Source organism: Numenius arquata, chromosome 10 (assembly GCF_964106895.1).
Source record: "Numenius arquata chromosome 10, bNumArq3.hap1.1, whole genome shotgun sequence".
In the NCBI taxonomy this organism is placed as follows: Eukaryota; Metazoa; Chordata; class Aves; order Charadriiformes; family Scolopacidae; genus Numenius; species Numenius arquata.
In genome coordinates, this window is record NC_133585.1 from 44,711,562 (window position 1) to 44,830,377 (window position 118,816).

Consider the following 118,816-nt stretch of genomic DNA (forward strand, 5'->3'; position numbering starts at 1 on the left):
CTTACCTTGGCAATGTAATCTGCTGCTTCCAATTGCAATTTCAATCCTTTAAATTAGCCACGTTTCCTTACTACATAAGCAGAGCCACCATGAAAAGGTAAATATAATCAACATTTCATACATAAATCCCTTATTGTTCGATTTCTTGACCAGCCAGTCCCATGTGCAGTTCTCTGAATTATTCCCAAGGAAGGACATGGATATTAGAGGAGGATTTCCTTGACCTAGTGATGGATTTTGAGATTTAGCGAGAGGTGAAAGTGCTAGTGGCAGTCACTATTATCCCTCACCTGAGGAGAAGCTTACTAGCCCCATCAACCTGCACAAGAAGTGACAAATATTAGAGCGTACTCTCTCTTAAAACTAAAAAAACTATTGTAAATGACTATATATTCAGTCTTGTCTGCTGGCCCATTTTTCTAATATGCCTGATGCTTTTTTACCTTAGTAACAGGTCTTTACCAGAATAGATAAAACACCATAAATGGGAATTCCCTGTTTATTTTAGTGTGTTGATCATATTGCTGATTAATAGGAAATACCATTTTAAACTAAAGAAAGTTCTTAACTAATCTAACATAACTTTTACATTCCTATTTTGATGCTTAAAAAAAGCCCATGAATTGTGAATGTATATTTAGTGGAAAATGCCATCATGTTGAGGTTTTAAGACACTGAATTAATCTTCAAGTTTGGTATGGATTATGACTTTGCAAAATGGTTTGTAAATTAGCTCCAGTCCTCCTTCATTAGCAATTTCATCTGTAGTGGCAACACAATCAAGAAAGCCCCATGAGCATCCTACTGTACTTTGAAAATGAAGATATTAAGGTATTTGCATACCTCAGTTTTCTCGTTTCACTGGTGGGTTCCACAAGAATGAGGAAAATGAAGTTCTCAGGATCTTGAGTGATTGATTTTTTTAATCTGGCATACTTTACATGGCCCATTTTAGGAAAAAAAAAAAAAAAAAGGCATTGCTGAGCATGAAATCTAGTGTAGAAAATCTTTTAAGCAGCAAAAAGAGTGAATGTTCAAATTTGAAATGGTATCTTTTCCACAACCGTGACATAGCCAAAGTCACTGAATTACTTTTTAAATTTGCTTCACAACAAGCAGAATCCAGGAAAGCAGTCCAGACCCTGGGACCCCAGGATTAAAACACATCTGTTTCCTTAACCAAAAGCAGGAGGAAGCAATGCCACCGACTTTCGTACGAACTAACTTCAGTCTTGCAGTGCAGGTGACTGAGTGGTCACTGATAAGTGGATTGACACCTTGTAGATTTAATCACAAACCCAAAATGATACTCACTATCACTGGTCAGCCTCCTGACCAGAGAAACAAATTAGACATCTGCTGCTACGACTTTCCAACCCTGAAGACAGTCAGTCCATTTTCTAGGAAAGAGAATACGTGTTTCAAATTTAAAGAATAAAAAATGTTTTGAATAAAACAGTAATGGGCAACAAGGAAATGCTTAATATTACGCCCAGTGGAAGCCAGATACACAAATCTACAGTAAGGTATCCAACATACCAAATGGATGAAGAAGTGAATAATCTTCCAAGTTCTGGCATATGTTTCACTTGTTTTTAAAGGGCTGAAATACCTTCTAACCTAAAATCATAGATAGGAAAGGAATCTTGGAAGGTCACTGCATCCAGCTAGTATTGAATCAGGATCAGTTTTACCTCTGTTATTCTCATGGGTTTTTGCCTGGTTTGCAGTCTGAAAGATCTCCATGTTCAAGGCTGAGCAGTGATTTTGTGAATATGTGGTGGAACTGAGTGTCTGGAACATATGCCTCCTTGTGTGCCACACGCACATCGAACTAACCATGAACTCCTGCATTTGGTGCATACCTTTGTCCAAAAGTTTTAGATGACCAACCAAGCCAGGCAAGTCTGTGTTGTGTCTCTCAAGCCAGTAAGAACTACAAAGAAGATACACCTTTTTACTCTGGTGGAGAACAGGCAGTTTTCTTCTAAAATAAGCACTCCTGTAAAGAAACTCTAGCTTATTTTTTCTTATCTGTTTTGCTGTGAAGTTTTTCAAAGAAGTTCTCAAACAGAGGAAGATGAGTCGTACTGGGCAAGACCAGTTCTTTGTCTGACAGTTTGACCAAAGAGGTTTGCAGGACAAGTTCTGGGTGAGCTTAAAACAGTGGTCTCAATTCTGCCCTCCTTTAAAAGCCAATTACACAGTTGTCATTGACTTCACCAACAATTAAATTAGCTTAGCGTCAATATTTTTTCACGGATATTTTTCCTGTTGTTCCGTATTCCAGTGGAGTAACCTTGACTGATGGGAGAATGACCGTGCTAACGGATTATTGTTTTAGTAGGCCAACTTTAATCTATTTTTGTGTCTTGCTTTGTCATCATCTGTAATTCTTCTCAATCCTATTAAAGCTACCTCTAGTTTCAGACACCCATAACCAAAACACTAGCTACATTATACGTATGTATTTATTTATGAATAGGCAGGTTTTAATGGCAACACATTACCTTTCAGCTTACTGTGTTGGAGCTGTGTCCACAGATGGGTGTTTGGACTGGGACCACAGTTTTGGCAGGGTTCTTTTCTGCAAATCCCATTCTGTCTTTTCTAGCGCTGATGCGATTTCAGCAATGAATGTCATGTGGGAAGCGCTGCAGCTGAGGAGGCTCCAGGGCTTCTGGCTTATTTAATACTCTTTTCTGTAGACTGGTGTTACAGGGAATTCGGTGTCATGAAGCACAATTGGCCCCAGTGAGGCTTGGTGACTGGAAAACCATCAGTGCAAACAGTATCTCCACCAGTAGGTGGTACTGTATTTTTACTTTAGTGTTAAATGGGTGCTTGATGGAGAGGGAAGAAGTGGAAGCAATTTAAGATGTGGACATGAGCGCTATCAGGCAGTAGCAGCATCTTCCAGGTCCAGACCCTGGTTTTTGCGTGACTACTCTGAGCAGGGATTAGCACTTCTGAAATGTCTGTGGGCACAAGCGCTGAGTCTGGCCATGCCCAGCAGTTATTTGTGTGCCCTGAGCTGAACCTGCAGTGAGGCTATCCTCGTGCCACTCAGGTTAGGGTGGCTTGAGATGTCTCTTCTCCTCCCAACCTGGAACCTGCAAGGAACAGGGGGACTGGTCCACCATAAAACTCTCTGGAAAAAATGTTAGAACTTCATTCAATAATATAATTGGGATAAAGAATAAGTGTGGTGACCCTGCAGGAGTGCCAGGAGCTCAGAACAGCCCGTTAGGATTTCTCTGTAGCAGAATTTTATTTCAAGCTAAAATAACATAGGAATTCTGGGTTGGTTGCACAGAATAATGATGCTAAAATATTTACACATAACAAAGGTGATTCAACTGAGATTAGTTCTACTTAAAATAAAATCATCAATATATGATATTGTCACTGATAAGACTGGTAGAAAATGCACTGTAGTTACAATAGGTTTGATAGATCTAGCCTTGCTTGTCTTTCATTGTAGTAAAGTAGGGGTTAAGGTGGCACTATCTGGGCATTTTTAAAGCAACATGTATAAGATTAATCTCTTCACAGCAAGTGCAGCAATCTAATCATATTGAACTGCAATCTGGAGGCACCATTTTTTGTCTCTGTTGAAGTTAATCCCTTTACATGTTCCTCCTGCAGGTCTACACTGAATCACCAGCATCTGGGGCAGGTGGAGTTCCCACGGTCAGAGCTCCACTCTCAAATCTAGCTCACTAATTTTTGTGCGGCTGCGTGCCAGGACAGACAATAAACCTGTCTGTAGCTGCTGTACTGAACGGAGCTCATGCTCAGACCCTGTCGGGTAGCAGCGACTGCAGGCAGAGAAGAGTAGTGCAGAACAGGGAAGCTAAGCAACAATTACAGGACTTCAAAATGCCATAAGCAGCTTTACTAAATAATAATTAAAAAAAAAAAAAAGATAGATCTTGCTTCATATCTGCACCTGGACTAGCTGCACAGTGAACAGTTTTTCTCAGTGTGGTGAAACCCATTGTCATAATCTTCAGTATTTAGGATAATATAATTAAATACTGCGTAATATACACATATAAGGAACTCAATGTATATGTGTATGAGAAAAAAAATAATCCTCAACAAATTTAAAGAATTTATGACAAAGCCAAGAAGTCATACAAACTTTAAGTCAGTCATTCATGGCTGACACAAAGGCAAGAGGGGTTTTATTAAGGCACAAAAATGTGGTTTCCAATCACTATTTTATTTATAAATGTGAAAGTGTAAAGTTGGCTAGATATTCAGTGCTTCCATTTTTACTGAAAACCAACAATTAAGTCAGTTCTTGCTTAACAGTCAGTTTCAACAAATCTTTCATTCATTGCATAAGTAACAGAATTTTAATATAACTTCTCTCTTGCATTTTCCACACATTTAATGGAAAAAATCAGTACAACAACTCAGAAAGGTATGGCAGGGCTTCATAACATCCTTATTTCTTTTTTGGAGAAATAGGAACTGCCACAAAATTGCTCTGACTGTTAGTGTATATAACAATGTATATTGCTACTTCTTACACAAAAAGGCTGATCTGTGCTTAGCCAGAGCTGGCAGGGCTCTGCTGAAATAAGTGGAGCTGCGCAGATTTACATTAGCTGATGAACCAGGCATCGCTCTAAATCAGTCATAGGTGCCATTGTGAATGATAAACTAGCATCTTTTTCCTCTTTATGTGAGGTGGTAAGATTGTGTATCAAGACTTCATTTTCTTTCCCATTTGACCTTTGCATGTCATCCAAAATAAGGAAAAATATATCAAAAATGATAAATTACTATTATATAGTTTCTTTCTTCCTGGTATTGTCTCAAAGTTCTTTGAAACAAGTTGAGTATGAAAAGTACTAATCATTGATGAAGAACACACACATGAAGTATACCCACTGCCGTCTGTAATTACATTATAGATTGCACATTCTTATGTCTGTGCATTGACTTGGATTGTTAGCTACAGGTTTTTTGCAACTTCATATTTTTTCTCAGAAAAAAAAGAGTTTCATAGGTGTGGGAAAGTAACGGAAGAGTGGTGAGGAGGATTGTAAACAGGCTCAAGTGACTTGCAGCTGAGGTGTAGAAAAACCACATATATCATACTGATCATAGTTTAGTCCTGTGTATTTAACAAGTAGAACATCTGTGTTTAGATAACATAGATATCTAATTATAGATATCTAAGTGATAGACTCAGGCAGCTATGGAACATACTTGAGATTCCAGCCTTGCTGTGGGAAAGATCCCACACTGGTAAACTACGCCTACGTGAATCCCTGATAGACAGGCAAGAAAAGCAGGGGCAAAAACTCTCTAGCAAGGACCAAGCTCCACAGTGCCTGCGGTCCTGCTTGTGTGCCGCTATTCAGGTGCTGCCTTGGAGATCCCCCAGTTCACAAGGTAACGAAAATAAATTTACTCTTTGCATTTCATCCATGGTTTTGTGGTTGTTCCGGTGTCCTGCCTGTGTCGGGTCACACAATAGTGTTTTCGCAGTTTATTGCAGATTTAAAAACATAAAGCGTGAGCTATATAAAGATTTTCAACAAAGAAACAAGTAGTTGTAGAGAATCATTTATCTTGGAAAAGATTATTGAGTCAAACTGTAAACCTAACACTGCCAAGTCTACCACTAAACCATGTCCCTAAGCACCACATCTACCCGTCTCTTAAATAACTCTGGGATGGTGACTCCACCACTTCCCTGGGCAGCCTGATCCAATGTTTGACAACCCTTTCAGTAAAGAAATATTTCCTAATATCCAATCTAAACGTCCCCTGGCACAACTTGAGGCTGTTTCCTCTTGTCCTATTGCCTGTTACTTGGGAGAAGAGACCAACCCCCACCTCTCTACAACCTCCTTTCAGGTAGTTGTAGAGAGTGAGAAGGTCTCCCCTCAGCCTTCTTTTCTCCAGGATGAACACCCCCAGCTCCCTCAGCCGCTCCTCATAAAACTTGTTCTCCAGACCCCTCACCAGCTTCGTTGCCCTTCTCTGGACCCGCTCCAGCCCCTCAATGTCTTTCTTGTAGTGAGGGGCCCAAAACTGGACACAGCAGTCAAGGTGGGGCCTCACCAGTGCCCAGTACAGGGGGACGATCACCTCCCTAGTCCTGCTGGTCACACTGTTCCTGCTACAAGCCAGGATGCTGTTGGCCACCTTGGCTACCTGGGCACACTGCTGGCTCGTATTCAGCTGGCTGTTGACCAATCTGTATCTCAGATTAAATATTTTGTTCATGAATTAAAAAGACTTTGATGTCCATGGTCGGCTAAAGGAGTTGGCCTGCAGGCCTGCAGAAACGTTCACCTCGCTGTTTCTCAGTATTCTCGCTCTGGTCACCGCACTGCAGCGAAGCCTTGACCAGCACGAGCTGTGCCAGGGGAAGAGATGGTCCTTGGCACCTTGCCCTCTCCCACATCCTCTGCTGCTTCAGCAAGCCCTTGTGGGTGTTACCACCTTCCTTCTTCTCCGCAGATCTGCCAACTGAGTCCCTCGCAAGATTGACGCTTCACATGCTTTGGTCAAATTGCAGGAAGCTGGAAAAATTGACACATTTTGACAGAAACAGGGGTGTGAACACCCGGAGTTGACAGATCTGAGGGGGCACAGAACAAAAATCATAGACTGGCTAGAGTTGGAAAGGACCTTAAAGATCATCTAGTTCCAACCCCCCTGCCATGGGCAGGGACACCTCTCACTAGAGCAGGTTGCTCAAAGCCCCATCCAGCCTGGCCTTGAACACTTCCAGGGATGGGGCATCCACAACTTCCCTGGGCAACCTGTTCCAGTGCCTCACCACCCTCACTGTAAAGAATTTCTTCCTTATATCTAATCTAAATCTCTTCTCTTCCAATTTAAAACCATTGCCCCTTGTCCTGTCACCACTCTTCCTGACAAAGAGTCCCTCTTCAGCTCTTCTGTAGGCTCCCTTCAGGTATTGATAGGCTGTTATAAGGTCTCCCCGGAGCCTTCTCTTCTCCAGGCTGAACAACCCCAGCTCTCTCAGTCTGTCTTCATAGGAGAGGTGCTCCATCCCTCTGATCATCCTCGTGGCCCTCCGCTGGACCCGTTCCAACAGGTCCATGTCCTTTCTGTGTTGAGGACTCCAAAGCTGGACACAGTACTCCAGGAGGGGTCTCACGAGCGCAGAGTAGAGGGGCAGAATCACCTCGCGAGACCTGCTGGCCACACTTCTCCTGATGCAGCCCAGGACACGGTTGGCTCTCTGGGCTGCCAGTGCACACTGCCTGCTCATGTTGAGCTTCTCATCCATAAGCACTCCCAAGTCCTTCTCCTCGGGGCTGCTCTCCAGCCATTCTCCACCCAACTTGTATTTGTGCCTGGGGTTGCCACGTCCCAGGTGCAGGACCCTGCACTTGGCTTGGTTGAACCTCATGCAATTTGCACAAGCCCACCTCTCCAGCCTGTTTAGGTCCCTCTGGATGGCATCCCTTCCCTCCAGCGTGTCAACTGCGCCACCGAGCTTGGTGTCATCAGCAAACTTGCTGAGGGTGCACTCTATCCCACTGTCCATGTCACCAACAAAGATGTTAAATAGTACTGGTCCCAGTACCGACCCCTGCGGAACACCACTCGTTACTGGCCGCCACCTGGACATTGAGCCATTGATTGTAACCCTTTGGATGCGGCCATCCAGACAGTTCTTTATCCACCGAGTGGTCCATCCATCGAATCCATGAGTTTCCAATTTTGAGACCAGGATGTCGTGCGGGACAGTGTCAAGTGCTTTGCATAAGTCCAGGTAAATGACGTCAGTTCCAGGTAAATGTAAAAATAGGTAAAAATAGGAGTTGGGAGCAGAATGCAGACATGCATCTGTCCATATACATGGTTTTATCCTATGGGCATGCTTATGTTGTACAAGGAAATGGAAGTTTGTTCCCAAATTTTCAGAGTATACTTTAATATTTTAATTTAACTGTTTTAAATACTATTTAAAATTATTGTGCTTTTGTAGCAGTAATCTGTGGTTTAGAAATGTGAAAGCAGAAAAGTCAAACTCCTTTTATAATGCAGCCTGCACTTGGTTCTGAGCCACCTTCTGTAGAAGTTCTTGTAATGCAGATGCGGTAAAGATAAAGTGGATAGGTAATTAAATGCACAAAACCAAACGCAATGTTCCTTTTCTCCTAGCATAGAGAGGGCTGTTTATATTACAAAATAAATACAGAAATAAAAAATGAGAGTAAGACATCAAAACAGATCTCTTGGTTTAACCCCAGGACTGCAAAGTCAAGGATGCCTAACGTAGAGAAAACTAAGTTATTTTGCTGACATTGTCATGACATTTCACCAGCCTTCACCAGAGCTAATAACCTTTGCAAAACCGAAGATGATTAATCCAGGTGCTGTGCTGCAAAGCATGGTTGCCACCCTGCTAGACTCAAGCCAGCGTGTCCCTGTGGTGCTCTGTGAAGGTATGTTCCATTCCTAGCTCAGTTTAGTTCCGCTCTGGAGAGCTCTGTGCATGGTAAAGGTCCTCAGACTATTCAAGGAACTTTGCTGGGTAACCCTGGGTTAGCACTTAATGCCTTATTAAGCCATACATTTTGTAAATGTATTTCACTTAACGATGTTAAAAACAAGGGCTTAGATTTCTACCTTGAAACTATTGATTGGGTCATAAAGATAATTGTTTCTTATGACACCCTGGAGCCTGTTCAACCACCAGGAGTCATCTCAGGGTAGGTATCACCAGGTGCTGACCTAATTCTGTGAAGCTGGGATAGTCTGGCTGGAGGGATACCCCCACCTGCCCGCAGAGCCAGCGGTCAAGGCTAGTGCTGGCAGCCCATCACAGACCTTCACAGAATCATAGAGTAGTTTGGGTTGGAAGGGACCTTTAAAGGCCATCTAGTCCAACCCCCCTGCGATCAGCAGGGACATCTGCAACTAGATCAAGTTGCTCAGAGCCCCGTCCAGCCTGGTCTTGAACACCTCCAGGGAAGGGGCATCTACCACCTCTCTGGGTAACCTGGGCCAGTGTTTCACCCTCCTCAGTGTAAAAAATGTCTTCCTTAATATCTAGTCTAAATCTACCCTCTTTCAGTTTAAAACCACCACCCTGTGCCCTATCACAACAGGCCCTGCTAACAAGTTTGTCTCCGTATTTCCTATAAGCCCCCTTTAAGTACTGAAAGGCCACAATAATGTCTCCCTGGAGCCTTCTCCAGGCTGAACAACCCCATCTCTCTCAGCCTGTCCTCACAGCAGAGGTGCTCCAGCCCTCTGATCATTTTTGTTGCCTCCTCTGGACCTGCTCCAACAGGTCCACGTCCTTCCTGTGCTGAGGGCTCCAGAGCTGGATGCAGTACTCCAGGTGGGGTCTCACCAGAGTAGAGGGGCACAGTCACCTCCCGCGACCTGCTGGCCACGTTTTTCATTCACCAGTACCTCCAATTCCTTCTGGCAGGACTACTCCCATACTTCATCCCCCAGCCTGTATTGATACCGGGGGTTGCCCCGACCCAGATTCAGGACCTCCCACTTGACCTTGCTGAACCTCGTGAGGTTCACACAGGCCCACTTCTCGAGCTTGTCCAGGTCCCTCTGGGTGGCATCCCATCCCTCAGGCGTGTCAACCACATTTTACGTGGTTGCAGGTTAAAATTGCTCACCTCTTCTCCCAGGCGTGAAGGGAAGGGAAGTTAAATATATAGAAACTCCCAGTAGACACAAATACTGCCCCGGTACCCCAGGAGAGAGCTCATTCCTTCAGATTCAGTGCTCAGGTGGGGCCGCAGAAATCCCCAGGGGAGAGCGGGGACTTTGTAATGAATTATAAAAACCAAAACCCATCCGGGGTCCCTCACGGATGTGCCCGTTTCCCCCGGTGAGGGACGCCACCGCCACCTCCAGCCGGGGGGCCGCGGGGCGGGCGGGGCGCGCCCAGGTGCGCCGGGACGGGCGGAGCCTCCGCCGCCTCCCGCCTCGCTGCGGAGCCCGCGGAGGGGCAGCCCCGCAGCCATGGGGCAGCGAGAGGCGCTGCCCGCCCGCCCGTCCTGCCGCACCGGTCAGTGCCTGCGCGGGCGCGGAGGGGGGAAGCGGGAGGCGGAGGGGGCGCGGAGCTGGGGACGCGGGGCTGCGCGGAAGGTGCGCGGGGGGAGGCGCGGAGGTGGGGACGCGGGGCTGCGCGGAAGGTGCGCGGCGATGGGCGGCGGGGAGGGCGCGTTATGTGCGCGGCGCCGGCCCTGCAGCCCCCCGCGCTGCCGCTGCGGCGGGGAGCGGCTGTCGCGACTCCTGCATACGTCAGACTTTCCTCCGCCGTGACGTCACGCAGTTGCTTTCCCAGGAGTGTGACGTCGGGGAGGCTCGTGCGCTTCTTCCCCCGCGGCTGCCTCGTGTCTGAAGCCTCTTTTCGGCGTCTTTTGCGCATTTTTGTGACGGCGCTGTGCCGGGCAACGGTCCCTTGCTGCTTCGCGGCACATCCAGTTTTGGCCCCAGTAGCCAGGCGTTGGCCAAAGTGGGCTTGGTGTTTCCCGGGTGATGGAGAAAGGCATTTCGTGCCCCTGCCAGGTGTGAGCTGAACTGTGAGCGCAGTAAAAATGGTCAAATTGCGTGTCTAACCAAAGCAAATAGTTTTCCGGGTGACTTAGGACCAGTAGCTTCGGTGGCAGGTTAAAAAGCGAAGCTGGCTGTGGCTAACGAACCAGGACTGCAAAGTGGCAGCGAGTTAAACTTGCTACAAGGAGCGTGTGGTACCGGGCTGGCTGATCCACCTGACTCAGATAGAGAATATTTAGGTATTTGAGAAAATGTTTCCGGATTTAGCTGAATCGTAAAAATACCTTAGAAGGTACAGCAGCGCCCGCCTGAACTCGGGCTGGTTTCCTGTTGCTATCAACCTTGAGTCAGAGCTGGGAGAGTTTACTGTCGGCAAGGAGGGGTTCTGCTGACAGGTTCGTGTTTGTTGATGTTTGGAAGTGGGAGGTGAAACTAGCTTAGCTACAGAAACAGGGTGCTGAGCAAGCCAGGCGGCCTCAGAGATTTGTCACCTTCCGCAGTCCTTCCAGGTAATCTTCAGACAGGTCACAGTGGGCAATAAAGTCATAGTAATTCCTGGATCAGCCTCCTCTTCCCAGCTCTCAGGTCATCTTTCCATTGGTGGGGTGACGTCCCACTTCACATGCCAGTGGAACAAATGACACAATTATTTTTTTTTTAAACTAGAAGAAGCTTCTCAGCACAGTAAACAGAGATCACAACCATTCAAATTGACTCTTCTCAGCTGGCAGATGGAACAGGCAAAAAATCCGATGTCTCTTTGTAAAAGTGAGCAAAGATGATATTTCACAAAGGGGAGAAACATCCTGTGGCAGTCACTGAGTGACTTGCTGGAGATGGCGTGATTAGATTTTCATTATTCGATATTGTAAAGTCTGCTGGGGAATGGAAAACTTAGGATTCAGTAGAAAAAGCAGTAGTAGTGTCGTATGGAAGGGAATAAGCCTGCCGGTCGTCTCCAGCTCAATGAAAGTACACCATTCACAAAAATGTGGATCAGCGTGTGGTTTCCTTCCCTTTAGAAACCCAAAGCGCTGATAAAAAGCTGCCTTTACCATTGCAGGTAGCTCAAAGACCATACTTAATCAAGAGTTTTTGTCTTGATGCTTTCTTTTAATTAAAGGCAAGAACTCTTGCTGCTTCTCACGTAAAGCCTGTAGGAGCTGAGTGGTGATGGTACAACTCTTGCCCGTCCGGTTTAGCATCATTTAGAAGGCATCGAGAGCTGAGGGATTCATTCACTGGCAGCCTCTCCGCTTTTTTGCCTTGCTCTGATGTTGTGTTAGCTGAAAGAAACGTTTATGCTTCAAGGACTTCTCTGTAATTTTCTGTTGTAATTTAATCTTTAATAATTATGTCAAAAATAAAGTGCCGGCAAAATTTTCCTCTTCTAAGACTGTGCTAACACTTTAGGATTTTAAAATACTTTCAGATACGGATGCAAATCCCATTTCTTTTACATTATCCAAGTGCTACTTCTACTAACGATAAGCTGGCAGAATACTGTCTGTTCCTCCACACTATGCAAAAGTAGTTTTGTGTAGTTGTAAATGCTTTAAGATTTTAATCTTCAGCTGCAAAGTACGGACATTGCCATCCTGGGGGGCCATTTTTACAAGATCTGGCTGAGCAATACAGAGCAACTCCTGTTACATAGAAACTTTCTTGGCAAACAAGGAAATGTGATTGCGCAGACTGAAAATAGAATTATAACTTTCTGTAGTGTGTTTGTTGTACAGTACGGCATGGGAAAACTGGGAGCAGATACTCGTTCTGGTTCCTTACTTGTAAAGAGTGGTATCTCCCAGTGTTAGTATCAGTGGTGTCAGTTGCAAATGAAGATATGCTGTCAAGTTTCATACTGTTTTTAATACTTTTGGTATTTTAAATATCCCTCCCTGAACAGTATTAGGTGAATTATCCAAGGCTGCTTATTGTTAATTGTGCAGTGAAGTGCTTTTGACAGAACATTAATATTTCTAGAGCTTAGGTGTGAACAGACACAGAGGCACATCCTTTTCTACCAAGTGTTTTGGTAGCCTCCAAGCGTTTTTTTCAGTTGGGGGGGGGGGGGGGGGAAAAAGAGTGTATTACTGATGATGCCACTCAGCAGGATGAATCATTCATGTGTCATTTTAATTACAGGGGAAGCACAGAAAGCAAAATTGTTTGTTGCGTCCAGTGCTTTATATGAATCACAATGGACTGAGCTTCTGTACTTCTGCATCAGCTGCTTCGTATTTTAACATGTCTTCACAACAAAACCTTTCTTTCCAAAGAGGTTGTCCTCAAAAGCTGTTCCAGACTAGATTCTCCGATCTGCCACATTCTACCATGAGAAACTGTGGAACTGTCAGCCCTGTTGCAGCACTGCTGCCTGACCCCTCTTTGCCCATGAAAAATAGCAACTCCTTTTGTTCTTGGAAATACAATACCTCTTTTTCCTTTTAAAAACAGACGTAGGCCGATGGCAATGGCCTCACTCCCCCAGGCTGTCGTGGTAGTGATGCTGTTAAGGCTTGGCTGGTGGAGAGTGTGAAGCTTCACTTTGAGCAACCTGGACTAGCAGGAGGTGTCCCTGCCCAGGGCAGGGGGGTTGGAACTAGATGATCTTTAAGGTCCCTTCCAACCCAAACCATTCCATGATTCTGTGGTTCCGTCTTAGCTCAGGCTCACCCAGCTCTGCGGCTGGGTTGCAGGGGTAGCCAGGGGGACTGTCCCTTGCAGGCTGGGCGTTGTTGAGGTTAGATGAAAATTGCTGTGAGGTGTAATGAGGCCTCCACCTCAAAATTTTACGAGTGCTTAAAGAAGGTCTGGCTCACGCAGTAGTCACTGAACAATTTTAATAAAACATATTAATGCCCACATGCAGCAAGGGTTTGCTCCCTATATAGATATTCTTTCTCTTTCTCTTTTTTTGTGCTGTTTCCAAATCTCAGCTACGAATGTAAAAGCAGAAGCCTGGAATAACAGCAGGTTTACTCTAGCAGGCAAAGTCTGAAAAAATGGATTTGGCTCTATGTTTGCATCTTGGGGGTGTGGTCTCTGCACAGCACAAAAGAAGCCTTTCTTTGTGAGATTTCAGGTTAGCGTTTATGATTCAATTTGAGTTTTACATTGAAGATAATATTTTAGTGCTGCATTCCTTGGTATTGCCCTAATCGCTTGACTGAGCCAATGTAGTGTGAAATAGATATCTAAAATAAGGTACACACCTGTGAATTACAGGGGTGGGTAATGACCTGGGGCAGCATCGTGCCTGTTATATGGATTTTGTGAATTATTTGCACCGTCAGAAATGACAAGTGTTCTGGGAAGACACAGGAAGGAGTAAGCAGAGCGAGGACAGGGTTCCTCCAGAGCTGTGCCTGGTTCATGAATCACTTGTCCTTCTTTTTCTCCTCCCAGGGGCCGTGCTCTCTTTCGCTTGCCATGACTCCTGTCAAGCATGGTGCCAGATCATCAACGTCTCTGAATCACGCTCTTCTCTCCTCGCCTCGATGGACAGGACTCTCAATGAAACGAACTGGAGCATTTCCACCTCTGCTGGAAGCAAATATCGCCTCTACGTTGGCTTGGCTTTGGCGATAAGTTCCAGTATCTTTATTGGTTCTAGTTTCATACTGAAGAAGAAAGGACTTTTGAAACTGGCAGACAAGGGAGTCCCCCGAGCTGGTAAGCAGTGCTGGGGGATGCCTTGCTCCTGCTGGGGGCACAAATGCCTCTTAGAACTTGGCAAAGTCAAGGTTCAAGTCCCAGATCACACGTTTAAAACTGTTGCAGTTGAAAACTGCCGTACTTTTAACAGTGATCAGAAGCCCTGTCTTGGCTAGGGATGGAAATACGGTATTATTTCTCTGCATGTGGTTACAAGGACTGGGATTTCAGAATTCCTAGGGCTATGGGGGCAGCGGTGGGTATTAAACCTAGTAAATTGGTGATATTTCCTCCCTGACAGCAGCTAGATACCAAATAGAATTCTCCATTCATCTTACCCTTCAAAATGCCTTTCTCTCTCTTTTTTCTGTCTTTTTCCCCCCTCATTTGAGATAGAAAGGCTTAAGATGGTAACTAGGTTTAGGGTTTGGTTTTTTGGTTTTTTAATAAAAGGAAGTGCAATGAGCTTAAGAAAGGATACTTATTACAAAAGTTTCTAGAGTTATAAACTGTTCTTTCATCAGTCAACAGATGAAGAGCTAGAAAAATACCAATTGGACTAATTTCATCGTTCCTTTTGCGTGGATTTAAATAAATAGCATTAGAAGTTTTCCTTTGTTTGTTGTGTTTATTGCAATATACTGTTTCAGAGAATTCAGTTATTTGAAACTGATGTGTTATTGCATGTTCAATATACTTATGTTTTATGTAAAAAAAAAAAAGTTAATGCATGCAGTGGCATTTTTCTTTCTAATTTCTCTCTATAGTATAAGCAGAGTCAAAATGCAGGTGACTTGGTATGAATATATTGAATCTGACCTGGGGAAGCACTTTGAAGCATTTCTTAAGCTCGCCAAGAATCTTCATGGACATTTTACTTTTGCTTGGAACTTTCCCTTTAGTCAAATACCATTTTTCAGAAGTCCAAGCCACAAAGCAGTAGAGTGATTAATAAAAATGTCAGTCAAAATCAAACAAAATATTCTTCGTGTCACATCCAGATAACATGCTCTTTCAGTACTTTATATGACTAGAGGCAAATGTGAAGCTGCAGTTTAGTTTATTATAATAAAGTGACCTCTTTCTTCTAAGATGAGATTTTTTTCTACTTTCAGGACAGGGTGGATATTCTTATTTGAAGGAATGGCTGTGGTGGGCTGGATTGCTTTCAAGTAAGTCACCTCCTTCCTCTCAACCTATACGTAAATGCTGCATAAAGCAGATTGTTTTAAATAGATTTATTCCTCCATTTTTCTTTCTTCTCACTTAAAAGAAATGCCTTTACAGTCACCTTTACAACAGAAGCCCTTCTAATATCCCATCTCTCAAATACTGTGTTTGCTCTTTGCAGAATAACAACCTTTTCTCTAATATCCAGTCAAAAGCGATGGGATTGAATCTGCCCAGCTTCTAGGAGTACTTAGGGGAAAAGTGTTTAACTTTCTTCAGCCTTTACTACATCCAGAGGAGGTTAGATAATTTTACAGGGAAAATTTGCATTTTTATATAGTGTAGAAAATATAGTGTAGGAAAAAAAAATATATATAGTGTAGAAAAAATATTTTGGTTTATAGTTGCTATCATACAAAATATTTATATTGATATCCCTTTTATTTGTCCCTGCCACCTCAACCTGATCCGAATGTTCTTTCCTCTGCAGTGGGATTAGGAGAAGCTGCGAACTTTGCTGCCTACGCCTTTGCACCTGCAACCTTAGTTACCCCCTTGGGTGCACTGAGTGTTCTCATAAGGTTAGTACAAACTGGGAGCAAACCTCAGCAAATGAACCATTCGCTGCGTGAAGGAAAAATACCGTCTTTGGCCGAAAGTAGAGAATTTTAATAAGAAAACTGAAAAGCAATATATGGACAAAAAAATGCTTGTTGTTCCTTGGTGGAAAGGTCCCTTTCTTGTTTTGAACTGAACTTCCTGGGTAGAGGGAATGAGAAGCCTTATTCCAAAGACCAATATATGTTTTCCCAACAGTTTTCCACCCATATTATAAAGTATTTCTTATCAGCGTATAGCAGGTATACTGCTGATGCACAGTGGTAAAGGCTGTAATTCATCTCTTCCTTGAGAACTGAAACTTTCTTCAAAAGTCTTATTCTGTTCTTCAGTTGTGAAAAAACTTTAAAAGAGAATACAGTATTTCCCCATTAAAATGTTTTCAAAACTATTTCTTTTTTATAGGAGCATAATTTCATATTAAGGCACACTTAGTAAGCATTTTGGATTTGTTTGGTCTTTTCTGACTCTTTCCGGAAAGAAGGCAAAGAAAAATTTAGCTTTTTTAATATCCACAGTTAAAATGTGTGGTTGTTTTGAAATACGAATGCCCTTCAAACACTCATTATTTCCAATGTATGAAGAAACAAATAATTTCTAAGTACTTAAGCACATGCATTAAATATGGCTATCACAGAAGCAGAAAAGACATGGATTGTGCTCACAATGAATGTTCTGAGAAATAATTTAGTAGCAAAATGGAATCACTGTATTTTAAATGTAAAACTCGCGTCTTAAAAATAAGAGTATACTATATGAAATGTATTTAAAACCAACCCGGGCAATGTGTTTTTAAGATGCTTGCAGTAATCTATCTGCTAAAACTGCAGCCGTTCTGTCGTAGCAAAACCAGTGTAACTGTCACCTACAGATGTGCTGGGACCAGAGTGTAGGTAGATGCAGACTGACTGGCTGGCTGGCTGGCTGCTGCTTCGCAGAACAGCCTGAGCGTTAAGGCTCTCTCCTTTGATGTGGATACCAATCTTTCCAATTTTTGTGAAACAGAGAAGTCGTGAGACCTTCGTGTCAGTGAGCTCATTACCCTTGTGCGAAAAAATAGCTGTAATTTGATCAGTGGGTTGAAAAACTGTTTGTGAGCACGTCTACACCCCATTAAGCCTGTGTCTGTGCCTAAGGTTGTGCCCTTTGAGGTAGCCTCATTTGGGCCACGTTGTTACCCTTAGGTTAAATCTTGAACCCCTTGGAGAGCCTGGGGTCAGCCCTCTTCAAAGGGGGAGACGTGTCTTCTCTGTGTTTTGGGGGGAGTCCTAGCAAAGCAGGCAGAAACTTTGCCTGGGCGGGAGAGCCTGAGGAGGGATGAGGAACAGTTTCCAAAACTTGTGTGCATTGGTTCTAATGGCAAATTAAGTGCTTTAAACCCTTTTTTGGAAGAATGTAACAGCTCGATCTATAGGTGTGTGAGAGTGTGTACCCCTGACTCAAGCAATTAGTAAGGAGAAGTTCCTTGAGCAATTTGGACCCTTTACAACCTGGAGGGGAGGGATCAGGGTTGCTAACCCCCGCTAAAACCTGACCTGACCTTTTTGCAAAACTCCTTAAAATTTGATTGTTTCAGGCTGGTTTCCCATATATCCAAATTCAAAAAAGCTTTTGAATTACTATCATGTTACACTGATAGATTTTGAATGTCTCGCGTGCCTGGTGGAGACTGAACCTTTTATTTATATTTTGCCAAACAGTGCTATATTGTCAGCCTACTTTTTAAATGAGAAGCTGAATATTCATGGAAAGCTGGGCTGTGTACTGAGCGTTTTGGGGTCGACGGTCATGGTTATCCACGCCCCTGAGGAGGAGGAGGTCACATCGCTAGACGAGATGGAAAGAAAGCTGCAAGATCCAGGTCTGTGTGCAGTTGCAATGAATTCCTGCTACAGTTCATAGCGAAGCGTTTGGGACGCTGAATAACTTTTAGCGTGTACTTGGATGCAGTCTGGTGTGTTTTCTCATATGCGTTATCCCCTTCCCTTTCCTCTTTCTTACAGCATTTGTTACATTTGCTGTCCTCCTAACAGTTGTGGCCCTCATGCTGATTTTTATCGTGGCTCCAAGGAAAGGTCAGACGAATATACTGATCTACATTTTAATTTGCTCACTCATTGGTGCCTTTTCTGTCTCATCTGTGAAAGGCCTGGGCATTGCCATTAAACAAATGCTGGAGTGGAAGCCAGTTTATCGACATCCATTGGTTTACGTTTTGGTGGGCATCTTGGTGCTCTCAGTCAGCACTCAGATCAACTATCTCAACAAAGCGTTGGATGTGTTCAATACATCTCTAGTGACACCTATTTATTACGTGTGTTTCACTACGACGGTTGTGACATGCTCCATCATCCTGTTCAAGGAGTGGAGTAGTATGGACCTGGGTGATATCATTGGAACCCTGAGTGGATTCTGCAGTATCATCATAGGCATTTTTCTACTGCACGCTTTCAAAAATACTGATATCACCTGGAGTCAGTTGATGTCTGCTGTTGCCAAAGAACCATCATTACCACACCGTGAATCCGAAACCTGTCACACTTTACTGGAAAGCATGGAGGAGCCAGCTTTGGCATACGAGGAGGACAACGTTTCATTCAGTCCATGAAACTTTAAAGCGGTGCTCATCATCGAAGTATCGTGACTTACAGACTGGGCACACCTGTGTCTACCAAAATGCTCTTCTTTTCTGCAGTCCTCTGGACAACCACCTGTAAGGCTAGTTAAGTGTGGGCCACTCCTCTGTGCCAGCTGTTGGTAGTAATGAATGAAAATGTCCGATAATTAATGTGACAGACAGAAACCTGATGGTGATTGTATGTCAGGCAATGAAAAACCTCGTCCTTTTTTTATGCAGCATCTCCTACTGGACAATTTTAGGGGAAAATATTGGTCTTTGTAAGCTATGTTTACAAAGTACAATTTTCCCATTATGATAAAAGATAATCCTTACTGAAGTGACAAGCGCTCTGCTGTATGTTAGTGATGGCCTTAATATTTCAGGCTTTCTTTATATTTTTATAATTTATTGCCAAGCAAAGTTGTAGATATATCTCCAAGGAGTATCCTTCAGGTACACTAATATGAAGAAAATATTTTTTTAACCCTTTTAGCTTTCCATATAAAACTTTGTGCGAGTTATTTTTCATTTTTCATGACCTACCAATGAACCTTGAATAGAAGTCACCAAAAAATTCATGAAATGTGGTTCTTGGTAACCGTTCTCCTTCAAAATCCACTTTTTAACAGCAAAGTCTTAGCTCTTCTGCCTTAGGAGTCCTGAATGGATTGCAAATGCCTGGATGTGCATGCACCTTTTTATTTCAAAACTATCACCAAGTTACATTTTAAGAAAAAGCAAATTCATAAGAGGCCTGAACACAGTTGCTGTTGGCTTTAAAAAATTACATAGGATAAAAGAATAGATTATTTGAAGGCAGAAGAAAACCAGAATGTGCATTTAAGATTTTCCATTCTGTTTTATACTACTTTGAGGCTTAGAAAGGGCTTTACTTATTTCCATGCTTCTTTCTAATAGTGCCATCTATTCATCAAAACCCAGTTAAGCTTTTCAAATTTTTTTCTCATTCCAAAAAGATACCATTGTCTCTTAATAGCAAAACAGTCCCGTTATTTTATATTCCTTTATTAAAGCAAAATCCATTTTCCAATCTGTGCACTATATCCAGAAATGCTAGGCAAAGGAAGGGCTGCAGACAAGGGGTGAGAAACATCAAAACATCTTTTATTGTAGTTTCGCCTTTTCATCTTTTCTAAAAATGAGTATTCACCTCTATTAGATGTTTTAGCTATTAACCTACCGTAGGCCTTGTAGATTAGTATCTGTACCACAGTGTGCTCCTCAGTTGTGGTCACTGATCTTTATCTCATAAAAACAGCTTGCACAGTCCATGGTTTACTCATTACAATCCCCTTTGTTGGCACTTTGTGAGCAAGAACGTAGCTTCAGCAGTCCCACGTGTGGGTCATGACGGGCTCATCAGAAAGGTAATATTTCCAATTCTTGGGGTTTTAAGTGTTGAGTCCAGAACCTTTGCCAGAGCATGCTGGCATTTCAGCAATTAAAATTTGATTTTAATCAGCTGAGATTTATACGCCAAGCAGAGGCTTCTCATGAAGCAGGCTGTATATTGTCTAACGTGCTAAAGGTGTAGTAAAAGTGGACACTTTGGATGGATAGTGAAAGAAAGATGGTTCCGTGAAAGAAAGCTCATAATTTAGCTGTAAGAACTAAAATGTTGCTACTGATATTTCATACGTGTTTGTGTTGCACAAAGTTTACGTACTTCCTTTTTGAAAGACGTTCATGAAACATCTCACTTGTTAATGATTTTTAGTGATAGCTTTAGAAGCTATCCAAAACTAGACAGTAACACTAGGGTTACTGGCTTAAAGTTATTTGTAAATGACAAGCACCGTGGTTTTTTTTTCACTTGGATAGGTTTGTAGTGGACATACCTACAGGAGGAGGTAGAAACTGTATCAATCACTTGCACCTTATTTCTAAACCCTGATTTTTACAATGAAGAGCATATCTAAAAAAAGTGATATGGCAAAGTTTTGTCTAGTTCTTCTGCTCACAGTGCTCTATAAAATACTGCAGGTAGTCTTGCCAATGTAAAGAGAAGCCCAGAAGATGTCGTTAGGCAATTGGTATTTAGGTTATCACCTGTGATTACCCAGTTTGAGAAGTACTTTCAATAGTGCCAGAGGTGGCAGTGCTGTTACCCCAGCAAAAGAGACATCGTCACAAAATATGTACTTGCCTTGAAAATATAATGAGAGTGCATACAGCTTGGGAATATTTTTCAGCTTTCCAAGTGATGAGACTTGCAGCAATTCTTTGCTATTAAAATGCGTGTGTTAGAAATGCTTCAGAGAAGAAAATACATATAAACAGTTTCATTACTTCTTAGGTACTGTCGAGAGTACTTCGGCTTTATCTTCCGGATTCAAGCTACAAAATCTTTATAGTTAAAAACAGGTAATACAAATAATAAAAGGGCTAAAGATGGAGTTTTCTTTACAGTTTGCCTTTTAACAAAAACTTGCATTGCTTTTCACTGTGGATTACTCATGCAATTTAAAGAATAACTGAAGAAAATACTGTTTGACCCTAAAAAGAGAAAAAGAGATCCTTTTGCATAGCTGGTAGCCCCTGTATTTACTTACACAGTCATCACTGTGGTGTGACCAAATGGGTTATTTGTACGAAGAAGCAACCAGTCCAATTCTTGAATGGATGTGTGTTGGCATTTTTTTAAGATACGTAGTAATACTTTCTTTGAGAAGGTTCTGGACTCTTTTTATACCAATTCTGGGCTCTTTTTATACCAACTTCAGACACTCAATTAACTTGTACCAAGCAAAACTTCTGTGTTTTCTACTGGACTTGTGTATCTGCTTTTATACATAAATAACATCTACTAGGAAAAGAATGTTCATTTCTTACAATGTCAGAAAACCAAAGTTAATGCTTATTTTTTTATGATGTACAGGAAGTCTATCATGTTAAGAAGTAAATTATTGATTATCTTTTTGTATAAAAAACATTTGCTGTAAGAGATGTTCTTTTTGAAAATGTTTATATTTAGTTATTAATTTGGAATAATTTTAAATTTTAGAGAAATCGTACTAATATTTCTCTTGTAATAAATTATTCATGTATTATGTACTAAATGATCTGTGTTTTTTAAACAAGGGATAAAAAGGAGTGTAATTCTTATTTCTGGTAAGTATTTAAATGCTATCTGTTAGGTCAAAGGTGAATAATCTTGGTTTTAGCAGCTGGTCCTATGCACACGTAAGTGCATTGGAGGTGAAGAAGGTCTGGCTGATGTCCTTGCAGTTCATGGTCATCTGACCTGTTCATGACCTTTTTTAGCTTTGATTTCTGCTAGCTTTTCTGATAGGAAAGAAAATTTTCTACTCCCCTAGAAAAGACACGTGTGAAACTACGGTATATTCACCTTGAATTAAAATGTCTGTAATGTTATGATGGAACTGGAGGGAAGAGTATGGGGAGATCAAGAGGTTTTAGCTTCTCTTACAAAATTACCCAATTTGTCCAGATCTGTTATTTTTACCCTGGTGTTCTGTAGAAAGCATCAGCAAGGAACATTTGATGGTGATGACTAGTATTCAAAAGACAGATTTTTGAGGGCCAAAAATAATGGGCAAGTGAAAATGCCTTCCCTTCTAAACTAGGGAAGAAAACCCAAAGCTGATGTATTAGGGATCTCTTTCTCACAGCCAGTCTCAATGGAGGGTATTTCAATGAGTTGTCAGGTTTTCCAGGCAGGGAAAGGAAAGATATTATCTAAAGTAATTTGAAGTGTGTTGGAAAGTAGAGGGAATGGTTGAGAACTAGAACAAAGGAAACCTCAGAGGCAATACATTGCTAACCAAATTACAGCTTTTAAATGCTGATACAAAACAAATCGTGGCAGCTACTCATTACTACCATACCTCAGGACAAATTAATGGGCCATTAAATTCATTACATAGCTGTGCTGATTAAATGTAGGTAGGTCAAGAAGACTTGGGTAGGTTAAATAATCTGCAGGGAATTTGGAAGGAAGTACATAGGTTATTGCTTTCTATAGAAACCTGTTCTTCCGTCTTCCTTTACCTGCCTTCCCAGCCACGCCTAAAGCAGCCATTCTATAAAAATTTTCTATCCCAAAGTGTACTGATTCAAAACTTTGACCTCTTTACCCGTCACGGTTGCATCCTGGAATTATATGGGGAATTATATATTCCTACCAAACACCATTCTCTTACTGTTTAAATTCCAGCAAAACAAAACTGGCGAGTTTGTTAGAAGATACTCTTTTAGCAGAGTGGGTTTCCCGTAGCTGGCTCCTTTCTGGCAGGTTTAAAAATGGAACTGAGGGTCAGAACGGGACGGTGAGGACGGTGTGTAAGGGAGGGGTGGTGGTGGGGTGCGTTCGGGACTCTGTGGAGCCTCCCAGTTTGTGAAACTTTATGGGGTGGGGGGAAGTTCATCTGAAAACCAAATGGCCCTGGAGATAAAGGTCACCAGACCTGTACACCAAGTAATTGATCTGCGTTGCTCATCAGGAGTACCTTTAACAAGGGAAGTCATTTCACTTTCTGAAAATACATTTCAGTTTATCAACAATGTGGCTTATCTATAGAAACGTGTATGTCCCAAGCAGCTTGTGCACAGAAGCTGGGAATTCTGCCTTTTTTCCTCCCATTCATAATACTGGCTTGCTGCAAGTTTTCTGATGTTGATCAGGAAATATCAGCTGAATTTTTACAAACACTGAGCACTCATATAGCCTTTGACCAGACATTCCCTGTATGGAGGTGTGATAGTGTCTCCTTCTAATACTTCTTCCAGGTCTCCCTTTATCACACAGCTAACGTATGTGGGTTTGTTTGCTCACATATGCCTCTTTATGTTCAGTGACATGGGTGGCAGTCACTGTTCAGCCATCTAAGTACTTTAATTTTTTCCTATTTGAATATATTTAGAGTTTGAGCTAAGCTCAGAGACACCATGAGGTCTAAGGTGGCCTACTTAGTCTTTATTTATGAGTGTAGCTGTTCAGGTAAGTCAATATGCTGTACATACCTGACCTTTGTCCTGTAGACCTTTCTCGCTGCTGGTTGAGCACTGGCTCTGAAGCCTGTTCTAGTGCTTTTTCATTTATTTACTGTCAGCCTGATGACAGCAGCTGTTAAATTTATCTGCGTCAGCTGTTCATAATTTTCCCAAAGCAGCCTATAGAAGGATTATATTGAGAGGTTGAAGGCTCGGTAGGCAAGCATTATTGGCTCCGTCTATTAGACCGATGTGTTTCAAGGATGAATGCATATTCACTATGAGGCGACTCAGTAAAATGAGCATTTGCAGGGTGCTTTGAGTACATAAACCTACCAGAGCTTTTTATTGCACGGTACTGAGGTGTATTACATATTAACTTGCAGTAATAAATGTGGCAAAACCAGTTTTACAAGAGCTATTCAAAAAGATGTCTCATAAGTTATTCAAAGTCCCCATGTACTTCGATATTGCAGAGACAGTTTGAATTTTGCATTTGTAGCGCATCATCTGCTGAAAAGCCTTGTACTTTTGTGGCCTGGGCATAAACTGTGGTGAGCTCAGTGTGTGTACTGTGCTGTATAGATCTGTATTTAGGCATAGGTCCGATAAGGAACTGAATGCTCATAAGTGAGTCGATTATAAAATTAAACAGTGGTATCAGTTGGTGGCAATTCTTCTAGCAGATTTTATGAAACGATAGTGATATCAAGCTTCACTTGAACCAGAAATGCTTTAAAAGTGCGTTTAAAGCTATTCCCAAATGTTCAAACAATACGACAAACAACTTTGTTTCCGAAGGGATGGTAACTATCAAAGTACTATTGCAGTTAAGATGAATGATTAATTCCAGGAGTCGATTTGACCCAGAGATGCCACCATCTTCTGGAAATTCAAAACTTGGGATGATTGATATATTTAGTTTTATTGTTATGGTTAATTTTTAAATTTGGAAATGAAAAATTAAATTGTGCAGAACTCAATCATTCTTTAGTTAGTGTGTTTTACATATTTTGTCTACAAAGTGCTATAAAACTATATATTATTATGTATTTACCTATAAGTAATTCACAGTGCAATCACATATTTTAAAGAACCTATTTATTTGTAATGGTCTGGCTATTATATGTTAAAGAACTATTAACTTCATCTGCCTTTTCTTTTCTGGAATACATTTGCGTCAACCAAAATTAAAATTTAAAATTGAAAGTGAGTAATAACATAAGAAGTAGGGTTGTCCATGTCAGGTATCACAGGATCCATCTGAGCTAGAGGAATTCAAAGCACTTCATTTTACTGTGAGGTCCCAGCTTTAACGTGTCCATTAACCATTCTGGGCACTTGCAAGGGGAGGACTAAGGCAAGCGTGGGCGTTGGAGTAGGCAGCAGCAGGCCAGGAGCGGGAGACAATATTGGAAAATTGTGGGAGAGGTCTGGATAAAATAATCCTTGCTCCCCTTGTTTATACAGAACTGGTAGAGAAGATCTCTTGACTTGCAGCGCAGGCTTAAAATGCTTCAGGGATGCCCAGTCTTTTCAGCTGCCGAGATGTGACTTGGGAGCTGCTAAATGATGCCTGCTCCTTTTGCTCCCTTTATCCACCTTTCTCCACATGCCTGGGCGATGCTTCGGCGGTTGGTGCTCAGCTTGCTGCTCCTTCTCTGAAAGGCTGCTCCACTGCTTTGCAGCAAAAGGGCTTGCCTTTAAACATGACCTAGCTACAGCTTTAGCAGAGGTTCTTCCATCATTATTACTGCTGCTAATCCGTGTTCCCCAGTGCACGGGTCATATTAAGTACCAAATAATTTAATAATATTGTTACAGGACTTAGTGTAGCTTGGACAAAAAGAATAAATAAAAAGACCTATATGGGTGAGTAAACTTGGTTACTTCTTTCCAGACAGATTTTTCTCCCCAATCATGAAAACGGAGCCTTGAGAGCCCCGACCCAGTCTCCTGAGGTATCTTTCTCAAATGAGTAAAAATTAGGCCAAGCCTGAGCAGCTGCTTCAGTGTGTAGGATGTTGGTACTGCAGTTTAAGTGGAGACTGCTGTAAAAGGCTGAGGTCTTTTTGTATCAGCTACGTTACTGACATGCTTAACGGTAACCTTTCAGCAAATACATTCATGTAAAATCTCCGATTATCCCATCTCTGTTATATCTGTGAGGGTCTCTATTAACTCTGCAAAAGTAGGACGTCCTTCAGGTTTCTGAAAAGAAGAGCAGAGGATAAATTTATATTAGTAGATTGATAAATTATAGTACCAGAGTTCAGAAGATGGTTACAAGTACCTATGAGCTACCACTTAAAAATTACATTTTATTTTACGAATACAGAAGAAAAGATTGAGTTTATCATTTGAGGGAAAAAATCATCATTTTCATGACACCAGCAGTGTGAACACAGCCACTTTGCCAAACATTCCTAAAATTTCTTCATGTTTATTTCGGTTCTGGACCAGAATTCCTATAGAATTTGTCCCCTGCAACGGATCACTGGAAAGCACTACCGCTCAGGAAATTATAATACTCAAGAATGTTTCCTGGGCTGGTGAAAAGGGATCTTCACTGTTGTATCATTTGATGTATTGCAGCTGAGCGTGGAACAAACCCCTGGCTGATGGCAGGCAGGAGAAGAGAGAACTTCCCCATCCTCTCTCTGCAGGCTGGCAGCTCAAGCAAGCAAGATGCAGTTTAGGTTTCAGCCTCTTAAACTTTTTCTTTTTTTTTTTTACTCAGGGTCTAAAAATTTCATACAGAGTTAAAAGATGGGCAAGAAAGCAGAGGTAGGATAAAGGAGGCAATGGCAGCAACAAGGTTTCCCAGATACTGTCAGTGTGTGGCTGCCTATTTACACGAAGGCATCGCACACAAAGCTCTTCTGAAAGTACTTTCTATTTAAAATTAAAGTTTCACTTCCTGAGACTCTACAGAAGGAAGGACCTTACGGGATTGCTCATATGGAGAAGTTGGTGAAATCATTGTTTTGATACCGATATAGAAAGAAATAGTTGCTGGAGAAATGGAGAAAGAACGTCAAGTACTAAATCAGAGTGGAGAGGGTGAAAGGGCTGCAGCCTAGGAACTGTAGTGATGTACAGATGTACCCTGCAAAACAGGATTTAAAATCCACAATTAGTGGGTATACCCACTTTGCATATGAATGCCTCCAGGTTATCATTCAGAGCAGAGCTAGAGAAAGCTATGCATGATGGAGGTGTGAAAAGAGAATTACATTTGATGCTGTAGAGAAGTGACACAATAGTGGCCTACTCAAAACCAGAGATGGTGTAGACCTATTGTACTGATAATGTGCTTTATATTTATTGGATGCAACAGTCAGAAGAAACAGAGGCTTGTAAACTTAGATGAGATTTGTAGAATTCATAGTCAGAGATACTGAGGATGCCACATCTGTGAAATAAACATTTAACGCCTTAGTTTTTGAAGATTCCCTTTTTATCCACATTCCAGATTAATAATAACATAAAGTAATACCACACAAAAAAAAAAAAAAAAAAAAAAGAAAAAGGGCAACAAACCTCGTGCCAGCAGCTGTACATGATTTTGTACAGGGTATGTGATGCCAAATGGGGTCGATAAAGTCGGTTACCCTGAGAAATCTCACGGACAACTTCAGAATTTGACTTACTTTCAAAAGGCATTTTGCCTTCTGTGAAAACTTCCCACATCAGTACACCTAGAAATGAACCAAAAAAATTTAGGACAAAACAAAACCCTAAACCCACAAGCTATTTAACAGCAGTAGAAGCACAAAACCCACTCCTGATTTTTTTGTGGGTTGCATGAAAATATGGGCAACCTGAGCTGACCTGACAACCAAAAACATTTTCAACTGGTCCTACTCCCCTCTCTTTTAAGTCAGCTAAGATGGTGGTCCATGAAACAGAGATGAATATACGTTTGGTTAATGGAGACATGCCAAGAATGCACATTTCAGTCAAAATCTAATACTTAGGCCCAGAGCCTTTCTCTTAAAAACCGTACTCAACCAATACAGGTAAGATTTGAAAAATGGGAAGGACTCAAGCTTAAGATAGGTAGTATCAGTAAAAAGTTACACTTTTTAAAATCACATCAGTAGTTTTAGGGAAGCACAGTATGCTGCACATTCACCTAATCAACTCACCAAATGACCAGACATCTGATTTGCTGCTGTATTTTTTGAAATGAAAGACTTCAGGAGATGACCATTTGACTGGAAACTTTGCACCTGAAGAGCTGATATATTCGTCATCAATGACATACCTAAAGAAAAACAGGAAGCAGCATACATTTTAATGATAGTTAAAGGACAAGCAGCATTGTTCTAGCAACATTCCCACAGACGGTTTATAATTCCATTAAAATACAGTGTCAATTTAGAAGCAAAGAACATATGAAATGCACACAGATACCCACACTAGAAGCTCTGCCCTTAAAGAGATTTCTGTTTAAATGAATGATTTGAATTGTCAAGACCAGGCTGGATGGGGCTTTGAGCAACCTGGTCTGGTGGGAGGTGTCCCTGCCCATGGCAGGGGGGTTGGAACTAGATGATCTTCAAGGTCCCTTCCAACTCTAACCATTCTGTGATTCTATGATTCTATCTTTGGCTGATCCTCTCATTAAGCAGAAAAACCACTTCCCTGCTAGAGCAGTGCACATCACGCTTCCTGCCCGCCCCGCTGGTCCCCCCGCCTCCTTCCCCACCTACTCAGCTGCTGCCACCTCTAAAGGTCAGCACCAGCGCCCGAATGTGTCCCTAGGGACTTTGTCCTCCCCGCTGCTCAGAAAAGTTGGGAAACATGTTTCTCCAAGCTTCTGGCTGTGCACCCTGGGCATTTCTCTGCCCATAAACACTTCTGAAGTTTACCTGGCACTTTGTCTTACACTCGCCAATAGCAAGAGGAGGACATGACACCCAATTCATGGTAGAACAGTTAAACAACACTACAATTTTCATCAGAATTCAAAAATTGACCGCAGCGGGATTTCCCAAACCAGCGAAGCAAGCGGTGAGGTTAAGTCGAGGTCATGCTGCAGCTGGCTGAGAACAGGTACTCACGGAACCTGCGTCAATGGCCTCGTACCTTGCCATGCCGAAGTCGGATACTTTAACGATGTGCTCAGCATTGACTAAACAGTTTCTTGCAGCCTGGGGAAAATGAGATAAACGTATCTGAAACCCGTGCTAAAGCATTTTAAGAAAAATTTCTTTCAGCTCAGACTGTTTATATTCTAAAAGGTGACGAGTGTCTTGCTCAAAACTGTAAGTGACTTTCTGACTCTGAGTCAGTGAACGCATTTCACTACGGTGTAGCTACACATACAGCTTATATCATCTTAAATACTAGTAGTATGAGTTGCAATATTTTTACATGGTGAAAGAAATTTTGGACTGCAGAGTCTAGTTATCCAAGCAGATGTTTTCCTGAACACTAGCATTAGGACACCCAATGTGAATTTTTAAAAATTTTTGGTGACTTTTTCATTACAGAAGTGAAGAACTCTTTGGAAGTTTTCAAGATTTTACATTTCTTCAGGCAACTAGGGAGGAGAGCGGGAAGATTTTCTCTCTGCATCCAGACGTGAGCATTGAACAAGAAGCAGAGAGTAAGGAAACAAGCTCCTCTCCTGTGTTTCCCTGTGTATGAGGGGTAGGGTTGAAAAGCCACCCAGATATCCCAGCATCGAGGTAAGGCAGTAGGGAGCAGAAAAAATGTAGATAGAAAAAGATTTTGTTTTATAAAAGAAATCCTCATTGTTTCTGACCTTTTGTGTGGCTGTGATTTTGGTTGTGTTGTGATCGCTGCGTGATAGTCTTGTCCTAACCTGTTAGGATGTCCTAACATTGGCCTGCTCCATGCTAACATCCCTATTTTTTCTGACTTCTCTCAATTATCAGACAGTTCTTCCAGCTGCTCACAGACAAAAGAACAGCTTAAAAGCTTTGATTTAGAGGCAGGAAAACACTATTGGCTTATACCCTGCAGGGCTGAAGTCTTACAGGGCACATTAGTGTGCTATAAAATGCAGTGCCTTGTTCTATACTGCCAATATTTACCAAGAACTTCAGAAAAACTACTGTACTTACTAAATCACGGTGAATAAAGCTATTTCTTTCCAGGTATTCCATCCCTTCGCACACATCCTGGCACATGCTCAGCAGCATGTCTCTGCCGAGTTTCCCTCGCCTTTGCCGAAGGTAGTTGAGCAGGCAGCCGTTTTCCATGAATTCAGTCACAACGTAGAGAGGCTTGTGGTGTGTGCACACTCCGTACAGCTGGACCAGCTTCGGGTGGGAGAGTTTCCTGTTTAAATCACATTTTAGACAGGATAGCATTTGTCCTTGGCAGGTAACTAGACCTTCGGTTCTCACGGTGGTTTTGAAAAATACATTCAGTACTTGATAAACAATATTCCATTCAACTGGCCTCAGAGTTGCCCCACTATCTAATACATTTCTGTATGACACTTTCCTCCAAAAAGTGCACTCTTTGAATTCATAATTGTTCATCAGTTACATAAATGCAGTTAATGCAAAGCTTGATTTGGATGATGTGAAATGGAAAGGCCTAGGTATGCCTGTCTTTCAGGCAGGGGACATGACCCTGCAAGGGTTCTTCTCCTCTGGGCTGTGCCAAGAGCCAGTCGGGATACTTCCCTAATTTACAAAATTAGCAGAAGTGGTAATATAATTTTTCCAAAGCTTTCATTAGGTATGGGCTCTGCCAGTGGTCCTAGAAGCACTGAATTATGGATGAAAGAATAGTTGTAGAGGCACCTTTATTTTTGAGCACATTTATTCCCCATTGAGCTCCACAGCACAAAGCAGTGCACGCTCTAAAGAAAGAGCCTGGCGATGGGTGCAGCGAGCATTTGCGTCAGTCAGTTCAGACCTTTATATCAGCCTTTCTGTCCTGCACATCGCCCGTTCCCATCAAACTGATTCATCTGTTTGTTTTAAATGGAATAAGGTTATGTTTATTTCTTGGTCATCTCAATGACAACCATCAGATATAACAGCTTTTGTACTTACATCATCACTTTGGCCTCCTCAATGAAGTCATCTTCAGACATTGCACCTTCATTGATTGTTTTGATGGCAACCTTGATGGTTGCTTTCCATTTGCCCAGCTGAACGACTCCAAACTGCCCGCGTCCAAGTTCTTTCATGAACGTCAGTTCAGATGGGTTTAATTCCCACTCCTCTATAAAAGCAACCCAAAATGTTACAACAGTCAGGTCAGCTTTCCTGAGCAGTGTTCCAGGAGACGTGCTTTGCTATTTGCAGTTAACGCATGCAGCAAAATATCACAATTGTTCATCAGCCTTAGCATGAGTTTTAAATATCTGAACATTTCCACATGCTCATATATGTGTTTATAAGTGAATGTTATTTTATAGCTTGTAGAATGTGATTAGTGTTTAAATTGCTTAATTCAAGAGTGTCTGAGGCTTGAAGATAACACAAGTGTTTAGCTTTGATCGCATATGAGAACTTTTTTGGCATTATCAGGTGTGGTGTTGAACTCTGAACCAGTTCTGGATGGGTAGTATTGCTACAGAAATAGTTATTGGCTGCCTCTATTGTAATAACCACAATAGCTCTGCCCTTCAGAATATTAAGCCTTGAGATTAATGGGAACGCTCACAGGAAAGATATACCATTTTGGAGGTTCCTAGCATCAGCCAGATGATATGAACTTCTTGATCTATATACACAAAACTAGTATTTATTGCTCGTTTTCTGATACCGTATAAGATTTCATTCTTCTAAAACTTGCAGAACTAACAAGGAAAATCTTCCTCATAAATAATATTCATTTCCATTTCCTGAGCATTTAAAAATCAAATAGGCTTTGAAAAGCTATTAAATATATATTTGAGTCTTAAGCCTGCTTAGAAAAGTCCAGATAGCTCTGAAATGCAGTGGTGGTTGTAACAGAACCAGAGCAGTCGCTGAACAGAAGGATTCAAGTCAGGTGTGTCATTTGGTACTGACGCCTTACAAGAAATGAGTGTCTATTTCTGGTGAATATGCAGTTTTTATGTGTTTCTTATTACTGGAAAATTTCACGGGTACAACTTAATTGCTAGCTGCATGAATGTGATCGAAATAGGCAGATACCTAAATCTCCACCAAAAGAAGATAGAAAATTTACCGTAACTAAATCCTGCTGTTGCTGGTGAAGAACATCCAGCTGATCCAATTGGGTGTCGGAGACGAGTGATAAGACCTGTAGAGGACAAAGCAACAATATTCTGTTGACTGATTACTCCATTTTACTCCATCCAAAGTATGCTATATCGTACCTCTTCTCAAACAAAAATATTTGGAATCTGATGGTCGTTTCTTATTTCTTGAAGTTACTTTTGCTTACAGCTTGTTTGGATAAAACAGTACAGTGAAAAGAAATGGAGGAAAAACTATTCAATAGGGCCCTGACTACAAAAGTATCATTACTTTCGTACAACCAAAAGTGATACCCTTTCTTGTTTTCATGATGTTAGTTATATTGAATAAATGAGTACTACAATACTGTATCACCAACCTAAGAGGTTCCAGCACGATTTCTCAGGATTGTTTCCCATTGCAAGAAGTATTTTTGTGTCCGTCACTCATTTTTCTTTGAATTCATGACCAACAGTACCAGTGAGTACATCCCTCACCAAGGACTCCCTGCGTTCATTCATTTTTCTCACTGTTACTTTCGGGTTCTTTTCCACTTCGTGTGTTTCCTACAATCGTCCTCCCTCCAGCAAAAGGCTTTGTCCATGCCCATGTCTTTCTTCCTCACTAGTGTGAGGGATCTCTGTGTGTTTTTCCATCTCCACTCATTCAGGGTAAAAACATTTTATATTTTGTTAAAGTAAAATGATGGACGGAACCAAGGTGAAGGGCATTTTTTAATGCTAAAAATTATAAAAAGCTGCTGTCAGTCAATAATTAGAGGTGGCTAAGTCTGGTAGGCTGCAAACCAGTGTTAGAGAGTCCTTGTGCTCCCTAACTCTGCCTTTGATTTGTTGTAGGGTGGGGTTTTTTTGCCAAAATCAGCAGAATGCTGCCTGCTGATGCACAGCACAGCTCCTGCTTTTCTTAAATTGCATGCCTGCAAGTCCTTGTTGTAGACAAGGAAAGAATTACAATGAAATTTCATACAAGTCACATTCAGTCAAATATGAACCAAGAGAATACAGAGCAGGTAAATACATTAGGCTTCTAGCTTTGTAAAATTCATTTAATACATGTAGATGAGTTTGGTAGTTTCACTTCCCTCACGGTAGATGCACACTACAGCTATGACTTTGGCAGAAAGGGTCATTAGCAATAGAAAAGCTTGTATCTCTTTTTATAAGGAAGTATTAGAGGAAGAGTGATTTCCAGTCTCCCAAAGTCCTGAGGAGCTTCAAATCATCAGTTGTAAAACCTTATCAGCTTGCATGCATTACCTGCGGCATTGTGTTGATGATACTCGATGAGTTCAGGAACAGATGAAAAGAGATATTTTTCTGCTACGTAATATTGTCCCAAGTGGTTTGTCTTAATTTGATAATGTCGAATATCTCCATTATGACTTCTGAAATCAACAAAGGATTATAATTTTCAGTAAAAACAATTTGTACTATAAATCTGATTAAATTTCACTTTGAAAGAAATCACAGAAAAATCTGAAACCTTGAGGTACAATTCTCAACTTAAAATGGCTGTGTGTAGCTGGGATAGTGTGTAGGGGGAAAAAAAAAAGACTTCTTGATTGGATCTCTCTTCCAACTTTGGGAGATATTGCACGATGTTTTTTATTGCACAAGTGTCATTGCATCCATAAGAAATAGCTGTAGCCTTTAACAGATGTCCCTCCTAATTCAACACTTACTTGAATCTAAGCTTTTAAAATTAAAATGCTCTTCATTACCAGAGTGTCCTCCAAAAATTAAAACATACTCATGTATTCTGAGAGATTACATTTTCTCTTCTGCTTCTCAAGAAGCTCCTCATTGGAGCTTTTACTTGATATGTTTATTTTTCTGTATTTCTCCACATTATCTGTCTTGCTTTCTGTACATTTTGGTGCTTTCTGGGATATTCAAAATGAAGAAATGCCAAGTTAGTTAGCATTTCAAGCTGGAGGTGGCTGCTGAAGGTTAGTACCCTACTGCAATCCTGAGCCTGTGCCCAGCACAGGGGTGGTGGGGAGGATTGTCCCACCTTTCCAAGGAGGGGAGGGAGAGAGGAAGAGGGTGGTGGTAGCAGCAATGCCTTTGCCTTGCTCCTCTCACCTCTGGCTTTCTCTAAGAGGGAGAGGAAGGAAAGCAGACACCACTGATGCAGGAGGATGTAGGAGGTCTGAGGGAGGGGGTATAAGGCAGCTCGAGAAGGGGTAAGTCAGGGCTGTAGGTGATTGCGACTGATGTGAGAGAAAAGCAAGTCCTGTGCCAGCCCTCCAGCAGAAGAAGTTAGACTGCAAAGCAGGGAGGTGAGGTGATTTTAGGAGAAAAATAGAAGTTTGGGGGCAGGGAGTCTGGGATGAATTTACTGTGCACAGAGCCTGCGGAGAAGGGAAGAAGTTTGGTGCAGCTGCCAAAGGCTGTGGCGGCATGGGGTGACAGCCATGGCAGTTCATGTAGGAAGAGAGGCAAGAAGATGTGAATGCAAGGTCTTATTGCCTGCATTACATGGGTGGGATGCACGGCTTTCACAGCAGATTCTTTGAGGACTTCAACGAGAGCAGTTAATCTTGTCTTGGCAGAACATTTGCACCTTGGCTCCCAGATCCACTGCCCACCATCAACATTTCTGCACATGGGGTAATTAACTCTGCATGAACAGCAGCCCAGTGGTTCCCTGCTCCTGTCCACTGCATGTCCATTTAGCCCGAGGACTTTGAGGGAAGCTCTTCCATGACCTCTTAATTCAAACCCTGACCATGCAAGAGCAACTCACCCTTTGGCTCGTGAATACATGGACAGCGTAAGAAGTCCCTGTTGGCTTGAATCTCTGACAACAAATGCACCTTCTTTGGACTGAAAAGAAATCCAAGTAGAGTTATTTTCTCCTTTTGAGCATGAATAATCCTCCCTTCAGACAGGATTTGCAGCTGATTACCAAATTCTATGGAATACCTATGACTATTTGGGAAGGAGAAAAGGCAGTGGAGAATGGGAACTGATAACCAGGTAGATAGAAGAGTAAAATTAACCAAGGGAAAATACTAAGTGCCAGGCAATTTCTTGGAGTCAAATAATTTAGGTGAATTATACTTTTCAGTGTCAAGTAGTGAAAATGCTTTGATGTATTAAAAAAAATCAAGTTGTGCAAATCACTAGAATAAAATACTGTAAACCAGTTCAATCTGAGATGTTCTTCTCTGGTCTATCTTGCTCAAGCCCTGTGTTAGTCCTTGAGCAAAGACCTGATGAGTTTAACTGAGTTAGGCACTTTGGTAACTGCTAGGGGGTGGAATGCAATGTGGGTTGTTTGCTCTATTCATAAGGAAGAGGCAGGAGTTTTGTTAAGCTCTGCCACGTCGGTAACGTCCTTACTGCACAGATTTCAGTCTTCAGTGTTTCATACAAAAGATAAGCACAGTAAACCACATGTAATTCAACTTATCCAGTACGAAAAATCTGCATTGAAATTGCTTGGGCTACAATTTATAACTTTCTGAAGTCTGAATAGTCTGCACTGTACGCTTACCCCAGAAAGCCTTTTTATTTTCAAGTACTCTCTCTCTCACTGCATACCAAGCAGTTTTGAATTTGCCTGTGGTAACGGTCTTGATGCCTCTACTGATAGATCTTTCTAGATATCGTTAGCTCTTTGTATAAGCTGAGTTACCTTCTGGCGCAAGAGAAGTTCTGCCTGGCTTCTGTCTATGTTTTTGCAGTACCACCTGCAACAAGGAGATAACGTATCCTTTAATTTCAGCCAGTAAAAATTAATTTTTGCTCTGTTTCACAAAAGGTAATCCATCTTCCCAGTCCAAAAACCTGAACAGAATTATTATTGTATATGAGTATCTCTTAATTTGGAATGACTTTGAGATCACTGTGAATACGACAATGTCTTTCCCCATTCACTCTGATTAAATATGAGCTCAAACAAAAGAAAACCCAGGAAAGAGTTCCACCAAACTGTGATGAAATTTGTGGTCCTGCTCACTGCATCAAGCCTCTCTTCTCTAGAATTTTGCAGAATTTTACTCTTCTCTCCAGTAAATTAGGTTGAAGTAATCAGAATTAACTTCTAGTCAATTGATTACATGTTCACAACAAGAAGAGATCAGAATATAGAAACATTATCTAGTGAGCCTGCAGAAATAGGAAACATCTGGATTCTGACATTGTGATTTATGCAAATGAATGTTGTTGAAGTATTCGGTGTTTGTAACTTCATGTTACATTCCCTGAACAAATAGCTCCTGAACAAATGGTTACTTCATTCTAAGAGTAGCAAAAAAATAAAATAAAATATGGAGCTTTCAATAAACATCTGTTCATGTCTAATACAGACTGAAGGATCAACCACTTAAATGTATCACTCCATTTATAGAAAATAAAGTGCAATTATAATTTTCAAGGGTACTTACTCATATGTTTCTAAATTACTTTTCTTGTTCTCAGTAACATAGTTGCTGGGAATTAGACCTTCATTCCTGAAATGACATATTGAGGATAGTTTAGATTGGATATTAGGAAAAATTTCTTCACTGAAAGGGTCATCAGGCATTGGAATGGGCTGCCCAGGGAAGTGGTTGAGTCACCACCCCTGGAGGTATTGAAAAGACATGTAGACATGGTGCTGATGGACATGGTTTAGTGTTAGGTTAATGGTTGGACTCGACGATCTTAAAGGTCTTTTCCAGCCTAAATGATTCTATGACTCTCTTATAGGATAGTGTATAATATTAATAGGATTAAGATACGCATCTGCCTTTTGTTGAACTTATAAAGCTTACTTACACTATTGGCTATGTCATTAAGGTACTGAATCCCAACATTGGAATTGAAAAGAAGTCTTAGTCCTTTCATCCCAGACACAATCTTTCTGACCCACAACTGTGGATGGTGACAGCTACTAAAATGAATGAGTCAGCTGGGATAGGATATTTATAGAGTGCTGAGAGCAGGCATGTTAATGAAAATTTTCAAGTCAAATCACAAGAAAATTTAGGGAAGAAAAATGAAATTTCTTCTGAATCAGAAGCCACTCTCTTAATTTCTAACCTTGTAACTATATAAAGCTTTTTTCGTTGTGTAAAGTGTAAAAAGTGTGTGCTTGCATGTATATACAAAATAATAATCCAGTGGACTCTATCTACAAACGTGAGCTGAGAAAAAGCATTTGAAAGTATTTAAAGGAGAAATCTGAATGAAAAGGAGACAGTTATTATGTAACATATAACTAGTACCAGCATGACAGTACAGGATACACTGAAGAAAATGCAAAGGAGAAAGGGGCATGACATGAAACAACCCTAAACGTGGAAAGGATCCTAGCTGAAGTTATCTAGCTCTCTAAAACACCCAGGAATTTTTAATCAGGGATTTTATTTCAGGCACAGGTCTTAATAATCTCTATGGTCTTTATGAAGCTTTTACACATACACACTGCATTGTAAAGAACTTGAAGTATGAGAAGCTGGATTTGCACGTGGCTCAGAGCCCAGTGATTCACAAGATCCTCAAACGCCTTTATGTTGCTCAGGAAATTGCTGAGCCTAGGACTTAGCTCTGAATTCTCAACACACTCCAGATTCCCCACCCATTTCTGGGGCACCAAACACTGCCGAAAGTCTGCCCGGTCAATCTGTGCGCCTTGTACATAGCTGAACACTTTCAAACCTGCCCCTAAATTGTTGCACGTCTCATTCTATCTGCCTGCTTTCACAAGGGTTGTTTTGGGGTTTTTTCTTTCTGTGTAGGGAGACTGAAATAGATGCCCGCTCTCTTACCCATGTTGGTCTCTTGCCTTCCACCAGTGGGGGTCATACTGTTCAAGAATAATGTATTCTTCTGATTTCTTGAGTGGTAAATCCGAGGGTCCTCTGGCAAAAAAGTCATAGAGTGCAATAACTCTGGGTTTTTTTGTATAGTCTTCCAAGGCCTCGGCAGGTAGGGGAGGTAACGGCTTGTTCTTTAAGTGCAATTGCCTCTTACGCTAGTGAAAAAAAAAAAAGTATCTTTCATAATTAGTCTTTCTTCCTACTATTGCTTGCTTAATTCCCCTGCTATTATACTGTCTCAGTAACTAAAAGGAACTCATCGTGGTCATTACTTCCCCTTGTAAAGCACCATCACCTCATCACTTGCAAAACAGTGAGACTTAGATTTGAGTAGTTTGGTGTAGAAGCCAAAATGACAATGGAAAGTACAGTGAATAATAAACAAGCCATCTACCTTAGCTTCTACATGGTATGAATGCTGGGACAACTCCTCAGCTGGTGTAAAGGCAGAGTGGCATTGAAATCAGTGGAGTTAAAACGTCTGGAAATTTGGTCATTTATCTGGAGAATTAACACAGAGAGCATTGCAGACTTTCTTAGCAAATTGGCAGGAACAGAAAAATTTTCTTCTGCATCAGGTTAAGCTCTAGTTTTGCACTTGGTTATGCTTTGAAAGCTCAGATTATTCAACTTAGATCTAGAAAAAGCGAGGTGGATGTTTCACATGTCAGCTGAGTAAGGCAAACTGGAGTCTGCCCAACAGGCCAGTTTCACCCTTCCCACCTCCATCATCCAAACACAGAAGTGGGAGAAGAAACCACCTTGTCCATGACAGAGAGCTTGGGAGGCTCCACTGTGAACCTGTATTTAAGTCAACATGAATCTTCATATACCTTCACTCTAGAATTTTTATGCAATGAAGCACCTTACATGCTCAAGAGTTAGTTACTCCTCTGCTTCTTCTGGTACTGAGCCACCATGTGGCACATCACCTCAATTCTCTCTTTTTCACCTGCCAAAACGTTACTTACCTTGCGCTTCCAAGGAGATGTGTAGGAAGCATCTGGTTGTGAGGCTGAGTACTGGGTCACCAGGCCAGTGCCAGGGTCCAGGTTCATTTTTGTTCTCATTGCTCTGATTTTGAAAAACGTGAATTACTTCTGTGAATACATATCTATAGATATTCTCATAAACAAAAAATCTTTCATGGATATATATATATGCCTTCCTTCGTATTAGGGATATGCAGGGTAGAGCTTCTTTAAACTTCTGAACAATTAGGAGTTCTACTGAAAATGCAGGGATTTTTAAAAGTCCTTTATACGTAGATATTTTATCACCCTAATTGCTGAAAAGCTTAAGCATTTCACATACCTTTTTTGCACTGTGCAGCAGCAGCAGCAACAGCAGAAAACAGACTGGATGGTGTGATCTGTGAACAAGAACATTGCCCATATTTGCAGTGTTCCTCTTTGTTTGTTTACAAAACTTCCAGAATTAAAGACTACAGTATGTGCTTAGCCCCGTTATTAGCTCTGTCTTGCTGTGAGGTATTGGCAAATCATTAAGGCTGAATCTGCATCCACCAAAGACAGCAGACCTTTCCTGCTGCCCCAGCTTTTTGCTCCATCTCCCTTACAATGTCTTAGCAATTCTGAGGCCATGTGAGGCGTTAAATCAGCTCGCTACATCAGAAAGGAAAAGAAAGACCTTGTCAGCCAGATCAGCACCGATCTGACCGCACCACCCCGGGCAAGCTCTAACTAGTGCAATGAAGGGGATGAGAATCATCAGGGGCAGGAGGTGGAGAACCATCTCCTTCAGCAATGATACAATTTTTAGATCATGTGCCCAGGTTTAAAGTACTAACAAAAGATGTGCTTTACACTTAGGTGCCAAGTGGTTGACAATCCTGAGAAAAATACGTTGGACAAATCATCACAGACATCGTACGCTTAGAGAGAAATCAATCTAATACATCTCGTATGAGCAGCAGAGAGGATATGGTATTAAGCAGGGTGGAAGGCATTAAGAAGCTCTGAACGAGGGAAATAAATGGTTGACATCCACTCTGGTCCTCTTCTACTCAGGCTGAGACCTACTTTTCCCAACCTATGTTCACACAGCAGTTTCAGCCGAGCTGTGGCAGCTATGGTCCCATCCCCTTTCCCTCTGCACTGCTGCTTATCTCATCTCCAGCCAAACGAGATGGGAAGCTAAACCAGTGGGGAATCGCTCTCTGCTGGGTCGGTTCCCTAAGCCATCTCACCGTCTCGCATCGCCAGTGGGAGGGCAGCAGCATCACTGGGCTGGGCTCAGGCTCTCCGGTGCGACATACGTGTGTTCTCTTAGGAAGCCTGAGAGCCAGGCATGCAGAGACGAGGCTCCAGTCATATTCAGCTGCACCAGCAGAAAATAAACTTTACATCCCACTCTAAGGAGTCCTGTGTTTTCTCTGCCACAGAGATCATAGTCCAAAAAGAGGCCTCAGAAAGGTATTTGAAATATTGAAATATCCAAGGTGTCAGTATTCTGTCATTTTATCTTTCACAAGGTTTGTCTTCCTCCCACCAGTGTCTTCCACTCTATTTATTTTTCTGTCATGGTGTTTTCGGCTTGCTGATCCTAATGACTTAATCCAGCCTGGAATAAATAGCATGTCCGTTCTGGTGTCCTGTAAGACTTTTTGCCAATGCCTGTTACCAACGTTTCAGCCAAGTGTGCTCAGAGAATGCATCCTAGCACTCAAAATATTAAGCAACCTTACTACACAATGAAAGTGTAATTGCTTTCCTTATGAAGGTACCTAATTTGGCAAATCTTAAACTACTAAAAGAAGGGAGAACGTCAGGTGTCAGAAAGATAAGACCAAAACTAGTTCTTAGCTGGGAGAGGAAGAGACCTGTCTTATACGTGTTTTGGTTAGAGTATCTATCTTGAAAGTCGTGGGGCAATTTCCCTTAGACTGTTGCATCCTGTGAAGAACCTATAGCGTGGGAAGCTGATGAGACTACATTAATCAGAAGGCACTATCATGCATTTGATAAAAGTTTCCACTGAGGGCTACGCAAAATACAGCAATTACAAATACCTGAGCCAGCTGACACCAGCAATTTTCTTTAAAGAAATGGGGCTGACGAGACAGGGGCAATGCAATTCATTTGCTGCATAATTTTCCAGTGTACGTTAAACTGCCCCTCAGCTCTTTAAAATTATAGTGGCTGAGGTTTGCCTGAACACGGGCTCTAGCATTGTTTTACTGCAGGGCTGAGATTATTAACGTTCTAGGTGAGAACAAGCTTGGAATGAAAATCACTTCTAAAAAGTCCGCTGGGATTATTTCTGGTTTACTACCATTGCTTTTTTGACTCCCAAAAAAACCCATAAACTCAAGAGTAGAGTAGTGTCATGGTGTTAAGGAGTGAGTATCTCTGAAGCAGCATTAATTAGTGCCTTAGAAGCATATTGCATGATGGTATGGTCTTGCAGGTACCGTCTTCTGAGGAATTCATGGCAATTTCATTAGAAAAAGGGTTGCGTAAAATTACATGCTACTTACCAAACCTTCTCAAACATCTTGGGAAGGAATTGCGTTTCTGCCCTGACCTAGACTATGTTAGGTTTCCATTTCTTTTTATAATTATTTCTGTGTTTCATAAACAGTCAACACCACGGGTGAAAAAATTCTTGGGTTCCTTTTACTTCAGCCAGTATCATGAAGTTTAATCAGTGTTTATAAAGTATTTAGTGATGTGCAAAAAGGAATGTGAGCTTTCAAAGCTGGCCTACTTCTTCTGATTAAACCACCTAGTCTAATTAAACATATTATTCCTCATGAGACAACTTGCTCTCCTTATAGAACACTTACCAGAAGTATTTAGAAGCAGCACTGTGGAGTTTCAATATGACATAAGAATGATCTTCTAAGAAGATTTTAAAGATTTGCCTGTTAGCACGAAAGCAAGGGCTTCAGGCAGACGCTATGGACATGTAATTCTGTCTTGCTCTTCTTTATGAGCTCAGCTACTTGAATAAATTTATCACGCAAGCTCAGGAATCCTTTTTGTCTTCAGTGAATTTCAAATTTTCTCTGTTAATAGATGCTTTTCATGTTAGACCCCCCCCTTTACTGCGCTAAAAGCAATTAGCAATAAATGAATGTATTAAGTATATAGTGTCTTGTCCTATCCATAAAACCACAGAAAAGATACAGGTTAAAGATTTAATTGCAGTGCTTCCTGAGATACGTGCTTCATTTGGTGAGTGATTTTTTTTTCCAAGGCTAGAGCGTGTAACCAATTACAGATCACAAAATATGACCAAAAGGCGAAAAGCGAAGACTCGGATTAGACTAAGGCCAGGGGCCAGATAAGCCCGGGCTGAACTGAATTGCTGGTTCCTGAGGAGCAGCACAAACTTTGCTTCTCCTTGTTCTCCTTATTGGAGTATTTTAAGTGTCAAATCACAGCCTATCAATCCAGCAGGTATTCACCATCCTAAAGAAGATAATTTCCAGCTCTTTGAAAACAAACCTGTCTTCACGCATCTGTTCTTGGCAACGTCAGTGCTTCTGAAATTCTTTTGTCCATGCATTGCTCCTAGAGCACTTGTGGAATTAACTCAGTAGAAATTAATGAAAGCAGAAATTATAGCAGTGAAAACTGTTAATTTCCATGTGGAAATTTTTCAGGTCTGCTGGGAAACATTATCAAGGAGCATAGACCAAGAAAGCCCTTCAGCTCCACAGAGCTAAGTCCAGCTTTAACTGAATTTTCAGGAAGTTTTGACCTGACGGATAGGAATTTTAGCATCTCAAGCAAAGCATCTCTATGCATTTTACATCCTCCCTAGTTGCTGGTAAGCTTCTTGCACACCACTCTCTCTCCCCTTGATTAAAATAATATTTTTTTGAGTTCATAACTCACTACAGAAAGGCCCAAAGCTGCTCTGCAATGCGGTTTTAGGAAGACTTGGCCAACGCTGCAAATAGTGAAAGCTTTGATACGCTGAATGAATAACTTGATTAAACTTGACCTTCTGCTCACAGCTGAGGAAGATGTTTACACCCAGGGCTGCCTCCAGGTGCCACAGCGATGCTGTGTGAGCAATGGGCTCAGTGCAGCCCTACAGGAAGCCTGCATTTCCTGCCTGAAGCTTCTCACAGCCAAACACCCCCTCCTGTGACTCGGGCTCTTCCTTCCTCTCTCTTCTACTCAACAGCCATCAGGCAAACAAAGAAATAGTAATAATGTTTAAAACCCTGAATTGTGATGAAAAAAAAAAAAACAACCTGCTTCGTTTTAAAATGCAAAGGAGAAATTGAAAATAGATTCTTAGAATTTTAGAATTTACTCATAGTTTTAAATATTTCTTCTTGATTTTCCTTTCTGCTATGCCTTAAGCCAAATCTCTGAAATAAATGGAACTATTCTATCTGGTTTCCTTCAATTTTGGACTAAGGACCTTTTCTTCAGCTAAACACGCTGGACTTGTCAAAGGGTGTTAGAGTCATGTAAGTATTAGCAGGCCTTGACCCTCTGGTCCCTAACTCATGTAAGCACATTGAAGAGTTCATAAAATAAAAATTAATCAGTGATGGTGTCAGTGAGAGTTGTGCTTCAGCAAGGAAATCACATTTTGGGTTCCATATTTTGAAAAGAACAGAGATACCAATAAGATTTATCATACGATGAATGATGGACTTACTGCTTGCGAGAGGACACACAGAAGAAATACAGGTTCACAAAAGAAATATTCAATAATTTTTAACAGTAAATTATTTCTGGAAGTCTGTTAAAATAGTTAGGGACCCAGGATTATTTTCAGGTTCTGCTTCTCTATTTCCTACATACTCAAAAATTTTCCCAAAATTTCCAGAAAAATTGGTCAAATTTTGCTTCTTTTAAACCCACAGGAAGGAAACTTTCTCCAACATCCACAGCCCCACTAGACCTCTCTGCCCACATTTCCCTGAGTTCTACCAAAACACAAGCTACCAAAACACATTTGGCTTTGATCCTCAGGTATGTCACCACGGAGCAATTAAAGTCAGCAGCTTAAAACCTAAGTTTAAATCAAATAAGATGAGTATTGAAGCTGTTGAATCTCAAATTTGCCATCTTCCTTCTATAATTGTGCAGATAATTTAAATTTTTCCCAATTTCTGATAAAAGCTTTCAACCTCAGAGTTCAGCTAATTCTACAAATAATCTAACACAGGAAAAGAAGCATAGCCCATTTCACTGTTCTTGTCTTTTCCTCTCTGGAAATGACTATATTAGGATGAAGACACTTGTTATTAAAACACTGTTATATTATCTCCCTAGTGACATGTTAACAAATACCAATCCCAACACTAGTGCAGAGCTGTGATTGCCTATTGAATTCTGATGTCCAAAATCAGACCTTGGTTTTGAAATGAGAAAAGATATCACAGCAAGAGAAGCATGTGGATGAACTGGAAATACTAGGAAACTAGTGTTTGTCCTAGCCTGGAAAATACTTAACCTAAAAGTTTGCAGCTGACATTCTGATAACCAACTTAAGAGACCTGAAAACAAATCTATCTGTGCACAGTGGAGCAGATGGGATGCTAGAAGAAGCAAAAGACTGGTCAGCCGTTTGCTTGAGAAGCTGAAAGATAGTCCCAGGAAAACAGAAAAGGCATAGTGAAAACACACCAGTCCTTTGAGATGGTCCATTGCTGCCAATAACTGGCCTGATAAAGTCCCACAACACCCAGCAGTATGCTTTGGGTTGAGTAACATTGCCTGAAAAGGTGGCCAATTCATACTCTTTTGTGCATGCAGTCTTCCTCCTATCTTCAGTTAGAACTCACTCTAATTTGCAGCCTTGAGGAAGTATCAAAGAAAAAAGCAACAAGTTCGAGATGAATTTTTATAATTTTCATTTTGTCGTTTTATTATTTCATAGGTTTCTTGGCTTGGAGTTTCTGATTCACTATTTCTCAAAGCACTTCTAATTTTGAAAACGCTGTAGTCAATGCCCAGGGCTTGCACTCTTCTGGCATGTTGGCAGCAGGTGAACCACCTTCAACACTAAAAACTCGGCTTCGCCCATCAAACCCAGATCTTTACTGTAACACATGATATGCCTCCTGGTCTGGTACATCTGTCAGTTTTCAACAGCACTAGAAAGTCAATAATCTGGTGCAAAGCCACAGTACAATTTGCTTTTAAAAAAACTTTAGAAGACAAGCTTTTTCCGTGTGCAAGCTGAGGCTGTCTTTCCTGTGAGTTAATTGGAAGAAAGACAGCTCTAGTTCTACCAAACATTTCCTTCCCATCTACACTGCACAGGATTTTTAAGAACAGTATGTGGGAGTATCTCCCTGTCTATATGTAAAAGTAGTTGCTTTGCTGAACCCCTTCATACAATGGATTCGTATTTGTGCAGTAATTTTGAAAGTCAAGACAAGCAGTCTGAACAGAGATCACTTGAGCAGCGCAAGAGAAAGCTGGCTGATATTTTTATGGCAGTATTTAAATAGCTCATTTGCTAAGTACGCTGCCGCTGTGCAAAACAAAACTGCAAGATCAACATACATGGCCCAGTTTACTTACAGGTAGAAAGAATCATGTCTGGTTGTTGTCCGCTTATATTCAAATAAAAATGCAAAGCTCTCTTCATCAGTTGTGCCAGTAGAACAGCCCTAGCTGAGCTCTTCACTCTGATAATGAAACACGATAAACCACAAGTACTGCTTGACCCCACCTACTTACCTTTTTTTCTTAAAAAAAAAAAAAAGCCACCCCAGACTAATCTAACATCCATTTAAAAAAAAAAAAATAAATGAAAAAGCAGGGGGGGGAAAGTGTCTGCTTTCTAGTATCAGACACATTTTACAGAAAAATTATATTAACTGTAATTAGCAGGGATAAATATTTCTTCTAAGGAAAAAATACAGCAAACATACATCACAGTATCTGGGTCTGTTCAGATGAATTTTTGACCTCAAAGTTTGAAAAAATTCAGCTATAATAAAACAGAAAAGAAAGACTGAAGTTGCTGAAGGATGAGTGAACTCATCCAGAAAAAGTGATGGTGCAGTATTTCAATCTGTCTTTGAAGACATCAGGAGAGTCAGCAAGACAGCTACCTCCAGAGGTGTTCTGATCCTTTCCAAAATTAACCATCTAAGGCTACGGTCAAGTAAAAAAAAAAAAAGATACTTTCATCTAAAAATGAGGTACCTCACAGTTCCTGACATCCTAAGTATCAAACCCAAGTGCGGGTATGCAGAAAGTGGGAAGAGGCAGGCCAAGGGCTTGGGGTCTAAGCACTTACCTCAGTGAGGAAACCACTGCCAAAAGTCAGCAGTTAAGGTGTGTTTTATCATATAAATGAATAATAAATATATAGTTATTGTATAGAAACAGGCTTAAGGTTCACTGGAAACTATTACTCTCCTGATTTTCCTATGCTTCAATTGTGTTTTAAGGGAAACCTTACTATAGTATTCCTCATGACGTAGCATTGAAAGTGTTGGCAATGCCATACTTCGCAGGGTCTCCACTGAGAAACTGGGGTGCAAAGGAGCAGTTAGGGAAGGAAAGACAAGCTCTGCTTGCTTTAGGTCTTCCATCTTCCTTTTTCTACTACAGGTATAAACCCCTAGATTTTCCCCTTTAACAATACATGCAGTTGGTATCAATTAGGTAGTGGTATAGACTCACTTTGACAGGTTGGTTTGCATCAATGCAATAATCTTCTGTGACTTTATCATTAAGAAAAAGGAAGTAGACATTTAAACCTTTTCTGACAGCCTGTAACCATTCAATGAAATAGCACAAGAAAAGGAAAGCATTCCTTCCAAAAAACAGGCTCTCTCTCCTTTTGATCATAAAAGGTTTAGACAAAGCAGTGCAGAGATCCAAGCATCTCCAAAATTGATTACAGAAATACTCGAATGCAGCAATGATGGGACGTATTAAGTTATTGAAGGTAACTGTAGTTAGCATGATTAGAAATAAACTTCATCATACTCCTTTCTGCCTATTTGCAAAAAAATTTTTTAAAGGAAGAAGTTTCTGTGCAATCTATTTTCTATTTCCCATGGCACAAGGGCACAAGTATCAAAATGAAAAAAAAAAAAGAGAAAACATGCAATAGAGTTACTCAGAAACAGCCACAGCAAAACTGAAGTGCAAATACTCCTCACATCCACTGGCAAAGTCAGATTAATTGAAACAGGCTTCACCAAGGCGATGGAGACATTAGCCTCTAGCAGAGGTCAAAGCATGTAACTTCTAAGGAGTTTGGGCATTTCTGCACTGAACATTTCATTATGGCCAAATTCACTTAAATATGTATTCATACTACTACATATATTTAGTATAGAGTGTGTATTCACCCATATACATGGACTATCATAACACAGGGACAACGAGTTTGGCTCATAACGCACTGACACTGAATTACTTGCAACACATTAATTGGTTCCAAACAATAGTTAACATTCAGTTTATTTACATACACGTGTAGTATGATATCTTCTGCTAAGAACAGAAAGGTTAGATCACAGACAGAAAGAGGAGCCCTCCTTAAACACACTTGAGAGCGTACTTTCTTTCATTTACAACCCCATGGATGTAGTTGTGTATGTAAGGCAAGGTAGGACAAACTTGTACTTGCAAATTTCAAGAGGAAAACACACTTTATATAAATAAATGCATGGAATTTATATATTTACAATACATACAGCATATAAATTATTTTATAATTAATCCAAAACAAGGTACTATGGTACACTGACAGCCAGTTGTGCTGAATCTGGGACTTGTTTTTCACAAGTAACATCAAGATGAACTGTGGGAGGTCTCTGCTTGACCAACCAGCATGGAATGGCTTGGGGCAATTCACGGCTCAAGTCTGAAGTAAAGCTTTTTGAGTGTTACACTAAACTGAAGACTGTGCTGTTAACAACCTACTATGTGCAAATGAAAGAGACACGTTTTGTGTTCTTGATGTGTCATAAAACACCCATCAACAAAGAAAAATAATGTTTCTGGAGAATCTCTGGAAAGATTTCAATGTCAGTAAATAGCCATTTAATAGATACCTTCAATTTTTAAGCATGCAAATCACTACTAACACTACTGCCTGTGTAAAGAGAAACTCAGAAACCGTGGACTGTACATACATGAACCCAACCCAGTAAATGCAAATGAAGCTCTTGGGTTTTGGCCTCATTCTCTCTCTTCCTCCATAAAGAGCTCAACTTTATCACTATGCAACACTGACTTTTCAGAGAAAGTATAAAGACTGCAAGTACTGCTGAGGATACTGTGCTCATTTCCCAACATCATGTAAAACTCCCCTCGTGCTGGGGCGGATCAGATGGTACAGGCTCCCCGTGCTGTTTAGCAGCATCCAGTAGCTTACAGAATCAAGCCTTTGAAAAGAAACAGTGAAGCCACATCTCTGGAAAGTGGCTTCTTTCCCGTACTTGTGCTGATGATGTCCTTTTTTTCAGAAAGCATCTTCACCCTCAGCGATGTCAATGATTGTGTGAAGCAAATCTTCGAAAGTTGGGCGTCCCTCTGGTTTCTAAAAATAAAAGCACACACAACTGTGATCAGAAAGCAGTAAAAGTGTGTTGATTTTGATAAATTATTGGTCTTGGTATTCTGTGGCAACGAATTTAACATTTCATTAAACGTGACAGGCAAAAGTATTTCCTTGTGTAGTTTTTAGATGTATCCCTTCATTTCAGTAAGCGTCACGTTTTTATGCTTTGAAAATACATTAGGTAGGTGTTGCTGGACTACGCTATTCGTATAACTAATTATTTTCCACAGGGCTATACTTTTTCATTTTTGTCCCCGTCACCACCTCCGCTCTTTCTTTATGCAAGTTGTTCATGCTTCTAAGAATTTTTGAGTGTCACTCTTTGAAGCCTGTTCAGCGTTATTTTTTGGACTCTGAAATGAGACTGTGTCAGACTTACGCAACAGCATCCTTCATCTACTGTATTTATCTTCCATACAGTTCCTTATGTGTCATAACATCCTGTTTGTTTTGTTTAATTACGGCAATACACTGAGGTAGTGCCTTCGCTCACCTTACCGGCACAGTTAATTTAGCATCTTCTGAGTGTCTGGGTAACCTGCACTTTTCCTCCATTTGTCAACTTAATTAGATTTGTATCGCCTGCTGAATTTTGAAGCCTCAGTATTCACTTTCCTCTACAAGTTTTATTAATAAAATTATTAAATGAGGACTGAGGTACCAACACAGTTAATCATATTCTATGACAAACATTGACAGTGTCTTGCCATTACTTGTGTCTTTGTGATTTGCAAAGATTCTCTCCCACACGATGACCGCTTAGATTTTATCGTTAGTAACATCTGATGAAATAAACACATTTTTAATCCATTTCACTGATGTTTGTATAAATCCCATAAATACATATTCATATTCAATAAGTGGTAACAAATAACTTATTATCTTCCAGGTAATTTATTATTCCATTTCAATGACCATTTCAAGCAGGTTACCAAGCACAAACAAAATTTTATGATCTGTAGTTTGCTGGCTCCCATGAATAGCTTTTTTGAACTACAGACATATTTGCCATTCCACAGCCCTCCAGGGCACTGTTGTTTTCGATGTATTTTTTGCTGCATAAAACAACTGCTTTGTAAGTTTTAGATCTCCACTAGTTGGTTTGATTACTAATTGCTCTCTGTTCCAGTACCTTCTCCTCCAAGACAAGCGTCAGACAGTATGTCATCTTTATTACTGGAAAAGAGCAGCTTTTCCCCAGCACCCCCTGTGGCAAAGACTAACTAGAAATAAATCACGTAGCTCTTTCCATTCTTGGTTATCTCAATTGCTCTCTCAAAACTACAGACATCTCATTAAATGCACTTATCCTCTTAGAGGCTGCTTTAATACTGCAAAAAATGTTTTATACTGATTTAGTTGATAAAGTATTAAATTTGGGTTTGCTGCCCCTTTGACCTTTTTGAAAGCTGTACAGTCAGTATCTTTCTGGGTTAGGAGGATTAATAGCACAGCCTATTGTAATCTTTCTTTATAAACCTTAGGATTTGTATTTAGACTCAACTGCAAGTTTATAAATTATATAGGAAATATAGATAATCAGGTAATTAAGTTTTCCTTTAAAAATATTTTTGGTCATTCTGGCATGTTTCTATAATGATTAATAAACTGAAGCAATAAAAAATCAGATTCTCCACCTCTGGGCCATTCTGTTTGGTGGTTTGTTTTTTTTTTTTTGTCTAGCAGTATTTGTACACAGATACAAATCATGACCAGCACAGATTTAGCAGTTATTTCATTTTGTTACTAAAAGCCTTTGCATACTTAATCCGACAGTCCATTTATTTCATAAAAATTTCCTCGGTGGATTTTCTTATCACAGCTCTAGTTCAGTTGCAAACCAGGGGGAGATCTTTGTCTTGGCAGTAAACACATGAATAGCTGAGAGAGCTGGATACAGTCAGAATGCTGTAATAGAGCTTAATTCCTCTTGCTAGATTAATCTTTTTTTTTTTTTCAACACAAAGACAGAAAAAAAAAAAAAGTATTACCTCCTGCCAGCACATCATCATGATTTCATACACTTGCTTACAGGCTAGTTTGGGCCGATACAAACGATGTCCTTGGCTAACCATCGTTACTACTTCATAGTTGGAGCTTTTTTCAAAGGGCATTTTTCCTTCTGTGAATACTTCCCACATTAAAACACCTAGAAAAGAAAAAGAAAATAAACATTAAGAAAATAAGCAAATAACTTCTTAAAAATATGTTTATTTTGAGCCCTGAACTCAGGATTTCTGATAGATAAATAGTTTGAGATTCATATTCCAGAAAGTGTTCATGTGAGAGAAATATGTCATCGCTAGAAAGCGTTTTACTGTAGTAGCATGGGTTTTAAGAAATAAATTCTAAAGGTCTCTGGGGAACTTTATGCATAAAACTGTGGCAAATGGTTCTCTGAGCTTCTTCTCAGAGCTGCTTCTTAGATGACTGAATCCTTCTCAATAACTGGAGCTTAACTGGTATTGATAAAATGTAAAAAAAACTGTTTTAGTGTTTTCTTTCAATGATGAATGTCTTACCAAATGACCAGACATCTGACTTGCTGCTGAACCGGCTGTAGTTAAAAACTTCTGGGGGGCACCATTTCACAGGAAATTTAGCCCCTGAGGAGCTTGTGTATTGATCATCAAGGACATACCTTAAAAAAAAAAAAACACCAAAACAAACCACGAAAGAAAAACATTATTTCTTGCAGTCAGCCTCCTAGCCTGCAAATTATGTTAGATACAGATTGGAATATCAGAAGCTCATATTGCCACCTAATGGCCACGGCTGTTAGCATCCCACGAGAAAAATGCTTCTCTGGTGCAGTACTAAGGTTTCAGTCAAGACCCAGTTCAATTTTCTTATTACCCCAGAGACCTCTGGTGATTATTAGCTATACAACACAAGTCTAGGCCACCTGCAAGTTAAATGTCTGTATTACAAGAGAAAATTATGCAAAAGCATAAGTTTCTTGCTCAGTCAGTCTGAATTCAGATGTCAGGGGACGTGCAAGCTCCGTGGCACAGAAAGGTGGCAAAAGCCAAGAAGAGCATGGTCAAACCATTGTGTTTTAACACCTTCCTCTTAAGTGCTGCTCCCCACCCCCTGCCTCACCCACATACCACCCACCTGATGTAGAACCCGGGGGTGCTAACGAGGGCAGGAAATTAACCTTTCTCCAGGTTTCAGCACCTCACAGCACTTCAGCTAACCAGATGCAACTCTGAACCATCTACTCCAAGAGCATCCCCAACTCACTGAACAGCTTCTTTCTATCATTTATTTACCAAAATACAGATCAATGACCATTATCTCTGGAGCACGAGCTCTGCTGTCCGAGACACAAGCTCTAATGTGCCTCCTGCATCACTGCAAGATTAAAATCTGTTAAGATTTTCACAGAAAGTTGCTAGTAGAAGATCAGTCAGACCAGAGAGTCAGTTCAAAGCCAGGCTTCTCATGGTAAGTGTGAGACACACTTCTCCAGAGAATAAACTGCCTAGTTTTGATTTTCCAGAATTAAAATGACTAAGGAAATCAGCATACGACCACAGAACAAACAAGCTTTAAAGTCACATAAAAAAAAAAAAAGAACCAAAGGATGTTCCCCCAAGAGGTCAAAAAATGATTTTCGCCTGTAATTTTGCTGGGCATGTGTTGCCTTATGGCTTAGTACAAGGGTTAGGTGAATTTTCCCAAATCCCCACAAATGTGTTTGCTCACTCAGCCATACCTTGTCATTCCAAAATCCGACACCTTGACCACTCCTGAGTCACTCACCAAGCAGTTCCTGGCCGCCTGCAAAGGGAATGGTTAGAGTTGGATGAAAAACATGTGGTGTCTTGCAGACAAATTACTTTGGAGGAATTTTGTCATCATTAATTAGCAAGTTCACTGATTTACCAAGTGTATTTAGTGTATTCTCATTATGATCTGGAATAAAAGATGTAAGCGCATTTCCTCTTGATAGTACATCTCTGTTCTGTGTTGGTGCCGTTTGCACCACTCATGAATCCCTTGAGGTGATAATTTTTTCTGGTGATTTTTTACGAAATGATTCAGTTGTCAAAACAGTACTATTATATCAGCATGAATAGCCATTAACTTTTTATAAAAAAAAAAATCTCAGAGAGATTTCATTCCGTGTCCTTGGGAGGGAGAAACCTCTCATGGTTTTCTGTACAGGGCAGTTTTAGAGACTTGATCAGACCCTAAAGAAACAATTTCAACTAGTTATAATTTTCTGTGACAACAAAAGCAGTTATTTACAAACAGGCTGTTTCAAAAACAAGTAGGCAAGTTCAAAAATAAAAATTTCAAAGATGAGTGTATTGCTCAGTGGGATGTTACCAGGTCTCTGTGGATAAAGCTGTTTCTCTCCAGGTACTCCATTCCCTCACATACGTCTTGGCACATGGTGAGCAGGACGTCTTTATTCAGAACTCCCCGTTTTTGCCTCAGGTAGTTGAGAAGGCAGCCATGCTCCATGAACTCTGTCACGATGTAAATAGGTCTCTGTTGCGTGCACACACCATACAGCTGAACTAATTTAGGATGTGTTAGCTTCCTGAAAAGATTGAGATCGCGTTCGTTATTACTTCCTCCACCCAGTGCTAGCTCTCCACCCCACGAAACTCCAAAAATACCACCTGCCCCAACTGTTTTATTTATAATCAGTATTCAGCATCAGAGGCCTAGAACTGGAAATAAAAGTGCCAGGCACACAACTCACATCATTACTTTAGCTTCTTCAATGAAATCCTCTTCATACATGGCGCCTTCCCGAATTGCCTTGATGGCCACTTTATACTGCGCCCTCCATTTCCCGAGGCGCACGACGCCGAACAGGCCGCTCCCCAGTTCTCTCATGAACGTCAGTTCCGAGGGATTAATTTCCCATTTCTCTATAAAATAAAACAAATGAGAGCACGTGACTCCCGTATTAAGGAACCTACTGAACTGGTAGGTGATAAGGAAGAGGAAAGGGAAGTTGGATTACAAGCAAGCTGGGGAATTTAGGGAGAAAACATCCTAGAATTTACCTGAAAACTGAATGCTTCTATAACTCACAAAACAAACAAACTTTTAGGTAAACCATGACCTTTAAGCAGCTCCTGACTAACACAGAAGGCAAAACTCAAACTTTCCTGAGGCCAGTAACTGCATACTGATATTATCAGACTTGATTTCAGCAAGCTGCCATCATAGAAAGTTGTGCCACTGCATAGAAGCTTCTCACATCACCTGATATGCCATGCTTAAAACAGGTTATTCCAAAATTACATATAAAAAAAAAGTAACCCCTTCACAAAGATCAAAGGGCCAAGGTTGAGTCAGAAGTCTGGAGGCTTATGAAGGAGCCAAAGGCACAGCTCTTTAATCGGGCAGAGCTTAAGGTGCCCACAGAAGTGTGGAGGAAGATGCCAAATTCCCCTGCAGCACTGGTGACACATTCTGCCTCTCCTCACTGCTGCCCTTGGCACCACACGCCAACCACCAGCCACGATGCCTTTTCCATCCTCTCTGCAAGGGTCTCCAAGGTTCAACTTGGACCCGCATAAGTTAGTAGAGCCAATCTCAGTACAAAATCAGGTCTTTTCCAAATTTTTAGAAAATATTGTAGCATCTTAATGTATTTAAAATCATCTAAGGTACATGTAGATGAATATAACATGCAGTTACCATAGCTGAATCCTGCCGTTGTTGGTGCTGTCGTCTTCTTTGGGGTCACTGGGTAACGCAGCCTCGTAACGAGACCTGAGGTTCAAAGATAGTTCAAGAGACAGAGATTTACTTCTGAAATAGCACCAGGCAGCAAATCAGCCACTTCTTCACTGTAAACTGCAACACTGATTAGCAATAAGCTTATCATTATATACAGCTTTGACCATATTTTCTGCTATTGCGTTGACTATTCAAAGCGGCTACAAGAGGTACACGGCAGCACTCACTGCATCTAACTTGTTGAATCTTCTTTACTGGTGAGATACGGCTATAGATATGCACATACATTTGTGCTTTACAGTTATATTGGCACCAACAGAGGCTGAGGACCCCTTTCAGATCAGAAAGATTATCTAGAAGTGTGTACTCTCGATGTTACTTTTGATCATTTCCGTTTCACACATTTAAAACCCAACACTTTTACTCAGGAATTTTACACATACAAAATAAATGCTGCATGCTAGCTGAATATTCTCCTAAAATCTTAACAGAACTCAATACACTACAAGGTCAAAGCCATAAAACAATTAAAGAAACAAGTGGCAAAACCCGTTATAATAAACGAAAAGCAGGGTTATGTTTTGGAGCATATTTTCCAGAAAGGCATTTTCCAGAATATCATCAGGAAATGCCAGGTCATCTGAATTATATATAAGCATCTGGAAAATATCAGTCATAAGGGAAATTTATGCACAGACTTGACATGAAAAAAAAGATATACTATATTAGTATCTGTGCCTTGAACCTGATTTCTAAACTCTCCTCATCCCATTGTACAGTGGGCAGACACCAGCATCAGCTACAGATCTGAGGTGTCTAACCTTTACAGAGACTCATCTTTAGGGACTTCCTAAAGAAGACATTACTGTTCTCCTCAGCTGTTTGCTATATGGGAAGATTAGATCATTTCAAGCAGTGGTGACCCGCAGGTAAAACAGCTAGGGCCTGAAGTGTACTCCGGGGAGGTACCATCCCCATCCATCTGCTGTGGGTTACAGGCAGCTGATAGAGACACCATGTGGAGCTAAATGAATTTTTTCCTGACTTGATACAGCTATTCTGTTACTCTGGGGACAGCAACATATTTATACATTTTATGTATATATTTACATAAAACCTTTCAAATGATTGCCTATATTGAAAATGCAGTGCTTCAAGACTTCCCTGAAAAAGAAGGAACTATAAAAACCTAAAAACTTTCATTAAAAACCTAAAGCACCTTCCACTCCTTTCCTTCAAATCAACCCTAAGTGACAGAAAAAAAATTCCAGTTCATCTACCTGCTGCATTATGTTTATGATACTCAATTATTTCTGGAATGGAGTTAAAGAGATGTTTTTCTGCGAGGTAGTACTGCTTCGGTGATGTCACGGTTTCTTTTATATGGTAGTGTCTTATTCCTGATGAACCTTCTCTGGAAAAGTAACAACAACAACAACAACAACTAGCAATAATACAACATCATTTGTTGTGAATTTTTTTTTTTTCTAAGAAGAGCACATTGACTAGGAAAAGGAAACCGAAAGGGCCAGCTCAGGTTCTCAGTGCTTCAGGAACAGCTTGAATATCAGAGACCCCAAGCGCTGGTGACTCTCCCTCGTCTCAGTGCTCAGACCAAGTTGAAGATTAACCCATAAAAGGTTAATTTTCAGCCCAGCGAGCTCCCGGATCCAGCTCACCACACAAACATCTGGGCTGGCAGGAGGGAAGAGACAAACATGGTGGGAGAGCAAGAGCCCCTTCTTGGGTGGAGGTTCAGGTCTACACTGGATTAAACCAAACGTGACCTAACCATGGAGTCAAGAAGCTCATTTTAGTCACCCATCTTTTCTATCACAGCAGCCCTCGTTTCTTTCTTGACCTCTCTCTCCTGGGCTTTTCTCCAGCCCATGGATGTGGATACAGATACAAATGGATTTGGACAAGACAAGGTGTGCAGAGCAGCCACAGAAACTCACCCTCCAAATTTTGTATAAAGGGAAACTGTATACAGGCCAGGCTGACTTGAGTCTCTCACCACAAAACCACCTTCTTTATCCTAAAATGCAAGCACATTGACAGTTTTGTTCAAGCGGTTTTAAGCTGCATGTCTCTTCCACTCAGTCTGTGATTTGCGCATGTCAAAATAAACCTATGTTTTAATAAAGGAGCTACTTCAGACGAATTTCACAGTTAATACTGCACGGCTGCTGTGCTCACCTCGGTTCTGAGGAGCTGCTCTGCCTTGCTTCTGTTCAGGTTTCTGCTGTACCACCTGCAACACAACATCAGTGACCAAAACTTCTCTAAGGTGCACGATTTACCTAAAATGCTTGAAGCAAAATATTACAGATTCGATAATTTCGTAAGTTGCAGTCAAGAACTGAACCTTTGTTAATGTAAAAAAAAAAAAAGCCATAAAAATGCCCTGAGATCCCACAGAAGCCAGTATAGTTCCAGTAACTGAACTATTTTTTTTGGCAAAAACACTTTTCAAATGGGTGCAGGCTGATGGTGGGAGCTGGTCTGAACGGGCTGGCAGCCCCGGGGATGCAGGTCCCTGCACATCAGTCCAGCCACCCATGGAGCTGGCTGCCAGGATGCTATTTTGTTCAATAACTTCACGGCTCTGATTGTCCAGGGAGGACCCATCTACCAGAGAGGAGGTTGAAAGCGAATTAAATGTCACGGTTGCACATCCCCGAGCTCGGTGCTGCGCGGGCAGGTTAAGGTAGCCACAGAAGCACTGACATTTCAGCCAGCTGTAGCAAATCATATAAAAAGGAAAAGCACACAGCTCGCAAATGGCACGGTGCGATCATTTTGAGCTACGCTGTCACAGCGGTAACCGAGCAGGGAAGTGGCACAGCAGCCTCTCATCAGGTTCTGCCATTCTGGAGATAGTGGTTCCTCACAGCTGGTAGGTGACCTGGAGTAATCCTCCCCAGACTGCGCGGTGACTGTGAATTAGGGCCCCAAGGTGGGAAGGCACAAAGTGGCTGGACCAGATAAGGCAGCCCAGTTCCTTCCTTCCCTTTCTGCCAGCCCAGAGCAGGGCAGGGCTCAACGAGAGCCTCAAAGATGAGAAAGCAACCAAGAGCAAGTAATTCCCTCTAGTAAGGCTGAGGGCAAAACCCCAGAAGAAATTTTACCTTCTAGCAGAATATGGCAGCAGGAGCCATACGTGGCCGACAGCAGAGTTTCAGAGTTACTAATGTGGTTTCGGAAACTGGTTTTAATTATTATTGCCTTACAGCTCCATTTTATCTAGAAGTCATTAAAAAGTCTTCAGTTCTCAGGCACAACAGTTAATGCTGTACCGAAATCTGAGTATCAAGAACAGGCTTGGAGTCTGCAGTGTTAAATTTTACCCCGATGTTCTTAACAAGTACTACATAATTAAACATCAACTGGAAAAAGCTCTTTTTTTTTTGAAAAAAAAAAAAAAGCTATACTTTTACAGCTGATAAGTTACATGCATACTCTGAGACTTAAAATACACTGAGTGATATATTTTCTTGAAAATTAGAGCTGCCATCCAAAATCTCTATTCTGTTTACTTTGAACAATTTCCCCTGTTTTCTACTCTATCATCGCCACACACTTCGGATAGACAGTTTAATATTAAAAAAACATTCCGCACACTTATAATGGGTAAATTTCCTTTAAAGTTTCCCTTTTTCTATCAGAGAATTGGCAGGGTGGTTTTTTGCTTTAATAGTAATAGCCTGAAAACTCCATGCTTGGTGGCCATCTGTCTGACTTGAGTCTAGATTATAAATCACAGCAAAATCAATGAGGAGAATCAGAATAAACATATGACTATTTCAAATATCTAAGTTTCATCTCCAAGATCAATGCCATTGTATGTAAATACTTGCTTTCAAAACTTTGGAAATACATCATCATTCTTAAAGCATAGATTTTATGATTTTCTATGATTTTAATTCAAACATTCACTTACTCATATTGATCAAGGTTGTTGGACTTCTTTCCTGTTACATAGTTGCTTGGAATATATCCTTGTTTTCTAAAAAACATATAATAAATAATCTGAGCAAAAACACATAAAATTGCACGCCTAGAAGAGTGTGTTTCATTCCACTAATTACCAGAGGTCATTTATTACTGACCCACCCACTCTGCTGCTGATTATACAGAGACTACTTTTGCACATCAACATTTCCACATTAACTTTCACTGCACCTGGAGAAGTGACACAGGCAGCAGAAGCGTCCAACAAAACCAGCAAAAGGGGTGAAGACGAGTAACCCTCTGCTGCTCTGTCACCGCTGGGCTCAGAGCTCCCAGCCAGTCACTGGAAAAACGTTTGGAGCCTGCCATAACCCGATAACTCACAATTACCCCTAACATACCGCAACAGGGACCTGATAAATATTTAAGTATGGAAACTTTCACCTTTAAAGTCGCAGGGGAAAAAAAAAAATTAATCCAGGGAATGTACAGTTGTAGTTATTACGGCGTCTCACTGCAACTCTCTCTCAACTCATTCAGAGATTGCCCCTAATGATCCAGCTATTAAATAAGATGATAATTATTCAAGTCTGGAAGTCGGAGCCTGCTGAGCTGAGCGTTAACCATATTGCTCCCTAATGAGCCATTCCCCAGGGAAGCAGAAGTACTGTACCAGTCTAGCGAGGTTTTGCAGGCTGCTGGTGCTTTAATTGGGAAACCATGAAGTCTGACAGGAAATTTAATTGTAAAAGCTTCCAGTTCTGCAACCATCTTTTGCACTGAGACCCCACAATCTATCAAGAACTGCACTTTTAAAGATTTGTTTCCATGTGGGAATAAAGATACAGATGAGATTCCAGGGCTGAGGTCCAAAGTGGGGTCTAACAGTTTTTTGTTGACACATAGTCAATATAAACTACTACAACAAGGAAAAAGCCTTATTAACTTTATAACAAAAAATAAGGAACTCTTGTTTACCCATATTTGTCTCTTGCCTTCCACCAGTGAATGTCATTCTTCTCAATCACTGTATATTCTTCACCTTTCTCTAATCTTAAATCATGATGTTCTGTAGGCTCAAAGTCATACATTGCCACCACCATCTCCTCCTCTTCATTGCCATTTTCTTCAACTGGGGGAACTGGTGGGGGAGGCCTTCTCTGAAAATGACCCAACATCATTATCCTCCCACTCTGCTCCATTATTCCACCCCACCCACCCTTACCATCACACCAGCGCAAACCAGCCCGAGCTTCCCAGAGGCAAACACTGGGCTAGTTCTGGGTTGCCCCAGGAGGCAGCTGGAGCGTGTGGCCGACCACCACCTGCAGCCACCAGTAAAGGGCAATACTGGCTGGCATTTGCTTTCCAACCCCCTCTCCCACCAGCAGCACAAATACAGCTAATAGGTGCAGCTACATTTTAATGGAATTTTTTCCACCCTGAGATATGATGCCCACTGACACATACAGAAATAGACCTTTGCTGTAGGATAGGGAAAGAATCACAGGAAACCTAAATGCCATCTCAAAACCCAGCAATTATTAAATATAAATTTAATTATTAAATATAAGTTATTAAATATAAATTTAATTATTACATATAAAAACCGCTACCTACCGCACTTTTTTCTGGCATTGGAGAGGACAATCTCATTACACCTAGAAACAGAGCACAGGAAAGGATCTGTGTCTATCCATTTAGCCATAAATTTTAAAAATGAGTACAAGGTTTAAATTTCAGATAAGGTTTTAATACCTTAACTAGCCTTCAGGATAGTTTAGTAAGTCAGAAATAAAAGACCACTCCAGTTAAGCATCAGGAAAACATTGATTAAGTATTCTTGCAAAAACACACTAAATCAGATGGCAGGCTACATTCGTGACAGGATTTGGCAATATCTGTGCCACACCTGTGCGTGCCACACAGAGATCCCTGAACCAGCCCTCAGATGCAGAAATATGATAAATAAAAAAGAGATAGAGATTAAAAAAAAGTATATAAAAAGGAAGCAGTGTTCCTGTTGCCGCAATCTAAAGGTCTGTTCCTCTTAACATCTGCTCCTCTAAAAGTTACCCCTAACTCCCCCGACCCTTGCTTTGCTAAGTAAGGCATTGATTTTGTATATATTTTTTATTGCTTCTCTCAGGTTCAAGAGTACTTTTTTCTCCTGTGCTGTATTTTTTTTTTCCCCCACTTTTTGTATCGTTTTTCCACTGGTGTAATAACACGAAATGCAACACAGCTGTTATTCTTTTACAAAGGTATGTAAATGTTAGTTACGAAAACTGAAGAGCTGGCAAGGATTTCTACCTGAATCTTTTTCACCATCAGGTTTTGTCCTCAGTTTGAGGTAAACACTTGGTCAAATAAGTTTCAGATGGGAGAAACAAAATACATGAAAGATAAATTCAGCAACCTCAATGATTCCTTTCAGCTGTTTCTACACAGGTTTTGAAGGCACAATTTGCTGCCTTTTGTATTTTTTTTTAAAAAAATGTTTCTTTCATTTTCAAGCATTTTGTTTTCCTTTAGGCACAGTATTAACAATTCAGTCTGCTCTATAATAATTTGCCTAATATCTGGGACATTCAGGTGTGATGGCAGGATCATATAAAAAAAAGCAGAAAAACATGCCAAAAAAACTTCATAAGAAACGTATGTACTTACTGTTTTCAAAGAGGTTATATTTTTCACAGCCAGGTGCTAACTTTTCTGTCTGTCTGCAGCACTGATAAATTCCCTCTGTCCAGAATTTAGGATGATATTTTACCATTATATTGCTGTTGTTCTTTATTTCTACAAGAAGAAAAAGAGGATATACTGAAAGGTACCAAAAAAAAAATCTACAAGAGGACCATCTTTAATAACTATTACAATATCTTTGACATGTGGCATAATCTTCATTTGTCCTTACTTTAGCATTGCTTCTCTTAAGGACCTTCTTGCAAGTTAACATGGGGTGATACAGTGATAGTAGAGGACATATTTAGGATAATACATGACTTTATTCCAGAAGAGTGCTACGTTCCCTGCCTAAACTGCCCACTCCAGCAGGGGCAGGTGTTTGGTGCATCCACAGAAGACCCAGGAGTCCACCTGCACCATGTGAAGCATTCAGGCAGCTGTGAAGGTCCTGGGGGATCTGCCCACCCCTGTTCTATTTACTACTGCTGCAAGCAACTCAAGGTGATTCTGCGCCTCTGCTCCACTCTCCTGAGATCCTATCTGGAGTTTCATGAGCCTCCGTCCAGCTCTGGGGCACCCCAGCATAAGGAGGGCATGGACCTGTTGGACCAGGTCTAGAGGATGCCAAGAAGATGAGCAGAGAGCTGGAGCACTTCTGCTACGAAGACAGGCTGAGATATTGTTCAGCCTGCAGAAGCAAAGGCTCTGGGGAGACCTTATAGTCCCTTCCAGTACCTAAAGGGGGCTACAGAAGAGATGGGGGTGTAGTGATAGCAGGAGGGGGTAATGGTTTTAAAGTGAAAAAAGGGAAATTTAGATTTGATATTAGGATGAGATTCTTTACTGTGAGGATGGTGAGACACTGGAACAAATTGCCCAGAGAAGCTGTGGATGCCCCATCCCTGGAGGTGTTGAAGACCAGACTGGACAGGGCTTTGAACAACCTGGTCTAGTGGGAGGTGTCCCTGCCCATAGTAGGGGGGTTAGAACTAGATGATCTTTAAAGTCCCTTCCACCTCAAACTATTCTAAAATTTCCTCTAAAATTGTGTTCTGGAGGGAAAGCAAGCTGACACTTACCACTATTCCATGGCACCTGTGTTTACACCAATGCCTGCCTGTGTTTGGTCTGAAAGTCTCCTTATCCTCTTTCCCACAGGCTTACTGAGTTTCAGAAATTATTCCTTGCCCTGTGGTCCCCAGCCCAGTAACTATTCCTTATTACTTTACAGAGCACCTGTAATTAATGTGAGCATTTGACAGTGGCAGAAAGCATTAAAAGGCTCTTGAACAAAGATCTTTACTCACTATGATCACATTAATCAGATCACATTCTAGTGGAGATGCCTCCTGTCATTTTACATCAGTGTAAGACAATCATCAGGCCTGCAATGTTGTCTAGCTACATTCAAACAAAACTTTTGCGTGATGCCATTAACAAACTGGCATAAGTTTTTTTTACAATTTACACATTGTGCAAAAGCACGGAGTCAGATTCTGATTGCAGCTGGACTTCACAAGTGAAATTAGATCAGCCTGGATGTTCGATACTCCCAGTACATGTGATAACACGCTGTGTATGCAAACAATGAGCTGGACCAATAAAAATAAAAATTGGTGGATATACGCAATAGGAGCTTTACCTTTTTCTAGCTTGTTGTGGATTGACACTGGCCAACTGCTATGCACCCACACAGCCACTTGCCCATTCCCCCACACGGCAGGGCAGGGGAGAGAATGGACAGAGCAAGAGAAGAAAACTTGTGGCTTGAGATAAAGACAGATTAAAAACCAAAAGAAAGAAAAAAAAACACAAAAGAGATGTAACCCCTCACCATCTCCCACAAACAGACCAATACCCAGCCGGTCTCTGAGCAACAGCCAACATGGAAGCCAAAAAACCCCAACCCCCTTCTTCCTCTACTCCATTTTTTTATTGCTGAACGTGATGTTGTATAGCCTGGAATATGTCTTTGGTCAGCCCAGGTCCACTGTCTTGGCTCTGTCACCTCCCAGCCTCTTGCCCACCCAAGGGAGAGAAAACCAAAGCCACCACTCAGCAACAACTAACACAGGGCTGTGTTTTCAGCACTGTTTTGGTCACAAATCCAAAACACAACACCAAGTTAACTCCATCCTGGCCAGACAGCTCAAGTAAAGGTATCTACGTATGTCAGATGTTAAGTCTGTGCAATTTCCTTTACCTTCTTTCAGATTCCTCACCCACTGATCCCGGCTTCGTGCACTTGGTGCAAAAATATAAAGCGTATTAGCATCATATACAACCTGGAGGGGGGAAAAGGAAATAATCAAAATACATTCACCTGGTAATATTCATTTATTTATTCCCCAGGAAACAGAACAAGATAAATGACTGACGTTTGGCTAAACTATTGTACTCAGGCACAAAATACAGAAACTGGGAAAAGGTTAAGGTTTATTGTTCATATATGCTGCTTTCTGTAGATTACAGAAGGATTTTGTAACAGTACATTATCTTGAGATTATTCCTTAAAAATGTCTGCTTCACGCTTTGCTTTGTTCATTCTTCACTGTGTGTTTTCTAAAAACAGTTCAATTTAATTGCTAAAGCTATTTCATAATCAGACATCCTTTGTTCCTGGCCACTTCATAACTCCTTGTGGTTCTGTACTGCTCTGGGGTGATTCCTGCCGCCTTTTTCTTCACTGCTTGTACTGGTGGAAAGCAAATATTGCCCCTCTTCACCCCAACCATTCCCCTCTATCGTAAGGAAGCACAGCATCCAACCCCCCATAACTAAGCATATCTTTCTCCTCCTTTAAATACTTTGTTTTCTGTCTTTATTTCCATTAAGTTCACAACGGAAGAAAATGCAATGAGTTTTATCTTCATTTTCTTATTTTTAAGTAATTTAATGGTAATTAAATTAAGTTTAATGTGAAAGAATGAAGGCAGGGAAAAGAGGCTGTCAGCTAACCTGTTTTGGAGGAAGACCAGGACAAGGCAAAACCCAAGCAGAGAGGGAAAAGAAAAAGACCAAGAGTATAAGGCACAGCTCCTAGGGGAGGGGACTGCAGGGGGAGCAGAGTTCACTGAGGATGGTTTTTAACCACCCATCCAGAACCATCTCCCACACAGCCCCAGAGAGCCAGAGAACGGGCTCAGTATTTAGAAGTGACAGTAATTTCAAGCAAGTTACATCCGAATGGCCTGGTGCTGTTGAACAGAGCACTGTAATGTATATATTTTACGTAAAAGGAACATACCTGAAATGGATATTTGTTTTGACAGGGAATAATACCATCACTTTTTACAACTTCTACACATTTAATCCTTGAAATATCCACGGATCCTTTTCTGTACTTTTTCTATAAGAGAAAAGCAAAAAAAAACACTATGCAAAATAACAGATTTCTCTCTTTTTCCTTCAGCAGAGTTTTCTTGCTTTCTTTTCCACTTATGACACCACTGTTGTTTTAAATGCAGAAGTCATTTGAAAAATGAGAGTTAAAGATCTACATTAGTGAAAGTGCACAGAGTACAGTGTAATTGCTTAGTTAAAAGTACCACTTCTTTCTATACAAAGTTTCCAATCAGTTGTAATCATAGGTTTAATCTACTCTTCTTTACAAAAAAATAACTTGACTACAGATGAAGGAAGGCTTCCCCCGTGCTGATTATTAATTATGATTAAAACCAGTGAGGGAAATAAGTGCCAATGCATCATCTCAGCTGCTCCCTCACTCTGCTGAAGCGCTCCCACCATTTTGTGGCTACTGCCGCATTTCACCAAGTTTCCAGAGAATCTGGGATGCTGCTCAGGCAACCCACGTTCCTGCTGAGGCAGGAAGCAGAAGATAGGGGTAAAACCCATCCCTGGGCCAAGTCGGGGTCTGTGTGGAAGGGACTTCTTTGACCAAGGCTAGCAGAAGCCTGGAAGAAGCAAGGTCAAAAGCACAGAAATCTGAGAACATCTGAAGGGACTGATCAAAACCTTCACCTGAAGCAGAAGAGGCCAAAAATGAAAGCCCATCACAGAAGTTCACAACGCGCTCTACTACATGGCAAAGGGAAACACCTGAATGATACCCTTCCAAGAGCAAAATTATGATGAATCTACTGAGACTATATAGGGCCACCTCTCACTTTTCAGGAGAACTGAGTCTTTATAATAGGAGAGAAAGTTTCTACTGGAATACAGAACAAAACAAAAATGGTAGCAGCTCATAGCTGGTCCAGAATTAATCCACATCAAAAATTTAGACTTGCCAAGCTCATCTAACACATCCAGTCCAGAGTGCAGTTTGAAAGACAGACACTGTTCACACAACATGGAAATAATCAGTAATTAATGAATCACTTGAGATACTCCAATCCTTAACTCAGCTGCCATCTTCTCTCCTGAGGACGATTTTCAGCCCAAATAGCACAATTCTGGTACAATCATAAGCAATAAAAAACACAGTCTTATAAAAAGAAGCAAAGAGCAACTTCAAATACAGCTGTCATGATTCCACCACCCTAGAAATACAGCAGTTACTGCCCATAGAAATCATGGAAGTTTCATCAGCATTTAAAACCCATTCGCGCTCCATCTCTTACACGTGTTGTTATGAAGAAAGCAGGCAGAGAAAAGGCACATAAAGAATTCATGCACATCATGGTCAGCATCAGGAAAAGTGACAGGAACTATGTTCAGATAAAGCAGTAACTTATTTAACACCAGAAAACCCAACACACCCAAAAAAAAGAAGTTCAAATGAGGGACTTCTTTAAATTAGAGAAAAAAAGAAAAAATAGGCATTTTAATGAACTATTAAAAATTCAAATCATAAACATTACCATAAACTGTACTACAAAGCTATATTATGTTATGCTGAAAAAATAATTTGCACCAAGTGTACAACCTTGGATTTTTTGATCAAAAAATCATTTTAAGTTTTCTGTTTATTTTATGGTTTCCCCTTACTTAAACCTTGACTGCCTGAAGTGAAACATACGTTTATGCAAACACCAAAAACTGAATTACTGAAGCCTACAACACTTGGCACAGCAGCAAGTATTGCTTCTCGCTCTCTTTGTCACCGTGTGGCAGACCTGGCAGCTTCAGGGCTGCCAGATTAGCCAAGGCAGAACAGGAGGATCCAAATGAGATGCACTTTTTCATGAAGCACAGAATTCACCTCTCCACGTAACTGTGTTGAAGACATCTCTCCAGATCTCTTTTCCCCGCACAACAGCATACAAAGGAGAAATGCTTGCCATTTCTGCAAAGTATCTGACCAGCCTTCTGTGTCCAGTGGGGCACTCGTACATTGCTTGGATCCCATCTGCTGGTTAACTGAGGTTGTGGGACAGAGAGAGAGATGATATGCATTGAGGTTTTTATCCAGAATGACAAAAATTCCTTGGAGGAACAGGCTTTATTACTTTCTCTGAACCCACCTCTCCTCCAGACTTGGAGATTTTCATGCCAATTTTGGCATTGAGTGGGTGCTTGCTCACAAGGGGCATACATCTGCCAGGAGGACAAAGGACAGGAATCCAACAAGACAATCAACTAACCTCCTGGTGGCAAAAATAAAGCAAGCGTCCTGATACACAGCACATGATTCCAGTAATCACATTTCTTAAGTCGTCCCTTTGTAAACTTTCACGATTTAAGATGCCTCAATTTGCTTCACCATGAGATGCCAAATTAAGCCAACTCAAAGGTGACCCACCTTGCAACTCAGTCCAGCAAATTAAGCCTAACGTCAGAGAAGATTCTTCTAATTTTGCACACTTTACAGATAAAAAAAAGCCTTTATGTATGTGAAATTAAAGACAAATGTACTGGTCCAGACACGTTTCAGATGGCATCAGAAGCAACATTTATTAGTGGCCAGCAGGCTCCAAATTGTCAGGTGTGCAGCTGTGTTTTAGCTCAGTATTTCTCACTATTAAAGCAAGGGGCACAGGAGCAGGAAGGAATGACTCAAGAAAAACGCTAACAAGACGACTGCAATTTCTCTCCCCTCCCTACTTAAGTGATTTCCCTTTTTAACGGGACATCTTGCACACCATCACTGTGTTGCATTTATTCTGAAAGCCAAATGGCTTGCTCTAGACCCTGGGAGGTGTAGGGCAGATGTGAAATGCAGAACCAAGGGAGTGCTCAAGCCCTGAAGTAGTTGGGAAGTAGAGGTGCAGGCATGAGCCAGCCATGAGAAATCCACCCACAACCCCTCTTTCCAACAAGTGACTTCTCCTACAAAGAGACAGAATTAGAACAATGGCTAATTATGCAATGTCAAACCATAGGAGGCTGAGGGACATTCTTCACAGTTGTTTTTGGAGGTGGAAAATGGCTAACATCGCAGAAAAAGGTTAGACTCGCTGTAGAAATAGTAGTAGTTCACCAGCACATTCATGCACGCTGTCTCAACAAGTAATAACAGAATTTGGAAAAAATCACAGGCCAGTGAACCCAAGGGACCTACCAAAGCTGGTCTACCCCTCTTCTGGACATAGATATACATCTCTAGAGGGAGAGGCCTATAGAAGGAAACATGGTTAGAACAGTAATAAAGGTATAAAAATATTATATTCCAATAAGGATAAGAAATAGATAAAAATATGTGCTTCCAAGTCATACAAAAGGTTGGTTGGGGTTTTTTTTTTTTTAAATATATCTCCTTGCTGAAAATAACAAAAGGGAAGTGACTGTGCAGAAACTACTATACAAAGCTTCTCAAAATGTCATATGTACTTCATACTTGCCTATACTTCGAAAACATGATTTACAATTTTAGAAGCCCTGGTTCTTGCTCACAACGAGAATGGCCAGTCCAGGCAGTAAGTCTTGTTTCCATGTAATGCAAAAAGAATAAGCTACTCCTATTATTTAACATATAAGACAGTAATATCAAGAAGTTTAACACTAGACCTACATTGTCAGATTGTATGATTACTACAATTCCTTTCAAATAAAAAAAATCTTAGAATACAGAAAAACAAGAAATAGATATTGTTAGATAAGTATACAAACAAACAGCTCATCCTCTGGACACTTGGAATTACTCCTCTGCTGAATATAGTAGCCTTACAGCTTATGAAGCCCACATTCCCACTACCAGGTAAAATGTTTTTTCTGTGTATTTCCTCTTTGCTGATGAAGGTATTGTGCTGCTTACCCTCAGAGAAGTGGGGTTGGGGGGGTTAAACAGTATCAAGGACATTTCATTTAAAAACAACACACAGAAGTCAGCCTAGCTGTCAAGAAATGCCTAGTTTTTGTCTCACCCATGCTCTCTCTTTCTCTCTCTCTCTGTTGTTCATACTGTTTCTTTCTCCCATGCTTATGCCCATGTAGGAAATCCTGAGGTCATTAGCATGTGACCCATGGAACTTGTGTTCTCACAAGTATAGAAGGTCTCGGTGTTACTGACATCTCCTTTTATGGAGCTGCTCTGCAATTTCACGAAGCCTCAGAAAAGCCTGGCTAACCCAACACCCCCTGTAGAGAATTTCTGACTCTGGAACATATTCTGCCAAATGTAAGGGTGTTTTCATACTTTTTTTTTTTTTTAAATTGCATTGCTATTTAGCGATAAGAAGCACTGGATACTTCTGCAGTTCCCTAGAGAGGCATTTTCACCCAAGCAATTACTGATTATGCAAATATAATTACTGTAGCTAGGTGTTAGATGGTCACATTTTCCAACCCCTTATTTTCCAGTGTGTCAGATATGTTGAAGAATGCCCTGCCTCCTTGCAATTCATTTTGTTTTAATGATTATTCTAAGAAAAGCAAGTATCAAGTGTTTCTATTCACCTTTCCAAAATGGCTAGAATATAAATAAAAAACAAGAGGTGATTATTATTCTGACCTAGCTTGACCTGATCCAAGATCTGACTTCTCAGGAATTCCAAGGGGGAAAAAAACCACAAAGGTAAGTGAGAAGGAAAAAGCCTTAAACCTTTTCCTGCAAAATAGAAAACCAAGAAACCTTTACCATGGCCTGGCTGCTCAGCAGATGCCAACCAGCAACACTGGAGAGACTGAAAAGCACCAAAAGTATTCTCCATAGTGGCACTGACAACTTCCTAACTATGTCTGCAATGCATTATCTGTAATTTACTCCTCTCCTGCAACTGAGAGGCAGTCAGTCAAATGTACACAATTACGATGCAATCTTGTAAGGCAACAATATAAATAAAAGCAAAGGACACAAAATAAACCAGCCAGGCCTCCCATCCATATCAGGCCCTGAAATCACCTACAACCTCTCAGCTTTCAATATAACTAGCACATAGCTTCAGGTTCTTTCAGACAAATCTTCTCTTCATGGTTTTCTCTAAAGTCCTCGCAGAGCTCTGAGTCTGGCCAGCCCAGCTGTAGCATTTCTGCCCTGTTTTCTCCCCTCTCGGGGACATCGCTCTGTCCGTAGGGTGAGTGACACCTTTCATTCAGCCACCCCTCTAATGCAGCCTTCACGCTCTCTGAACACTAGATTCAGACCACTTGAGCCAAGAAGGTAGGACAGCCCAAGACCATAGGCACCACAGGCGAGCAACCAGAGCCTCTGGAGAGGACCCAAGAGGTCACCTAGCCAAGGCACCAGCTGCTTTACCTACTCTTTCAAGGTTCAGGGGATGAAGTCCACAAGTACAGAGCTAAGGGATTTTTACGTCTTTGAAGATTCCTATCCATCACCAGTCCATCCCTCTGCTTTAAACGCTGCTCCACCAACCCTTCACCACAGTCCAGGCTTTTGGGAACCTCACCCTTCCCACTGTTTCTGCCCTCAATCTCGCAGGCAGCTCCACATCTTCCTTGAACCTTATTGCCCCAAACCAGATGCAGCACTGCAGCCGATTCCTTATCATCGGATTGTAAGGGTTTCATAGTCCCATTTATTCATCATCATGTAACATTTGCCTCTTTCACAGCAACAGGGTATCACTGACAAATACCCAGCTTATGATCCACTATCCTGTCACCCAGGTCCTGCTGGAGACAGCCTGAAGTTACTTCCATTCCGTATTTGAACATTTCAGCATTCCTGCCTAAACTTTTACCTGTTGCACTTGTCCACACTGAATCACGTTCTACAGAATAAAAAAAAAAAAAAAACTTACACATACCTAATCCCAAGATACCACTTTGATTTCTAGACTTGTTTTCAAAAATGCTTGCAACTCCTTCAAGTTTCATGTCACCCGAGAATTCAACAAGCTTCTATTTCAGCAACAGTATCACTAGTGAAAATACTGAAATGCAAGGTAGGACACTCCATGACAGCCAATCTGAAAACAAGCCACCAATGCCTACTGAACACTGTACCAGTTTCCCACGTGTTCTGCAACGAGATTTACAAGAGGTTTATATAGGTCATTTCTAATGCTGACATCTCAAAATTTCTCATACAGCAGGGTCAAAACTCTCACTGGAATGAAAACACAGGATACCTGCTGCTTCTCTGCTACCCATGAGACTTGTTATCCCGTGGCAGAAAGAACATAGATAAGTCTGAGGTGGTTTGTTTTTTTCTTTTTTTTTGGTTCCTGTCTTTATGGGCTGATGTGCAATTTCGGTATATTCCAGGTACTTTCAACAAGCCTGTTTTTTTCTAGCACTTTTCTGAAAATTAGCTTCATAGTTTACAGCTTCTCAGCTTCTCCTCTGCACTCTTAAAACTAGGCCTTCTCTAGCCTTCCATAATCTCATTTATCTGCCAGCTCTTCCTTCTTAACACCTTTAAGACTGATCCACTCCTGTCTACTCATGAGGTAAATATCCTCATCCATGCCTTGCCAGGGTCTCAACAACTACAAACTACACTTTTCAACTTCAACTATGTCTGATTTGTTCCATCTCATAAATATCAAAATTCTTCTAGAAAGATAGTTACTGCAGGTTCTCATTTTATATCAGACTTTTCTTTTGGTAGATGTTGTAGAGAACAGGGAATCATTACTGCAACATAATCAACCTCTTTTACAACTTAAGTTTCTTTATGACTTGCTCTTTTCAAGGGTGTATTCTCGTGCATCAGTTAAGCTGCTTCCATTCACATGAATAGCTTCAAGTTATTTCTCCAATTTGAACGGTTTCACTTGCACCTGCTTAAAATCTCCCCAGCTGTGCCTACTGTTACCAGTCTTATCTTGGGGTTTCAGCCAATATTTGGGGTCTTCTGGATCATCATCAATATAGTAGTTCTGCCTATGAGCAAAAAAATTTTAAAAAATTATTTTCCTGAATCTAGGGGGAGGAAGGGAATGGGAACAATCAAACCAGGAATCAGCTTCATGGTTCTCGATGCCATTATCTACTGCTTTCCAGTAGACCATCTATCCCAGACTCTCTCTGTAAGATTTTTCTTCCCAGATTCTCTCAGCTGCTTTCCTCCTGACTCCTTTTTGCTCATCCCATGAGGTTTCTGGGGCCTTTGCTGCAGAACACTGTCTTCTCATTTGTTCATCTCAATAGCTCAAAATGCTGACAAACTTTACATGGAGCTGTACTTTGGACAATTAATTCCTACCGGTTTATCTCATTTCCTAACAGAAAGCTGCCTCCTTACTATATTTACGTTGAGCAGTGGGTAGTTACAGTTCTAACTCAACCCTCCTCTTCCCAGGCTACCATACAACAGAGGTGTACGTAACTAACCTGCGATAAAACTTTTCCTGTAGTAATATCTACCTTAATGTCCACCGTTACCAAGTCACATGCTAATTCTCTGTCTTGATTTCTATTTAATCAAGTGCAAAGAAAAAGTTAAAATTAACTATTTTCCTAATGTTGCTAATCTGTAAAAGCAATAGTTGTAGTCATTACAGAGCTATTATACAATTAGAAAGGTGGCTACTCATATTCTGAGTTAACATTTAAATACAGATCTTGTGAAAAAGTTTGAAAAGCCCTATATTTCACCACGTATCTTTATCCTTTAGTTTTACAAGAGATACAAACACAATATTCTCTATGCAGATGGACGTGACAGACATCATTCTTGGTGAGATAACTTGTAAATACATCGCTGTACTTGCTCAGCAATATAATTTATGCTGAAAATCACTGGTACAAGTTAATCATTACATCTTAGCTTTTATATATATATACACATAAAAGCATGTGTGTGTGCATTTTAAACATTTATCCTGACTGCACTTCAAAAATTTTGATTCATTCTTTTTCTGAAAATGCTGAGAAAAAAAATCCTGCATTTAATTCCATTAAAAATTGCTAAACATTAAGAGCTGAACTGAATTAAAGCCACAGCCTCTCTTGGAGACAGTTGTGAAGGTATGTCCGCAGTAAGTACAGCTGAGGATTTCTACACAATTCATACAGAAGTGTACATCCACTTCCGTTTGCTAGAGGGGAAACGGCAGCCAACTCGCAACCCTCTTCCCGCTCTAGCTGGAATAAAGTTATTGTGCAAGCTTGCAAGTATTTTAAGAAAGCTCTATCATTCCCACCTATGAATTGGAACAAAAAAAGGCTCTGCCAATCTACTAATTTCAGAAACTATTTATCTTACATTAAAAAACAAGACTAATCAGTGATCAGAAATACTTTAATATTGAATTACGCTTTCATTTATATAAAGAGTTAAATCGCCTATGCAATGACTAAGGAAATCATATAAATTAGGGTAACTATGTTAAAGGATAAGCACTATAGGAACAAACAACAGTAGAACCGATACACACTAATCTTCTGTTAAAAAAGAAAAATAACTAGCATAGCTTTTTGGAACTCTGTAACATTGTTATGCTCCAAAGGAAGTATTTGCACAAGATTAGTGTTGCAATGAAGCTACACAATTTTACCCTGAAACCTGCAGCTTTAGAGTGGGCCCCAGAGCTTTTAAAGTTATTTTTCCTTCCTTAAAATATCACCACGGTAATTTCAGTAGCCTCTGTCTCCTCTCTATTCAAATTACAAGAACCAAATACAATTCTTGCAGAAGAACCTTTTTTCCTTAGGAAGAGACTTTCAACATCAAAAAGCCCCATGAATGTTCAAGTCTTTATTCTGCTTTTTTCATTTGTACCCTGGTTGGTTTTTGTTAGTTCTTCTGTTTATGCAAGACAGTTTTCACACAGATCTGATCCTGATGGCAAACACCACTACTGCCAGGGAAGATGAGACCACTCTGTACCTCCCAAGATCAGCTCTTCGGAAAGCCACCTTCTCCTTCACTCCACAGAAGCATCCTTCTAAATAAAACTCCTAAGCGTTTTCCCTCTGGGGCTATTATTTGCCTTCTCTGTAGAAGGAAATGGTTTCTGCTTATAAATATATAGGTAAGTGCTGCGCCTACCCCAATATCTTCTGTGCAGCCCCTCCAGAGCTAACGGGTGTTGCAGCACAGGCTCTCCCCCATTTTGTCCTCCTTCTAACACATGCAGGGTAACCACAGGGGTCAAGATTTACTATACCTTTTGAAAACACAAAATCCAATATAAACCATTTTGTCCCTGTAAACTGTAATCCATGAGCAAACAATAAAGATGCTAAAGCCTAAAGCAATTTCACATTCAGAAGCTCATACTCGGCTCCACGCTCAAGGTCAGTGCAAGTTGTCGTGGGCTGGAAAGGTTAATGCAAACACGCCACGCCGTGTGTGGGAAGACAGTAACCACACCACACACATCAGCACACTTTCAAACTAAAGAGTGTCACCGCTCAGCAAGCTGAGAGAGAGAGAGAGAAATACCATGGTGAGAGGGAACATTCCACAATTCCAATAGATAGAGGAGGATACCAACAGTCCGCACATTGATAACAATCTATAAAGTTATGACTGGATCCGTGCCAGCTCTGTGGAAGCTCCACACTCATGAAAAAACACCATTGTGAAAAGCTTCAAACCAACAAACTAACAGGACATCTCACTTGCGCAAATCGGCTCCTTTCAACTACTCCAGTGACGAGAGTACTTCAACACCTACAGTTACTATCTTGCCTTCATCTCAAAGAATTTCCCCTACCTAAAATGCCATCTAGAGCAGAATCCTCTACTCTTGCGGCACTTGTTAGTTCAAGTGAGCTGCTCTGTCAGCACAAGCTAACTAAAACTTGTCTGAAGTACGTTACCTGCTATCATGGCTATTCTGTAACGCAACAGTAAGCCTGCTCCCACCAGGGCCATCAGACTGCCCTAATGTCTTCTCCCAGTTCAGAGACATCTTCTGACCATACATGGAGAAACAATTCACAACAGTAAAACTTACTGCTACACAAGGAGAAAGAGGACAAACCAAGAGTACTTGGTGGACACAGCAGCTTTAATGCTATTTCTGTGTGGTTTGTCCCATTGGCTAACTCAAGGGGAATAAAAGATGCTGTTCTTTGCAGCAGCTAAGTCACTCTGCAGAGGAGCATGGAGGGCACTTGCACCGTGGGACACCAGCCACCAGGCACACTGGTAGAGCTGTAAAGTGAACATTCCTTTCCATTAGAAACATTCAGCTAATATTTACTGAAGTATACCCAATTTCAGTGGCAAGGTGGACTCCTAGATAAACACTAAGGTTTTATTTTCCAGAGTCAGCTGAAAGTGCGAACGCACCACACCTTTGAATATAAGCTCCAGAGCATTTTAAGTTGAATATGCAAGATATGAGGCCACTTTTGACTGAAAATGGCCAAATGTACCAAGGACCATGCATACGTGAAGTTATTTCCACAAATGCCTCCTTAGATTTCAAACCTGCACTCCCTTCAAGATGAAATTAGCAATTTGGAAAAAGTCATACTAAACTTTAGCTAAATTTTTGCTGGTCAAAAATACAAAAAACACATTCCAAATGAGACTTTTTTTAAAAAAAAAAAATTACTGCATTAAATATTTTCTTTTCAGACAAGAAGGTTTATTTCAAAATTGCTGAACTTTGCTTACTAATTTCCTACTGATTAGTATTTCTTGATTTCTTTTAATAAAGTAGTTCAGGAAAACTAACAGAAGCATACCTGAAGTAGCATGCTGAGCTTTCAAACCACACAAAATTGGAAAGAGATTTCCTAGTAAAATATTTCATGCCTTTGTTATACAACCAGATTACCTGGAGAAGTTACACTGCAATCAATGTCTCCAGCTGACACCAGTAAGCACAGCACAGGAGTCCTCATGAGCAAGGGACTGTTTATGGGAAAATACCTACTACCTTCCACTTCCCAACCACCATAGTTACTACAGTCTACATAAATCTGTTTAAAACTGGCTCAGTAAGCCTACAATGCATATTTGAGAACACTATATGCATCTTAAGTCTTTCTAACTGTAGCATATTCAGTTTTATAGTACAACTCCGTAATCAGAATAGGAACATATTTAACTTCTTCCATATTCACGATCAGTACTCTGTGCTTGGAGGCTGATTCAGTAATTTATTACTAAAATTAAATTTTGTCTTCATTACAAATGGAATCCATCACATGCAGATCTTATTATCCACTTTTGCAACATTAAGGTAAACAAAAAAAAACCCAGAAAATACTCTTTCCAACTATGAGAGCTGTTAAACCATTAAAGGCTTCATGAAACTTACAACATTAATTCAGCTTTTTATATGCTTGCAATTATTGTTAGCCCAATATTGCACAATAGTGCAATAATGGTATTTCCCCAACAACTACACCTACTAATTCATAGAATTTATGGTAAACAAAAAAAAAACCAAAACCAGAAGCCATCTCCAGCTTAAATAAAATACTCCTCTTTTCTGACATTAAAAATTCACCTCCATGATGCTTGAGGCAAGTCAGCTCCTTTGTTTTCAAGCTTTAATGTCCATCTTTTTTACTAACCTCAAGGTACTACATCTCCCTTTTTTAACCAAGCAGCATAATGCCCATAAGAAGTTAAGCCATAAAAGCCAAAGTCCTATTGGCTTTCTACACAAAATAAGTTCTCATGATATTACTCATCATTGTAGAGCTTTGCACAGGTGACAAACCAGGACTCTCCTTCCTCAGGTTTCTGGGCTTTGGAACCAGTCCTGAATTTCAGCCTCTTTACTGATTCTGTAGTATTGCTTCATGGGTAGTTCATGCACCTCCTCCATGACCTACAGTCTGGCAATATTTTTAAGTGCAGATGCTACATTTCTCCTTCTCATGGCAGCAGTGCACCTTCAGCTTCACTGTAGGCACTTTCTACTGTGACAGGGTGCCTGAGCTGCTTGCAAGCATGTATAAAAAAAAAAATTTAAATAGGTTATGAGCAAGTTTAAACAAGATTTTGCCCTGTTGCTAATAGTCACGCTGTCGTGCTTATGAGATAATTGTTTATTGCTCCAAGTAGGCACGTGGCACTTTGTCAAGACATGGCCCAAAAAAAAACTAGAGAAGAGCGCTTCTATGATGTGTGGTTTCTAGTCAAAGAGCAAGTGATCCCTCACCACCGGCTGCACAGAACAGGGTCAATTAAAACTCTCCGCCGCATCTACAAGAACAACATTTGCTATGCTTGACTGCTTTCTGTTGTCATAAGTGTTCCACTTCTGCCACCAGACATACCAAAATCTAATTCTGTCACCTTATTTACAATCCCAACTTGCCCACGGGTTGAGTATTGACTAATCTGGTTAACGAGATTAAATTAAATCTTGTTTTTAAAAAGAAGTAGCATGACTATTCACGTGACCACAAAACCCTGAGTTCTTGTTGCACTCTCTATACTGAATTCCCATAGAAGTTAAAATGGGAAAAAAAAAAAAAAAAAGGCAAGAAAAGACTTCAGTTTGGCCAACGACCACACTGAGAATCATATACTTGCCCAGAGGAGCAGAACTGAGCCACCCTTGGCAGACTGCTACCATTGCAGTAATGTGATTAAAATGAGGGTGTGGGATCTTCTTGGCTTGGGATTTCCATGCTTATCTTACCAATCTGGACTTTGAATATTGCCAAGCCTGAAATGAGATCAGTCCGTACTTATCCCTTCATCTGTCATATCTTTAAATTCAACCAGCGTATACAGTAGTCACATTTATTTCAGTAATAAACCTCCAACTATTCAGAGGGGCCAGAATTATTTTAATCTCTAGTAATTTTTTGTCTTTTCATATAAATTACTTCAGCCAGAACATACAACCCTCTTACTATAAATACAAATTTACAGCCACTATAATTGGCTTTAAAAAACAAAAAAAACCCCCAACAACTGATAAAACCCCCAAACTTTTTCCATTTCACTTGCCCAGTGACACAAAGAATAAATGCCACTGTGCCACAGAGATCTTAGTCACACGGTATTTTTTTTTTTTTTTCCAAATAGAGATCAAGTAACCCTGACAAAAATATTCAGTGTGCCCCTCCAGGATCAGAGCTCATTATTTTCAAACAATATTGTTAACAAAATAAAATGCTGATTAATGTTTAAAAGAAACTAAAGTGGGAGGAACAGCAAAAATGAAAAAGTTCTGAGGTTGGAAAGCTATGTGTTACGGCTGAGCCAGTCTAACAACCTGCTGATGTCAACAGTCAGGGCATCCTGTCCTCCTCCACCACCTGGCACCGCCTCTGGCATGTGTTAGATCCTGCACTGAGCAACCACAGCTTGCTAACCCAGCAGAACGCTAATCCATCAAAAGTAAAACCAGATCAAATACCTTTCTGCTGATTAGCAGGGTTTTTTTCAGAGCAGTATGGATTCCAAGAAATGGCAGGACCAATTCAAGTAGACAGGGGAAGCCTGCAAGGACAGGGATGAGATGGACCTGTCTGTTCCAGCAGCAAACTGCTGGGCTAGTGTAGGTGTAATGTTTATTTTCACCCCAACTACCCTTATCTTAGGATGTATCCTCAGCTGTGGAGGCAGTATGAGTAGACCTGCTCCATCTCACTGCAAAAAAACCTGACAGTTCAAACCTTCTCTCAGACAGATCCACCAGTCAGTCCCCTGGAAGGGTATTTTAGCCAGAGGACATTACCCTGCAGGGGGAAGGTAAAGCTGAAAGGGGAACGTTGGAAGTATTAACTTCTTAAAGGGTGACAACTAGACCTGCAAAACCTGTTAGTTACATTTCTATTTGACCTTAATGTAAGCTGACACAGGACAAGCATGCAAGACATATCAGAGGGCTTTCTCAGCCCCAACCTATTTATTCTGGGTGGAGGCATTTAAAAAAAAGCATTCTAAAACAAGTACATATTTTAATTCCATAGTCAGTAAAAATACATTAATTCATATTCCAAGGGACTAAAAACTGGTTGAACAGCCAGACCCAGAGAGTGGTGGTCAGTGGCACAAAGTCCAGTTGAAGGCCAGTAACTAGTGCTGCACCCGGGGGGTCAATACTGGGTCCAGTCCTGTTCAACGTCTTCATTAATAACCTGGATGAGGGGACAGAGTGTACCCTCAGCAAGTTTGCTGATGACACCAAACTGGGAGGAGTGGCTGATACACCAGCAGGTCATGTTGCCATCCAGAGGACCTCAACAGGCTGGAGAAATGGGCTGACAGGAACCTCATGAACTTCAACAAGTGCAAAGTCCTGCACATGAGAAGGAACAAGCCCATGCACCAGTATACACTGGGGGCCACCCAGCTGGAAAGCAGCTTGGCAGAAAAGGGCCCAGGGTTCATGGTGGACAACAAGTCAAATGTAAGCCATCAATGTGCCCTTGCCACAAAGAAGGTGAATGGTATCTTGGTCTGCATTAAACAAATTATTGCCAGCAGGTCAAGGGAGGTGATGCTTCCCCTCTACTCAGCACTGGTGAGGCCTGGAGTACCGTGTCCAGTTTCGGGATCCCCAGTACAAGAGAGACCTGGACATACTGCAGAGTCCAGCAAAGGGCCACAAAGATGATGATGGGACTGGAGCATCTCTCCTATGAGGAGAGGCTGAGAGAGCTGGGACTGTTCAGTCTGGAGAAGGGTCAGGGGGGGAAATCTTAACAATACCTGAAGGGGGGGGTGCAAAGACGACAGACCCAGGCTATTTCCACTATTTCCAATGGTGCCCACTGACAGGACAGAGGCTGTGGGCATGAAGTGAAACACAGGAGGCTCCGTCTGAACTTCAGCAAACTATTTATTTATTTTTACTGTGAGGTTGCACTGAAAACACTAGCACAGGTTGCCCAGGGCGGTTGTAGAATCTCCATCCATGGAGATACTCAGAAGCCATCTGGACACAGTCCTGAGTAACCAGCTCTAGGCGACCCTGCTCGAGCAGGGGCTTGGGCCAGGTGGCCTACAGAGATCCCTTCCAACCTCAGCCAGTCTATGATCTTGTTTTTAAGTCTTGGCTGTGTCCAAGCTATGTTCAGAGAACAGCAGCTACAACAGACTGCTGTGGTCTTGGAGCAAGGTAAGTGAGCTCGATTCTGCTGCGAGTGCAAGCTCTGGCAGAGACACGCTCAGCAAGCCTTAGCTCTCCTGTAGCCCCTTCGTTCATCAGAGGCAAGACAGCTGACACAAGAGGTTGCAGAATTGTCTCCATTACATTTTATTTGTTGAATGGCTTCCCTGGGTGTAGAGCATGCTCCACTGGCTACTGCAGCCATTTTAATCCCCTTCAGCACTGTGACAAATCCAGAAAGTAGCCTCAGTGGAGTGGAAAAATCACACCCCCAGCACTAAAGGTATGATGGGGCACTCTGGGGGCATGTGATTTTGATGAAACCAAGTGTGGAGCTCCTTTGAAAAAAAAAAAATGCTGGTCTAATAATTTGCCTAGTCTACACAGTTCACTTTGGGCATAACTGAATTTACACAGAAAATAGTAACAGGGATGAGCTGCTCATGCTGCCAAAGATAAACTGCTTCCAGCTTCATTCCAATCCCTAGGTTACGTGGATCCACTCTAATGGATCTCATCCCCAGTGAGCTTGGTCTGCAATGCACTGCTCCTATCAAATGTTCTTTCTCCTGTTTGAGTTCAGTTATTTCCCAGACGTGAAAGTAATGGCCTTCACAGTAAACATGGCCACAAGCAACTACTATATTACTTTTTTCTACCTTTTCCCCACTTGGTGATAGCAGTGATCTTTCATCTCGCTGGAGAGAGAAAGAAATCAGCTTTGACGACCAGCTATAAAATCCGTTTTATCTTATGCCTGGCATCCTGACTATGTGCTACTGCTCTGATGAAGAGCCAGTTCACACTGACTACCAGTTATCTACGCCTCTGTCAACCTGCATTATAAATAAAAGAGAAATGGCGGCTCATGTTCATTGTCACCCACGGCCACTGCCCCCACCCACTCCTGACAGTATGATACACAGAAGGAAAAAAGCCAATAGTATACAACAGCAAAAAGGAACAAAAGGCAGTCTATAGTATAAATCTGTGCCTCCTACCTCCGCTCGACCTTCGTAATATGTTAGCATAGACTTCGTAAGTACAAAAAGCCTCTCTTTGTAGTTTAAGGGAGAAGTCCTCTTCTTCTGCTGTGATCTTTTAATCAAAATCTCTTGTAGGATAGTAGTCGTATTCATTTCAGCCCCTTGTCACCTCTGTTTCTAGCCATTGAATATCGGTTCCTGTGAAGACAAGAGAAACAAATCATTAAGGTATCCTTGGAGGATCACAGATCTGGAGACTTCTATAGTAAGAAGAGCTTCTACTTACAAATGAAACTACCTGAACACACAGAAAGCTGGAGCCTGTCGTAAGCACTTGGAATTTTACAAAAGTTAATTATTAGACAAGAAAATTCAGGCTTTGCTCAACTGAGGGCTGCACTGACACGTTCCCAGGAAGCCAAAAGCTCTACCTGATTGGGATGAAGTAAGGGATCCTGCAGACTACGACACAGAAAATAGGGGTGAGAAGTCCAAAACGTGCTCCAGGCAAACAGCAGCGTACAACTGCTCTTCACCAAAGTCCTAATGTGTATCAAGAGTTTTATATGCACATGCCTTCGCGATTAATAAATGCCATTTGCAAAAAAGTTTTATATACAAAATTGGACATGGATCAGTGAAAGTAATTTTGAAAATTCACCTCAATTATGTTAATGAAAGTTTCCAGATGCAAATGGTCTTCTAGAAGATGTCAATTTGAGAACAGAGAATTAAAGGTTATTTTTCAGAAATTGCTAAGTATATACTCTCCATCTTCTTAGATTTAGTCTATTTAGAAAGACTTCACGCTGACCATCAACAACCTAAATCATTCACTTTTGACAGCAGCGGTCGCTCAGTCACATCGAGCTGTTGTAAAGTTTTACACCGTGATTACTACCTGTAGGACGGATTTAGGAGTGCATAAAAACGAATGCTCCCAGAGTTACTTTGCTTGCAAGCCTGGCTCCATCGCCCTGCCAGACAAATCATAGAATTGTTATGGTTGGAAGAGATTTTTAAGATCATCAAGTCCAACTGTGCCACCCTGCCATGTGTGGGTAGGAGCATTCCTCCAGCTGAGCTGGGAAACAGGCGAGGGACGGGATCCCACCAGAGCTTTCATCATGCAGCACAGACTGCTGCCTGCACAGGTTTAGCACATGAGGTGGCACAGAGGCAGGAATGAAAGGGGTGGGAGAAGTTGCAGAGAAGCTGTTCCAGAACATTTTTTTTCCCCGCTTTGCTAGCTTTCTGCCCACCTCAAGCCCTGCTCCAAAGCCAGAGCACACTGCAGGCACGGACCTTGACTGCAGCTCAGGCTGTGGGCTAAAGCCATGGCTTAAAGAAGGAACAGCAGCATCTGCTGAACCACCGGTCACTACAAATATCTTCTCGTGTGTGTGCGTGTGAAGAGAGTGTGGGGGACAACTGAAGCCCAAGTCCTAAGTAGGTACTGCAGATCTCCCCACCAGTAGGAAATTTCCCTCCAACCTATATAAAAAAAATTTTTTTTTTCACCTCACAGGGCTTAATTTATGCTCCTATTTACTACCTAGAGTATTCAAAATTCACCAGGGAGAGGTATGCACATTTTTCTTTGCAGGCAACAAATTCAGCATGGACAAGCTTGAAAAGACACAGGCTTCATAACAACATGACCACAAAAGTAAAGTTTAAATAAAATTAAATGTAAACAAATCCACTTTGGTGCCTGTCCTTTTGCTTGTGCCCAAACACTTCATTATTTGTTGTGACAGTACATGAAATGACACCTCTCACCTTCACGTCTAATCCTCATACCATGTTTCACTCCCTGTTTTGTCCAACTAAACCCTCATACCCCACACACTTGCCATTTCACACAGCTGGATGTATGTAGCTGTTCCCTGCTTCGAAACATCCTTTTTCAAGGTATATCTCTACATATGCTGAAAAATTAGTCTGTGGTTTACATGGAACTATAAAATAAGACCAGGTTAGGATGCGTAAGTAAAAGACTATAACGGGATTGCAAATGGTGATTATGAAAAACAATCTTTTTGATTTTCCTCTTCCTCTGGTGCATGTACACACATACATTTTGCTGGTTATCTGTCACATTGCATTCTTGGGAAGAAAACAGATCTTTTTTAACTAATAATTGTCTAAAGGGTATTCTTTAGTAACTCAAGCTGCCAGATTCCTTTTAATTGCCCTTATAAAAATAAACTGGCAATCTTAAAGGTAACTGCAGAAGGGAGGATATTGCCTTGAACTGAAAACACAAATATTGTTCAAAGAATTAAAAGCGAGTATAACTTTCAGACCAACTTAAAGCATGCCACACTATGAGGGTTCCCATCACAGGCTTTCCCACTCAAAACAGTCCTTATGGTCTCTACAGTACAAATTCTCTGTTGGCACTTATAAAAACATCATTGTTATTTGTCTTAGGAATTATGATCAGAGAAATCCCCAGAGTGCTACACTAGAGCACACAAGAAGGATTTAAAAATTAACTATGATTTCAAAACTCTCTACTAAATACTTTGCTAAAATATTTGCTAAAATATTTTCTTTCCCTACCAGCCCTCTTTGGTCACATTATGCAAGAAACAAAGCAAAAATCCCTATGACAAAATTAGCATTTAAAATAATGAAAACATTAATAATGTAATTGGTCAATGTCTGCACCTGGTTGCTACACTGAATTATGGCTGCTGTGGAGATCTCCATGGATAAGAACCAGTTTCCCAGGTCAGAACATCAGCCTTTGAATCTGCGTTTGGTCACAGAAACCTGTTTTGTTCAGGTGTTTTTTTTTTTCCAAGCCCAGTGGCTCTAGCCACATTTCTGTTTCTATAAATAAGGCTCAGGACAACTGGAACCTCACCTATAACTCCATAAGTTCCTTCCCAAAACTGCAACAGTTCTTTGAGAAGCACCTGTAGCAGCCACCCTTACCTCTTATCAAACCCATACAGCTCTCTTTCCTCAGTACAGTTTTAGAGCTTTTCTGCACTTTTTCCCCACAAGTATTCCATTGTTCCCAGAGCATTCCCCAGGACACAAAGCTGTTTGTATGACGCGTTGTTATCTTGTTCCCAACAGCTGTGGGAGTTTTGTGCTGCCACCCATCTAAACTTTTCACAGTACCTCCTGCCAAGGACTTGCCCTGTTCCCTGCCAAGCTTAGTTACATCTAATTTGCAGATATGCTGAGTACTCGGAATTATGACTGAAATCCCAAAGAGTTACAGATTCGCAGCTTTTTTTTTTTAGGGGAAGGAACGCTTTCTCAACTTTAAGTATCAAAAAGTCTGCATCAATTTGCACTGATCTTGCATCTTCACGTTACACAAATATTCACCTGTACAGCCATGAAACCACCACACACCTTCCTCAGAGCAAATGAAAACAACTGTTAAGATACATTTGCTAAATCAGTATGTACAAAGTAAGTTTTCTACTTGTAGACAGAGCTTCTTATGCGTGCCGTCTTTCCCAGATTTCCCTGGGGAAAACCGAGGCACTACGTGATGTCTTAACCCACACAGGTAGTGTTGCAACTGCAGATCTCCCGGTTCCCACTCCCAGCTCCTGGATCGCGTTTGTTTATTGAAACAATTAAGTCACTGTAAACCAGTCAGTAAGCACACGTAACATTCAAACAGTTGAATAAATGGATGAAAGTTCAGTGGAAGTCCTAGTTACATTTAATTAAAAAAAAAAATCAATTTTAAGTACACAGGTGGTACCTGGTAATTCTGACTCAAATCTGTAACTCTTCTAGAATATATGTATATATAAATTCAGATCAATTTGATCATGCATCCCTGCAAACAGCTGCAGGGGGGTAAGTGGAGAGGCAGCGTGCCGCAGCTCTGGGTAGAGAGCAGAAACAGTGCAGAAGGAAGAAGAAAAAGGAGAACTCCTTACCCTGTTTTTTCTGCTGAAGCTGCTGTTGCTTTATCATGAAGCTACAAACTGGGTTACATGTGAATAGGTACTCACATGAGTATCCAGCACAGGCTCATTTGAATAATTACCACTCAGGGTAAGCAAGGATTGCAAAATCTGCTCTTGTGCTTCCTATGGTAGAAAACTCCTTTTGCCCCACATTTGAGGTTGCAGATTCAAACTCCAAAAATAAAGAGACAACTGAATAAGAGACACCTGTTATTAATCCCTGTTCAAATGGTAAATTTCACAGAAATACAACTACAGAAAAATATACTTTAGCATAACCTGTGATAATTATAAAATTGGAATGGGGGAAAAAATACTGTAATGGTATCTGAAATGTATCATATGCCAGAAAAAATAGTAAAAAATACTTGGATTTGCTTTTTTCCCCCTCCTCTTTTTTCTAGCAGCAGACTCCCAGAAACCACTTCTATCATACACAAGCTTTTTTTTTTTTTTTAACTGAGAAAATGCAATTTTGGGGGGTCTACTTTCAAATAGATTTCGGAACTATACCCAAAGGTTTCTAAAACCTTAGTCTCTGTTTGAAAGTCAGCCAAAGAATAACTGGCTGATTTTATATATAATCAATCCCTGTGAAACTAAAATTCGTATTTACCTGCACTAAATTTAGGTTAAAAAGTAAAGAGGCTAAGGGGTAACTCACTGACAGCTCTTTGACTGGAGATTCTGAGCTAACCGTGTGATATTGCAAAATATCCTTTGTTCAACTGAAAGCTACTCACATACACACGCAGGAGGAGTATTTCATTGCAACCAGCACAGGTTTTCCGAAATTCCTCAGAAACAGTCTCACTACATTTTACAAAATACAAGCATTTGTTGCCTTTTAGCACTCTACCTTTGGTAGCTGGGTAAGCGAAGAAAACAGTGCTGAAGAACTGACAGTCCCCTTAGACAGGGTCAGCTGGCACCAAGGTGGTTCATCACACCAAACTGGACCATCAGCTCATCAGCCATCACAAACAAGAAGTAGAGCCAAAGTGCACAGAAGAGCTCGGGAAAAGCGGTAAGAGCAGCAAAAGGGTTTCTTTCCCCTTACAATGCCGAGTTCAGATTTAGGAGAGTGACACGTACATGTCTCCAAATCATTTGCAAACTCAGGTATTGCTCTTCATTGTCACCTCCTGTAAGCAGTACACTCCAGCAAGTAATTTATCCTTTCACACCTTTATTGTGTACCTTCTTCAATTCCCTCACAAATAAGTTATTTGGGAAAGGAACCTCAGCTTTATGAAACAAAAATTATATTATTACCATCTATGATGTAGAAAATACGTTGACATTAGCATTTTTTTATTTAAATCATTTACTGCTAACTGTGAGTTAGCAACACTATGGGATACCACACAAAGGATCAATTTTCACTATCCTCAGCAACTTCTTGTATTTTTATTCATTCCTCTGCAGCTGAGTACTTGTAGTTTTTCTTATTTCTTCCACATAAAAGTTCTGCAATACCTATAAACTTGCATTATTTTGCCTTCAGTTTACTCAGATCAAAAACAGCTTTTGCATTTGTAATGTTCTTTGCCGGAAGAAAATAAAGCTGAAACTTAGTTTTGGACACGGGAAAGCAAGGCATAAAAAAAAAAAAAAAAAAAGGACTTTGAAGCATCAGTTAAAGTAGCAAAATCAAAAGTTCTCTCATCCTGCTGACCTTCTGCAGGCTCAGCCACCTGCCCTTTCTAAAGGTAAAAAGCTTTTCAATGTGTCACTAATTCAAGAAATAATACTGGCGACAGAGCAGGTATTCAGCTCTGGCATTGTAGGCTGCCCCCAACTTCCCAGGTTTGTTTTGTTAGTCAAAAGGTATTATGAGCTCATCTTGCTATTTCATTGAGGACTAGAAAGTCACCTTCACTTCTGTACTAAAGATAAGCAAATACCACTCCCCAGGAGCTGCAAATCTTTCTGAATGTGAACTTGTTCCCCTACTGCATTTACTGCCTGCAAAGGGACATTGGTTCGGCTGCAACATCTCCAAGCCTGTGGTTTTGCTGCTTTTTCAATGCTTGTGAGAAGTCTTTGTGTTCTTCATCATCTATATAAATCAAAGTTTAACCCCTGCCTTCATCCACATCCTTTTTCTTCATGCAGAGTAATAATAATGTGACATGAAAGGCTGATTGTTTATGTTACTGGGGGGAAGAGGTCTTTATATGTGTATATACACATGTAAAGAGTGGTTGTAATTCATCATATTCATGGGAAAGGTAATTAAAAACATGCAAAGCCATACACAGAAAACTTCAAACACTCTGCCAGTCTAGGTTTTTTTAGAAAATTCAATAGTTCTGTAACCACATACACAACGGGGCTTTGCATCTTCCTCTGCTCGACCCATACACAGCAGTTAATGGTTGCTATTATTTCCATAATAACACTATTAGCATTAGCTACTATTGTTAAACTCCAATCCAGTATCCAAAGTTACCACCTTATTTTTGCTGTAGACTATGAAAAGCTTTCAGGGTGGCCTACCACAACTGAACAGTGCTTCCCACAGAAGAAACCTAATCTCAAGTCTTCTGCTGGCAGAACCAACCTCTTCTACTGAGAGCCTGTAGCTTTGGGCTCACCAGAAGCCATACGCAGTCTGACATAAACTAAAATACGCTGTCAGCGGGGTTTACTGCGTTCACACAGCTTCCAGGCAAGAGCTTTGCATATTTAGTGGCCTTAGCACACAGGCAGACCAAACTTTTACAGGATAAACTTCTCCCCAGCTGACCCCTCTGACAAAACCTCCTGCAACAGACAGCAAAATCAGCTCTATTTTAATTATCACACACTTGATTCAAGCAAAGGAATATTAATTTTGGAGAAGGCAATTTGAAAAAAAAAAAAAGCAACCAACTTCACTTTCTTTTTAAAGACTTCTTTTTGAGGGTAGATTTCAGATTTTTGAATGAGGGAAGCAGTGCTATCACAGTGATGAATTTAAACAGCTGACTGAGGATGCTGTCACTCACTACACACACTGCCTGGCGTGGCACTTGCTGCCATTTTCATGATGCCTAATCCACTGTTCAGATAAGGACCAAATCCAAGCCTCACTAACATTTTTATGCACTGACATTTGATATTAACCCTTAGAAGGGACACAATAGATCTTCCTGGGTCCAAGCTTTGCTGCTCAGGTTTATTTTTATTTCTAAATACCGCATATGAAGTGCAGTGAAAATGGTAAACTTAATTTTCTGCTGACATACAGCAGCTCTTATCAGCTGTGGTGCCATCACCTGGACTTCAGGATGCTGAGAGGAGTTTGACTGCAGCCAGCCAGATGAGGCAGAGCATAAAGAGATCTGCTTTTTCACCTGTGCAGCATAAAGGTCTGGTGAAGAGTATTAGTTTGGTTTCCTGGCTCAAATGTAAGTGGCCCTCAGCTGACAGAAAAGAGGTATGATGTAGAACAGAAAGGGAAGGTCAGGGTCTAAACTGGGAGGTGGTATCTGGTACACTGGTCCTTCTTACACATGTACGTACCTTCAAAAGAGACAGTCCTCTTTGTTCTGGCAAATATTTTCAAAGTAAGGTTAGGGAGGAAAAAACTACCTCCAAACTGGCATAGGAGGAGCAGAAGCTCCCAGCAGAGTCTATTTACTTCACTTCTGCATAGACCGAGGCTCCTCCACCAGTCCCTCACTGGCCCTGCGGCACCAGGTGGACACTTGGCCAAGCAGAGCTTTTTGCTCAGCCTTTTTCCTAAAAAAAACCCTTCCGATAAGAGGGGAAGAGAAACAGTAACACCCACTTACTAAAGAAACAGGCAAAGATGTGATTGGCAAAGGAAATGGGCGATGCTTGTGCAAAGGTCTTCTTACTTCTCCAGTAAGCCAGAGATTTAGAGGGCTGGAAAAATAAATGTTCTGCTAAATCAGAAACTGAACCTAATTCTGTTCAGGAATCCTGAAGCTCACCATTAAATAGGAGATCAATTGCTATTGTACACAAAACTGCAAATCTAAGAGAAGCAAATCAAATCTATGGGGAAGAAAAAAGAAAAAATGCCAACAATGCCTAAGGCTTTCTTTTTAATTACAGTAAAGGAGTCAATTTAATTCACTTTCTTCACAATTTGAGTTTGTTTTTCCACGTTATACAATCTCAGGTAAGCACATAATGTACTACACCAAAAATAAGCTCAATTTATTTCAGTATTCAAGACACTCTTTTGACATGTTCTAACTGAAATACTGTAATACATACAAATCACAACTTGCTTTATGCACAGGGAGTGACTAATACTTCCTCAGTTACTTCTCTTTCCAAACACTCCAAGATGAACTTTTTCCCCTAAACAACTACTTGTTCTCTCACGACTAAAAGTTAGAGAACTACTTGTTCCCCAACTACTAAAGTTAACTCTTTCTGCTCTGCCAGGGTACATGCCGAGTAACCGATACCAATACAACAAATCTAACCTTGCACTGACTCGACCATGATCACAGTCTTGTTTTGTACCATTGGGCTGACATATCTCTTCAGGTGGAGAAAGTAGAAATAAGCCACCTATTAACCACCTCTCCTCTGGTCCCAAACCCATTTATTCTGGAGCGAGAACCAATCTCCTACAATAGTATTTCAACACATGAAATCAACACCCAGCCTTCTAGGTCGTTACCCACTATCATCTTAAAAGCTACCAAGAAAACTCAATCAGTGGCTGAAGGAAAGTTTTTCTGGCTGGAACATACTTTGCCAGCAACAAGCAAACCTGAAATACTCGTATCTGTACTCTGCTCTGAAGAAGTGCCATGGCAAAGTGCCACTGGTACATCTACATGGCATAGTTGAAGCTATAGAAATTCTGCCTTGGCTCCTGATGGCAGAAAAGCAGGACCAGCAATACCCTGCACTTGCACTGCTAAGCATTACTCTGGAATTACTCATTTGGGTGGCAGATTCTGCTGCACCTGCTTGTGATCCCAGCCAGCTTGTTGCCAGCTTCTCTCACCTGAACTCCATAGAAAAAACACACATGAGCCCAAGGATGAACATCTTGGGTCAGTCTTTCCAGGGTTGGCGTACAATTTTCAAAGAATGCCATGAACTGGATTGGGTTTAAGTTTGATAAAGGCTTTATGAATTAAAAACATATTTTCCATGTCTTACAAGAGGTATGTAGAAGTGGTCTGTAGGTACATCCCACATGAAGAAGAAGCAGGCATCAATTATGACTTCATCTCAATCACCCTCTGTCCCAGGCTACCCTTAAACCACCTGGTATGCCTTGCATACAGAGAAGAACAGTGGGCCATAGCACCTGTAATTTCCTCAGTGCCTGCAGAAAATCCAGTGATACGGATACACAGGTTCTGGAATTCATCTTCAAAGCCAGCCTTTAGTTACAAAACCTCAGAATGTGCAGTCCATCGGAGCCCTGCTAGACCAGGTATAATGATCTGACAGTACCCAAAAAGGTAGCAGTTCGCAGGATCACACATAATCACAGAATCATAGGGGTTGGAAGGGACCTTAGCAGATCATCTAGTCCAACGCCCCTACTAAAGCAGGGTCACCCAGAGCAGGCTGGGCAGGATCACATCATGGCAGGTTCCAGGGCTCTGTCACCTTCAAAGTAAAGAAGTTTTTTCCTCCTTTTGAGATGGAATTTCCTATGTTCTGGCTTGTGCCCATTGCCCCTTGTCCTGTCACCCTCGCAATGTGCCAGCCAGCAATACAATTAGCGAGATCAGCTTATTTGGAGAAGTTGCTCAAAATTGAACTGAATCAAAACAGCATTTGGTTTCAAGACACCCTACAAACATCAACTACATATGCTGTTTATTGCTAGGAAAACAAGCTATTTACCTAGCAACCTGTCCCCTGTTTTTGCACTTATTCACAAGAAATGTAAAGGAAGATTTACTTCTTCAGGGAAACTACCATTCCGAATTCGTAACAAGCAATAGCTCCTTATCTGTTTGTCTTCTAAAATTATTTTTATCATTTCAGTCATCAGATTTTCTTTAGCCGGATGTAACTGTGTCACCAGAGTTCAGGTATAAATCCTTTTATCACTTCTGCAGTGCTCCTTAAGATATTCTTCCCCTTCCCCCGCCCTTTGCAGCTATATAGGAACTATATTGCCTCCCAGAATGGATAAGAACTTGTAGCACCTGCCGCATGAAAGCCAGCTGAGTGCTTTAGTACCCAAAGAACAGTAGCTACACACGCATCCTCGAGCCTCAGCACAAAGGGGCAGCTTGTGGGAAAATGAGTCCAGACCCATCTGTAAGAAACTGGCTACCTCCCAGCTGAGGACCACATGATCATAAAAATGAGCATATGGCTGGGAAAAGCTGCAACGAAGTCCTGAGGTCAGGGCAAGTTTGCAAAAAAGTAGCTGGCTTTCAGGGATTTGGGGGGGGACTCTTAGACATGCAGCTTGCAGAAGAGAAACCCACCTCTGGATGAGCAACTAGGTTAGAGAGAAGTGATGGCTGCTGTGTTGCTTTCCTTTCATATTAACACCAATTTAACAGAACAAGATGAAATGGCCCTGCACCAGCTCCAGAGACGTGCTGTTACTTTTTCCTGCGTTGTTGAAGACCACAGTCTACTCTCCATATTGCTAAAATCATGATCTTTATATCTTTTACCAAGCATGCACCCTTCTAAGTCATTCGTGTAGAGCAGAAGTGAGCCAAGATTATGTCTACACCGTAACAATAGCTGTTAACAGCCCTGTTGTAGTCACAAACCCAACCATTCTCCCTAAAAAGTGAATAAGCTTAATAAAATCATATCCTCTTTTTAGTTAACCTTTTAGTTGCTTTTCAGATGGTCTGTTAAGAACACCTTAACAGCGAGCTGTAACACTGAAGTCAATGCATTTCACTGAGTAGACAGGTTACCCGAGGCAAGAGAAACAGGTTTGTGAGCAAGGGATTAAGCACGGCTCCCGCATGCCCTGTGCCCTCCACCAGAAGCAATTCCAGCATCTATACACCAGCATTATGCTTTTAACCAAATTCAGCATGCAAAAGACAGCCCAGGCACCCATATGCTGTGTGGTAAGATGCTACCAATAGATACTAGATATTTACATAACATACTTGTTTCATTATCACCACAGTTCAACTCAAACCAAATATACCAGAAACCATACTATGTTTAAACACATTCGTTAATATGAAAAATATACACTTACATTAAGAACTGGTTTCAAATAGAGACAGAAACATGCACTTGCTAGACTACGCGGAAGCTACACAGTAAGAAATACTTCAATAATAAACAGGGGAATTTCAGCTGAAGACAAAGCTGTGAGGTTGACTCAGGTGACTAACTACTGGCCACAACTCATGCATGTGTTGGCATCCACATTGACTAACAGATATATTTCCTCTCAAAGTTTTTATTTTGAGGTAGTATTAAGAGGCCACTTTATAACTGTTGCTTTTTTCCACCTACTGAGTGGCTTAGCCCCAAACCTCTCTCATTCAGACAGTGTGATACACCTAGAGCTACAGGTCAGAACTGCCTTCCGTGCATGAGGAAAAACCCAAGGCAGCAAGTGGGGGACAGGAAATACTGTAAGTTCCTGTTTGTCAAGTCTCCCCTGCATCATTTTTGCCAGGATACATTCCCTCCACTACGAAACAAGGACAAGAGATTGGACCCAAAAAATGAATGACCATTTACACTGCAGTTGAGATTTCATACTCCTGTTCCCACATCTGGCAATTCAGGGCGACGCATACCAAAGTGGTGGCGCTGGCAAGGTCAGGGTTCTTATCTTCTGATTCCAGACTTTCTTGCCATGTTATGTTGGATAGGTTACAAGGAAAACTTCACATAAAGGAAAATCAAAATTCCTTCCCATCACACCACACCCTTACTTCACTGAAATGGGACAACACAACTCTTGCTGCAAGAACTACCACTTGATTGCACTCAAAATTGTAGAAGCAATGCTCCAGACCAAATTTCGTGTTCTCAGGCCTTGTGCATGTCTAGCTGACATACTTGAAGGATTGTACTTACAGCAGCTTTCATTTTCTTCAACCAACTAACAAAGCCTTTCAGTTTCTGTATTGCTCCGTGCCTGAACTATATGTATGTTATGATAGGGATTAAAAATTAAAAAACAGACAAAGACCTCTTCAAGTAGAATCCACGCTGCTGGGTACTTTCTTGAGAGATACTCGGAAGAGTGAGATGTATTTTCCCCAAAGTTATTGAGGCAGATCCCACAGAATTCTACCCTAAAATTATTTGTAGGGTTCTGTTAACTTGTTAAACTTTTATTTGCATTTCAGCCGCTTACTAATAAAGTGTCCACACACAGGACTGAAAATCCAGGCTATGACCGTGAAGAATTTCTTCTTCACATACAGTGCAGCCTAAGCAACAAGGAATATCAAAGAAGTTTTGTTTCACACGTATCAAATATAAGTATTCTTTCAGTGAAAAATATTCTCACTGGATCTGAAAATAAACACAACCGAGGCAGTGCTGTGGACTCATGTTTTCCCTTTCCTCTCACTCCTGCAAGGTAGTGACCATCTCTAGCAAAGCAGCTTATTATCACTGCTCCCCTTGATGTCAGTTCTCAGATGCTGGGGCATTTCAGCTGTTGTGAGCTAAACAGGGAATGAGAGGCACTTGTCAGGTGTCACCAAACATTTATCAGCTTAAGGAACAGCATTCAGCTTAAACTCTTTGAGACATCACACAATACAGTCATTAACACTTGATAGTATCTTACTCTACAATCCAGTCCCATTTGAGGTCATAATTACAAGGAGTAAAGTTAAGACACTGCAAAGCCAAGGCAAGATAGTCCTTTATGGCAAGGTCTCAGGTTTTCACAGGCAGTGCCTGCTCCACACTGACTTTCAGAGTTGGTTTCGGTTCAAGAGATCCAGAAAAGGGAGGTGAAATTGAGGGAATTTTGCTGTTTGCCCATGACTTTATTTTTTTCATCAGACAGCTGTCATCCCCCTCATGCTTTGAGGGAGTGTCTTGGCGGGAAGAGAGAGCTGCTGCGATGGCGGAGGAGGCACCCGCAGCCCCTGATGCAGAACCACAGCTCTCTGGCCGATCTCTGCTCTCACACCCACAGTCTGTCGTCACCTTGTCCCAAACCACCATAACACAGACCCTCACAGTTTATCTCACACACTGGAGCTGTAAATACGCCTCCTCCCAACAACTGAACCCGCTCCATTCAAGTGCCACTGAGGATGAATGAGAAGTCCCCTGAGCTAAGTTGCCCTTCAACACCAAGAATCAACTGGTCCTCACAGACCACCATAAGAAAGCAAACCGAAACAGCCTCACCAGCCATGGTCTGAATGAAACACTGGCCTGACATGGAAAAGAAAGCCACACGTGGCTACATAACTAAACGTATCTCAAAGCATTACACACAAGCGAGCTGAATTGGAAGTTGCAATGACAATCTTGAACTGACCACTCTCAACACCAAAGTGCTAGATTTGTTCATACTAAAAAATTTTCTTTAAAGCATCCATGCTGGATTATAGTTTAGGTAGGAATTTTACTTCCAAAAGATCCCAAGGTACATTTAGGATTACCAGTTTAAAGGATCTCCCATGGGACAGAAAAAGCGATCCATTCAGCTCAACTGAGTTTACACGTTAAGAGCACATCCCCCAAATTGTGTCCCACCACCCAACGTGGGAGAGGCCCCCTCTCTCCTCATTCCACCATGGCTCTGGGAATGGCTGCAGTCTGTAGCTGCAGCTGAGAAGAGATGCTTGTAATTGGGGAAAGGAGGAGGAACGCACACACACAATTACTCTTTCTGCCAGGATGTGGAGCTTGAGCCTGTGCTATAGGACATCCTGTAATTCACAGGACAAGCAGCAACCCTGAATACATTAAGAATTTGATGTAGAATACATTAAGAAATTGATGTATTGTGGTTCTCTTGCCTACCCTGTGGACTAGCACAGAGTCCCTGACAAAATGGGTGTTTTAGCACAGGGCTGCTTAGCAGAGAGTAACAAGGGACACTACGTTCAGCTGAAACAGAATGGCAGTTACCATCTGTGTCTGATGGCAAGTTATGTGGCTATTCTGGGGGGGGGTGGGGAAAGGGCAGAGGGGGGGAGTCTTCTTTTGTTTAATGAGCGTAAGTTGGTCCCAGTCTAGCATGACAGGATAAGTGCACTCTCCAGAGTGGCAGGGTCCTGGTGTCCTGCCCAGACCCTGGGTCAGCAGGAAGAACCCCGCTTCCTGTAGCACCCAAAGCCAGGTTTTATCTGCCCCACATTCAAGTGGAAACAAGGCCTAGATCTAAAACACTCTTACACTTTAATCAGATCGCAGCTCGTAATAGGCACAGGGCTGAGAAAAACCCCTCCTGACAGGAAACTCAGCTGTGACCTACTTGAGCATACATGAAGTTATACCCTACCTGTGGCAAAGTGGTACCCATTCATACATCCGCTGATAAAAGAAACATGAATGAGGAAAAGCCAGAGTGCCAAGAAAGTGTTCACCCAGGTTCCACATAGCCCAGCACACTGCTACCTTTTTTTTTCCCTCCTCCTTTTTCCTGCATTTGTTAATGTCCATAGGATTTTCCCCTTAAGAACTGAAATAGGGCAGCCCAATTGGCAGCCTGCTGCTTTGCCTCAGAAGAGGGGCTGTGACTTCAAAGATGGCCAAACACTTCTGCTCCCCATCACCAAGAGCAGAGTCCCACAGCTGCCCCTGGCAGATGGGGAACAGGTCTCCTACGGCAGCCATTGGACGGGCTCATGCTCTCCCAGAGCAGCTCCTCTCTCTGCAGCAGGGTCCCAAAAACCCATCTCTCCTGCCCACAGTACCAAGGCTGGATGACACCAAGCCAGGCATGAACTTTACTGAACCACTCTCAATACAGGACAGAGTCATCCAACCAAGATGCATCTTTTCAGCAATGTCATCTTCCTTCTGAATGTTTAGATATTATCAAAAACAAAGGTCTAGGCAAGTCATTCTTCCTAAGAAAGGTAAACCCTGCCCCATCCCTGGAGGTGTTCAAGACCAGACTGGATGGGGCTTTGAGCCACCTGGTCTACTGGGAGGTGTCCCTGCCCATGGCAGTGGGGTTGGAACTAGATGACTTTTAAGGTCCCTTTCAATCTGAACCATTCTATGATTCTACAATGGACAGACCTACTCGCAGGAGGCTTCTCTTCCAGAGATTTCGTGATCGCATTTGAACACAGCAGCCACTTCACCGTACTTGCAAGGAATAGACCTCTTCTTATTCCATCCCACCTCAGTGTCTAGTAAATTGTAAAAACCTGCTGCCCTCCCCACAAAGCATCTCCTACGATGAGGCTCGTCTCCCCACATGTAAAATGAAGTCTATCTGGTTTTCAAAGTTTTATCTCACATGGTATTTTCCCTGACTCTGAATCACAGCCCGTGTTGCTGAGCCGGGGCAGGGGATGACTGAGAACTGCCAGAGTTGTAATGGCCACGGGGCAGCGGTCAATCACAAGCCTCTGCTCCCCAGTTCCTCTTCTGGCATGCCAGACAAAGGGTATACGCGCCCAACAGAACGTCAGCTTCCCCCCTCACCTACAACACTGCTTTCTTTCATAATGCTTTCTCCTGTAGAAAATACACATAGAAAACCAGACCAGAAGCAGGAGAGCAGAGTGTTCCTCTGCCTGAGGGCCAGCAGAGCAAATGGGGGATTCGCCTTTACAAGTAACATCCTCCATTAACAAAAACACACTTCTTGAGACACGATTGATCATTTGTTAACACACAGGTGCAATTTCACTGGTTCCTATGGAGCTGTGCCCTGTTATATCAGTGACATATCTAATGCCACGAGGCCTTGGCTAGGAGAAATAGGGTAAATCGGGCTGATCCCTCTGCAGTGAGAAGGAAGTCTCAATCAGTGTAACAAGAGCCATTCCTTTTTTGCACAATGGAAGAAGCTATGGGTATTAGCAGGTCATTCAATAAACATCATCACTCTAACTTCCACCGGGCAACAGCTGACTGACCATTCCTGTTGCTTTGTAGCTGAGGTATTGGTAATTCTGTACAAATAGATGCATCTACATAATAATAAAAATATCTGTAGCATAAATCCAAAAATATATAGCAGATGCCCTTCAGAAGCATATATGGTCTTTGAAATATAAATAAGCACTGCCTCAGGCCTTCTTCTCCAAACCAACGTTCACTCCACTTCGCCCAAGTACTGCTTTCTGTATCTTTTGATTTTTATACTGGTATTTTCTTATCCTATGTCTGCAGGAAAGCTGTTGTAGACTGCCACAGCAGTTTTTGGCACACACATGATTCTTTGGCGTACACAAACGTGCCTTTTTCTAAAGCACAGTTCCAAGTTCAGCAGTGAAAAGGTAATAGGTTACTGAAAAAAGTCAGAACAAGCAGAAGTAGAAAAACATCTTAGAGGTCAATGGTTAACAGAGGCTGAAGACATTTTTTTCATGATCTTTGCACTGACAGCAGGAAGCACAGACTTCCATTGTCTAATACACAGAAAATGTTTTGCGTATTTGAGACACAAATATTTGTATGAAATTTACACCTCTGTGCACCTTATCTCGTGTATCCAGTTCATAAGCTAACACAAGACCGAGGGAATTAAATCTACAACAGGTTGCACCTAGTTGGCAGAGGGGGAAAACCTCTTGATGCCTACAAGCAATTCTATGAAAGTAACCACTTCCCAGTTATTTTCATTTTAATTACAGGATACCAGACTAGCATGGCATTTCCGAGTACAATGTTGTTTCAGGGCAAGATGAAACAATATGGAGCTGATATTGTTTTATCAGCTCTGTTTTATTTTTCTCCCTTTCTAGCCATTGTAGGCAGTCAGCCAGGTTACTAGATACATTCCAACACCAAATCCACAATAGTGAGCCCATAGCTAAGAATTAAAACGTTAACTTAACTTGGGACATAACTCTAGCTGCCTTGCAATCAATGGTTTTAAAAGATTAAAAAAATTCTGTATTGGCATCGGAAAAAAAAAAAAAAGGTGGTACTCCTAAGTTTTGAAGGGCTAATAAAATCAGGTGTGGCAGCTGAGAAGTGGAGTTATTTCACCATATAGGTCTAACTGACAGTATGTTTTAACTATGTGAACTCCAAATGTTTGTTTTTGATTTTCACATCTGTGAGATTATCGCATAAGAAAAAAAAAAGAGGGAGTAACCAGGTGCCAAATACAACCACATTGTTCTGTTTTGAGTGGTTTCAGCAAGCAAGCTCACACAGAAATCATTCAGTTCAAAACACTCGTGATATTCTTTTAGAGTTTTAGCAGAACATGTAAAGCACCCTTCCACTGAGGACTAAATGCAGAAATAAATGTGATTATTTCACCGTAAGATGTAATTTCCCAATAAATAAAACACGTAAAATAAAACCGAGAGAAACACGAAGACTATCAGAGGAGAGTCTGACAGCAAATGGGCTCTCTTGCTGTAGTTGCCTTACAAACCATAACCATCCAACAGCTGTGAGTAGCACCCTGCCCGGGAGCTACCTCCCCACCTACAAAAGCAGTGCCCGTGAAACAAGATCAGGATGCCTAACGGGCTTCTCAAAAGAAGCAAACACAGGTGATGTGATCTGAACAGCACGGCTGGTGTGCTGAAAGGAGAGGGAGGAACATGTCCAAGACCCCTCTGGGTACTCCCTCACATGCAACTGGGAGCTTATTTGTTTGGGTGGCGCTTTCTGATGGCCCAAAATACGACTGTAATACAAATGTTTAGGGTAAGTAACCACCCATCTTCCAGCCACTGCAGAGTTCTGAGAAATTAAAAAGCAATGCTTTGTCCTGCAGCCACACTCTATCAAAGGTGAGACAGTCAGATAAGGCATCAGCAACATTTTCTAAAATAAAAATAAATGCTCCAGAAGGAGGTAATCACAAGACACCTTTTTATCTGCATTTCTGCTACGGTCAGTTTTTCCATCTATAAAAGCTACGGCCTCACTTATTCGACTCATAAAACAATACTAAGTATTTCAGATTAGCATTTGTCACAGTACGGTACAAATCTGTCATTCCAAGCAGAGAGCTCCTGGCCGCGTCTACACTTAAAGCTCAGTTTATGCTTCAAATAAGCAGGGGTTCCGCTTCTAGGGACGCGGAAAGGAAGCCTGGGGAAAAGCACCGCACAAATGTAGTCACCTACTGCGGGGAGCCGCAGGTACGCTGTGTCCCAGCATGGGGCGAGGGAAGAGCGTTCGCCACCAAGAAGGGGTAACCACGCCGTGGGACAGAGAGCAGGGGGGAATTATTAAGGTGACTGAGCTCCCACACAAGGCTGATCCTGCCTTGAGAGGCTGTGGAACAGCCTTAGTAAAGCACAGCGCTTAGGCGGGCGTCAGGAAAAGACTGAGAGAAGAAAGTCACGAAACCGAGAAAATACTCAGCAACAGTTAGCCTTAAAGTTGATTTGGCAGCCTGGGCTGCACCCCCTCACGCTACACAGGTTATAGCCATTTGAAGCGAAGGTTTAAGAACGCAGCTTTTGTCACAGCTCCCGCGTACAAGACCCGGGTGACACCCAGGAGGGAACACGTCCACCCTTTCAGCTGCCGACAGCGGCGGCTGCAGGGTGCGCTCCCCCAGCCGCCACCCCCACGGGGACAGCCAGCCCCGCTGTCCCCAGCCCCGCTGTCCCCAGCCCCGGCTCTGCCTTACCTGGCTGTCCCGGGGGCCGCCGCCGAAGGAGCGCCGGCGGCGCGGAGGGAGGGCGGAAGGAGGGAGGGAGGCACCGCACTGCCCCGCTCCGGCCCGGGAAGGCTGCGGCAGCGCCTCCTCTTCTTTTTCCTCCTCCTCCTCCTCCTCCCCGCGGGGCAGCGGCGGAGGAAGCGGCGCGGGCGGACGGACCCTGCCCCGGAGCCCGCTCCCCGCCCCGGGCACCCTCCCTGCCTGCGGAGCGGCGAGGAGATGAAGCGAGAAAGCGGCCCATATACAAACAGACCCGCCAGGAGCTGCCTGGAAACGTGTCGGTGAAGTAAAGAGAAAAAGGCAGACTCTCCCCTAAAATCTAGCGCTTGGCACCAGCTGGCTTTAAATGCGTGTCACCGGTGGTTTGGATCAGGTGTTTCTCATTCCAAACCGCGGTGAAGAGCGAGCTCTCACAGGGCTAACGGGGAGTGTGGGCACAGGTCTCCTCCGTCCTGAGCAGGCTCTGCACCCTGAGGCAGCTCCTACCAAATGGTCATCACAGATCTGCCCGTACCCCGGTGGCCCCTGGGGTTACGGTTCCTTCCTGTGTACTTACTTAACCATGTGTACTTAACACCTTGTACAACCATGTGTTGCATCCAGCCACCCCAAAGCTCAGACACTCAACTGCAGCCAGAATAACTGAAGGAGGCTTTTTGCACCTATCAAGAGTCTGTGTTGAACTTCAGGGTCATAGAATAGTGTGGGTTGGAAGGGACCTTTAAATCTGATCTGGTCTAGCCTCCACTGCAATAAGCAGGGACATCTTCAACTAGATCAGGTTGCTCAGAGCCCGTTCAACCCGGCCTTGAATGTTTCAGGGTTGGGGCATCTACCACCTTTCTGGGCGGCCTGGGCCAGTGTTTCACCACCCTTATTGTAAAAAATGTCTTCCTTGCATGTAGTCTGAATCTACCCTCTCTCAGTTTAAAGCCGTTACCCCTTTTCCTATCACAACAGGCCCTGCTGAAAAGTTTCTCCCCATCTTTCCTGTAGGCCCCCTTTAAGTACTGAAACACCCCTTTAAGTACTAAAAGGGTCAATAGTGAGATGTCACGCAGGCTTCCTTCTTTACCTCCTTCTCTTAGCCCAACCTTACCTATAGAAACTGTCAGTCTGCAAAACTTCATTGAGAGAAAAAAAGAGCTCGTAAAGTTCAGCTGAAATACATCTCTCGTGTTTCTAAGCGTCAGCCTAGAGGAAAGCAAGCAGGGTCTGTGCTGCTTGCAAGCAATTGTTTTGTTGTGACTAGTGCGTAAGAGCTGGATCAACACAGATGTCTTTCTGTTCAGCTTGGAGGAAATGACTTACAGAGTCTTTGTTTTCACTTGGAGGATTTCCTCCAAATTGCGCTTTTGGCGCTGTGGCCACGTCTCCGGTGCCCGTCACACCACTGCTGAGCCCAGGGAGTCACAGGGCTGCATCCCTAGTACATGGGGCGTCTCTGCTACAAACACGGGGGCTGTCTCTGTGTGGCCGCCTCATGGTGACCAGTCCCACCAGCCCGCTCTCATCACCCTCCCTCACTCCGTCCCCACAAATTTGTAGTAGCACACACTCGGGTGTCCATGCAGACCGCCTTACCCGCTGCCACTGATGTGGTCAGTTTTGCAAAGCAGGCCACTTGTGCTTTATTTTTCAAGAAACAGCAGCTATATCTTTCCCCACCCTGTCTGCTGCTGCTGTGGCAGGAGGAAAGGACAATAAAATTCAACAGTCGCTTTAAGGAGAGATTTGGAATAGCTTTACCCCGTGAGGAACCATTTCTGAGCTGCAGAAACATCGTGTCATCTAGCAGGGAGCGGTTATACTACAATGTGACTGGACCAGCAGCAGCTACATTACTCCCGAGACTTCAACCCAGAGCTACAGCAGCAGCAAAGGGACAGCAGAGCACATCTCTGTGATCCAAAGCATGTGGCTATTGCCACGCTGAAGGTGTTCTTCTTACAACCAGGAGTTGTAAGACCAAGAGTTAACCACTCTGATGCTGATCGGTCAACTGACAGAGTGTTTGTGGTGGAGGTGTGGATCACAGGTTTTTTTGCAAGCTTTATGAAGCTTGCCAGATCTCAGCCCTAAAAATGCTCTCTTTTCCCCTCCCACCTTCTTCGACTGTAACGGCAGATAAAGACATCAGCAGGACAGCGGGAACGAAGCAATTACAAGATGACACTGCTTCTGAGGACGGGAATAAGCCTCTGAGGGACTGAAGAGGGTTGGTGACTGCCTGAAGGCTGGGCTCTGATTAGCTGTGCTTGCTTTGAACTATAACTCTTCTGGGCTGGATGGCAGCTGTGAGAGCAAGGAAAAGAGCTCTGCAAAGGCCGGGTGGCGAAGGATAAGGGTGTGCTGAGCATCAGGAAACCCTCTCTTAAATGCACACTGAGCACATGCATCAAGGAAAGGCACAAATGCTCTCAAAAGCTTTGGGAAAAACTTTGGGAAAGCTTTCCAAAAGCCTTGGGAAAAAGCGCTGCCCATCATTCTCATGGCTTGGTGAGCAGGGCAGCACTGTGCGTTTGGATTTCTGCCGCACAGTTTTGGTTTCTCATGGCCTGTATGTCTCCACTCTTGTTAAACAGAGCAAGGGGTGTGATTTCTTTCTGAGAGACGTGCCAATCCCTGCACAATGCCAGGGTTTGCATAATTACTGGGGGAAGGAGTTTTAGTTTTGCAAGGAGGGGTTTGTTTTCCTTCTGTACTTCATAAATATCTAAAAGTCCCCATCACCAGGGCTGCTAGTGTGTCCTGATCAAATGTATTTAAAATATTAAGCTTCTTTTATACTTCTGTATAAATTTTACAGCCAGGAGGAGCTGAGCTTTCTGTTCAGGGGAATCTTTTGGCTTCAGGATTTAAAAAAAAAAAAAAATCCACTTTGCAGAAAAAGCAGCAAGCTGGAACCAGAAATTATTTCATTTCCTTAAAATTTCACATGCAGAAATGTTATGCAGACATAGGGAATGCAAAAAAGGAAGGGACATTTCAGGGCTTTGGTTCTTTTTCCAGAAGAGCTCAGTGTTACTTGCTGCTTCCATCTTTTCTCTCCTGCCTCTTAGAAGTCCGCGACCCCTATAAACTGGGGTGGTGTAGCATCAATCCCACCTCTGGGCTGCAAGGATCGGAGCACTTCTTGACTGAGCCTTTTCTTTTGGGACTCAGTGAACCAAAATGGCAGAGCGATCTTGCTCCGCTTTGGATTAAGGGCCCTCAGCTCCCAGAGCGGTTGCTTTTGCTCTACGCAAAGGAGGGATCAGCGGTGAAGAGTTATTGTGGTGAAGCGCCCTTCTCTAGGAGGAAGTCTCCATTTTGGGAAAGACTGAGGCTTATGAAATTTCAGGCCCACATGTAGGGTAAAGTACCAAGGAGAGAAAGAAAAATATACAAGTTGGACAGCAACTTTGATAGACCATCTTTTCCAGCAGTTATTTACCTATTTGTGCTTCATCACCTCACGGTCCATGTCCATTCTTTCTTTGGAGCCAGTGTTGTTCTTTTGGGTGAGCTCTTGAGTCCAAAAAGCCCCTCCTCTGCAATCTTTCTGGTCAGAGAGAAGTATGTCTACCAGTCCCTTGGTCACAGAGAAGCTCTTCCTCTTTTTCCTTTTCATGCACGTCGAACCCTCTTCACCCTATTCAGTCCTTCATTTCCCAGAGGCTTCTGTGAATTCAGTCACCAATCATTTCCTCCGTTTATTTCTCTTCCCTCTCTTGCTATGGGCAGAAATGACAAATGAGTTTTTCCCACTGTCAAGAGAGATTTTTCTCTCTGGTGAATGAAGAAAAATCACAATCATACCAAAATGAAGACCACCTCTGTAATTTTACTTTATTTTTACCCTTGTGTGTGTGCATCCTGATGCAATATTTCATTACACAATCACATTGTTTCCTCTGCTTCTCTCTCCACTCATCTGCTTCCTCATTCAGGATGGATAAAGTTTATGAACTGGTTGATTCTTCAGTCTTTTTCCTTAGATATCACACAGGCACCCCTACACTTTCTTTTTCTGTGCATTTTTTGAAGCTTACTCTGAGGAAACATTTGATGTATTCATGGGATCTTCTGTGGCATCCTTCACTACAAGTGAGTGGAACGGATCACCTCCAGACTTTTAGAGAGATGGCATAAAGGGAATATGATAAAGGTCTGCAAAATCTTGAATGGGATGGAAAGGGTGAGTAGGAATCTGCTGCTCACTGTCTTTTCTGATTCAAGAGCTAGAGGTTCTCCACTGAAGCCAGTAAGAGCTAGGCTGAAATCAAACAAAAGGAGATGGTTCACCATGCAGCAGCCAGAAGACGTGTCGATCTTTTTTGCTTTTCAAATTATATTATAGAGGAAACAAATCAGATGGGTTTCAGGAGAGACACTTGAAAGAGGGATCTACTGAGAATCACTACACAGGCACAACACGACAGATCCAGAATGCCTTCTGAGACAGAGCCTTGAGGAATACTTGTATGAAGGTGTCATAAAGGCTTTCCCTGTTATTTTTTTTATCTGGTCATCCATCTGTGGTCACCACAGAAGGCAAGATGCTGGGCTGGATGGATTCTATCCTTCACAGACACAAAGAAATGTATTTTTACAACAGACGTGAGTTATTGCAGCAACATTTATTGCCTGTCCTACAAGCCACCACAGTAATTCAACAAGGTCATCCTAGCACTTTCCCCACTACCAACTCATCTGCATCTTGCACAGCCCGTGGCCTTTTTCTCAGTCTTCCACAAAGGCAATCAACCTTCTTTGTTCCCCCAAAGCCTTTCCTAAGGAGTGAGATAGAGGCAGCTGGATCTTCCACCGAAGACCTACTCAGCATGCCTTTGAGGGAACAGATGTTTCCTATAGAGACAGAGATGTATTTGCCAGTGCCAACTACAAAACTCGTGTCTGCTGTGTTCAATGAGTCCATGCATGCATCTCCAATGCAGCTGTGCTTTGGGATGTATGATTCCCAGCCTGGTTCAGGAATGAAAACTGGAAACACAAGAGGCACTATATTTTTTATTGGCAAGTCCTGTCTCCATGATCATCAAAAAGATCTGTAAGGACGTATGTCATCTGGCCTACTCTTTGAGGGAACAGGTTATTCCAATGCAGGGTTAGGTTATAGCTACTATTGTTTAATTCCATCTTACTCTGAGGACCCAGTGGTTATGAATTGATCTGGGCACACCAGCACCAAACATGCCAGACATCTGCATAATGGCTAGGTGTTTAGGAAGTCTCCTGCCTATCTCTGAGAATAAGCAAACTGCTTTCTGTTACTGAATGTTGCTTATACCTACTTTTACCTATTTTACTCCTTAAGCAATTCAACCAGTTGAACAATCCCTATCCCTTTGCTTCCTCTTTGCAGACAGTGTATTTTCTCTACCATCATAACAACTGGCAGGTTTCTGGCTGGACCACAAAGACATTCCCTGCCCTGTTTTATTAAAGAAAGAAATATCCTTATCTGAAAAAAAAAAACACCTTTCTCTTCTGAATTCATTACCAACAGGTTATAGTAAGAAGAAAAGTTCCTTTCAACTTCAGGTCTGTCTATACTTCTTCCACTGACTCAAAAACCAGGTTCCCCGGCACATCATGGGCTAAACAGCAGTGACGGTGGGCTACATACTGGATTGGCCTTCTCTGCATGAGAGCCCTGCGGGCTCTTTCTTCTGAGAACAGACCATGCGCTTAAAACACACTTAAAACACCCATGTAATAGACCTGGTAAGATGTGTCTGCTGTTACAAACAAACGCCACCCCAAGGAAAGATGCTCCCAAATACAGGTCATCCAACCTGCTTAAGAGTATGCCTATAAGGTATCGATTGCAAACACACAGGCAGGATTTCTCAGGTTATTCTAGAGGGCAAGGACCTGAACCATAGATAACCACAGAAGGTGCTTTTATAGGATACTGTAGTCACAACAGGTCAAAATGCCAATTCTCGGAGAGTCTGCCTCTAAAAACTTTTCTTTCTGGACTAGGCAGACATCTTCTCTGAGTGGGGGGTCCTGGCTGCCTCTGCCAGGATGCTGGGAAGGGGGAGTGGTGCTGGCCATGACCTGCCACGACGGTAACCCTCACTGATCCAGCTGCGACTAACATTCCTGTGGATTCCAGATGTTTTTTACCATAATGGCTTTTTATTCTTTCAGCGTTGTCAGCTGATGCCAGATTTTCCTTTGGCTTGTAGAGTCACGCCACCTGAGATTTGGGGATTTTTATATCCACAGTCTAGGCAGGAGTGATAGAGCAATGAATGCTATCCCCTGTAGGAAAAAGAAACTGGGGAGATACTTTATGAAACATTTAGGTGATAATTATATATTAGGAGTAAAATTGACAAGACTCTGTAAGGAACATTAATGCAGTTATTGATCTAAGGATCGAAAGGTAAAATAAGTGTATATCAGGCTGAATTAGTCTTCAAAAACACGTATGTACACCTCTCAAGCTACTGGATCCATAAATTTGCAAAAGGCTCTGTTAAACTTCTTTAGTAAGTGCTGGACCTGCTTGACCACAATGATTGGTATAACCACATAACCACACACATTTGCCAAATCTTTCTTTCCCCTTTCTCTCTGCTACTGTATAATGCTGCAGCGCGATCTGCCATAACCCAGGGAGTTGGTTATTAAAACCAGGTCCCTGTTTTCAGTACAGTGCAGCCTGGTTTGAGTGGTGGCCTGATGTGCTAATGTAATAAAACAACAGGAAGTAACGTGTGTGTATAACATGGAAGAGAACAAAAAGACTCTTCATTTATTTGCACATCCTACCCCACATACAGGGTCAGCACAGCGGTGCTGGGGAGCACACTGAAGTTCCTTGCTAGTATCAATAGAAAGAATAGCTATCTAAAAAGGTAAGGATGCAGACTAAGGTGTTGGGTTGCTCAGCTCTGGTGGTTTTCAGCTTGTGATCCCTGGGCCTCTAGACACTTCTCAGAGGACCCACAGCAGGTAGCCAAGAAGGGCCATGCTTCATTTGGTAGCATCCTCTCTCTAAGGACCCTTAGATCTGAAAGCCACTGCCCTGTCAGCTTGAGAGTGGCCTGGAGGCAGCGTGGACTATCTGCAGCATGCAGCTACCGGGAGCCCCGAGCAGAAATTGTGGCTAAGTGACACTGCAGGGCAGCCTGAAACATTGTGATAGCACGGCGTGTGGTTTAGAAGCCGCATGCGCAGCTGCTAAGGAAAGACAGTAAGTCTGCTTGAAGAGACAGCTCTTAGGATCCAAAAGCAAGTTCTGCCTTCAGATACAGGTGGCAGGGCAAAATTTAACCAGTGGGTGCGGGTGTTACCGCGAACAGATTCTGAGCGCAGCAAAACTGGGTTTTCATGGCTGACTTTTGCGGAGTTACACTGAATTTATAGCAAAAGCGCTGGAAGGAGATTTTGTGTCAGGATGTGGTCTATTTAGCTAAAATATGCTAAAAAGTAGGTGGTCAATGTGTAATTTTAGCTTGTAGATAAAGTCTCATGTGAGACTCTGCATAGGCTTAGAACATAAAGCAAAAATGTAAACATAACTTTTCTTCCTTGGGAGACAAGAATATTACTCTGTTTAGGAAAGTTTTGTATCATTGTCAGATGTAACCACGTTACACTGATTTAATTAGAAGTAGCTGAACCACTTTGATTAGAAGGCTATCACGCCAAAACCCTACTCTGCGAGAGAAGTTCCCATTCTGATTGCGGCAATGTTATTGTCGATACATTCCTAGTGAAATTGTTCTGAATTTACATGTAGGTCAGACTATGGCTTTGCTTATGGAGCTTTAGTGTATTTGGGATTCCCTAATACAGTTGCAAACCAGAGAATAAAATGTATCATGCATCTGGTTGACTTTGTAAGCCCACTTCAACAAATGCAATCGATAGTATGACAGGAGTCTTCAGTCCAAGCATTTTGCCACAAGACCTTAATTTATGCCCTTATCAGGCTGGCACCCCAGTAATGTCAATTCAGAGCAAATCCACTGTGATAATTACCTACCTGAAGTTATTCTACAGCGAGCTTGACATCCTGCACACACCCTAAAAAACATTTTCCCAATCTTCCATTGACAGCCATTAATGTTATATATTTTCAAAAGAGTTGCAGCAAATAGTATTTGTTTTGTTATTAAAGAATTAGTAACCTCATGTTAAAAGGTTTTATTTAACTGATGTTCACTTTTCAAGAATATTTACTGGTTAAATAAAGTAGGGACAGAAAATGTAACATTTTTTTTTTGTCTAATTCAACCCCCTGAATTCCATTGCTGTGAGCAAAGCTGAGTGGAGATGAATGCTGCATCCTTTGCAACGGTCTTGCTGAAAACAATTCTACGTCTTCATTGTTCTTTAAAGATCTTAAAATTGAGCAGTTTGGGAGCCTCAAGTGATATAAAGAGGGCACTTTCATTCATGCTTCATTCCTGCTTTCTTGCAACCTCCTTTAATTCAAGACTAAGCCTGCTCTTGTTCTGTTTGAAGCCCAGATTTGTAAGTTTTTCAGATCCAACATGGTCTGTAAATATGATGCCTAACAGATGTACGTGTGCGTGTATGTGCATGTGTAGACACAGAGATACATACGTGTGCACACACACACACACAACTTGTCATACACCTATTGAAAGATTAGGTAAAACAATGCAATTTGGTTCATCACTTTGAACTGCAGAAATACGACAGTATGAATAACAGACAGTAATCCTACTCTTGCCAAATTACTACACCCCTATGTTTCACTGGATTCTGTCATAAATACAGTATTTTCAGAGAATTATTTAGCTATCATTGCTTAGGTGCTTAACTCAGGAAAAAAAATCAGTTGTGACCAGAACTAAAAGCATTTTTAAAAAATAATAATAAAATTCTCTGGAGAAACCTGAACGTTTTTCTCCAAATTTTCTTGCCAAAATGCTTATGAGAAAGGAAGAAGACTGTAAGTCCCTTGCCTTCACGTGTTTCTTTGTTCTAATCCACAGGCATGTCACTAGTAAGAGATGCCTGTGCCATGACTACGAGTGGGCTGACCCATTACTATCTAGCCTCACATTTGGCTTGTAAACAATAGTAGGAACTGAGCCCATAGAAAATATCTCACTCTGGCCAGCCTGCCGCATTGTTTGAGCTGAGAAATCGAGACAAACTGCTACATTCTTGGTTAAAAATAAGAGGCCTTTGAATTTTCTCTCTACTCTGAACATTCCATCAAGGGTTGACTTTTGTCATTTTGGCACATCTTTTGAGGTCTGAATATAGCTTAGCTTTTATGTAGGGCTTTCTGTACTTAAAGAATCGTGCAGCACTGGAACAGGCTCAGACCTGTTAAAAAGGAAGTGCAAAATGTGTCTCATCACACCAGACACCAGCATCCTACCGTGCCCTAACGTGGGGGCTTGGTTGTGATGGGGGCAAGACCGTGTTACCGCAGGTGCCTCAGCCCAGGGCAGCTTTCTTCTCCTGGAGGAAGCCTAATCTTGGTTCATATTTAGGTCTAGAGCAGCACTGACTGCAGCCCCACCTGGGCTGAATCTGTCCTATCCTTTTTGATTTTGCATCCTCCACAAATCCCTCACAATGAGTGACTCAGCCTTTCCACCAAGCAACAAAGGCATTTAGAAGGTCACAGCTCACTGGCACACTCCAAAGATTGTTTCAAGCTGCAAATGATAAAATCAGTTCAATTGAGTGTGCACAGAGTACAATACTGCAAGGGCCCAGGGATATTTGCAGGGAAGGATTCACATAGAAGGTAACTTCTAATAAAGCGCATATGTTGTGTTGAACTTGTTATTGTCAGGCCCTCGATAAAGAGATTTTCCGTGATGGTTCAGGTCGTATTTCTTTATTTTAATTTTGATGGAGAAATATCATTGTTTAAAAGGATTATAATTTTGATATTCTACCTGGCAACAAGGTAGAGTAGTTCTATTGCTATGTTACTTACCATGTTATATTACCTCAGTTTAGCATTTTGATTGAGGTCAAATACACATTTAAAAATATGTATATATATATATATATATAAAAAGATATGTCAGTCGGCTTGCAACATGTTATATGTACTGGCACACTACTGGCACAGTCATAATTATTACATGCACTAACAAAATCCAACACCGAGTCTGTACGTTTGCAACTTATCTGAATTACAAAGGGACCTGAGGGCCCTGATGCTGCAAGGTTTTAATTCCCACTGATTCAATAGCGAGTAAATTGAGGTCAGGTTTTGGTTATAGTATATATATTTTTCATCTTTATGCACTATAGTGCCCACCCGTAGTCATGGCACAGGCATCTCTTACTAGTGACATGCCTGTGTATTAGAACAAAGAAACATGTGAAGGCAAGTATTTACACTATAGTGAATTAAATTTGTTTTATAAAATCACAGAATCACAGAATCATAGAATGATATGGGGTTGGAAGGGAAATGCAGCAAAACCTTTCCTTCTGTTAAGCTTGTATGGGTTGCCTTGCTTGAATTTAAATGAGAGGTTCCATTATACATCTCTCTTTTCTCATGGTTCAGGTTTTCCCCGGAAAACTGAAGGCCTGATGGGACCAATCATGTGTTTAAAGTTAAGCGTGTGCAACAATGTATTGCTTGTATGTTCAGTTGTATGTTCAGTCTCTGTAGAACTGCAACTTGAGTGTGGAGGAAGCTGGAAACCGTGGGGCTCAGAACTCAAATCCTTCCCTTGGTGACAAGTCTATTATCAGTTAAGATTCAGTGGCAGCTGGTTTATACTCACTTGATCTCAGGGTAGTATCCTTTGACTTCTGTATTCCTTCCTCCCCAGTGTTTATCCTTGTTACCCTCTGAAACCACGGCTGGTTGAGCTAAACAAGACACTTTCTGGCCTATACTGAAGTATTTCTTTGGCCATTTTAAGGACCTCTTTTCTGAACTTCTCCCAGTATGTATTAATCTTTCTTCACATTAACAGAGTTGTTCTGAGTACTCTGCCTAAGGTCTCAGCCTATACAGTTGCGTAAATATTTCCCTTCAACCTACTTGAAATAAAGCACCTGCAGATATGTTTTCATTTTTCATAATGACGTCATTAGACATCCTGTGATGGACAATTGACTAAACCAGCCAGGCCTTTCTCTCCATCTTTTGTCAGCAGCTGATGGACCTGTACTTACTGAAGGAATTCTTCCCAGTCTCTACGTCCCTTGCCTTCATTGCTTTAGACTTCTGTTAATTGAGCCCTTGCTTTATGGCAGTTCAGTCCTACTGTGTGTGCCAGATTCTTTCTGTCACCAGTGTATTTCATTAATTGTTTCTATTCTTTGGATGTACTAATTAACAGAAATGATAAAGGCAGTCAATCCCTAACCCGCAGTTACACAAATTATTTCCCTACAGCTTGAGCATTCTCCTGTAAGTACAGTTATTGCTCTTGCCCTTCAGCTGGTTTCTTCCCTCTGACATTCCTGCATCATCACGCTGACTTCCACGTAACACCATGTCAGTCACTTTACTGAAACCTATATGGATTTGCTTTATGGCAAACATCACGTATTTTAGCAAAGAAAAATACCAAGTTAATTTGGCATAATCTATCTTTGGTAACTATTTCTCCCACTTTTAGGTACTTTTATATCTCTATTTCTTTCCCAAAATGTTGAGTCCTTGTTGGCAATTAAGATCATCCAAATACACTTTTGTGGAGCACTTTTCTCTTTAAAGATCGCTACTTCATTATTATTTTTTTTAATCATATGGTATTGCCATCTGTTTTAGTAAATGCATTGAACCTCTTACCACTGACTTTATTATCTCAGTTACTGGGCGTCATTGAGAGCTGAGCTCTTTGCCCTTCGGTTTCTCCTTGCACATGACGATTTCTCTTTCCACACCCACTCTCATTAACATCCTCAGGTTTGCCCCTGTTACTGTGGCATTACCATTACTGATGCTGATGCTCAGCCAAATACTCAGGTGGTTTGGGGCGGAACCTGGAGTACCCTTAATTGCAACCACATCTATGTTTTGTAAGGTAGCCCCTCCTTTTTTTGTTGACATGGCCAAGGTACCTTTTACTATTTGCTTGAATTTCTTTTACAGCCTCTGCCTAAGCTTGATTTTTGAAATTTTCACCTTTCTGTCTGGCAAGACATTTTTTCTTTTTCTGTCTCTTGTAGGCTCTCTCTTTACACATAATATTAAGGGTTTCTCAGTTAATTGTGAATGGAGTTATTTCCTATAATTTTTCCCTTTGGGATACGTACTTAAGATAATTTCTGGAGCACTGACTTAAAGGACCCCCAGTCACCTTCCACAGTTATCTGACTGAACTATTCTGGCTCAGAATGTGCTCATACTTCAAATCAGCTGAGTAGCACCAATATTTTTAAATTAATATTTCAGCTACTTATATTCAGCAGAGCTTGGCTTCCCATTAAATAGTACTATTAGGTGTACTAGTAACTAACAAAGCACTTAGTAAACAGAAGTCCAATGATTGCTCCAACCAAAGATCTTAAAATCTAAGGGGAATAACTAAAGAAACAGCAGAAATACAAAGCAGGAGTGTGGATAATGAAACGGACCTTTTTATCAGTTTCCTTTTTTAATGCTTAATAGTCTTTAAAATGCCTGTAAACTAAAGTAGAAATGCAGGAAAATAAATAAGATTATTTGTACTGTGTATTTTGGAGAATTATCTTGCTGTTGCAGTCAGTAAGTCATTACTGAAAAAAACAAAAAACAACCAGTTATTCAGTTTCCTTGGTGAATGTTGTGATAATATTGGGAGGGAAGCAAATAATTCCATAGTAAAATAAAAGAATAATTTTTTCCTGAAGTTTTTTATATTCAAAATTGAAGGCACTTGAAAAAGCAGCAATGTGACCAGGAATGTTTTGCTCAATCCTATGCATTATTTGCTGGTTTTACCATGGTCAGGTAAAATCAGCCCTCGTTTGATATATTAAAAAAGAATTACAATACAAGAATCCAGAGGAAAAGGAATCACGACACTGTGATAAATAATAATACTGATGTTGAAGAGAAGAAGATCAGTAAGTGTTGGGACCTATTACACTGCAAGATTTACTTTACGGCACCCTCCAAATACAAGGAATGTCTTCCACTGTGGAATGAGCAGGGGTTCCTTTCCAAGTGCTCCCAAAATCTGGGCAGGGAATTGTCAGTGCAGAAGCCAGAGTACGTGTGTACTTGTGCTACTGCCCCACGGCACTGGTACAGCAAGAGCCATCCCACCAGCAACTCTCTGCACACATTTGTACCGTCTCTGGGACACCTCCTCAGGAGTGAGCCCAGAGCCTCCAGAGCAGTGACCGAGGTCTGTTGACCCCAAGTCCTTTGGAAGAAGCTGGCAAGAGACCTGGGACCTTCTCCCTGGGAAGGCTCAGCTTAGGTGCCCGATTCCGGTTCACGCAGAACGTGGTGTCACTAGATGGCGACAGATACCTTCTGTACTGGGCAAAATAGCCACTCGCTTTCTCAAAACACAAAAGAGAAGAAAAGGGGGAAAAAAAAGAGTAAAAGTGGAAGTTGCATTATACTGTAGTTTTTAATAATACAGCCATACACCACTTCTCAAAAAACATATTCTCATTTTCTCTCCAGGCTCAAGAACGGAGGTAGTATCTGTGGCTTCTTTGGTAATTTTTTTGTTTGGCTACAGTCTCTATTACAACAACCAGCTTTAAAACTGGCCACACACCTTCCTTTCTTAGTTGTAAATCTGAATTATTTTCGTCAGCATTAGCATATCCTCTTCAGACAGAAGCACAGCTTTGTTAAATACAAGTCATTAATGAACCAATTGAGCATAAACCTAATTTAATTGCAAAGTTTGGTCTACGCTATTGGTATACTCTCTCTCCCCCCTTCAGTTACTAATTTTCATGCAAATCTAACCCAAAAGATACTTAAAACATACTAGCTTCTTCAGTATGCATGTAAATACAGCATTTCAAACTTCCAGCATGTTTGAAAGTTGCTTGCTTTTCAATTATTTTGCATTCTGAAGAAGACGTGGTGCTTTTTCCTTTTAAAAAAAGTGCATAGGGAAAACTGTGTTAAGAACTTCTTGAGCACAATGAAATATTTTTTCCTTCCAGCGCTGGCTTGTTAATAAAGGCGTGTCAGGGGAGTTCTCAGTAAATTTAGAAACTTTTTTTGAATGTTAGAATAAAAGATTGCTTCATACGGGTGGAGACATAAAGGTTTCACTCAGTGTTACCCAAGTGAATGAAATCACTGCAGTCTGCAAATGAACATAAATCATGAATCTTCTTGACAACAAAAAAATCTTTTCCCAGTGTTCTGAGTCACTTTGGCCTCACCACACCATTTTAAGTACATTGAACTCAGCAGGCTTCCAAAGAGCAATTAAGTTATTTCCAAGTGATTGATAAATATGAAATACTGGTAGCTAACTCCATGAGAAAACTGAATTTGCATTTGTTAATGAACTGCACATGCAGATATGCAAAAAAATCTGCAAAAAATGTGCAAAAAATGAAAGGAGCAAAAGATCTTAAACCTGTGGAAGGTACTCGGATACCATGATGATGAACCTAGTGTGAATATTTAAATATTATATGGGGTGTCTGCAGTGATTCACGCCCATAAGGTGATGGTTAGTAGCACAAAGTCCAGTTGGAGTCCAGTAACTAGCAGTGTACTCCAGGGGTACACCTAGTTCAGTCCTGTTCAACATCTTCATTAATGACCCGGATGAAGGGACAGAGTGTACCCTCAGAAAATTTGCTGATGACACCAAACTGGGAGGAGTGGCTGATACACCAGCAGGTCATGTTGCCATCCAAAGGGACCTCAACAGGCTGGAGAAATGGGCTGACAGGAATCTCATGAACTTCAACAAGTGCAAAGTCCTGAACCTGGGAAGGAATGACCCCATGCACCAATATACACTGGAGGCCACCCAGCTGGAAAGCAGCTTGGCAGAAAAGGACCCAGGGTTCATGGTGGACAACAAGTAGAACATGAGTCAGCAACGTGCCATTGCCGCAAAGAAGGTGAATGGTATCTTGGTCTGTGTTAGACAAAGTATGCCAGCAGGTCGAGGGAGGTGATACGTCCCCTCTACTCAGCACTGGTGAGGTCACACCTGGAGTACTGTGTCCAGGTTTGGGCTCCTCAAAACAAGACATACCTGGAGCTACTGGAGAGAGCCCAGCAAAGGGCCACAAAGGTGATAAAGGGAATGGAGCATATCTTCTATGAGGAGAGGCTGAGAGAGCTGGAACTGTTCAGCCTAGAAGAGAGAAGGCTCCGGGGGATCTTACTGATGTATATAAAAGCCTGAAGGGAGGGTGCAAAGAAGACGGAGTCAGGCACTTTCCAGTTGTGCCAGTGACAGGACCAGAAGCAATGGGCATGAACTGAAACACAGGAGGCTCTGTCTGAACATCAGGAAACATTTATTTATTTATTTATTTTACTGTGAGGGTGACCGAGCACTGGCACAGGATGCCCAGAAAGGTGGTGGAGTCTCCTTCCTCGGAGATATTAAAAAACCATCCTGTGGCAGTCCTGGGCAACCGGCTCTCAGTGGCCCTGCTTGAGCAGGGAAGTTGGACCAGATGACCTTCAGAGGTGCCTTCCAACCTCAGCCATTCTATGATTCCACGATATGAAGAGAGTCATCAGTCTAAATTAATTATACAGACTATAAAGACTGAAGTACATATTTCTAGCCATGTGGCCTGCCGTGAATACCAGCCTCATTAGAAATCTGTTTGTGTAATGTCCTAGAATAGCTCTTGCTCCAGATTTGGACTATAAAATACATGTTTAAAGATGGCTGTGGTCAAACTGTTAACATCTCTTTTTTCGGTGCAGAAAATGAAGAGGCATGTAAATTCATGCCAAAGAGCTGTATTTTATACTTGATGATACCAAAGATAGATGTACTTTCATTGGCAGAACGTAGCTGGAATCTTGCCTGCCCTTCAGGCAGGCCGTAACTCGGTAAAAAGACTGAGGTACTGAATGTGGGTCACTCTCTCACCCGTGATAGTCTCAGTACTAAATACCTTTTTTTAAATGATTTATGAAGACTTTTAAGTGTATTTACCCACAGATGTGTTTATAAGACTCACTGCTGTTCACAGTTTCCAGATGACAGAAACTCAGGAGCCCTCAGCAGCTCTGGAGCTGTCAACACAGGAAAGACATGGACCTGTTGGAGCGGGTCAAGAGGAGGGCCACAAAAATGATCAGAGGGCTGGAGCACCTCTACTATGAGGACAGACTGAGAGTGTTGGGGTTGTTCAGCCTGGAGAAGAGAAGGCTCCGGGGAGATCCTATTGCAGCCTTTCAGTACTTAAAGGGGGCCTAGAGGAAAGATGGGGACAAACTTTTTAGCAGAGCCTGTTGCAATAGGACAAGGGCTAATGGCTTTAAACTAAAAGAGGGAAGATTTAGACTAGATATAAGGAAGACATTTTTTAAAATAAGGATGGTGAAACACTGGCCCAGGTTGCCCAGAGAGGTGGTAGATGCCCCATCCCTGAAACATTCAAGGTCAGGTTGGACGGGGCTCTGAGCAACCTGATCTGGTTGAAGATGTCCCTGCTCATGTCAGGGGGGTTGGACTAGATGGCCTCTAAAGGCACCTTCCCACCCAAACTGTTCTGTGATTCTATGACAGTTACTGAGGCAGCATGCAAAGACAGTGACCGAGTTTCCAAATACCGTAAGTCTAATCTAAAGGGCTAAATGTGTTGCCTCACCACTGATGAGGCCAGATATACTCGGAGATATCTTTCATAAATAACTGAAGTTACAACGTTGGTTCTTTCAGTAGAACCAGCTGAAGAGTTTTGAAATTAATTCTGAAAGGGACATATTATGAAAGAGGCAAACTTATTCCTCTGTGCATGCAATGTTTGCACACACTGTACATTGTAATGACAAATGACACTTTCTATTTTGTCAAAGGTTTAGATAAATACTGCCTAACACGAACATGTGTGGACCTGCTGAACACCTCCTTGGAGAAGTTCTGGCAGACAACAACCTTCTGCAGGAGACTAAACAAAGCTGCTTAAAAACCAGTCCAGTTTTCCAGGTGTGAAGTTAAATATTTGCTACAAATGTGAACTTCCCACCATGCACCTGCCCATCTTCATGTACTCTTCCTCCTGAGGGATCTTTTGTTCTCCCGGGTGACAACTGAAAAAAAGGTTTCAAAGTCAGATTCTAACAGTTTTTCCAGATGTAAAACCAGCAATGCAGCGAATTACAGCCATGGGAAACTATCCACAAGGTTGTCCATGCTGGAGACCTCAAAGACCATCAAAACAAGGCTCCTGGTGGCCTTCTTCTCAGGAACTGCTTGTCAGAGGGATGTGTGCTGAATTATCTGAGTGACATGGGAGCCTTGGCCAGGCTTCTTTTCCTTTGGAGGGAGTGCTCCTCATTTCCTCTCATCACATGAGTTAAGAACGTGCCCCAAGTCGGAGGAGGGAAGTGCCCAGGCAGATACCGAAATCTGGAAAATACTGCTGTGGAAATGCTGCTTTTCCCTTCCCTCTCCGTGTGCGTGGAAAAGAGACCACGGGCGCAAACTGCAGCTGCTCAGAAAAAAATCTGCCACAGGTCTAATTTCACGTGCAGAGGAATTTCTCCTGCTCTTGTGACACAGTGGAAAGGTTTCATTTTTGTGGCATCATTATCAATTAATGCTGTTTGTGTATAATCACCCAGGGGCCTCTGCTCGGGTGTGGTCTCTCACATCTGGCCAGTGCAAGCTTGGAATCTGATGACCGAGAAGCTCATGGAAGCCCATTATTGAGCTGACATTTAATGGGAGGCTTCTGGTCCAAGCCTTGCTGCTCCTCAGTTCCCAAAACATGAGAAGGGCACTTGCAGCACAGGAGTGAATGAGAAAGCAGGATCTTGCTATTCAAGCACAAACTATGGTGAGTGTTAACCGGAGACTCCCTTTGTTCGTCTCAATCGCCTTTACTATTTGCAAAAATAGCAAATGATTCAGCAGTTCTCAAACTTTTTTCTCACTTTCCTCCCATCCACACCCCTATCCACACATGTACGTGGAGTGGATCCTGAAGGGAGAACTAATTGCTAGAGCTGCTGGCAGCAAAGTAATGGTGTCAGCAGGGAACAGAAAGTTGGGGTTGGGAATCTGAGGGACAGACAGACCATAAAAGGGGCTGGAGGAAGAGGAAGGGAGGAGGAATAGGAAGGAGCGGAGAGGCAGGATGCAGGCAGCCCACAGACTGCTTGGGGGGCTCCCAGAGCTGCCCCATTACATGATGGAGGAGGCCCCTAAACATGACATAATCACCAGGAACAGCTGCAGTTTGACTCAGCAGCTCCCAGGAGCCTGGGGCTCTTTCTGGTCCAGGTCCTTTTCTGCGCTGTCTGGCTGCGTCCCCTGGCAGAGCCCTTCGTCACAGCCTCACTTCACACTCTGTCCCCCTTCCAGCCCAGCCACCAGCCCCATCCCAATCCCAGTAGCTGTAGGACAGAAAGGACCAAACTCCTCCTATTGCTATTATAAAAGCAAGTGTCTGAAGGTTTATCATGACACCAACATTTGGAGTGAGGACAGTTAAAGAAGAATAAGGAAGCTACATCGTGTGGTCCTGCTGTAAATAATCTAAGTTGGAATAAACTTCCCTGCAGAGGTTAAGGCCACTATCACACCTACCAACCACTGAATTGTCTGCAGTGTCACTGAAAGTGGCAGTGTCACAGAAAATCCTTATTGTCATAAACCTTTTTATCGTTTTGCTTGACTTTTGGAGGACTGTAAGTTCTGCTCATAAAGTAACTGTGCTCACAGAATGTATCTGGAGTCCCTTAAGGTGCTTGACTTCGTACCAGATGATGCAGACTTAAGAGAGAATGAGCTGGATTTACAAACTGGTTTACAGACCAGTCTCTAAGGGTTGTCATGGTATCAATGATCCCAAAGGTCTCAGCTCATGGACCACAACTGTTTAATAGTTTTATAGTTGTGACGATTATACAAAATCTGTGGTAAAGCTTGCTGCCGATAAAAAGCTGTTTTGCTAGCAGATAATGAAGACAGGTTACCATAAGAGTAATTTAAATTGCTTTATTAAAAGATACCAGCCCAGAAGTATTTTAATATAGTTATTTACTTAAGGTGATATTGGTTTGGAGGATAATGACATCAAATATACTTATGGATCAGAGGCCTGGATTCTGCCGAGGACCTAACGGTAACAGTGGATAACCACCCCAGCATAAACTCAAACAATGCTGTACATAAAGAGATAATGTAATCTTTGAATGTGTAAGGGGAAAGTTTTGCATATGGCAAGGAAGCGACCCCATCCTTGCCCCCATACACAAGGCTGCTAGCAGCCTCAACACCCCAGCAGTCCATGCGCCACACCTAACACAACCCAAACATGATCGTGTGGCATTTATTGTCCCCAAGCTTTGCACTTCCTCAGCACAACCCACAAGTTTGAGCACCTCAGTCTTGTTTCCCTTCTTCCCTCCCTCAGCCTGGGAAGTGCTCCTCATCTGTAGTGTCATCCCCTGCTAACTTCAGTCCTCCTCCAGCCCGCTTGCTGTTGTTCATCCTCTCCCCAGCAACTGCAGGCTCCAAAATGAAGCTGTTGAGTAGGTGGAGCTTGGGAAGAAGAAAAAACTTGTGAAGGGATGGCACTTAGGGCACCGCCTCACAGTGGCATGGGGAAGAGGGAGCAGAGCATCCCCACGATGCCAGCAGATGAAGTTTGGAGACACAAACCCCCAAGCCCCACTAATTCCTTAAAACCTAAGGGTGTAAGAGTCTTGCTGCAGATGGCAATTGCATGTCACTTTTTCTATGAATACATATATATTTATACAACATGAAAGGCTCAAGCGATATCCAGGGAACAGCTCATGTGCCTGTCACACACAGAGGGCCCAAGACCCTCTCCAGGGCCTTGGACCATAGAATCATCTAGGTTGGAAGGGACCTTTAAGATCATCAAGTCCATTAACCTGACAAAACCACGACCAAACCATGTCCCTCAGTGCCACATCTACACATCTTTAAATACCTCCAGGGATGGAGACTCAACCACTTCCCTGAGCAGCCTGTTCCAATGCTTAATAACCCTCTCGGTGAAGAGATTTTTCCTAATACCCAATTTAAACCTCCCCTGGTGCAACTTGAGGCCATTTCCTCTTGTCCTATCACCTGTTACTTGGGAGAAGAGACCGACCCCCCTCTTGTTACACCCTCCTTTCAGGTAGTTGTAGAGAGTGAGAAGGTCTCCCCTCAGCCTCCTTTTCTCCAGGATGAACACCCCCAGCTCCCTCAGCCGCTCCTCATAAGACCTACTCCAGACCCCTCACCAGCTTCGTTGCCCTTCTCTGG

The 118,816-nt window shown here is 41.8% G+C and overlaps 3 protein-coding genes across 3 annotated transcripts; 1 reads left to right on the forward strand and 2 right to left on the reverse strand.

Annotated features, from left to right (window-relative positions):
* The first annotated feature begins 10,002 nt into the window (after window positions 1–10,002).
* NIPAL1 (NIPA like domain containing 1) lies at window positions 10,003–21,678 on the forward strand. The gene is made up of 6 exons (XM_074154747.1): window positions 10,003–10,048; window positions 13,948–14,214; window positions 15,312–15,368; window positions 15,857–15,947; window positions 17,685–17,845; window positions 17,988–21,678. Exons 1-6 carry the CDS (start codon window positions 10,003–10,005, stop codon window positions 18,590–18,592), a joined length of 1,227 nt encoding a protein of 408 aa, XP_074010848.1. The 3' UTR covers window positions 18,593–21,678.
* Window positions 21,679–24,668: 2,990 nt separating this feature from the next.
* TXK (TXK tyrosine kinase) lies at window positions 24,669–38,976 on the reverse strand. Its single transcript, XM_074155348.1, has 14 exons — window positions 38,903–38,976; window positions 38,560–38,662; window positions 37,538–37,743; window positions 36,173–36,238; window positions 35,422–35,476; window positions 34,528–34,607; window positions 33,036–33,163; window positions 31,748–31,822; window positions 30,622–30,793; window positions 29,677–29,893; window positions 28,673–28,737; window positions 27,730–27,848; window positions 27,122–27,279; window positions 24,669–25,789 (listed from the first exon to the last, which is right to left on the reverse strand). Exons 1-14 carry the CDS (start codon window positions 38,974–38,976, stop codon window positions 25,721–25,723), a joined length of 1,587 nt encoding a protein of 528 aa, XP_074011449.1. The 3' UTR covers window positions 24,669–25,720.
* A 9,043-nt stretch (window positions 38,977–48,019) lies between these two features.
* TEC (tec protein tyrosine kinase) lies at window positions 48,020–80,019 on the reverse strand. The gene is made up of 17 exons (XM_074155220.1): window positions 79,767–80,019; window positions 63,720–63,821; window positions 62,676–62,757; window positions 60,455–60,583; window positions 59,405–59,445; window positions 58,763–58,944; window positions 57,774–57,839; window positions 56,030–56,084; window positions 55,789–55,868; window positions 55,111–55,244; window positions 53,789–53,863; window positions 52,839–53,010; window positions 52,457–52,673; window positions 51,840–51,904; window positions 50,641–50,759; window positions 50,110–50,267; window positions 48,020–48,097 (listed from the first exon to the last, which is right to left on the reverse strand). The coding sequence occupies exons 1-17, from the start codon at window positions 79,902–79,904 to the stop codon at window positions 48,020–48,022; spliced, it is 1,893 nt and encodes a 630-aa protein (XP_074011321.1). The 5' UTR covers window positions 79,905–80,019.
* Window positions 80,020–118,816: the final 38,797 nt, after the last annotated feature.

Coding starts and splice junctions, on each gene's coding strand:
- TXK (XM_074155348.1), bottom strand. CDS start 38,976: ATGTTCTTGTTCACAGATCACACCATCCAGTCTGTTTTCTGCTGTTGC. Junction 33,164..34,527: donor ATGTATTCACGAGCCAAAGG/GTGAGTTGCTCT, acceptor TGTTGATTTCAG/AAGTCATAATGGAGATATTC. Junction 31,823..33,035: donor TCATCAACACAATGCCGCAG/GTAATGCATGCA, acceptor TGTCCTCTACAG/GTCTTATCACTCGTCTCCGA.
- TEC (XM_074155220.1), bottom strand. CDS start 79,904: ATGAATACGACTACTATCCTACAAGAGATTTTGATTAAAAGATCACAG. Junction 63,822..79,766: donor ATTACGAAGGTCGAGCGGAG/GTAGGAGGCACA, acceptor TTTCTCTTATAG/AAAAAGTACAGAAAAGGATC. Junction 50,760..51,839: donor TCGGATTTTGGAATGACAAG/GTATGGCTGAGT, acceptor TTTTTTTTTAAG/GTATGTCCTTGATGATCAAT.
- NIPAL1 (XM_074154747.1), top strand. CDS start 10,003: ATGGGGCAGCGAGAGGCGCTGCCCGCCCGCCCGTCCTGCCGCACCG. Junction 10,049..13,947: donor CCGCCCGTCCTGCCGCACCG/GTCAGTGCCTGC, acceptor TTCTCCTCCCAG/GGGCCGTGCTCTCTTTCGCT. Junction 15,369..15,856: donor GTGGGCTGGATTGCTTTCAA/GTAAGTCACCTC, acceptor TTTCCTCTGCAG/TGGGATTAGGAGAAGCTGCG.